This window comes from Rhamphochromis sp. 'chilingali' (assembly GCF_963969265.1).
Source record: "Rhamphochromis sp. 'chilingali' genome assembly, chromosome: 2".
NCBI classification, from domain to species: Eukaryota; Metazoa; Chordata; class Actinopteri; order Cichliformes; family Cichlidae; genus Rhamphochromis; species Rhamphochromis sp. 'chilingali'.
The window spans coordinates 62,096,853-62,241,031 of record NC_137930.1 but is presented as its reverse complement, the minus strand read 5'-3'; the positions used below and the strand labels follow the sequence as shown (position 1 = coordinate 62,241,031).

The 144,179-nt window shown below is 41.3% G+C and overlaps 6 protein-coding genes across 9 annotated transcripts in view; 3 read left to right on the top strand and 3 right to left on the bottom strand.

The window, feature by feature from the left end:
• The window catches only part of znf469 (zinc finger protein 469), a 62,988-nt gene extending 44,240 nt beyond the window's left edge, over positions 1 to 18,748 (top strand). Inside the window, exon 3 of the mRNA XM_080875746.1 lies at positions 5,408 to 18,748. Within this exon, the coding sequence (XP_080731872.1) occupies positions 5,597 to 17,374 (11,778 nt within the window). The 5' untranslated portion in view covers positions 5,408 to 5,596 and the 3' untranslated portion in view covers positions 17,375 to 18,748. The remainder of the gene's footprint in view (positions 1 to 5,407) is intronic.
• An 18,260-nt stretch (positions 18,749 to 37,008) lies between these two features.
• On the bottom strand, positions 37,009 to 47,949 carry kras (v-Ki-ras2 Kirsten rat sarcoma viral oncogene homolog). 2 transcript variants are annotated; one of them, XM_080875138.1, is made up of 6 exons: positions 47,691 to 47,949; positions 45,410 to 45,527; positions 44,518 to 44,696; positions 42,198 to 42,357; positions 39,689 to 39,812; positions 37,793 to 37,927 (listed from the first exon to the last, which is right to left on the bottom strand). In XM_080875138.1, the coding sequence occupies exons 2-5, from the start codon at positions 45,518 to 45,520 to the stop codon at positions 39,693 to 39,695; spliced, it is 570 nt and encodes a 189-aa protein (XP_080731264.1). In that variant the 5' UTR covers positions 45,521 to 45,527; positions 47,691 to 47,949; the 3' UTR covers positions 37,793 to 37,927; positions 39,689 to 39,692. The 2 variants fall into 2 exon arrangements, with proteins under 2 accessions (XP_080731265.1, XP_080731264.1); XM_080875139.1 differs by lacking the exon at positions 39,689 to 39,812 and having other exon boundaries at positions 37,009 to 37,927; positions 47,691 to 47,946.
• Positions 47,950 to 52,418: 4,469 nt separating this feature from the next.
• Positions 52,419 to 64,527, top strand: rassf8a (Ras association domain family member 8a). Of its 2 annotated transcripts, none has more exons than XM_080875878.1 (6): positions 52,419 to 52,578; positions 57,481 to 57,680; positions 59,155 to 59,954; positions 60,111 to 60,308; positions 60,696 to 60,840; positions 62,696 to 64,527. In XM_080875878.1, exons 2-6 carry the CDS (start codon positions 57,578 to 57,580, stop codon positions 62,815 to 62,817), a joined length of 1,368 nt encoding a protein of 455 aa, XP_080732004.1. In that variant the 5' UTR covers positions 52,419 to 52,578; positions 57,481 to 57,577; the 3' UTR covers positions 62,818 to 64,527. The 2 variants fall into 2 exon arrangements, with proteins under 2 accessions (XP_080732004.1, XP_080732003.1); XM_080875877.1 differs by having other exon boundaries at positions 52,420 to 52,762.
• A 904-nt stretch (positions 64,528 to 65,431) lies between these two features.
• Positions 65,432 to 70,228, bottom strand: bhlhe41 (basic helix-loop-helix family, member e41). Of its 2 annotated transcripts, none has more exons than XM_080874219.1 (5): positions 69,107 to 70,228; positions 68,946 to 69,012; positions 68,663 to 68,773; positions 68,447 to 68,558; positions 65,432 to 68,109 (listed from the first exon to the last, which is right to left on the bottom strand). In XM_080874219.1, the coding sequence occupies exons 1-5, from the start codon at positions 69,166 to 69,168 to the stop codon at positions 67,166 to 67,168; spliced, it is 1,296 nt and encodes a 431-aa protein (XP_080730345.1). In that variant the 5' UTR covers positions 69,169 to 70,228; the 3' UTR covers positions 65,432 to 67,165. The 2 variants fall into 2 exon arrangements, with proteins under 2 accessions (XP_080730345.1, XP_080730346.1); XM_080874220.1 differs by having other exon boundaries at positions 68,663 to 68,770; positions 69,107 to 70,220.
• A 178-nt stretch (positions 70,229 to 70,406) lies between these two features.
• sspn (sarcospan (Kras oncogene-associated gene)) lies at positions 70,407 to 76,923 on the top strand. Its single transcript, XM_080874221.1, is given in 4 exon segments — positions 70,407 to 70,620; positions 70,624 to 71,043; positions 72,527 to 72,613; positions 75,621 to 76,923. Coding segments are annotated over 4 exon segments (903 nt in total). The 5' UTR covers positions 70,407 to 70,584; the 3' UTR covers positions 75,981 to 76,923.
• A 4,044-nt stretch (positions 76,924 to 80,967) lies between these two features.
• On the bottom strand, positions 80,968 to 142,961 carry itpr2 (inositol 1,4,5-trisphosphate receptor, type 2). Its single transcript, XM_080874091.1, has 57 exons — positions 142,578 to 142,961; positions 137,689 to 137,759; positions 137,338 to 137,456; positions 136,283 to 136,369; positions 135,067 to 135,225; positions 134,206 to 134,304; positions 133,980 to 134,063; positions 133,673 to 133,819; positions 132,758 to 132,853; positions 132,425 to 132,478; positions 129,314 to 129,465; positions 128,129 to 128,228; positions 127,889 to 128,049; positions 127,656 to 127,797; positions 127,343 to 127,501; positions 126,561 to 126,733; positions 126,217 to 126,336; positions 125,797 to 125,982; positions 125,462 to 125,713; positions 125,232 to 125,379; positions 124,973 to 125,123; positions 123,932 to 124,119; positions 123,710 to 123,833; positions 123,536 to 123,593; positions 123,198 to 123,375; positions 122,756 to 122,923; positions 122,235 to 122,321; positions 122,015 to 122,140; positions 121,769 to 121,891; positions 121,410 to 121,610; positions 120,805 to 121,056; positions 120,514 to 120,639; positions 120,271 to 120,399; positions 119,914 to 120,034; positions 119,118 to 119,299; positions 118,708 to 118,850; positions 118,077 to 118,185; positions 104,418 to 104,538; positions 103,821 to 104,008; positions 103,556 to 103,736; positions 102,570 to 102,823; positions 102,277 to 102,477; positions 101,589 to 101,699; positions 101,177 to 101,272; positions 100,976 to 101,095; positions 98,690 to 98,824; positions 98,400 to 98,592; positions 98,058 to 98,183; positions 96,304 to 96,479; positions 96,050 to 96,214; positions 95,787 to 95,970; positions 94,115 to 94,201; positions 93,167 to 93,288; positions 92,887 to 93,052; positions 92,627 to 92,787; positions 83,529 to 83,690; positions 80,968 to 81,885 (listed from the first exon to the last, which is right to left on the bottom strand). The coding sequence occupies exons 1-57, from the start codon at positions 142,667 to 142,669 to the stop codon at positions 81,805 to 81,807; spliced, it is 8,097 nt and encodes a 2,698-aa protein (XP_080730217.1). The 5' UTR covers positions 142,670 to 142,961; the 3' UTR covers positions 80,968 to 81,804.
• Between the last annotated feature and the right edge of the window lie 1,218 nt (positions 142,962 to 144,179).

Below are 144,179 nucleotides of genomic sequence, written 5' to 3'. Positions count from 1 at the left end.
AAAGTTTATTTTCATGTAGAGGATGAAAAAGACATGTATCTAATTATTAAATAAAACCGGTTTCAATTATTTAAAAAAAAAAACTTCACATACTTTAACGTCAAAGTAAAGATTAACAGATGGTCTTTTTTTATCTGGCACATCTGAATTTGTCAGGATTGTTATGATTTCTTTGTAACGTGTGACTGAAAGAGCTAAAGCCAAAGCTTCTATGTTTCACCTTTCACCTTTTGCATCTACTGTATCCAGATTCAGTAATTGTTCTACCATGACCACTTTATAACGGGACTTTCCTCAGATACCTTTCAGCCAGTGTTTAATGAGTTTAGGTTGTCTTTTGTGGTATGTGGCTTGGTGAAGAAAGCATGAAGTGTCTTTTACCTTATAAATACCTAGATATGTGCAGCAATTAATAGTTAGTTATTTTACTGGAGCTCTTGGTGTGTCTTATAGTATTAACTGTCATCTGGTTAAATTTCCCCCGAGTACAGCCCTGGACCTAATTGAAACAATTACAAATGAGGCTAAATGAGAATGTCAACTGATGATTTTTTTAGAGGCAACCAAATACTTTTGCCCAGGCAGAAGAAAGGACAAGCAAATATTGATACGGTAAAGAAGGAAGACTTTCTCCATTAAAAACAAGAAGGAGCCAGGAAATTTTACCTCCATCGCCCTTTTCATTAATATCCTCTTCTACTCACTCATGTTTTACATGTCTGTCACACACACCTTTTTCTGTCACAGCCACACAAGTAATATTCCACAGACAAGCAGAAATACTGGAAACTGTGTCAAGAAGAAAAAATAATAACCTTGAAATGCTCTAAAACAAAGATTCCATCATGTTGATGGAATGCTGTGGTTAGCAATATGGAAACAGACTGACTCCAGAATTCAGTGGTTAGCAAAAAAAATAAATAAAAGAAAAAACTCGTCTGTGAAAGAGGAAAAACTTGGGAGGGGGTAAGGACAGCCTCTGGAATTACACACCAAAACCTCTGAGACGCGCACACTCATGCACACTAACAGATTCACATACACATACACACCTTCTATCTTACCCACTGAGCAGTTAACCACAGTGGGTGAAGGGTGGGGTTAGGGTGGTGGCGAGCAGGGAGGCACAAATTTAACAAACCTCCTTTAGTGCTTTGCTCGCTGCTTCATTTGAAGTGCTCAGATGTGCTCTTCTTTCAGACACTCTGAACTGACTTCTCGCAAAATGTCACCAGTATGGCAGAAGACAGATGACTCATTAATTATCCTCTGTAAATCGTACACTGAGAAACTAAGGTTATGAACTACTGACAGGCCACTGCTGTTCGCACACCCACATCCATTGCTTCTGTTTTAATAACTGCGGTGGCAGAATTGAGAAAGCGCATCACTGTCATATCTCTCCTCCTAGCCTGCCGTTAAATAGACATAAGTGCAGAGATCTTAAAGGCAAATTGCTTGCATAATGGATGTCTCCAGAATTACAGGGGAGGAGGCAGGCACGCTGACAGAGGTTTTGGCGGAGAGCCCCAACAAGGGCCTGGGGCCAGCCACTCTCACCATGCATTCTCTTCACTGGGCTGGTCATGCTGGGAAAGGTGTGAGGAGAGCAGTGAGACACCCCACCAGCATCCCTCTCATTACACAGCCTACTGGGCTACGCAACACACTGAACAACCCATCCCTTTTGCACACTTTTCCTTCTACTTAATGGAATTCCCCGTTACCCCATAAATGCCTCTCCATTCCATCACCTCTTACCTCTCATCATCTCTCGTCTTCATCTGTCTTCTCTCCCTCAGTGATCTTCTAGACCACTGCATGTTGATGTTTCAGTGCACAAGCATCTGGAAAAGGCGAACAAGCAGCTGATGGCAGTTATTGATTTCCATTATTATAAAGCAAGCCATTCTTTGTAGGAGTGGATTACTCACCCTGCTGTTGCTTTTCTCTTGGCATTAAGGGTTTTTTGTTTCTCTGGAGAGTCATTGTCTTCCCGAGCCACCTTTTTTTTGTGGTGTCTTAAACAAATGTTGAATTGCTGCATTGTTAAGATCACCCATTTTAGTAGCTCTGGTCTGCTTTTACCATTTCTGTGAGCCACCTTTGGGTACTCTCCTATTACAGAACGCACATCAACAGAGGTGTTGAGTGGCTCATAAAAAAAGAGATGCTGAGCCTGTAGTCTTTTATGTTAACTGATTTTGAGAGATATGGCGCTTAGAGGTTTTGGCCTCTAAATGGCAAAAGCAGCTATGTGAGACTGATGTGATGAGTCGACAAAGATTTTGACAGCGCTACTAGCAAATATTCACTTAAACCAACACCACATACATCCTGTTCTAAAATGACAGGAAAGGGGCTTCCAGGAAATTGAGCTTTCATTCAAGCACCGTTTAACCATCCCTTCCTTCGTTCCTGTGAGAAACCAGTACAGACCCTTGTGAAAGTAATGGGAGAAAACAGTGTAGCCACTTTTGTTACAGTTATGTGCACGCACACACGCAAACACGCGTGGACTTATACCACAAGCACACCAGTTCTTAGGCACTCAGCAGTCTCAAGCTGAGAGTCAGGGTGGTGTTGTGGTGAAGCCATATGGGGCGCCACTGCCTGAAAGACTTGGTGATTTGACAGGAGGCCTGAAGAACACACACTCACATGGACACATACACACAGCCTTAATTGACTTATAAAACTGCACTAAAATGCACTTTTATGGAATAAATTTTAGACCAGTCACACAGGATTTGATATGAACTTGTGCCCAGCTTGCAATTCTGTCACCACCACATTGTCTTTATACACAGTCCAACAGCAATTCATGCTATTTCATGAAAAAACTGAGTAAGCAGTGCAAAAACACCACCAATTTGCCAGATTAATATGCAAGCAGTCTCTGTATGAAATAATTCTTGTTTATGAGAAGGGAAAGAAATACTGTGCAGCCCAGGGCTGTAGGGGAAGTGTCCAAGGCATTTTTAGACTATAATTGACCCTTTACTCTTTGTAAACTGACAGCTCAGGCTTTGGTGCTACTTCTGTAAGGTTCCTGTAATCCTCATACTGCTCTTTTTGTTGTTGGAGGCGTTCATTCACAGCCACAAACCGCAACAGCCAGTCTAGGCAAATACAATTGGGGCTATGATGTATGATCGTGACTGTTGACTCAGCAGTGCTGGATCAAGCGCTGCCTGATGGAGACGCGGCAAGACCGTTCACCCCAGTTTCTCCAACCGGTGGCAGAGATACCTGCAGACACTTTGGCTTTCAGATTCTGTGGAGCTGTAAAGGGGATGTGATTTTTCACAACCAGGTCAAAACCTAGCCAGGTCTCAGCTTCAGGTCTCCCTTCCAAACTGTTAAATACCTCTGGGAGGTTTACCACAGGATGAGACAAGGAAACATGCAGCACAGGGTGATCTCGTCAGAAAAAATTGAGGGTCATATCTCACTGTGTGTCATGTGGTATCTGAAAGCATTGACTGCTGCTTTGTGGATGGAAACATAATGGCCTTCAAGGCTCAAAGCTGTAGGCCAACACATCTTATCTCATATCAGCTCATCTCCTCGTCTCTGTGGCTTTGAGAGGGCTTGAATTTATACAGTGAAAAAAAATTGTCCACCTTTAGGGACCTATCTGGCTGTGACCTCACTTACACTACAATACAGTCAACATACCATGCACTTGCTAACTTATTACCATTAATAAGGCCACAAGACATACTCCTACAGAAACAGGATTGTATTTATGTTTCATCGTGATTAAATGTGGTTTGGTTCTTTTGCCAGGGTGCACAAAGAATTCATTTGTGAGCCATCTGTCATCGTCTTCCAGATAGTCAGCACTAATGTTGTGCTGTCAAACAGTCTTATCATAGGCTCGGTGCTCAGGTGATCAGATACGATCTCTACGAAAGGAATTTGGATGTTTTGCAAAAAAACTAAAGTAGGGTTGTTTTTTTAAATCTGCCTGAATTATACCTCTAACTGAATACGGCTATAAATAAAAGAGTACATAAATCATAATAAATCATACCAACCTGCTAAAGGATGTTTTAGTAAAAATATTGATTCCACAGGATGGATTCAAGATGGAAACAAAATCAGGTGCTGATGACAAAATGACCCAGAGAGTTCCAAAAAAATAATCTCCTGAGAGACTGATGAGGGTGCACATACTTACTGTCTGTTTGTCTTTCACATCTCACGGTGTTATATACAGTTTTCTGGCTCCATTATAGTCACTGGCTAAAAGAGAGGCTCGATTCAGTGGTACTTAGTTTTTCATTTTAGTATGCAGTTTTCACTCATTCCTCACAAGCTAAAACTTTCCTCAGTAAACCACAAGTGCTTTGCTCAAGGACACTTCAGCACAGTGGATGGTAGCCAAAACAGATGCTTTAAACAGAAAGGTAGTCTCGGCAAACACAGGCTACCTCCAGTACCGGTATAGTCAGTGGAGGCAGACAGAAGATGTGTTGGAAGTTTGGTTACCGGGCCTAGAAATTACATTTTGGTGCTAACTGCAAGTTTCATTTGGTCTGACCTCAATCAACCAGGAGCATTGCCGGGCCAAAGTAAACCAGGACCCGAGAGCACTGTCTGGGTTGCCTGGGGAAAGGCAACAAACGTCAGTGTGCCCTCACTTCTCACTGTCTAAGGGCTGGCTGACTAATCCTCGATATTCCTCCATGATCTAAACCTGAAGCCTTCTGTAGCAAAAGAACACTGTGGCATTGTGTCCCTTCTCTCAAGGAGTCTGTGATTCATTTACTGGCAATGCACTTTGGATGCATGTACTGAATTTTTCTCATCCTCAGAACTACGTTCAACTTCATCATTCCAAGACGAAACTGCTTTCTTTGTATGACTGTTGAATATGACACAACAACTTACTGTCAAGCGAGAATCAAGCACTCAAAAAAACTCTATGTGGTTGTTTGAAATGTGTCTGTTGTTGAAAAAAGGAACTTAGACTAAGTAATATCTCAAGGACTAGTATGAAAAGACAGAATTTTGGAATTCCCTATTGATCACACAGTGTATATTGACAGTACTGTTGTTTGATGCTGCAATACTGCTCTCTGCTGGCAGAAACAGGGAACAAGTATATGACATGAAGTAGCTTTGTGTGAAACTGTAGGGTTTTGTTTTGTTTTTTAACTTTATTTGTTTCATTTGGAAGTTCCTGACATTTCTATTTTCAATACTAACACCTAGGCCAAAAAGTATTTTTTGGATACACAAGTTTTTCTGAATGCTGTTCAATGTTTCGCTTGCATGTTTAATTAGTATTGTTTGCTTTTATCTAACAAAAAACATTTAATTTCTAAGAGTTTTTAATTGTTTTCATCAGATAGTTTAAGGTTGCCATCTGATCCTCTTTGCTCTTTATTCCTTCCAGGTCTGATTTGCTTTGGTGCCAGATCTGCAATTGACAATGAGGGTGAAGAGATGAGCTTGCAGCGAGAAGCCCAGTCCCTGCAGTTCCTGCCACTGGACATTTAGTGATTATTACTACACACAAGACGATGTCCCTGTCTCCCAGATAGCGCTTCTGAGGACCAGGCCTTCACAGCACACATTGTGCACCATGGCAGGAGAGACTCAGCGAATGCATGCAGTCAAAGAGCTGCACACTGAGTCCAAACTGCAGGATGAGGGCACCACGCTGGAGCAGACGAGTGAAAAAACCTCAAAGGAATCTTCAGAGCACTTTTCAAGCACAGGCACTGAGGCCAGAGCCAGTAGCAGAGGGCCCAAAGCTGAAAAAATAGAGAAGAAAAGGGACTGTCCTCAGCAGCGTGAGGCTGTCATACGACCACAGCAAGCAGGGAAGATTGACTTCAGATCACTGCAGAACAGATCAAAGTTCGCCACTGACAGGACTTGGTCGAGTGGCAAAGGCAGTCCCCAGTCTCCAAGTGGAAAGAGCCGCAGCCGAGAGAAAGGGAAGCGGTCAGTAAAGACAGAGCGAGGCAACCCACAGCAGCTGTACAGACCAGGCATTACAAATCCACGCACTGTTGGTATTGCATATCCGCAGCAGAAGGTTTTGCCACCCAAGAAGTTGGAAACCAGTCGTGGCCCAGTTTCGGGCAGCTACAGATTCCACGTTCCCAGTATACCAGAGAGAGAGGCCGAACTACAACAAGAAGAGCTTAGCTACAGCCGCTGTTTCCAAGAGGCTTCCTCTAACCTCACCTCCCAAAGCTTTACCTCACAGACACTGGGCCCCTCAAGTGGAACATCATCTCACCCACACCCACCCCTGTCACAGCAGCAGCAGCCAGCATCCATGGAGAGCAACAGTGCACAGCCTGGCGGCCAACTGATTCTGACTGACTTTCATCTGAGTGGCTCTAATGCATGGGCATCTCCTGAAAGGACTTTCAATGGTGCTAACTTTGGGGTTTCATCGCAGAAATCCACTGCCCTATCAGAAGCAAATAAGGCAAACACATTTGTGCCTGGCCCATTTCAGTATGGATATAATTTAATGGAAGAATCAACCTCTGACTCTTTTCCCTGTGAACAGGACCCACAATCCCAAGACTTCACAAACGCCTCTTTAGGTTCTGTTCATGTGACCCATAACTCGTTTTCTTTCGCACCTGCAGAAGGGCAAAATATTGCTCAGAACAACACTCAGTTCAATAATGAACAGCAACCAGAGGGTCGAAGCACTTATCCTCACAATCCGCAGTCACAGTTTATGCAAGGGGTGGCATCATCCATCCAGTGTCCAAGAAACCTGAGTGAGGACTCAGCCAGCAGCGACAGCTCTGGCTCCAGCTCACAGCAGTCGGAGCAAGGAAAGACTGGGCTGGCTGAGAGCACAGATGCAATTGGTCAGGCAGACAGTAGGGATGCAGCCATCACCTCGGGGAGTAAGAGAAACTGTCACCCCAAAGACACAGCTGCCAACCAAAGAACACTCATTCAAGGAAGTATGCATGCAAGAAATATTTCACAAGTCCCAGGCTCACCAATGCACTTTCCCACCAAAACATATAACAGCATTCCAGTCAATAACATTCGCTCGAGCACAATGGCTTTTGATAAAAACATCAACAGTAATGTTCTAAGTAGGATACCACATTCATGGGAGGGGCCTAATAAGGCATATTCACAAGAGGATCCAAACACAATTCAGTACACTGATATAAATGACAAGTTTCAGTTTCAGAACCAGCCAGCGATTGACCAAAGGCCAAATTCATCTAAAAATAACAGAATGCCCTGGCAGCAGATACGACCCACCCCTGCCATGCCAAACCAAAGTAGAATTGAGTTATCTAGACAAATAAGCAATCAAAAATTGGCTTACATAGTTTCCCCCTCTGACTGGCAGGATGACATAAAATCACATAAACCCAGCTCGTTGAAAACTCCTGGCTCATTTCAGAACAGCAGAACTGGTGATGTCTTTTCAAACCAAAGACAGGAGATTGTTAAAAAAAACAGTAACACAGTCCCAACTTTTAAAGTAGAAACAAGCCACTCACAAGTATGTGAGTCGAAAAATAAGGTAGTATTCTTTGGACTCAATCATTCTCTTCCAGCAGCACCGTCAAGAAACTACAGCTTTCCACCATTACAGGTGCCGCCTATGGGACTGATGATGGTATCGCCTTATGAATCCCCTTTACCATCCCCAGTTCATAATCCTGCATCTAGCAGTACCTGCTCCTCCCACTCCCCAGCATCCACGAGCCCTGTTAACATCAGCTCAGAGGACACGCAGATATCTAAGCCACCACCCTCTCACCCATTCTATCACCAACCACAAGGCAAAACCCAGTTACCCTCAGATCACCTGAGCACTCACTCCCACCAGTTTCATTCCGACGCTCCGCGGAACCTTCCTTTTGTACCAGACAGACCCAAAGACGACATGATGAGCTACCTGCAAAGCAGTAGTCATGTAAAGACAACTATGGATGGAAGCAAAGCTTATGTGGATAGTTTTGGCGTGGAGCACCAGCAGCCTCCCCCGCCATACTCTGCACATCAGCTGTTAGCCAGCTCATTAGCCACAGCAAATCTTGACCAGTTGGATGTGCTCCTGACATGCAAACAGTGTGATCAAAATTTCAACAACCTGGCCTCATTTTTAGGCCATAAGCAATACTGTGCTCATCACACGTTTGCACAAAATGACCTCAAAGAAACGGCAAAGATTGAGGACAGTAGAAAATACCATTCAGATCCAGCAAAAGCAGTGTCGTCCGTGTCAAACGTTTCACTCTCAAGGTGTCCGTCTGATCTTCACTTGTCTTTGTTGGGCCTCAATAAAAATGGCGACCTGATATGTGACAGTGAAATGAAAGGAGACAATAAAGACGATTCAATGAAACTGTTCTCCAGTTCAGTCAACCTCCCCGAGCTGGAAATGGATGCCAAGTTAGACAGTCTAATCACAGAAGCTTTGAACGGACTGGGATATCAGTCAGACAATGCTGAAATAGACAGCAGCTTTATTGATGCATTTGCTGATGATGACCTCACCACTGTCAAAACATCGTCAAACAAACAATCTCTGAAAATGAAAGAATCCCTGGTCTTTGAGAGCAAAAATAAACAAGCAGTTGATGATGTGTCTTTCACACAGGAAAAGTATTTTTATGACTCTGATGTAGAGAGCCCTGAGAAAATCTCTCTGAATCTGGAACAAGATGAGAAAATTAACATAAAAAAAGAAGTCTCTCATAAAAATTCAAGAATTGCCTCCAGGGAGAAGACGTGGGAACAAGGCAGCAAAGTGAAAGAGGCAAAAACTCTGTGCAAGAGCGAGGGCGAAAACACGGGGACACAGAGGTTACTCTTATCCAGCAAGTTTTCGGAACGCTGCGGCGTTAAGAGCTTTCAGGACAACTCCGCACTTCGAGGGTCGGCACCCTCACAGGCCTCCACCTCTCCGACTTCAAGAACTGCAGTGAAAGAGAGCAAGAGGAAAAACACTGGAGGGGGCACCTGGAGCAAAGAACTTATTCACAAAATAGTTCAACAGAAAAATAAGCTCCATAAACTCCACGTCAAAGGTACTAAAAACCTTCAGTTTTCCTTGGTGATGGAGAGACTAACTCCTACGGTGCAGAACACCGCCTTTGGAGAATACGACTATGTCTCAGACTCAGATGATGAATGTGAGCCCGTAAAGATAGCAAGCCAAGGCCGACTGAATCAGAGTAGTCGCTGTAAATATACATACACTAAAGAGTGCAAGTGGCGAGCGAAGAGCGAGAGGGACCAGGCAGCATGGAGGCATGAGTCGAAGGACTGTTTTGAGATGAAAAAAAGCGAAGAGGTTTCTCTCTCGCCCGACAAGCACAGCTATAACCAGAGGCTCAGGAGGCGGGGTAGCAGATCGTCCACAAGCAGTGAACTCAGCACATCTGTGAGTGTTTCAAGTGATAGTATCAACAGCCCCAAAAGCACTGATCGCACGGACTCAGACTGTGAGAAGAAGACAGACAAAAACAAAGAGTCTCCAGAGCAGAAAACCCATGAAAGGTCTTCCCCTCAGAAGTTATTTAAAGAGTCCAGCACACTTGCACTGACTTTCACAAAATCTGTCAAGAAGTATAACAACAACAAAGCCATTCATTCTGATATCAAAGACAATACAGAGGATCCAAAGAAATGTCACTCAAATCCTGAAGCTGCTGATCTAGCGGCATCCTCACAAAAAGCAAAAGACACAGTAAAGTACTTGGAAAAAAGCAAAACGTCTCATGCAAAATCAAGAGAGAAACCCGTGTCTCACAAAAAAGAACCCAGTACAACGGTTACTTCAGACAGAAATTCCCTACAGAGAGCAGACAATCTTTGCCCTAAAGACGAACCAACACAATGTGGCGGCACAGATAACAAGACATTTAATTCACAGTCCCCCTCTACCAAAGAAACTGATTTCAATATTGACAGAAAAACAAAGGGCAAAAGAAGAGAGGGCTCCCTGGCTGCACAGCCAGAGTTATCAGACACTCCCACGTTTGAAAAACAGAGCGACAGTGTCTGTGCAGTGAAAGAGGCTATCACTTTAGCCAGTGACCTAGTCACGCACAAACCTGGGTCTCTTTGCAGCTCTTTGATGGATGAAGTGTGCCTGTCTCCAACTGAAAGCCAAAGCCCGCTGATACAAAAAGACACACTCCACCTCATGCCTTACCCCCTGGACCAGGAGCAAGGACTCATTAAATCTCCGCTTTCATTTGACACCTCATCAATGTTTGGGGACCTCACAGGCTTTGACGGTGGCCTTTACTCGGAGATGCCGATACAAAAAGAGGGTTTCCATTCAATAGAAAACACATCGGAGAAAAAGGACGACTTTGTGTCATCTTTCTCTCCTTTTCTGGAGCAAAGAGACTGGAATCTCATTGTTAGCCCCGTTCTACCAGATGAGATATCCCAGTACAAAAGCAACTCGGAGAAATCAAATGAAAAGAAGCCAGATTATAATCACGTTCCTTTGTCTCTGCCAGAAAAAATAACTGACTACAGTGCAAATCTCAACAGCTGTGCATCAGAGGATGAGCTGGAGATAAAGAGAATAGTGAACGAGCTCGAGAACCAGCTGCAGACAACAAAGTTGGAAAGGCCACCGATACTGGATCAGCACGTCCCCAAACAGCTGCAAATGAGCAAATTTTCACCTTTACGTCTGGGTGATGAGTCAGAGAGTGAGTGCCCCACTTTGGATGCTAAATGCTCTGTACCGACGATAGATGTACCTGTTTCGATGCCTTCAGAGCCTTTCACTGAACAGGGACTCTCATGGCACGGCACGTTTCAATTTGAGCTAATGGGTGAACATCACAGTCCCCACACTGCAATTCACAATGAATCAGGGGCTCTTGAAATATTTTCAGACAAAGAGGACCATGCACCAAATTTAATCTCTGCATCCTCACGTATTGAACACCCACAGCTCCACCTTGGTCAAAAAACGGAGGAAAGAAGTGCTGAAGAAGACACTCCTGCGGAAACAAAGGAAGAGATTTTGGAGCAGAAGAGATATACAGAAAATCTCATGAAAAGTCTGGAGGTGATTTCACACTCTATATTCAAGAAAGAACCCCTTATATCAGTAGACAAAACGCCAAATGTCAACTCTCCCCAAAGTCAACAACATGTAGAAACTGAATGTCAGGCAACAGATGCAGTTGAAAGAGAAGATCATGAGGAAAAGGAAGCAATTATGAAAAAGGAGAATATATTATCACCTCCAAATATCAGTGAGAGGAAGGATGAAATTGAATTCATTCTGGATGAGTCAGAGTCATCTCTCTCCAGCAAGGCTGACCCCAGAGTCAATGGCAGCCAGCCAAATTCATCGCAGCCAAGTGAGGCCACAGAAAACAAGGATTACAAGGCACAGAGTAAAGTCGCATCAGAGCAGGATATCTCCAAGAGTAGCACTTTAACCGAGACTGCTCACTGCTCAAGTGTGGTGACACATGAGCCACGTGTGGATGAGGAATCTTGCGGGAACTGTAATGCAGAGGACAATGTCGATCAGCTGTTTAAAAACAGTAGTGTCAGCCGAGAGTATTCACCCACGGGTGAGGAAGCGGAGGCGGTGAAGGGAATTACGGGTCACTCTGGTGTTCATCTGTTATCACCAGCTCAGGCTGAGCCCAGTTCAGATATTAGTGAGAAAATGGCAGATGTGACGAAGGCAGCAGCGGAGCGACAATCAGCTGGTAGCCATGGTAATCGTGACGACAACAGCTCATTGCATGCTGACGAATTAAAAGTGGAGCGGTCAGAAAGTAAAACTGTTAAAATAACTGTTGAAACATCAAGCCAAGATCATTTAATAGGCCTGTCGACACAGACGTACAGTGAAACTGATATGTCCGTAGAGATTGTCACCACAGACAAGCCCTGCAGTCCGTTACTGGTGGAAACCAAAACAGAAAGCTCTAGATGCTGCTCGCCCTTCCATGACACCCAATCCATAGAGGGACAAAGCAATCTGTTGATCATTTCACAGTCTGATGGCATCATTAACGGTGATTCCTGCAAAATGACTCCATTTAATGACTCATTAAAAACTGAGACAGGTCTCATCTTTGAGTCTGCTCAGAAACGAGAAGAGATTTTAAATGTTCAGGACATCAAAGAGCAGCTTCCCATTGATTTCATGGCAAGTCAGCATAACTCACCGTGCAGAGATGAAGTGGAAGAAAGTCACTGCGTCTATTTAACGACTGCTCCATCAGTCAGTCCTCTATTATCAAGCTCTAATCAAATGCCTATGCGGAAATGTAACACAGAAGAGGATTCGTGTAAGTCAAACAATACATGCGACAATAAATTTATTGATCAAGACTCCATTCAAAATACAAAATCCCCAAGAAGCAAAGGCAAAAACAAAAATTCAAACAGTGAGGAGCTAAACACAACCGTGGAGATGGAGTACTCTTTAATAAGTCCGCCTGACCTGCACTTGGGAATGATAGAGTGTAAAATCCCCAGATCTGAAACCACCATCTCCTCTCCACTTCCAGCAACCGTTATGGCAGAACCACCAGTGGTATCAGAGAGCCTTGGAAAAAGAGATTTAATGTACGACTTCAAGCTCAGCCCACTCAACTATAACAGCATCTCAGATGAACCTCCACAACTAAACCAGTACGATTACATACCAGTCTCACCAGCCAGTCAGCCTAAAGAGAATGCAGATACCGTGCTGAGACCCAGTGATGACTCTGAATCATGTGATCTGAGTATAAACCCTGCACTGATTTTTAGCAAAACTGAAGCAGACACAGGAGCATCACTGAATTCCAACCCTGCAGCTAAGCTATATTCATCCGATGAACCACTGGTGCTACAGCAGAGTATGAAATTCACATGTTTTTCACTGGGGCTCCCAGCTCAAAGCAAGAGAACAGACTCTACAGCTGGTAATGTAAAGACAAACCTGGAGGTTTGCCATGAGGTGCTCAAACCTGTTGAGAATTTGCATGTGCATGCAGACCTTCTGAGCAAGGCTGAAACAGAAACTTTAGATTCTCACAAAGCTTCTGTTGAGGACAGTAAACTTCTCAAAAAAACCTTTTCAGATGGTCCGCCCACTCCTAAGCCACTCATCATCTGTGAAAGTGAACAAATGCTGATTCCATCAGACCCTTCAGAGAAGCGACCAACAATAGACACTGGCCAGTGTTCAACAACGCAAATACACAAAGATGTGACGCAAAAAAAGACACAGAGCAGCGCTCAGCAGGGCAAAGTGCTCTGCGAAATTTGCTTCATGTGTTTCAGGACTGTGCCAGGGTTAAAGAGGCATAAAGCAATGAAGCATTTGGTCAAAGCTGAAAAACACACTGGCCCGCAGAGTGCAGCATCAAGCCATCAGGGGAGTGCGCTTATTTATGAAGCATCACAAACTACAGAGAAAAAACCTAAAGATGATTCACAGACCTGTTACCCAACAAAAATAGATGGCCTGCCTGAGATAAGTAGTGCTCTCATATCTAAAGCGGCAGACACCGAATCCATCCTGGAGGAAATGGCAAGTGAGACAAGTGCAGTGGCAGTAGATGAAATAGGCTATCAAAGCCCAATGCTGTCAGTAAAAGCAAAGAAGAACAACAAAGCTAGAAAGAACAAGAACAGTGAGGTAAACAGAAAGCCTAACCATCTCTCTGATGAGCTTCTGAATATATTAAAAACAGATATACTTCAAGCTATAACTCCCGAATTCAAAAGCAGTGCAGAGCGCAGCCAATCTTCTGAGGAACAGGAGAAAACCAGTGAAAGAACTGAGGAATTCCCTCACTGTGCTGCTTCAGAGCCTGCTTTTGACAACACAGCCCGATCTCCAACAAAAGAGACAAATGTACTTAATGAAACTGTGGAGATCAATCAAATTGCTGATGCAGAAGAAACAAAATGTACGAGTATCACAGAGATGGCAAATTTGGAAGTGTGTACGGATAATAATGTGGAAAGTACTATAACTGTAGAAAAGGAGGTTATCAGAGAATGTGATGAAACCAGAAGGACTCTGCTCCCTGTGGAAGACATGTGTGAACTGAAAGGTTCAGAAGATAGCCTTGCCCAGGAGATTCTTAGAAACGTGGCAGGCGAAATAAAATGTGAGAAAAACAGTAGCCCTGCAGACAAAGTACATCCTCTCTCCTGTTTGAACTCCACAGCTCTCAGCCCTCCAAGTATAAGTCCTGATCTGAAGGCCCTACTTGACGATGACACCACATTCTCACAGCTCTTCCCCAGAGATGATGAGGCAAAAAGGAAGAAGTGCCAAAGGGTGTACAGCAAAAGAAACAAAAGGCAGAAGCTATCGCCCCGTTCAAATGTGACTGCTGACTTCCTTCCTCCTGAAACATTCGTGCAAAGTAAAGATCAATTCGCGGAAAACCAGGCTGAACAGACTTTTAATGACAATCACGCAAAGCACTGTGAATATGAGACAATTTCTCTTGATGATGCCATCATGTTGAATATGTGCCACAACAGCACAATAAAGGCAGATGTCACACCGCTGGCAGATGTTAAACAGAGGGATCAGGGGGATGCTGTTCATGACAACATTAAAGAGCTCCGCAGCAGCCTCTTGAAACCTCTCGAAAGCACAATTGATGAATCTTCAATTGAATGGAGCGGTCCCGCTGCCTTCACCAGCTTTGATACCAGCTCATCTGTGACCTCTGACCCCAAATCTTGTAAACCAGAAGTAGCATCCACCCCGTACACTGTGGAGCCAGAGGGCGTTCAAACCTTCCACAGCATTGACATCCAAAACATGAACACCACGTTTCAGCTTCCAGAAATCCAGTTCTTTGATTCTAATAAAGATATCTCAGTAGCTCCTCCAGCAATCGCAACTGTTGATGTGGAGAATAGAGATGATGAAAAGTCCAACAAAGTGGCAGAGCGGCGAGGCAGGAAACGGCAAGATGGCGGAATGAAAGTCAAAGATAAACAATACAAGTGCAAAGTGTGTTTCACTTGGTTCCTTACCCTGGGTGAGCTGAACTTTCACAAACTCTCCCACAACCCCTCTCCACCTCCAACCTGCTACATGTGTGTCCAGCGTAAATTCAGCTCCAGGGAACAACTAAGAGACCATCTGAGGGAGAAGCATGCAAAAAACAAGACAGGTATTTGGACCTGTGGAATGTGTTTGAAGGAGATATCAGATGTGTGGATGTACAATGAACACTTACGGGAGCATGCCACACAGTTTGCCAGGAGGGGTCAGACTCAAGGATCCATGCTAGGCATTTCGGGCAGCTTCATGCAAGAGACAGCAGTGAAGAACTTCATCTCCTCAATAATGCAACATCGCCCCAGCAAGGTGAGCAGAGAGGCCAGCAAAGTTAATAAAGAACAGGAAAAAGCTGTTTCTGCAGACAGCACAATGGTAGAGGGTGCTGAGGCAAAGCTTCACAAATGTAAAAGCGCCAGCGGAGCTGGTGGGAAGAACGCCTTAACCCCACTTGAAGTCCTCCACAAAACAGAGACACCTAAAAGCGTGGAGATGCATCCCAACTGCAAAGACCCCTCAAGAGACTGCCACCACTGCGGAAAACAATTCCCCAAACCATTCAAACTCCAGAGACATTTAGTGGTTCACAATTTGGAAAGGATTTTCCTGTGCCACAAATGCCCCGTCTCTTATCAGGAGGCCCAGGAGCTTAAAGATCATCTGAAGAGAGCCCACGAGGAGGTGGATGAGCTGGATTCGAAGCACACCACCCTCTACACCTGTGAGCTCTGCGCTGATGTCATGCACGTGATTAAAAAATCCTTCATCTGCAGCACCTGTAACTACACCTTCTCCAAGAAAGAGCAGTTTGATCGTCACATGGAAAAGCACCTGTCAGGGGGAAACAAAATTTTCAAATTCCGAGGCGTCTTGAGACCCGTCAGAGTGTCTGCATCCAAAGAAGATGAATGTGTTTCGCCTACAAGTAAAAAGAGGAGAATTCTCCCTGACAGTCTGCAAGAAAACAGCTCAGACAGTGGCATTGCTAGCGTAAGCTCACTGCACTTAAATCAAAACTCTGACACACAGTCTTCCAAACCCCCTGTGTCCATGGCAGACGACTCCACACAGACCATCAAAAATGAATACCACAGTGACACAAACAATACAAGTGTGAAGACTGAGGACATTGCTGAGGACTACTCTGAACTGCTTGTAAAGTTGGAAAAATGCATTCATATGGATTCTCCTGAGTCTGCTACACCCAAGAAGGAGGAAATTGACCCGACTCCCTCGCCTCATCTTGATAAAGAGGGTAATGAAATATCAATTCCTGAAGCATGCGACGTGAAAGAGGAGAATGAGTCGATCCACATTAGAGCAGAAACAACCTGTTGGTCAGCATCTAAAGAGAGTAGTGGTGCGGGGGAGGAGACTGTTAAAGCTGAGGAAGGTTCTGTTCAAGGTGACGCTACAGAAACGGAAGAAAAAACTGATTCACCTCCTCCTAGTGACAACTCTGTAGTCAGCTTAATAGAAAATCAAATCAGTTTAAAGACACCTGAGTCTGCAAAGGATGAATCAGCTGTCGATGTGATGGACCAGCAGGGGGATGAGGAGCAGTGGCATCAGATGTCCAACTCTTCTAGTAATAGCAGCAAACAACAGATCTTATCTCATGGTGCTGAGCAGGAATATGACAGTCAGAATAAAGAGAAGGCTGCCCTTGAGAAGTCAATTGACAACACCAAAAGTAGTCCAAAGACCACAGAGTCAACACCAGGCCTTCACTCCAAGGTTTCCCCCAATGCCTCAGCTTCAAATGAGGATAAGGAACCGCTGAGGCGACAGAAGAAGAGAAAGGACACGAAATCCCCTCATAGCCTGCAAAGGGTTTCCTCTCCAGTCACACAAGAAAATTTTGGCGTTGATTCTAGACCCAAGAAGAAATTTTGCCCCAGCAAGTGTGCAAATCCGTCTCTGCAGAGAAAGTCAGATGGACTGAATGAGTACCCTGTGCTGTCCTCAGTACGGGATGATGTCGTTAGCAACAAAATCATTTCCAAGTGCAAGACTGTAAGTTTGGGCTTGCAGTCGAAACGAAGTCTGCTTGATAGCTGTACGCAAAAGAAGGCTGAGTTTGTGAGCCCTCAGAACGGGGACTATAAAACCAAAAAGGGAACTCTGGGGAGAGCTTTGCATTCTCAGATATCGAAAGTTTCTTCAGTTCCCATGAACAATTCTTTGAAATCTCGACCAAAGATAGGGGTAAGGTCGATGGAGACCCATTCCTACCGGACAGCAGAGTCACAGAACCACCTCCTCAGCCAGCTGTTTGGCCAAAAACTCACTAGCTTTAAGATTCCTTTAAGGAAGGACACATCAGAATCTATTAACTAAGGGTTGGGGAGGGGGGGGATCTGTGAATAATAGACTGTAAATGTTCACAGGTATAAATGTTTAAGACAATTCATTATGGTGAATGAGATTGCACAGCTATTTTCTGTGAAATGCTTTAAATCTTTAAATACTTACATAGTCACTTTATTTCTTCTTTGTACATGTGTTTTTATTACATAAATGTGAGGATGAATGGCAGATATGAATATTGGGTCAGAAATTAAATATGCTAGTTGGAGAAATCATTGAACTTTTTTTAAGAGAATATATTTCATTTACCTAAAGGAGAGAAAAAAGAATACTTGAAAATACAGTAAAATATTTTGTTTTTAGAAATGCATGTTCATGTTGCATTCATAAAATAATTTTTTTAATGTTTTCTACTAAAGGACCAAATGACATCAGAACTGACATGGACTATTGTCTGTGCACCTTTCATAAATACTTCCTACATAGTCATTTTGTATTTTTTTTTTACATTACTGTACTGCATTGACATTCATCGTATTAGCCTTTGTATAAACATTACGTGGTGCTACATTGTGTTTTTTTATTGTAATGTGAATGCCAATGTCCTCAGAAGGGAACATGAGATCTGTAGCAGATGCAGTTACAAACGTACATCAGACTGTTTTTACTGGCTCTCTGTATTTTATTAATACTGTGTAAACCATCCAAGTAAATCACATGTAGGCTGACAGAAAACAAAATTAGGAAAAGCTTCCATTGTATAAACTCAGGTGCATACAAGGACATCAAAGTCCCAAGACCTGTATTTGGAGTTCTTCCCATGCACTGAAAATACCACACACAAATTACAAACTCAATCTGTAACTCGCAAGTGTTTAATTCTTAATAGTATTTACTAGGACAACAAAGGTGCTTTATCTTGTTTATACTGTATGTATCTTACATTGTATTATATTGTAGGTAGATGAATGTGTGGTGTAAAAGTTTTATTTTAAAAATGTGCAAAATGAATACGAATGAGAAGAAAGGGAAATGCAGTGTCTCTTGCAAGTTGTAAAGTGGCTCACCAAGTGCCTGTTTTATAGTTGGTTATTAAAGATCTGTACAGGTCTCTCCTTGCTCTTTTCTTCTTTTGTTCATGACATGTTTTGCAAATGTTCCTACTTCCATCCCTGCGGACTGCAGCTGTCACCGCTTGCTTCAAACACTGGAAGCAGTGGAAGGTGCGTGTGCCTGGAGGCAAAAACAGGTGCACACACAACAAACTCTGACGCCATATTTTTGTCTTCAAATCAGCACTTCGCTGAGCTCACTTTTCATCAGAGAGACGAGCATAAATGTATCTTTACTACAGGGAAATATTCAGCAAGAAGACAGTTGCATTTATCCAACCATATGTTGTTGGTCTCCGTGAGCACTGGCAAGCAGGCAGCGAGGAGCTCCCGCTTGTTTCATGCTTCCGTCATGCTGCTCTACCACCACGTGTAAAATGGCTTCTGTTCCTACATGAACACTTTTCATCATCACATAGGAATAAAAAGCCATATTACACAGTGGCATACACACAGAGAATACAAGGAGGGGGGTCCTCGCATTTTTCCCCGTATTACCTGAGGGCAAAAGCAAGAAGAAAAGAGGATAGTCAGAAAAATCAAGTCTTTCTTTGGTTGAAGCTCAGGATTTGGTTCTTGAGGAAAAAAATAAATAAAAGATTAAAAAACAGTATTCAATAATAACAGTTGGCTGACTGAAGTGGATGTCTGCATTACAAGATGACATTTAACAGCAATCATCAGCACACTGTAAAGGACGGTTTAAACTATTAGTCTGTGTTCAATTCGATTCAATTCAATTTTATTTATATAGCGCCAAATCACAACAAAAGTCGCCTCAAGGCGCTTCTGTGTTGAGGATATAAGCAGATTTCCACATATGTGGCTCCTTTTTCTTCAAAATCAAAGATCTCACTTGTGGTACGAACACACTGGTGTTTTCTGTAAACACTGTAAGCAGCCATCGGCCCATGTGTTGATTCAGAGGGAGTGTGGAGGAAACAGAGCCACCGTGTTGTTGAAATAACTTCTCCAATTATATTTGTGTGAATGCTGGTTTGGCAGCAGACGCAAACACCATATTTTTGGACTCACTGATGACAACTGAAAATAAAGCAGGCATAACTGGGAGGGAATTATAGGCCTCGGTCCCTGTCAGCCTCTCTCAAGGAGAAGCAGCGATTCAGACTGCATGAACGTGTGCCGGCACGTGTGCTATATCCTGACCTTTGTTACCGTACCCAAAATAAGCACTTTAAAGATAGAAAATCAAGATTGTTTCCTTGAAGCAGTCGAGGAGATGTCATGAAGGCTGAGTGCTGAAATGAAAACTCTTACAAAAATCAAGCAGTGTTCAGAAGCATCCCAGTTATATCATCCTGCGTATAGACCCTAGAGTCTAATGCTTGTGAGGCTTTTCCAATACTCCTAAACATTTTAGATACACATTGCATAATCAGAAATGGTCTAACGTTAGCAGTGATGTAAAATGAAGGATTTGGCATTTAAATTATTTTTGGACCTAGGTATTAGCAGGTTTTGGTTATGAAGTAATGAAACCCATCATAAATGTCACTGCATCAGTGGAAAGTCATTTTTAATCCTTCAGTCAATAATTAATAAGACTCTAGTTTGCCTTTTCAGTGTCAAAAAGTGAAGACTGTCTCCCCTGATGTTTATCCTCAGCTGTCTATCTATGTATTTAAAACCCAATCGTCAATCTTTCGCTCAGCATTTGTTAAATACTTCCAGATAACCCACAGAATAACTTGCTGTTTAATATTTAATGATGTATAGCAATGACTCGGTTGGATTACTAAAGCAGCTCACTGAAGCATAAAATATTTTGTGGTTTTTGTAGAGCTGCTTTTTTCTTATTCTAAACAATAATTAAATTCCCACCCATTAGTAGATCCACAGCAAAAAATAAATGAAAAACCTTCGTGGGAGGATGGATGACCATCTGTTGATGCGTGTGTGTGTGTGTGTGTGTGTGTGTAGTAAAAGAATGCCACTGACTCATTGGCAGACGTATCAAGATTAATTAAAAAAGAAAAGAGCTGCTGAGGATCACAATGTGCTTTGGTTTAGCCTCAAAGATTAATCATTTAAAATGCTTAAATATTGAAAGACCTTGATTGTCACAGTAAATATAGGGTGCGTGGTTCATGAAGATTTTAACAGTATTCAAAAACAACACAGTTCTCAGTGTAACTGTTATGAAGTGAAATCTAGTTACAGATCTAATTAATGCATGATCTGGACTGGGAGTAAATTTATTGCACTGCAGGAATCCTTGCAACTCAGGGACTCAGGCATGAGTGTGGTGCCTGAAGGCTGCATCACTGATGACTTCAGTGACGTCTAAGCCATCAAATTGTGTCAGTGAAATGCCTGTGTGGTGATTAACATGTCAAACAGAGCAATTATAATAGAAGCAAAATTACAGTTACATGTTGCTTTGTACGTATATTACAAAGTTTGCCATTTAACAATCTCAGGCTCAAATTAAAATTTTTGTTGCTAATGCACAACCAAGTCCTGCAGTGGTACTTCTGAGTAAAAAAAACTCATAAAATATGTATGTGGGGTAATCAGGTTGTTAGTTTTTAACTGTTGCAAATCGGCAACGCCTGCCTCGAGAGGGTTAAGTGTTTACATTTCAGATTTATTATCCTTCTGAGCTCCACTGGTAATTTATACGCTAATTAGTGGTTGATGTTTTGTCCTTGACTGCATCTGGATTTTACCTGAATGTCATGCTGAGCTTGGTTCCCCCCCCCCACACACACACACACACAGTCTTGTTGTTGTTGATTAAGACAGAATTAGAGACCTCAGCAGATTGTGTCAGTTTAGCCCACAAAGTGTCACACATAGTATGAGCCCCACACACCCTACTGCCATGCATCCTTTTATCATCTGATCTATAAGGAAATTCTCCAGAGGCACAGTCATGCAGGAGCATGACAGGAACGCTTTGCACTTTGAAGTAGAGTGACATTATCAGTAAGTACGGTCTTGAAATAGCATCTCCTCTCACTCCATATCTGAGTCTCCCACCCCTGCCTCATCTGATCTCCGACTTTCTTTCCTCCATTTTTTTCTCTGCCGCCACCCTCATTTTCCTGCTCTTCCTTTTCTCTCGCTTTTCTGCTCTCTTCATCATCAATTTCCAATTCAGTGTCTCACCCCCCCTCTCCCCTTCCTCATTTTTGCCTCTGCCTCTCCCCATTTTCTCCTTTCACCCTTTATCTTAGTCATTCACCTGATTTTTCATACATTCCTCTGTTTTTTACATTTAACCCCATCTCTTTGCAGCTTCCACATTTTTTTCCATCTATCCCAGCTGCCTGCACACCTTTCCACCCACTCTTCTTCCTTGTTTTTTCCTTCCTTTCTATCTCCCTCTCATTCTATCCCACTCTCTCGCCTCACCCTTTGCTCCCTCCTCCCTTAGGTTAGTGTTGGCAGCCTCGCGGGGAGGTCATGAGATCAGGGGCAGATAGAGATGGGCTACTGGTCAGCAGTAATGACACACAGGCTGAGGGGCCACTCAGGTCGCCCGTGTTGGGAATTTTCACTTTCAGCCATCATGGAGAGATAAATGGATAGGCGGGAATTCGCTGCATGAAAGGGAGGGAATGACTGAGCATCCCTCCCGGCACACACAGGAGGGAGATCGTGATGAATTTCCATGGGGATTGTATCTGAAATCATTTTTGTTCAGCAGGAAGAAGGTGTACAAATAACTCAATGCAGGCACTTTGCCTTGATGTAAACAAAAAGGGAAGAGAAATCTTTGAAGTCAAATGATCAGTCAGATTTTTCCTGACAGACATCAAAACAATCTCTATCCAATTTCTTTTTTTAAACAGGAGCGAGAAATCTATGCAAGGAATCTCCCACAACACTGGAACCTGAAATAGAAGTCAAATGAACTAGGGCAGCAACAACATCAACATGAATTATGGAGCAAATGAGCAGATAAAAATATATCTCAGTGGGTAAAAGGTAATATAGGAAAATGAAACATTAAAGTGATGCCAGGCACACTTCAGATTTCCTAATTAATGGCCTCTCACCATGAAGTCTTGGCCGCTTACTGCCAACAGAGGCTTTATCAACTCAAACATTTGTCATTGCAGTCAGAGCCAGAGAGGAAACAGGCTGCACACAATAGCTAAAAGTACCTGTTTGATGTTCCAGGTTTACAGAAATAAATGGGGTTGCACTGTAGGGGCTATGCAAACAAAAGCCTGTCGATGTGTGTCTGCAGCCACTGGAAAGCTGCAGCCAACAGCAGGTGTCTCCAGAGCAGCTGGCCTCAGCAAACAAACACACAGCTCATGTTAAAGAAAGTTTAATGCAGACAGACATCATAATGAGTTTAGTTGAATTTTGTATAATTTTCTCATTTCTATTTATACCTCTTTTATACTGATTCATTCTTTAAGCTGTTGACAGACTTGAGAAAAATCCAGCAGATAATTGGTGCTGGGTCAGAGTTAAACAACAAGAAATAAATACCTGCGTCGTGATATATACATTTCAAAATTGGCTTACATTAAGAGCGACCCATTGTTGCATACAAGGCTGGACCTGACGGCCAGTAGGGTTTCCTCACGTACCTCCAAGACATTCTTCACCCTCGTTCCCTTTCTCCCGTGCTAAAACCTTCATCCCTTCCCCCCCCTCTACCTCCACAGCGTGCTCTCCCAGCTTTGCCCCTGCTGTTTCTGTGGATATCACAGAGAATCTGAAGGATCTATTCTGACATTTGATGTGGCACAAAATTGGATTTCCACTGTGATTCTCTCCCCAAGCGCCTCGTGGAGTGTAATCCACGCTGTGACTAATTGAGTGACATGCCAACAGCCTGAGAGTGTAAATGGATGGTTGCTGGTGATATGTGTCTGTGACCTGTTCTTTTTTTCTTTTTTTTTCCAAAGGCCGGTGAGTTAATTAGACAGAAAACAGAAATAACACACACAACCTCTAAATCTAAAGCAGAGGCTCTGGTGCTGAATTCTCCAACACAAAGACACATTTTGTGCTTTGTCAGTGTCATCTTGTGTCGTTGCCTATTGAATGTGACCCTGCATTGTTGTCTGGCTGCCTGTGGCATTTATAACTAATATCTGCCACAGAAAAAATCAAATTCCCTTGTATAATAAACAACATACTCTATAAACTGGCTTAATTTGTGTGATGGGTAGCAATGACATTCGCCTTGTGGATCAGAGAAGCTGTAATCTAAAGTGGGAGACAGAGGTGTCAGTGACAGATGTTACAGGATGACTCACCACTGCTATGTCACCTGTATGACCACCAGCATCCCAGAAGGCATTGCTTTAACCTGGCAAATCCCTGATGCAGACAGAGGAAGAGCTCTATAACAATGACGCAACAGACAAAAGAGCATTTCCCCCCCGCCCCGTGTAGATAAGTTATCCTTGCACAAAATCCCTACACTCTAATCTCAAATCTCTGTCATGCCCTCTGCTCTGGGGATCCTGCATCTGATTTGGATTTGAATAATTGAAGCCGCTTTTCTCCTCCGGAGACTGGATACAGCAGTTTCCTCTTCATTAAAAACTTTCCACTAATGCGCGCGGGTGCGTGTGTGTGTGAGTGCACCCCTTACACGAGCACTCTCCTTTCACACCCCCGCTAAAATATACACACCCACACAAATTCACACGGAATTAGACCGGGATGGAGATGTGTACACTGAGTGCACGCACTCGTTCGCTGTGACACGTTGTGAAAACATGATAATTACTTTGAACAAGTGAGTTGCTGGCAGCAATCTAAAGCATAATGGCAGGCAGCACGCAACAAAAGACACAAATGAATGAACTCATAGATGGATGCTAATGTGGCATACGTACCTGAATGAGGATCATCCACCAGACTCTCCCTGCTTTTCTTCTCAGTTCTCACCCCTTTCCTCCCTCTTTGTGGATGTTGTTATGGCTGGTAGTCTTGTACTGGAGAACAGAGTCTTCACCCTTTCGAGTCGGGGACCGGGGCTCAGCTGCAGAGACTGACATCATCCCTTTCAGAGAGGAGGTTTTCCCCTCCCGCTATCTGCACCCTGTGTGTGTGTGTGTGTGTGTGTGTGTGTGTGTGTGTGTGTGTGTGTGTGTGTGTGTGTGTGTGTGTGTGTGTGTGTGTGTGTGTGTGTGTGTGTTTCATGGCTCTCCCTATCCCTCTCTTTCTCTCTCTCTCACACACACACACCCTAACTCAGCCGCTCGCTCTGTACAGTAGTATACTCCTCCTATCTCTCCCTCCCCATGCTTCTCTTTTTTATCTTTTCTCATCTATTTTTTACTTCCTAAAATTGCTGCTATTTTTCAAAGCCACCACAGGTGAGTAACACAAAACTGTACAGTAACATGTGCTCAAGTAAGACCATACCAGTAACAGCACCTTGGACTTGTGCTGCATATTGCTCCTCGTAGGTGTGTGAATCTGCCGTCACAGAAGGAACCCATCCACAAGGAGTTTTACATTAGAGATTTTATTAATAGATGTGATTGCCTGCAGGTCTTTCACAGTTAGCTTCACCTCTTCTTCTATCACCCCCTGCATCTGCTTTCCATTCCCGTTATAGACCGAGGGCTGAAGGTGTACATCAAGGCTGAAGCTTAATGGGCAGCCCACTTTCACCTATCCAATTCTTTCACATCAGCAGAAAATGAAAATGGAAAGGAGCTAAGCACAGGAAGCCTTTTTGAGTCTATTGAGATGGATGCCTGCTGTGGTGCCTGTGATGGTGGAGATCGGTGTTGCTGTCCATGGTGCTGATTACTCCTGAAGGAGACATCACTAAGGACAGCAGTGACCCTGCAGACCCACAGAAAATAGCCTTCAACGGAGCAAGGAGGAAAAACCTCTTTCAGCCACTGCAGAAACCTTAATAAATGCACATGCACGGACTCACACACGCAGACACACACAGATAAGGGTGCATGTGTACACAGCAACAAACACACACACACACATAGAGACTTAAATCTACCTCCCAGCCTCCTCCTCTGTCTCCCGCGGGCATTTCTCTGCGTCTCAACTCATTTAGGCTTACATTCATCATTGTAAGGTAACTGTGGCAGGTGGGATTAAAATGGATTAGCCCTATTAAAGAAATGTGTGGTGCATATTACACCCCAAGCCACACACACATATTGTCCTTAGAGCCACATGCATTTTACTGCAGGCACAGCGCTGTGCTCAGACATGTAGAAGAGTATACTGAAAATACATGAACGTGTGAGTATACGAACCTGCACAGTCTCGTAAAGGTAAAAAAACCCAAAAAACCAGAGGGATAAAGATAAAAGGGCTGGCAAAGCAACTTGATGAGGACATTCACAGGAAGGAGAGGTATAGCTGCTGTGTATATTGTTGCTTTTCTGCCACTCACACAGTGGACTCCTTTTTGTTGTCTTAACTCTCGTCTCAAGAGGTAGCTTTTAGAATCTCGCCTCCTTGTTTCCATAGTGACACTTTCCCTCCTTTGTGCGAGAGAGTATGTGTGTGTATTTCAGAGACACACAGAGAGGAGAAAGACAGGCGTAGGGAGGGAGAGAGGAGGGGGATGACAGCAAGATAACTTGGTTCACTTACATTTATTCACAACAAAAAAAAGTCCACACAGCCAGTTTTGTACATCAGGGAGAGTTTCCTTTGTTGATGTTTTATCGGCCAACTTTTGACTAGTTGCTTTGCAACGGCTCAACCAAATTATAACTGTTGTTACTTTACGTGTGAGACCAACAATAGCACATGCTGATTCCTCAGAATCTTTCTATGGGGATTTTTAAGGCATTACTTACTGTGCTAAATGCTCCATGTGGAGGGCTGCCAGTTCTTTTAAAAATACACCAAAAAAACTACTAAAATTAAACCAGTCTCTCTCCTATTTTCTTGCTGAAATAGGAGAGAGACTGAAAAAGTGTGTCTTTTATTTTCTACTGATAGTGCCATTTAGTTATATCAAAGGCAGGTTACTGAAAAGCTTCATTGAAATTAGCTTAGAAAGAATAATGACAAACATTCAGAATGACCTTGAAGGATACAACTATTACCTGGATAAAATACTACCTAGTGTAAATCTGTGGCGCGTTGCGTATAATAAATTATTAATTATGGATATTAAATGGCTAAATTTATCACTTTCAAAACAACCTGGGTTGGTGTGGGAGATTGATGGCAGGAAAACAGATGTGTGGATGTGTATGTGTGGATATATAGATATATAAATTTAAATCTCCTCTTGTTGCTCCAGAAATCTGCACAAAAAAAGACTTAGCCAAGGAGCAAATCCCTTCTCCCCATGCCCTCCAGCATCTCAGCCAACTGCGTTCCACATCAGTGAATCTGATTCAGGAGCGAGGACACTGGAGGCTCGGCTGAGACGCAGGGTTGACTACACATAAGGGGATTGTCAAAACTGAGACGTCTGCCATCTTGAGCTGTCATAACTCTTGTGTATAAACAAGGATACATGTGACAAACTTAATGCAATGATGGAAGAGGTAAATGGATCATATAAGCAAGGCTCAACTACTCATCAGCTTCTTAGCCATTTCCCATTCTGAGATTGCAGCACGAGGTTTGAAGTGTGGCTGCAAACTTTTCGAGAACCGGCATAGAGCTGCTCTCTAAAGTTTCTGAATGCTCAATGATTACTAACATAGCAGTAGAGCATCATATAAGTGCAATGGCAGGGTGGTATTACATAAACTGAAGCTGTTCCCCATGAGTGGCTGGAGGTAAGTGGTGGTTCTTGACATCCATTCTGGTTTTGTATGAGAGAGAAGGGAAAAACCAAAAGAGCGGAAAAGAAAATGCAGAAGGTGGTGCGATGACAGCGGTGTTGACTGATGCCTGAGTGGCTCTGAACTGATCCCAGCAGCAGGTTGAAGTCGTCATAAGCCCAGTATTGCTCAGCTGCTCCATCAACCCGCAGTTATCTCCATAAAAAGAAGGTCTATCACCCTGACAGTGAGGCTGAGGCGAAGGTGCACCACTTGATCCTTCACCATTTCAAATTACTGTAACCTACCTGCCAGCCACTTTCCACAGTAGGCAGAAGTGGGGCCGCGTTACCTTGTAAGGATTTGTTATCACTGAGATATTGAAGCTGTTCGTCCATGTGATTTTTAATCTGTGTGCGCAAGCAAAAGATTGCGTGTGTGTGTGTGACTCTCAGCAAGTGGCGCATGGCCGCAGATGACTGTGTAGTCTTCTCTTCACTTTTCTATTTTGTCTTGAATCAATCCCCAGAGTGTAACAATACCTATTTCTCTCTGTATAATTGGACTGGATGACAGGCACATCTGAAGTCAGCGGATGAAAGCCTCTCCTGACAATGAGAGAGTGTCTGGCCTGTGACATGACTTGAATGAGAAAGAGATAACACTGCCACACACACACACACGCACGCACGCACGCACGCGCGCACACACACATTGTAGCTGATAAGCAAAGCAGGTCAAAAACTTTTACTCATTTGTCACACGAACGTGATCACTGGACAGCTAGTGATCACAAAGAAAAGGCAGATAAGGGATGAAACAATATCATTTGTGTCATGATCTCTAATTTGCCTTAAATTAAATCTCTCCCTGCATAAGCAAAAGATAAGTTGCAGATTGAATTTATTGCAGTGCTCTCCAAATATTTGCTAGCATTCTGCTTGCTCTGCATAACGCTACTTTGACAGACTGTAAGTTTGAATAGCTGCCAGTGAAACAAATTATTATTCACTTCCCCCTGTATTCTGGCTTGCCTATTTATATCTGCGTGTGAGGGTGTGAATGTAATATTCTGCATCCTGATGCATACAAACCCACACGCGTGCACACAAGGATCTCTCACACACGCGCACACACGCGCACACACACACACACATAGACACACACACATGCTACCAGAGTGTGAACAAAACACCGAATGCATCTCAATAAAGCACTCAAGGAGATATTTGTAAAACCAGATCATGCCCCTAAAAAGCACAAAATGTCTCTTTCTTAGTCTATTTGCTGTTCACTTTGTCACCACGGAAACCACCATTGCCCAAACATCCCTACGCTGATGGACACTTACATTAAGTGTCTTCCCATCTCTCCCTCTGTTAGGCCCCTTCCTTTCCTCCCCTCTCTCCCCTGCCATCACTTACCACCATGTGGTCAAGCAAGTAAACAGCTCTGAAAAACTTTGTTACCCCCCAAAACCAGTTTTTTGCTCAAGTAATGGATCGTATATTAAATGAAGGGGGGAAAAACTCCATCTCAAAAAGCCAAGGAAAAAAAAACATTTTTTCTCCCACATAAATTAAAGGCACCAAGGTACAGAGGTACAGATCAATAGCCTTAGAAGTAGGGAAATATTTCCCTGGACAAGAAATTTATGTATCTCGCACAGGCTGGCTATTATACTCTCTAATGATGCCATCTGTGCCACATCATATACTATTTCAACCATCTATGTATATAGATATATACGGAATAGGCACTGGAGTGTATAATAGCGGCCATAAATCAATATGTCACAGTGTACAAAAGTGATTGGTTTTCTTTGTGTCCTTTAAATCCCCTTCACAAACTGAAAACACAGTCTCATGGACTGAGCATTCCTCTCTGCAACACTAATTCAGCAGTGATTTATTCTCATGAGAATGTTTTCCAGCAAAAGTGCAAACTGCAAACAAAACAAATTCCTAATCATGGGACATTTTAACAACATAAAGAGAGAGGAAATCTTTCTTTTTCAAGCCTAATCTTGGGCATTATCATTTTGCCAATTTGCCAATTTGCGAAGAACCAGTGACACATCTCTCGCGCCGCATGTTGCAGACTGGCGCATTTCCATGGGCACGTGGACAATTTGATTCAACTAAAGCTTATTACGTTAAATTTATGTTGAGCCTGACTGTCACAGAAGAGTTGGTTAAACTCTTTGGAAAGTTTTGGGGCTCCAGTTTGTTTTGAACCACATTCAAGTGAATCCTAGCAAAATAATATGTGCTTTTAAAAAAAATTGTGTGTGTGTTAAATGCATTTATCTTAAAAAGTACATATAAATCTATTTAATTGACTTAATTGTGCACCAATCAATAACAATAACATTTGGTCAGAAACCTTGGTAAAAAGGAACTCAACTGTCTTAAGAAATTATAAAATACCTACAATCAACAGTTTACAAAAAATAAGAAGAGCTGCATAGCTCAGATTGCTCTCAACAATCTAAGCTAGTTCCCTCTTCAACGAGGCAACTTGAAGTCCAAAAAATACTTTTGGGGGGCTTATATGCTTACTATATAACATCTAGCAAGATTTCCCAGATTTTGCTTTTTTTGTTTGTTTGTTTGTGTCTATAATCCATATTTTTACCTTTTTTTTTTTCTTTTTTAGATGATTGTGAAATAGGAGACAAATTCCTGGCTGTGATGAATCTCAAGGAATTAGAGCCTGCTCAGCAGTTCTCTTCACGTTTTATTTGTCTTTCTGCATATTTTTAAATGTAATTTATTTTTGTTTGCTTTTGTAGGCTGCAGTGTTAATGTTCTGATTCAGTCTCACAACATTCACCGCTTTCATTAAGACTCAGCTAGAAGCCGTATTCAGCAATTCGAAAATCCCACAGTATGAGTCAAATGAAAGAGAGACAAAGTTGGTGAACATAATGGAGCATTTACCAGCTAAAAGAAGACGGGTTGTTGGAGACCAGAATAAAACTGCAATGATAATCAATGGTGAACTTTCACTCATTGAATAGATACAAGCATGATTAGAGTGATGCAAGTGTAGCCATATGAATACAGTTTAATTACTTCTCACCACATGTTAATCAATTTTCTGGCCACCTGTTTTGCTGTCAACAAGTTGCCAGAGACAGTTAATACCTCCTTTAAGTCTTCAGGGTGGATGGAACTGAGATATAGGCATTGTGGATTTAGACTTTTGACTTTTGACTTTAAAAGTATTTAGTCTGTGTTTTATACTGCATATATGAGAAGGTTTGTACATTTTCCTTAATGGTGGGAGCAGTGGGAATGATTTAACGATTCTCCCACTGTGTAGTACATCCATTATGATATGCCTCTCTGACACTCTGGTCAGCAGCAGCAGCAGCAGGTGGCATGATGTGGCTGAAGTGTAAGTGGCTTTCACAGTGCAACATAGCCTGTCAGTCAGAGGCCCTAAGGGAAACAGCTTCACACCATGCAGAATGGCCTTTCCAAACTCTCTGTCGTTCTGTCTTTGTGTGTGTGTGTGTGTGTGTGTGTGTGTGTGTGTGTGTGTGTGTGTGTGTGTGTGTGTGTGTGTGTGTGTGTGTGTGTGTGTGTGTGTGTGTGTGAGAGAGAGAGAGACTGAAGTTGACATAGAAGCTCATCTCTTTTGTTTTGTGTGTCTGTGTTAAAGTCAGAGGCAGAGGATGTTAGTGGGTGGGTGTAAATCTCTGTCCAGCAGCATGTTGGGATGGGTGTTTGGGGACTAGTTGGAGAGCTGGCTCACAGGAGCTTAGATTGATGAAGTGATGGTGATGGATGGTAGTAATAAAGGCCTGGATGTCCTGTCTGTTGCCAGTGATGAAGCTGGTATGAATCACCCGTCTGGGGGCTGCTGAACATGACGCTGCTCAATCCCCACGCCCTCCACCCTGCCACCCTTCTCGCCTCTGTCCTTCTATCCCTTTATCTTTCTGCCTTGTGCCTTTGCCGTCATTACATGGAGAATATGCTTTGTGCACTTCTAGCAGCAAGCATTCAACATCGTGCCATTATAGCATCAATTGGTACTGATGCATACTCTAAGATATTATGAGGCTTGTTTATCCATCTTGGAACACAGCATGCCCACAGTTCAAAGCATTGTACGCTGTTCATTAATTTTGTGTCCAAACATCACTTGTTGACTGATTGCGATGCATGCAAGAAAAAAATCCAATCAACTCAGTCAGCCACTCCTCATGAATAGGGTCATTTGAATATAGAGGGGCATCTGAAATTGCAGTGTTTGTGTCAACATAACAAGTTAATGATCTCAGATGATAATTGGTAGTTGGATGCTGAAGCGCTGTGCTGTGGCCCATGAGGTTTAGTGCCAAGGACCTTCTGTGATAAAAGAAGCAGCATGAGGGCTTTCAAAGTGGCACGATGCTGTAGGCAACACAATTCATCACCGCTCCATGAATATTCATCCAGCTCTCCGCTTCCTCCTGAGCTGCTGAAAACACGTCTGTATTAAGTCTCTTCTATGTGCTGCAGTGTGAAGACACCTAAACCTTCTGGCCTCTCATTACCAGACTGTGCTCTTGCAGCCCCGCATTCAGCTGCCTACCAGGGAGGGAAGCCACGCTTCATTAAAATCAAAAAGAAAATTCTCTTACTCGCCGCACTAACAAGGCAGAGGGTTGGACGGTCAGATGATTGTGAATTCACCCTTCTTTGCACACGCTCGCGGGGGTCAGGAGTAGTGATTGCCACCCAGCTTTCTCCTGCACATGGCAAGTGGGTAGATGAAATTGCCAGCTTTGGGCTGTGTGGTTTGCGCGTGGACCCAGTCTGAAGCTTGATGTTAGCAATTTAAGAACATTTGCTGTGTCTTTTTCCAGCCCAACCTTCTCGCTGACGAGAGCCGAGAGAATCGTGGATTGGTTTCTGGGGCATCTTTTCGGCGCTTTATCGGACCTGCAGGCTTCTCGGTGCTGTCCCCAGATTACAGTTTAGGAAGACGGTGCTTGACTGACAGGCCTTGGCCTTGACAGTCCCTGGGGGGAAGGGGAGGGGGATTTGTGATGGCTGAACTGACTTGTACTTCTCTTACAATTTTCTCCAGGCTGGTTTCAGACTGTCAGGCTGAGAGAAAGCTCTCTCTGCATAATTCATTAGATCTCCTCTCTTTTTCACTCTTGGCTGGTATGTGGCAGGCACCGTAGCCCCATTGTTTAGGAAGACAGAGTAATGGAGCTTGTCACAATATGGTAACATAGTTTATTGTTCACAGCAACAGTTTGAAAACAACTTAACTTCCTTTGAAACAAGCTATTTGGCATATCCAATGCAGAATAATTACAAAGGAAAACCGAGCAATCAAATAGGCTATTCAAACAAAAACAGCTTAAGCCGCTCGTTTATTTTTCATTTATAATTGGTTAAGAGCATAAAAAGAATTCATAAATGATAATTACAACTTTAGTGTCACAAACAGTTTTGGCTAATAGACTGTAATACAGAGCAGGATATATCTATACAGGTTGCCTCGACACCAACCATTGTTTTGCAGCCAATTACCCCAGCATTGTCGGCATATGACACATACACAGGCCTGTCCTTTTGAAGCTTGTATACTGTCTCTGGGCATGATCTAGCTGGCATTTATTTCTTGAAAATCTGCAAGGGAAAATATCTCATCTTTGATGCTACATGACATCTCCCTTCACAGAATATGACTAAACAAGCTCGTTTTCCAACACACAATCCTGCGTGTTGAAGCCAGAGGACAACTTCTGTCACTGTAGCAGTAAATAAGGGCTGGTAGGAAGGGACTTTCTATAAAACTATGCAAATGCAGCAGCATGCTGACGTCTAAAACTCCTTGCATGGATGCAGTATGTCAAAATCACAAGGCATACACTGCCAATGACAGAAATGTTTAAACAGGGCCGTGGCTAATTTGCAAATTATGGTTACAGCATTTAAGGTGGTGGTAAATAAAGCTGAATTTATCTGTACTTGATTTGAATCATTAATTTTTAAACACGTGCTCAAAACTTCACCCAGGCAATTAAATTTAAAAACAGCCTTCTACACTGTTTTCTACATGGAGTTAAAACCAATAGTAAGGGCAAATATGAAAGGAGAGTGTCGGTCTCTGCTACAATAAGGAGGGATCATCTTCCACAATAACTAGATCAGGAAATTCTGTAACTGTCGCAGGTACATTCCATAAATCCCAGAGAAGACCAGCCCGTCTGGCGCCAACAGTTATGCCACGTTTAGTCACTTAAATCACCTTTGTTCCCCATTCTGATGCTGAGTTTGAACTTCAGCAGGTCGTCTTGGCAATGTCCTCACGCCTTTGAGTTGCTGCCATGTGTAGATTAGATATTTGCATTAACGAGCAGGTGAACAGGTGTGCCTAACAAAGCAGCCAGTGAGTGATTATTACTTTCAAAGTGCTGTAGTTGTCTTTCAAAGTGGACTTGAGTGTTATATAGTGCAATGGAGGATCCTCATCTTGAATAAGGTCAGCAAGTACAAGGAATTCCTGTGAGTCCCAGACCAGGTTTCAGACTTCTCTAAACAGTCTGTTTCGGATCATTTTTCTCTACTTTTGGGTCTTTGTGATGTCACTGAGACAGCCAATCAGAAGATAGCTGGCTTAAAAGGAAAGGAGATAAAATAGACTGCACTAAGGTACAGTAATGAAAATACTCTAGAGTTAAAGAGAAAGACTGTAGAGTACAAAATGACCATAACAGCCACGTTTTCTACATTATTATCCATTAGTCTTTGTATGTATATATTTCAATAACCCTGAGTGTTGCTTTGATTGTAAGAAAGGTCAGAATGTAACAGAAAGATGTTCAGCATCTTGCTTTTGAGAGAAAAACACACGAATTGAACAAAAACATACCACGGGCGAAGCTCCAAAGACATGCAAAAAGTGAAAGCCAAAAATTTGCACATTAATATAAAAGAACAGTTTCTTTCAAGTTTAAAGCCTGGTATTAGTATTCTGATGCTACACTGAAAAACACCCTTGGTTTCTCATTCAAATTTAAGGATTACCTCTGGAGCGGTTTTCTGTCAGTACTGAACAGCTGTAAATAAGATTTGGATGCTTTTAAAAAATACATTTAAATCTAGTCAGAGTTAGAGGGGTGGAGCATAAAAGTACAAATGAAAAAGAATAAATGAAACGCTAATGTTGACTGAAAGAAACACATCTGATGTAAGGTCACATGTGGACACAGGACAGGACCAGATATTAAAATATTTTTAAAGTCTCTTTGATTAATAGCTCTGCATGTTTTAACATCACTATATCAGAGTTCATCACAACTCTCAGCTTTTCACTGTATAAAAACTTGGATCTGTATGTAACAATATGAATACTATAAACATGTAATGAGCCTTAAGAGATAATAGATGTTGTCCCATTCAGAAAAATAGCAAATGTATTCACCATTCAATGCCAATTCTTAATACTTAGATTTAGCAAATTTAATGAGCTAAAATAGGTTTTAACCAACTGTTTGGACTTTGCAAACATAATTAGTTAAAATTAGATTCCTGTCAAGGTGCCTGCACTGAACCGGTTTCATTCAGATGAAATAACATTAAGAGCTCATTATGTTAAACCTGGAGAATAAGATCAAGCTATTTCAAAGAAAGGATACAAGACAAATGTGATCGTGTGTATATTTAAAGCTGAGCTTTCTTACCAAATCAGGACTCTGGACTGACTCCCAAATAAAACCTCAAGTGTGGAGCTTTTGCTTTGTTAGAACTGTGCATCATGGCCTAATGAAACTGGCATGTTTTTGTTTATACATATTAAAATATATCAACTTAATTCATGCACGCAATGAACCTGATGACAGTACATGAGGTTAATTCTTGTCATAAATGCCTGTCCATGATTTTCAAAATGAATAAAAGTAAATATTTGTGCTGTGACTTGAGTATATTTAGTGCTTTTATATTCTTTAAAATGTACCAGGTAGAACACGGCTGACTCTACAGCAAGTGCGAGCAGATGGAGAAATGCGCCTTCAGAGCTGCTCCTTGTCATCTGTAATACTTTTCAAACTGAGTGAACAGTGCCATCTACTGGGAAGACTGGCGAAGTCTTCAAATATCAGAAGAACAAAATGAGATCCTATTTTTAATCACTGCAAATTTGTGTCAATACTGCAGTTACATTCTCCTATTCTCCAGCCGTTCGTTGTGCTGTGATGGAAAAAAAACTAATCAGATCATTCAAATTGAAGAGGAGGAAAAACATTATGAAGGAAACAGAAAAAAAAAAAAAAAAAAATAGTTGGGTTCCTCTTTACTTTGTTCTTTATTACACATTAAATAGGAGTGGTGAGATTTATGGCAAAATAGACTCATTTGAGATTAGATCACCACTCTACATTGCCCACCACAGGTATGATGTAAAGTGGTCATTCATTCACTTCCCTAAACCTGGACCCCAGTCACACTCGCTGTTCACATACAGAGAGCGGAGCGAAACTCCATTAAAGCAACATTCATGTAGACACAAATGAAATGAAGCACAATTTACAAAATATGCACCTCTCATTATCACAACTATACAAAGGTTGTTAAAATACGATCCAGGTATAAATGATACATTTCAGAAATCAGCTGTTGGCACCCATTAAAAGGAAGAGGAATATTTCAAACATTACAGTAAAACTACTTGTGAAACAGTATTGTGGACAGGAGGGTTCCATAATTAAAAATTGCATCAACAGTTATCATCTACTTCATGAAAGAAAAAGAAAAAGAGAAAGCAAAAGAGGTAATAATAAACTGGGTCAAAATCCATTAATCCTGAAAGCAAAACATCACTTTTTGTGGGAATAACAACGCTCCCCTAGAAGAGCATTTTGTGTATCTCTAGAGTACACGGGGGAAAAATAAATGATGTTTCGGCTCTTCCAACATCTATATGTAGCACCTAATGCAAAGATAAAAGGCAAATTTAAAAAACCCAGATGAGCAGTTTGTAAATACAATGGAAAATGGTGAAATTGGGGTTGACCCCAGAAGGAAACTGGACTTTTTATTATTTTTGTAATAAAGTCAGACGATTTAATCTAAGAACCAATTTTATGGCAATTATTGCCTCATTTACAAACATCCGTTCCAGTTGCATCGCCACGCTAAACACATTTTATGAGAGAAAAAAAAAAAAAAAAGAAGAAAAATTATTTTGCTGGACAATCATTTTTGTTGAAAGGCAAGCCAACAAACAATTTCAACACTCAAGCAAAAGAATCCAAGGAGTAGGAGAGAGAAGGGAAGAAAGAAAAAAACAAAACCCTCTTCGAAAAGCTAAACAAAATCTGAAAATTTATTTGGACAACATTTTGAACAACCTCTGTGACTCCACACCAAGACAAATATTCTTGACAGCTGCGTAAAGGATTCGTTCTGCTTTCTAGCTGCTCACAAGCAAAGAAGTTAGTGCGCAAGACACCTCCGTGGCCTCTTATGTTCTGCTGCTGGACAAACCTTAAATTATGCAGTGAACCTAAACATTACGGTCAAATACGAAGTCCACAAGGAGGAGGACAGCTGTTAACAGCTGTTTTTGAGCATATATTGATGAAATGATTATTTGTCAGGATGAATCAAAACAATCCTACAGTCAAATCTTAGCCTAAAGAAAAGCAGGAAACTTTTAACCGAAGTCAAAAAAGGCAACACAAAATGACCCTCATAATGTGGCTGCTAGTCCCATCTTATTAAGACAAAAATGGGTTCAAATATATATCTTGCTTAGAATTTCTGCTTTAAAAAAAAAAAAAAAAAAAAAAAAAAAAAAGGCAGATTTATTTCTCACAAAAGCAAAAAACTAGACTATGTCCAACCGAGTCAGAGTTCTTTATCGCTGGCTTCGTTTAATCCATCGACCAGAGGCAGTTTACCCATGTCTTCTAGGACATAATTCATGCAAAAAGGAAAAAAAAAAAAAAAATCTCTCTCACCTCATGGCAAGAACACACAGTACTAAGAAAAGACAAATTAATTAATAACTAATGAAGGTGTTAAAACATTCAGAGATGAGTAGGAGTTTGCATGCATACTTATCAGTGGCATAGCTAAGTCATACCTAGAGGTCGTTAGAGACGGGGACAAAACACGGGGGCTGGGATTGGATCTCATCTGGCTGACTGTTGGTCCTTTCTTCATATCCATATTGTCTACGTGAGCGGGATGAAAATTCATTCTTTGGCATCCCATACTTTTAAAAAGGTCATTAGAGAACATGACCTTTCAAGCAAAGAGAAAATTAACTCACGGTTTAATGAATAATTTGTTAAACATAATTTGCAATGCAATTGGCTCCCAGCTCTGTAAAATGCTCCAAATCAGCATTATCATTTAAAAAAATAACAATCCTAAATTCATCAGGCTCTTGAACCCATATTGTGGGCAACTGGCACTAAACTGAAAATGAAGCTTATTGGTGTCCAAAGAAGCAAATGAGAAAAAAAAAAAAAAAAAAAAAAAAAAAGAAAAGGCAGAAAATTCAGTTCAGGTTTAGTATTGTGTGGGTATGGAGAAATAGGCTAATAATTTAGTGTAATGTACAAAATGTATTACTTGAACTGTTCAACATAGTTGCATTTTTTTGTCTTAAAAGGGAATCATTATTCACATAATTGTACACTTTGTCTTGGACTTCTTTTTCTTCTTTTTGCCCTCCTTGCTCATCTTCTCCTTATGCTTCCGGATTTCTCGCACTAACGTGTAAAAGGCATCGTCGACGCCCTGGAAAACAAGCAGAGAGTGTGCACCGTTAGAGTTAAGAAGCTTTGTTCATGACTGCACTGTGTAAACTTGTCTACTAAAAGTGAATCAAAATCTCCAAATAAAAAGTCTGTCCATTTTAAATACACCGTTTTCTGATTAAGTGTACATTCTGTAAATGAGACACAATTCGGGGGATCAATCCGATTCGAACCATTTAGGACATGCTGAATAAAATGTGTGTTTCAGAATAAAAGTCAGTGGTGCTTCCACTGACATCAAAGACAGTGGCTGCAGTTACATGGGCTTCATTTCTCAATGTCATCAGCACAGTCTGGCACCAGTACAGGATTTAAAATGTATGTACCTGAAGTATTCATAAAATATAGTTCCAGTGGAAAAGATGCACCGCTGGGAAAAGTGCTCTCACAAGCAATGAATAAACAAATTTAAATTAGCCCTTTAAAAAAAAAAAAAAAAAAAAGAAGAAAGAAAAGAGTTAAAGGGGTAATAAAACTTTGTTTTGTTTTTATATAAATACACCAATTTATTCTGACAGAGGTATTTAAATTAGGCTTTTATTCTCTCACAAAGATCCTATTCAGATTATTGGTGAGTAACAGGCTCCATGGAAATGCAGCAAGTGTCGTTTTAATGGCACACTGACGTAAATGTGTGATGAACATTTTGAACGGTGTGTAAATGTGACAATAATCTGTAAGGAGCAGTAGAGTGAAGAGCCTGAGGCCAATTTAAGGTTTTGACAAAGACAGCAGGAAAACAAAACAGAGTAAAGAAGAAGGGATTTATATCAGCAGGAAAAATTGCCTTAAAACCACACGCACACAATTTGTTGACGACACATCTCTGCCATTTTCTCAAAGCGCATCCTTCGCAGAAACACATTCCAGCAAATGATTCAGTCCAATGTTTGCAGTAACATCCTCTAATCACACATGATGGCTAAACCAGCCCAAAAACCCCATTGTTCATGCTGATTTCAGCCCATTAGGACACTTTCACACTGGTAGTCTGAATCTAGGAACGGTTAGCCTGGAAATCTGACTGTGTGAACACAAGTGCAGACCCCTTTCCAGGTTGACTAAAAGGAAAAGGTCTGGCTGCCAAAGTGCAGAAAGAAGGTTTCTTTCATTATAGGAAAATGTATTTCAGTAGTCGTGTTTGGATTAAAACAGGACAGAAAACAGACTCCCAGCTTTACAGTCGGAAAACAAACCCAAACCTGGTGCTGTGTTAGTTTTTATGCTCGAGTTGAGCAATAAGGTAGGCACTTGTTTGGGTTTTTTTGTAACATTTCTCACTCTATGCAGACTGTTACTTCAGTCGTGCTTTTTCTACTTACAGCGTTCAATTTTTCTGACATCTCTCAATAAGCACAGTCATCATTCATAATGGAAATAAGGGGAGAAAAAAAAAATCCCCACCCCTATATGAGGAAGGCATAATGCAAATGTCCACCAGTGTGAAAGTAGACTAGCTTGCATAGATCAAAGTTCTTTAGGTTCAGTAAACCAATCCAGTGTGAAAACAAACTCAATAAAATCAACCATGATACACAGAAACACTGAAAGGACAGGAATCATCAGCTGCCTCAGCCTCATGTTAGACTCACACCACAGCCCCAATAGAAACCAGCAGGTTAGCTTTGAGAACATGTGAAGCACCAGCTCCTCACTGAGTGTCTTCTTCCATTTCCTTCACCACAATTCCCACTAACAACACACACGCAGAGCTGGTGGGTGTGCGGCTGCATACACTTACCCCTTCACATCACAACACACTTTTTAAGCTTGACACAGCGCGGAGTCTTTTCTTCCTTGCTGATCTTATTGACCCGGTACAGCCTGATCTCCCGTACCAGAGTGTAAAAGGCATCTTCCACTCTCTGCAGTATGAAACACAACTTTCCTCAATGTTGAGGAATACACAGGAGGAGGGGGGAGGACATACTATTTGGATGCATTTGTTACAAACTACAAATACGAAGGAGTAAAGCAAACTGGCGGTGCAGGTCTACTTGCAAAGTTTGCCCTGCCTAATCCTCTGCATAACACTTTATTTCAAAATCTTGGGATATGGATGAATATAAATGTTGATTTCCCCCCCCCTCCATATCTTTAAAAAGATAATTTGAGTGTTTTTAAGGAGAGGAAATAAATATTAAGTCATTCAGAAAACAAATACTTTGATTCAGTATGTTGCCTGACCTGACTACTATTAAGCAATGATGCACTGTAGTCTCCTTACTTTTCCATCCACATTGAAACTGACAGAAGCAGTGTATTCAGCTACATCAGTCCAAAACAAGTGCAACGCATTGAGTATATGTATACAGTTGTAGTCAGAAGTTTTAATTCACTTATCATGGGCATGAATGTCCTGATAATTTTGGGCCATTATTTTTTTCTTTCAATTGATTGTACAGCATACATCTTTAAGCTTGAGCTTTGAGTTCATTTTAGTTTTCTCTAATCCACACAGGCTCAAATACAAAGACACGCCCCCACTAATATTTGGCTAAATGTCCCTTCTTGAGTTGCACCTCAACCAGACACCAGCCATCAACACGCTTCTGGCATAGTTCTGGCTGGATTGCTGACCACCCTTCTTGGCAGAATTTGTTGAGTTTGTGTAAACTTCTGACCACAACTGTAAACAGACAGTGGAGAGGTGTAATATGGTGCAGGAGTGGTTCAGAATTTTGATTACCAGTGTGGCTGCTCTTATTTTCACCTTCTGAGTACATGTATGCAAGTGTTCTGTGATGGTAAATAAGATCCCTGAGACATCTACTGTAGTGAGGACTAAGACAAGGCGGCTCTCTTTGCTTTAGCTTGTGGTTTTATATCTGCTTGTGGACAGATTGTTATGAATATGATACCTTTACAACTATGTAAGACGCAGTTAAACTTTACAGTCATAATAAAAATGTCACAATACGAATATATTTGCTTTTTTTTTTTTAATTGCATATTTAAAAAAAAAAAAAAAAAAAAAAAAAAAAAAAAAAAAGCAGCAAAGCTCAAGCCACCAGATTTTAATTTAGCCAATTATCCCCTCTGGCCTCTGCACCACAGCCAATTTTAGATGATTCAGTGAAAATCTCATTTTTAGCAGATGCATTTGGGAATCTGAAATGGAGTTACCATTACTTCCAGCAGAACAAGCTTAAATGCTTCTCTAGAACTTTATTTTTCAGGATGACAAATGCGGCAAGCAGGGTAAGTCGTGAGCGAGGACTGTGTTGGTGTGTCCAAAACCTCCTTCGTTATTCATGTAACGTGTGCAAGTTCCAAAACTGTATGACGTTTTAAAAACAGACACCTTCCAAGCTTGCAGTGGGCGAGTGGTAACAGTATTTGTTTGGTATCATTTAAAAATTGTATATTGTGCCCATCGTGCATTTCCAGAGAAGATTAAATTATTTAAGAGTAGCCATGAGTGGCTTCAAATAAATGTAATAGTTCCGGTTCTAATAGAAGCAGCACTGTGTGGACACTGAACTTCCCTGCACCAAAAGGAACTATGATTCACCCCAGATCAGAGAACACTAAAATGCACTTACAGATCACTCCAATAGCCAGTCTGCTACCTAAAGCCATGCCCACAACACACACACCACTGATATCACAGCAAAATCTTCCAAAACCCCAGACACAGCAACCAGTAAGCAGAATCATTAACCCTCTGATTAATTTCCGACACTTTGCCCTTTCATGCAGAGTCCCTGACACCGATTTGCTGATTATTTATAAAGCAGGATCCTTTGCAGGTGGGCTAATAATGATTTAATTCACATATCCGTGACAAAGCAGCATGCAATGATTACATTGTCACCCATTAAATTTAAATTAACCAAAAAAGATTTAATGATGCACAGCGTGTTACCTGAGACAATTTCAAGCAAGATAATCATTTAAGAAAAAACAAACAAACAAAAAAACAAAAAAAGGGACCAACAGAGATAGCAACACAAATCAATAATCCCTCATGATACAATCACATTCTTGTGATCCATTTCCCAAAATCATCCAGCTGTGTTACCAAAATTACCATTAGCTTACCTTTTCTGAAAAAACAATTTGATACGAAAGGAACATTTATGGAAATGACAAAACGACCAATAACCCTGAGACCACATGCACCTCCACACCATTTAACATGCTCTCCATACCTCCAGTTCAATCCCACAACAGTTTAGTGACAGAGTTGACAAATGAGCCACTTTGAGTCTTGAGGACAACACTCAGTCTGTTGTTGGGATTCTCACCTGTCTGGTTTTGGCTGAGGTCTCAATAAAGGGAATGCCGTAGCTACGTGCTAAGTCCTGAGCCTGCTTTGTGTCCACTGTCCGGGACGGGAGGTCACACTTGTTCCCCACCAGCACCATGGGGACGTCCTCAGAGTCCTTCACCCGCTTAATCTGTTCTCTACACATTCACAGCCAGAACAGAATTGCAGTTTTAGTTTCATTTTACTTGTGTAGTACTCCATTGGCTACGTAATACGATGTTAGAAAACACTGTACAAACAAACCACACTGAACACACAAAACACTTGTAGTGTACAGAATGACTTTCTATAAACTGCAAGTGTTGCTGTAGTTTTCAGAAACAAGAACATTAATGACTTAAGCTCAGCCCCTTACAGAACACTGATACACATATTCTGCTGTAGTTGTAATTCCTACAGTGTTTTTGTACATTTTAATAGAAGATCCCATATATTTACAATATTTTAGTATATCAGTAAGTTGGGGGCGGGGGGGTTGCTACAGTAAAAAAATAAATAAAACTAAATAAATAAATAGCAATGATACTGGTATCGATATTGAACCGTTCGATACAGTGCTTTCGGTTCGGTACGCATATGTATTGAACAATAAAACATTTATTTATTTTATCAACTCTTCTTCTGACGATGCTGTCTGTGTTGAGCGCTCAGTGGATCTGTGTTCGACTACCCCGCCTAGGCTGCACTGTCGAGTGCAGATCCACTGAGCGCAGCGCAAGCTAGCAAGACAGAAGCTAAGCTCCTTGCAACATGGCAACTGCCTCAATGCTACCCGAAATTGAACCTCCCCCACCCTCATTCAGATCTGGCGTTTGGAACTATCTTGGTTTTCACGTGAAGCATGACCCTGATGGTAAGCGCGTCATGGACAAAAGTAAAACAGTATGTCGGATAGAGGTGGGAATCACCATACATCCCACGATACGATATTATTGCAATTTTTTAAAATATTTTGCAATAGTTAGATTCTGTACATAAAGGTAAACTTTATCAATATTCATTTTATCTAATATCAAAGTCTCGCACTCAGTCTTTCTCTCATTTCAGTCAGTTTTATTGTTGACAAACTGAACGGTTTGTATTACAGTCTAGTCCAACTTAACTGAATGCAACCACCTGGTACAATTATAGCTATTCTGAACTATGCAATTTGTGAAAACTATGCACCCCATTCAGCAACTGAAGAATTTGAAAGTAAATTAAAACAAAATATAATTTTACATTAAATAAAAAAAGTTTTAAACTTAATTTAAAAAAAAAAAAACATGTCTTAAATTAAAATAAGTAAACTGTCATGTTTATTGCTGCCAAAAAAAAGTTAAACACATTTGGACAGTGAAGGAATGTCAGGATTCTTGCTCAGAAAAAGGAGCTGATCAACATGCTCTGAAGTCAGAGCACAAAAACTTTTTTTGTAACAAAATATCGATTTCTGCTGTCCCTGTATCGATACATTATTAGCAAACAAAATATCACGATACTACACAGTATCGATTTTTTTCCCCCACCCCTAATGTCGGATGTGCCACGCAATGCTCAATTTGTGGGAACTAGTGCGTTAGCGCAGTTAGCCGTTTACGTGTTGACGCCGTCCAGCCCCACGCACGGAGCGATCCGCGGTAACTTGTTAACGGAGATTTGACGCGTTATGGTGTTAATGTCATTTTAACAAGATTAACGCTGACAGCACTAGTGGGAACAACGAATATGACTGCACATTTACACCGACATCATCCTAGTGCAAAGACAAGTGGAAGCAGGCAAAAACAACAAGCACGCATGCTACAAACTTTAGCCGAGTCATTTAGACAGCCTTTAGCACATGATTCTCCTTATGGGGACCTGATATGTTTAATATGCTGCTGAGAATATACCCCAGAAGAAGGCTATAGTATAGCTTTTATTTTGGAAAGAGCCATTTCTCTGTAATAAACTCTCTTTTCCAAAGATGAGTGATTTCTCGATCAGATAGATTTATTTTTTTTATTTTGTTGTTTCAGCAACATTAAATTTAAAAACTGTACTTTTGAGTTAAAATATACATTTATAATTTTAATAAATTAAAAATTAAAAAAGGCATGAACATTTTTTGTATCGAAAAAATATCGAACCGTGACACCAAAGTATCGAACCAAACCGTGAATTTTGCGTATCATTGCACCCCATATATATAAAAAAATATACATTTTTATATATACACTTTAGTGACTTCAAAATACAGCATGTTATTTCTTAGTTTTAAGTAAACTACTACATACTGGTTACAAAGACATGAGGCAATTTCTCCCCTAGCTCACCTATAGTGGTGAATGTCTTCAAAGGACTTGGTATTGTTGATGGCAAAGACACAGAGGAAACCCTCCCCTGTCCTCATGTATTGATCCCTCATGGCGCTGTACTCCTCCTGACCTGCTGTGTCCAGGATGTCCAGTAGACATGTCTCTCCGTCAATGACTACCTGCTTTCTGTAAGAGTCCTGGAAGCAAAACACATGAGAATCCTGGAATTTAGTGGTTTTAAGAGATGTAATACAATGAGATGATAGCTTATTTAATAATTTTTAAATAGATTTTAAGTTACTCTAAATGTGTTGGCTGAGTGTGATTTACCGATGATATCGCATTTTTAATCTAATAATTACGATACTTAAAGTTATGAGATGATTTCAATAAAAGATACCACAGGGCATCTTCTGTTCACTACACCAGTAGGGCACTTCATTTTTCAGCAGACCTCATATTACAATGAGCTCATTTCTACCGTGTCGACGTACTCCAGCTTTTTATTACACTGATAACTACACTCAATCCCATCTAACACAAATAATTACTCTTTGCTCCAGTGAACAGCCATACCTTTGGATGCCATCTTCTATTTAATCTATATCAATGGTCTAACCTCCAGCAACAAATCAATAATTGATTGAAATCATGATGGGACTTAGTTTGATCACTGGCCTTTTGAGAGCTCGGGCAGGAAGACATCCATTGAAAGTTCTAGAAAACCTGTTTGGAGTCTCTCTTTAAAGCTTAAACCAGTAAAACCTGTTGCAACTCATTTTTGTGAATATATACACATATATATATATATATATATAAAAACAGGACTTACAACTTGTGCTGCCCCCTTTCATATGTCGACACATACACAAAGACACAGGAACAGAAACATTCTATATTTTTCCTTTACCTCAATGGTGGGGTCATATTCATCCACGAAGTGATTCTGGATGAGCTGAATGGTAAGTGCGCTTTTGCCAACGCCACCAGCTCCCACCACAACCAGTTTATATTCTGTCATGATTCACCTGCAAGTTAAAAAAAAACAAAAATACAATCTCATTATATGATTATCTTCAGTGAAAGTCAAATGGAAAGTATTAGTTTATCTGGTGCACAATCAATGCCTCGTGCATTTTCCACTTAAAACAATTTTACAATCTAATCGCATTCAAACATTGTCATTTCTGTACAACAACCCGTTTGTTTACTGGAAATCTGCACACTCAGGACTGGCAGAATGAGAAGATATTAATATATGAACACCACTTCCAGTGAGTAACTCAACTCGCCCTCAGCTATTCGTTTAATAACACACCTGAATCACTGGGAAATTAGATTTCACACCAAGTTTAGTTTGCTTTTCACAGAGAAAATGCCCATTTTAGTATTAACCAAGAGGCTTGTAGAAGAAGCTTGCCACAAACACAATAGATGGTTAATCTGCATGTGTTTGTATGCAAATGGAGGGTATAAACAGAAAAAACCCAAATGGATTCACAAAAAGCTGCTATATTATCAAATATTCTTTAAATAATCAATTGAAATTGCTGTCTCTGAAAATTGTCAGAAACATCAAACGTGAAATAAAATGCATAAAGATGAGATTATGCGTATATATAATTAAATGTCTAAATTCAGTAGTGTTTTCTGAGTGACAGCTCCACAACAGACGCCAACCCCAGGCAGAAATCCATGACATTACATTAAGGCTCCAAAATTGACAGGCAACTGGGAGGGTCTCTGCTGTCTGTCTGCTGTGTGGAGCGGAACACATCAATAGTAGTTGCTGGTCTTTTCAGAGGCTACAGCACAGAAAGCTCAGCTGAGCCTGCAGTCAGGGAGGAGTGCCACTAAATATTATTGCTATGTCTAGAATGCTATGCATTTGCCCAACTACTAATAAACTAGTTTGTGCTCACAACACTTTTCTTTATAAAATTGTCCCCCATTATTTCATCTACACACTAAGTGATTTACACATGTCATTGATGAGGATGCCATCTGTAAAGAAACAACCTCATCTTTAACCTGAACAGACAAGACCAATTCCAGTGTCAATGGAGATTCCTCTGAGTGTGCCACATGGCTTTCACGTCTCTATGTCTATGCTGTCACTTTGCAGCATACTAGTCAGTGAAAGTGGAAAATGAATGAATACAGCAAGCTGTCAAGCAACAAACAATTTAAAAATAAGGAATTTAGCTCTTGTACTCCAGTAAGAAAATATAATTTGCGTTTTAAGGTTTGAGATTCTTTTTTTAAATTTTTTAATACAGTGAATGATATCTGCTTCAAACTGTGGCAAAGTTTTGAAGCTGTGGAAGGTCGATGGAAACCTTATTTCCTTAAGATAGGAGTGTGCCACTCGTGGCTGTAGCTTGCCTTAAACTGAACCCATTAATGGCATGCAGTGCATCCAACTTTATGTTGACATTCCTGAAATCAAGGACATTCCCAATAGAGGAAGAAGAAGAAAAAAAACCCACTGAACTGAATATCACTGCGGGAGAAAAAAAAAAATCACCTATTTCACAAGAAGACTTGTCGATATTTATTAGCAAACATATCGTTATGCTAGTTTGGAACGGTTAGCCGGCTACGTGATTTAGCTTTTCAATGAAAGACCACCTATCATGCTTCAACAGGTAGAAGCATCAGTAGCATACTTAAAAGTCAACAGGGATTTTGATTTAAATTCACCGCTTTGCGACTACAGGGTTACCATAAAGGCTGTGTGAAACCGTCTGAGCACCGGGCTGCTGTGCTGCTAGCAAGCTTAGCATTGGAGCTCGCCAACAGCCTCGAAAGTAAACTCACCATGAGACCACATCAGCTAACTTAACGTATTATAAAAATGCAATTCATTAAAAGGAGCACTGGCTGCACCGCCTACCCCGACACACTCGTTATCATTCATTCAAAGGGGAAGGGTGCCAGATTTTGAAGCCGCCATTGGTAAGCTAGCTCACAGGTCTGCGTTGCAGGGCCAGACGGTAGGTTAACAATTGGGCGTAGTTAAGTTCAAAAAACCGAAAATGAATAATACCACTATAGCGGTGTTGTTTAGTGTTTAGATAGCGGGCACGGTGACCGACTAACTACATTAGTGAAAACAATGTTTCGACAAGCACTACAAAAAAAAAAGGAAAGGGGGCCCAACATGTAATAATCTCCTCCATTTGTTTTACCTTTTACTGAGTGGAGTTCCGCGTCCGAAGTAGCGACCGAGTCAAGCTGATATTCCTCTCGTTTCACACGATCTCTGCATTTCCTATTTCTCACCAAAACCCCCGCATTTAAGTTGATCTGTCGTCGGTTCACAAGCAAGAGAGAACATGCGAAAAAGTGAGCAAATTAATCGATTGAACTTTCCATTTGATCCAGCGCCCCGGCCTAGCTGCTCCGTCTGGCCTGCTTTACGCGTATATGGGCGGATACCAGGCGTACTTTTACCCATAAACCATAGCAGGATTTCAACCGGTCTGGGGCATTTATCTCTCGATGTGTGTATGTGTCGCAATATGAGTTGTAATACACTGTACTTTGTCATTTGTGTGCGCATTGCGGCTCTTTTACACAGTTTTCATTTATGACTAGATTTATATAAGCACTGATTATTCTACTAGTAGTGGAGATGTTACCTGTCTTTTTTTAATTCACATATGTATGTTTTTAAAATTATTATTTTTTAACCAGAGTGAGAGGTTCATATCAATACTTTAATGATTGAAATGATTAATGATTTCATTGATATACCCACAAAGGTCACAATTTGTAGGACTTGTGCTCTGACTGCTGCTGCCTGCAGTCAACAAAGCCTAGGGGGCACTCCACGAGCTTATTTATAGGCTCTAAATATAACTGGAATGTGCAGGACGGACGTCATTCCCAGGCAGGAAAATGATTTGGCAATCCCTTGTCAGTTTTCCTACGTGTTCACAAGGGTTCCTCCTGCGCACTGCATGTGCAGGCGTTCGTAACAAAAGACGGACACAAAACCCAAACTTATGTTTAAGGATAAAAGGAAAGAACAGCATATAGCATGTTTTGTTTGTTTCTTGTTTTGTTTTCTCTTTTAGTCATGAGGATTATTGCCCATTGTACCAGAAAGGTTGTTTTTAGTGGATTCTGTCTGGGACCTTATACTAATAACATTAAATAAATAACATGCAGCAAACATAATACGTTCTTGTACCGTAAAATAATATGACGTTGTTTTTAAAACCCAATGCATTGCTTTCACATTGTACAACAGACACGCTAGAGGGCACTATTGAGCTCTCAATTCCATGTGCTGCTGGATTTAGAGATCATCTGTGAAACAAATGTGTAAATTGAGAATATCTGAATCACTTTTTCAATTTTTAATCACTTTTTCATTACTTTAAAAGATGCCAGGTCAGAGAGGTGCAGGTAAGAGGTAACTTTACAGCTGAAAAAGACTATAATCAAATGCTCAAACGTATTAAGGTCGCATCATTCATTATACTGTGAGCAAATAACAGTAATTATCATAATCTGTGCCTGGAATTTTACATTAGTGTCAGAGAAAATGCTGCATTGTATCTACATCTCAAAAAAATATACAGTGTGTAAAACTAAGGAAGTAGTTAAAAGAGAGAACTCTTAAGTTCCCTCTTTTCAAAGTCATACACGGTTCAAATGTTAATTGAACAAAAAAAAAAACCTCCTATCTACCAACGAAACTCTAACTATAGTATCACCATTGAACTACACATATCAAAGGCACTGTTATTTGCAGACATGAGAGCAAATTTTGGACAAAAAGTAATTTCCACAGTGACAGGCATGTTCCAGCCACATGTTCATCAGTAAAATCACGTCCATAAGTTTTTGGACAAAGATACAAATTTTTAAATTTTGGTGGACAATTGTCATATTAATGAAACGCTTTAATTCTTCAATAGTTAATGTCTTTTTTCTTTTTTTGCTAAGCTAAAAATCTGTACTCAAGTCACATCTCGATTGTTTGATTTAGATTCTACAGTGGTGTCACACAGGGGCAAAACTACAAAAACCAATGTGTCACTCTCCAAGTATTTAACTGCACATTAAAGAAGCTTCTGTGCTATGACACATTTTACTCAATTTGAGCACTCAAAGCACTTTTTACTTAAGTCTCGTTCACACCTCACTTTTATATATGACTAAGGAGTTCTTGTCTAACAGTCACACACACACACAGTCCAACTGATACAAGGATATCTCAACACATGGACTAGAAGAGCCGGGAATCAACCAAGCGACCTTCTGATTAGTAGATGGTCTGAACTACCGCTGACCCCCACATGTAGTGTCTCATTTCTGAGAACAAAATCATCAATCCTTCCAGGGCTGGATTAAAAAAAATAATAACAACAAAAAGTGTTCCATAACTTTTTAGATCAGTATCCTATATGTTGGTCCTACAGTCAAAGTACCCTAGTACCCAAGTCCATATCAGAATTTTAGCACCTAGCCATTGATCATAGGGTTGCCTTGTGCAGCTGGTGATATATCCAATGAAGAGACACCTAATGTAGAATAAAAAGCTTGTGTACAATAATCCAAGAATATAAAGTGACTAAATATATATTTTAAAGATCACAATATATGTTGAAAATGATCTAACAGACCTTATATATATATATATATATATATATATATATATATATATATATATATATATATATATATATATATATATATATATATATATATATATATATATATATATATATATATATATACTCAACAAAAATATAAACGCAACACTTTTGTTACTGCTCCCATTCCCCATGGGATGGACGTAGAGACCTAAAATTCATTCCAGATACACAATATAACCATCCCTCCCAAACAGTGGTCACAAATCAGTCCAAATGTGTGGTAGTGGGCACATCTGCTATATTGAGATAATCCATCCCACCTCACAGGTGTGCCACATCAGGATGCTGATCTGACATCATGAGTAGTGCACAGGTGTACCTCAGACTGCCCACAACAAAAGGCCACCCTGGAATGTGCAGTTTTTTGCGCTATTGGGGGTCTGGGGACCCAGAACCGGTCAGTATCTGGTGTGACCACCATTTGCCTCATGCAGTGCAACACATCGTCGCATGGAGTCTATCAGATTGTCAATTGTGGCCTGTGGAATGTTGGTCCACTCCACTTCAATGGCTGTGCGAGGTTGTTGGATATTCGTGGGAACTGGTACACGCTGTCGTATACGCCGGTCAAGCACATCCCGAACATGCTCAATGGGTGACATGTCCAGTGAGTATGCTGGCCATGCAAGAACTGGGACATTCTCAGCTGCCATCTGCCCTGAACAATGTGAACCATGATTCATCCGTGAAGCGCACACCTCTCCAACGTGCCAGACGCCATCGAATGTGAGCATTTGCCCACACAAGTCTGTTACGGCGACGAGCTGGAGTCAGGTCAAGACCCCGATGAGGACGACGGGCATGCAGTTGAGCGTCCCTGAGACGGTTTCTGACAGTTTGTGCAGAAATTGTTTGGTTGTGCAAACCAATTGTTCCAGCAGCTGTCTGGGTGGCTGGTCTCAGACGATCTTGGAGGTGAACCTGCTGGATGTGGAGGTCCTGGGCTGGCGTGGTTACACGAGGTCTGCGGTTGTGAGGCCGTTGGATGTGCCGCCATATTCTCTGAAACGCCTGTGGAGACGGCTTATGGTTGAGAAATGAACATTCAATGCACAGGCGACAGATCTGGTTGACATTCCTGCTGTCAGCATGCCAGTTGCACGCTCCCTCATTGCTTGTGGCATCTGTGGCATTTTGCTGTGAGACAAAACTGCACATTCCAGGGTGGCCTTTTGTTGTGGGCAGTCTGAGGTACACCTGTGCACTACTCATGATGTCAGATCAGCATCCTGATGTGGCACACCTGTGAGGTGGGATGGATTATCTCAATATAGCAGATGTGCCCACTACCACACATTTGGACTGATTTGTGACCAGTGTTTGGGAGGGATGGTTATATTGTGTATCTGGAATGAATTTTAGGTCTCTACGTCCATCCCATGGGGAATGGGAGCAAAAACAAAAGTGTTGCGTTTATATTTTTGTTCAGTGTATATCAGACATTATACTTGCTGACACAGTCCACTGTGCTTTAGTTTTGAAAGCAATTTGGCAAAGATCAAATTGGTTATTACAAAAGCGATTATGCACATCAGTAAAATAAAAATGTATACATTTATACCAAACCTCTGATGAAGTAATGTAAACCTCACCAGACGTGTTGGTTAAGAGCACTTAAACCACTGATTGCACCACTTCTCTGTCCTTAAGAATTTAAGAGGAAAGTCTGTTTTGTCACAAGAGGGCACTAAGCCTCCGTTTATACGCGGTCTCACTGCTGTAGGCTCATCTTCATCATTTGCATCAGTTTGAATGCATCTACATGCTGTGTATTTGCAAGAAACTGAGGGAATGTAAATGCAGCCTACAAATTCATTCACGTGATTTCTAATATGAATATTTGACAGTGTAAATGATGTTGTTTGAAAATAAAAGTGTTCAGAGCACCAATTTGACTTTTTTTTTCAGTTAGATGATACAATGATGATTTATCAGCTCTTTATGTGAGCTTGCCTTTATGGTGTCTCAACAGAACTGGAAGTAAAACACGATGGTGTTTAAATGTCTATTTTCACTCTTTTGGTGCAGTCTAACTGTAGTTCAAAGCTTTTTCGCTCTCTCACGGGCAGATTTTCAGTCACAGCCTACGCGACATCCCCCCTTATCCCAGTATTTCCTTATGTAAGAAAACCCTGCATGGTATCTTTCTTCTTCTTTTAAAAAGTCTGCGGATCTGTAAAAGTTGGCTGGAAGTCATCCTCCCCCTCACAGTGTATTGCAGCTTTAAAACAGTCCACAATGCCTTGCGGTGCGTCCCAGTTCCAATGCGACTCCAGCAGGAGTAATGAAACGGGGGAGAGGGGCTTTTTCCGCAGCTTATTTGTGAGACCGCAAAAGACTGTGTGCCTAGAGAGGACTGACACAAACTTTCGGACCGCGGATTGAAGCGACAGTTCATCTGTTTTCGGTGGGTTTCCTAAGCCTCTGTTTTTTTTCTGTTTTCGAAACGTGACTTTGTCGCAGTTCGTTGGTAGTGATTTACTGGGCAATGCTGAAAAAGGAGGACGAATTTTGCGGAATTCTCTCCTCTACCTGTGTTTTCCCTCTAAACTTCGGTCCGGACAGGAAGGACTAACTTTAATCCAGCAAAGGTAAGACCGTTACGCAACGTTGATTATTCGCAGATTGCGCCGCAGCTGAGTCCGCTGTAGTTGCGTGTAAGGCGGAGATAACGGAAACATTTCTGTAGTAGAATTTAGTTAGACTGCTCAGGACCCACTACAGCCCACTATCGCCATTTCTCGGGCTTCCTCCCACTCAACACCCACTACAGCTCGAGCTACACAAGCAGCTAGAAGGTGCTTGTTTTTGAGGTGTTTCAGCTCACAATGCTCCTTGCGTTCTTTCATGTGAATTTTAGAAATATTGTCAGTTACAATCATGTGACGTGCTCAAAGTCTATGTTTGCCCGTGTTGTGTTGGCTTGCCCCGGGTTTTTCCACAATATCGGGTAAGCTGCAGCTTCTTCTGCAAATATGTCAAGCTCGTATGGTCTCAAAAGTATGTATGCATGTTTAATAATTTAATAATCTGCATATAGAGCCACTTGGTTTATTGTGTCTAAAGCTCCAGTGCTTTAACCACTTTGACACACACACACCAAGTGCAGCAGAACCAACCTGTAGAGTTGTTGCACTTGCACAATGTCTTATTCTCTGCAGCCTTGGAGCATTACTTGGGTTTTGTAGCGGAATCGAGTCATTTGGTGGTCTTTTCTGCATTCTGTAAAGAACCATGAAGACCAGGCTGAAAACAACCACCTACAGACTGGAAAAATATATATATAATTGGCACTTTTTTTTTTTCGTGGCTGCCACTTCAGTTGCTCCTGTAAAAACCATTTGAGTTCTATAAACGCATACGCAACAGTTTGACTCACAGCTGCAGCTTTGCAAACCACAGTAACATGTAAAAGAAATTGGCCAAAGGCCTCTGGTTGCCCCGCTGAGCCGCCGCTGTGCTGCCCTGCTGCAGGAGCCTGCTGCTTGGCCCTCTGGCTCTTTAAAGCTGGCTAGTGAGCAGAGAATATGGCAAGGGAACAAAGGCGGCATTATTGCTGGCTGAACGTGCTGTCCAGATGTTCCAGATTCTGCCAGCACTGACCTCCCAAATGGGGGAGGTTGCTTCAGCGCTTAATAGTTTAATATCAACCAGACAGAAAAAAAGAGAGAGGAGTAGCTCCAGGGCAAGGGGCCACTGGAGACATCCCAAGAGCTGTGGGTGCTGGGTGTAGCCTAACTGGATGGGGGTTTAATCCCAAACTCTCCTATCTTCAGAGCGAAAACACAAATTCTGAGGAAGTGCTGGAAACATTTTTGTCCTTATTTTTGGGGTTACTTTGGTGGCTTGGGGCATTTATTTAAGGCACACACATTTAAAAAGCTTCACATGTAATAAGTATGTTGAATGCAATCCATTATCTTCTGCTACGTTTTCAGCGGATTTAGTATAGGTGCAATAAATGGACAACAACCATCAATTGGGAATCCTCAGTTTGAGCCTTGCAAACGCAATTTTTCTGACCTTGTAATTATTATTATTGTAGGTTCATGTTATTTAGGTGCCATTACCTACTGTTGTACTTTCCATAGCCACCAGTATCACTATGCAAAGGACCCCATAGCTTTCTTATCTCTTAGTCATGGCCTATTGGATTCTCACAGCCCAGGAATGCATACCCTGTATGTTATCAGTTTTCACTCTCCAGGATCAAGGCTTTTCTCTGGTCCTTACCATGCTCTGTGATGTTTACAGTTGCACAGGACATTGTACACACTCTAGGCTGGCATATCTGTGAACAGGAACTTCTTTATCTGGTCATCAGTGCAAGATGGATAACTTTTAGCCACAATTGTTCCATGATGTCAGCGTGTCTTACATTAATTAAAAACTTTTGCCTCACACAAGTGATTTAAGGCCAGGGATTATACTTGTTTATGTAGTTGTAGCGCTTGACTAAAAGGGAAGCAGTAGATTACTCCTGTTTGTTCCAACCCAGTCGCCTCCACGATAAAACCATCATCTGTCTCTGGCTGCTCACAGTGATCTATTTCACAACAGGTCTGTTACCAATTACAGCAGAGTATAAATTGCTACTAATTACATGCTTCCCTGCAGGGTGTGCAATTTGAATTAAAGTTTGGTAAGTAATAGGCTGGAAGGTTTAGAGAAGACTTTTGTTGCTCCAGTCTGTAAGAAGGATCCTATTGTATTTAGTTAACAGCAGTGTGGGGGAGTTTTAAATCTCAGAAGGCTTCTGCTATAAATCTTTATTAATAAAGATGCTGAATACGAATTCCAATAATGCCTGAATGCCTGAACCTCTGCTAGTAGCATTGTTTACCACCTTGTTGAACAATGGTTAGCAAATATAGACAGGAACTGGAATTTTATAAGAACAATTTTATTTCATAGTCTTGTGTTTTGTTTTGTTTTTGCTGCTTTACAGGCCTTTTCCTTGGTGAAGCACACTGGCTTTGATGTCTCCTTGTTCAGCATACTGATAAAATGCACAATACACCTGCCAGATCGCGATGGCTGACAGACTGTAAATCCAAGACGCAGTTCCGTATTTAAGCTCTAACATTGAAACTCCTACAGTATTTCTGTATACTGTATGTTACTGAAATGTGTTGGTTGTGCTGAAACACCCACAGGAGCATATGGTAGCTTGTTTACAGCAGCAGCCAGTAGAAGCCTTTTCCCTGCCAGCTTGGTGTGCTCCTGTAGGTCTGGAGAAGTGTCATCAGCAGCCGGCCAGGCAGGCTGCTCATTTCTGCTCGTACACCTCACTACTCAAAGAAGACTACTTAACCAATACCAGACCGAAACAAATGTGAGCGGTCACTAAAGTCATTTGGGGTTGTTGTTTTTTTTATGCAGCTGATCATGGCTCAAATGGGCTTAAGCAGAATTTGCAGAAATTCGAGTGTTTCTCTGTCTTGTGAAATGCTTCTCTGGCAAAACACAAGCTGCCCAAATCAGCAGGCGGGCATCTCCCCAGGCTGTGGCTTTGACTGGCCAGAGGAATGGAGCTTGCAGGGCTCAGGATGGCACTCTGCCTCGCACCGCTGTGCCTGTATCATCAGTTGGGTTTTCTGGGTTAATGGTAATGAATACAAATGTTGCAAGCCTGGACTAAACCGAGTGACATTTGTAAATTCCCCTCTGAGTCTTATAGAGCTTTTGCAAAGAAGAAGCCCTGAATCAGCCAGCAGATATTTCTAATGCCAGTGAAATACAAAGTGTTCCATGCAGTGGTCTTTTTAAAATCCTTTTCAGCCAGATGCCATTAGTCTGGAAGTGTTGCTATAGTTTTTTTTTTTTTTTTTTCTTCCAATCAGAATGGCTGATCACCTCTGGCTGCTCCACTATGACTGCTTTGCATCAAGACCTAATCAGTGCCTGTTACTGTTTCTACGCCCCCCTGGAAAAAGGTCTTTTGGGTGATGGCAGAAAAATCTAAGCGTCTGCATGTGTTGGCCGTTATTCATGTTCCTCTACGTCCTTCAAGCATGTAATGCCATTTAGGTTCTGTTTTAAAAGAAGGATAATAGCACTGAAACTAGATGACACTAGTGCACATACATACATAACACACACTGCAATGAAACTACCTAGGGTTTTTGCTTTTCTGCTTTTTGTATTGCAGATAGGTAGAAAATTCTTCAGTCAGTATTATGAAAATTGGAGGATTAAAAGATTTTTTTAAAAAATTTTTTTAATCCAACACTTTGGCTGTTTTTAAATTTCTAAAAACAATCATTTTAAAAATATCAACTTAAATTTCTGATAGGCTTTGAGGACCATCTTTTAAAACAGTAAATATTATTAAGAAGTCTACTTCTGTTTCTCTATTCTTGCATACCATACCTTGTAGCACTGCACAACGTCTTGACCATATTTAGAAAAACTATTGGCGATGGTGACTTTGTGGTTGTGGACAGGGGATATGTGGGGCGTACAGGAGGTTTAACGGCGGGGCGGGGGGTGAACAAAAGAACCTTTTGACACAGTAGTGTAGGTGCATTGAAGGTTAGATTCATGGAGAGTGATACAGGTCTGCAGAGAAAGTATGCATTCATTCGGTTGCTGTCCTTGAAGTGCATGTCGACAGATGCCTCCATGTAGATTCTTGTTTCTTGTGTGGTGTTTTGTCACTGGTTATTTACATCTTTGTGTAAGTAACCAGCTTTCATAGGCATAGCCACATAGCTGTTGGTATAAATCAGTCAATGTTAATATTAAACAAACTTCACGAGGATACATCTTTTCTTGTATTTTGCTGTATTGTTCCACAGTGGAGAATAAGGGATTCTGTCAATACGATATACATGCCACGGCCATTTTACAGAACCGTGAGCACACATCCAAAACGAATCTCTACTCCCCTGTGTTGTAATTCTTTCTTTCCTTTGTTTTAAATTACATTTACATTCCTTCTCTGTTTCTGTCCACCCTGCTAACTGAGTTAATCTTTCTTTCGTCGCAGCTGTACAAAAGCAGGAACTGGCCTTGGGAATGTCTCCTGGCACTCTCTTCCTGCACCCCCAACAGACATGTACCTATTCATAGACAAGAACAAAACAACAGCGTTATGGCCAGCTGGCCCTGGCATGCCAGTCTCTTTGAGTCACTCTCACTGGATTATTTCTTACCTTAACCTACTGCGAAAATAGCGCCACTCTACCTCCACATTATTATTTTTCCCTTCTCAACTGGGTTCTTGTTAACAAGTAGGAAGTATACACCTTTGGCCTTGAGTACATGCAGACTAAAGACTTCCTGTTTCCCCTTGTTCTCTCCACAGCGAATTAATCAGAGGGGCTTCCGCTGCCCTGCCATTGCCACCTTCAGTAATGTTGGGGCCAGCACGCAGCACCCGGCCCCCTTGCTTCTGACCCAGCATGGAGCTCAAGGTATGGGTGGATGGAGTCCAGAGGGTTGTCTGTGGGGTCACTGAGGCAACCACCTGCCAGGAAGTGGTGATTGCTCTGGCACAGGCCATAGGTAAATAATCCCTATTTTATGAAAGCTACAATAAGCACACCTAAAGAAGTTCATTCAAAATGATTCAAGTAGTGTGAATGTATTAGTATTGTCATGCATCAGTAAGTAACTGATTTCTGCACAAAAATGTCATCATGAAAACATGAAAGGTTACACCTGCTGTAAAAAGACACTGATAATTGGCTAATATTAATAAATTCTTTTTCTTATACATGTTGGCCCAATGGTTGAATAGTTTACAAATATTTTTTTAATACCACAAACACTGAACAGACATTAACTTTCATCAAGTGTGTTTTTATGCGTTAGCCAACCCACAAAGCTTTAATCTTGGTTTAAATCCCCTAAATGCCAAGTAAGTCCTAATGAAGTGAAAAAACAGACTCTCCTGCCTACATGCTAAGTCCCTGCAGAGATGTAGTGGGTCATAGGCTTCATTGGTACTTCCTTAAATCTCAACACCCTACTCTCTCTTTCCATATGGTTCCTGCAAGAATAGGGGCACTTGAGCATACTGTATTGACATCACTCTCCACAAAGCCCAGGGTAGGAGGAGGGGGAGGAAGGAAAGTCTGACTCATCCCTCAGTCTCCTGCCAAACTGAGAAAGCAGCACTTCTGAGCCCCCTCCTTTGCTTTTTAACGCCATGTTAAGTGATCAGACATCAGTATTGATCTGGTACTTAAACCTTTTCTGTCTGCACTCTACTACTAAGTGTTGTGTCTACGTTTTCCCTAAACAGCAGAAAGCAGTTTCTTTGTTATAATCATTGAATGAAATGTACTGTGAAAGAATTGCTCATTGAGCTGAAATCGCTTAATAACACCCCAACAATGCAGATCTGTGCAGCTCGCATCCTGTTTAGGCTGAATGTTCTGTATTCCAGACAGTATTTTTACAGTATGTTCAGACTGTACTCTATAGTGTGAGACTCAATGCTCTTGCTGCAGTTATAAAAACCACTATAAGGTGTTTCAGAAACCATGTAAATAAGCTGGGTGAAATTGTTAACTGTTATTGTTAATGCAGCCAGAAAAATCATTCCAATGAGGTCATCATTCTAATCTGTGTGTGCTAATGGTTTAAAGGTTGGAAAGATTGTAAACACCAATCAATTAAAACCACTTGCATAATATTTGTAGGTCTCCCTTGTCCTGCCAGAATATGGTGTGAAAGTGGGACTCTTGGCACTGGTTTGCTGGTGGCAGGTCTTTAGGTTCATAAGGTAGTTTTTCCAGCATTTCCCACAGATACCTGATCAGAATGGGATCTCTGGAGTTTGAATGCTAGACGCACATCTTTCAGACTTTGTCGTCTCAACATCCAGTTGAATATTAGGACCCAAGTTTTCTTAGTTAATGTTTAGTGTATGTTGATCACATCACAACTGCATTTCTATGACTTTGTTTTAGAGATTTATTTCTAGCAGCAGTTGTCACGTAAATGTAAATGTGCTATACTGTGTTGTTTTCAGGTCGCACTGGAAGATACACTCTTGTAGAAAAATGGCGCGACACTGAGCGTCACTTAGCCCCTCATGAAAGCCCCGTGGCTTCCCTGAACACTTGGGGCCAGTATGCTGGTGATGTCCAGCTGATCCTGCACCGCACAGGCCCTTCACTGACTGAAAGACCCCCCTCAGAAGGGCCCCCTCTCAGGGGGCCAGAATGCGGTTTGCATCGACAAAGCCTCCCTCCGCTTGCAAAGCTTCGTCATCCCAATGATCGCTCCCTTCGCCGCCGTGAACCCCGCCGCAAGTCTCTTACATTCACTGGTGCACCCAGAAGCCTTAGGGAGATACTGAGCGGAGGCCGGATTGGTGAAGCCGAAGCCAAACGAAGGCTTCTTCTAGGAAATGGAGGAAGTCTTCACCATGCTGGACCCACTATCGGGACCACGTCCCCCAGCCTTTGGGCCTGCCGCATGGAAGATCTTGTCAGGCTGGTCGGTCTGCAGAGAGAAACTCTCAACGTGTTGGAAAAAAAGCTTGAGGCCTATGAAGCTGAACTTCAAGTCTGGGCTGAAGGACGAGGGGGGCGAGGTGAAGGGTGCGCTGGGAACCCAGGTGTAGGTGGAGGGTTAATAGAGGAGATCCTGAGGTTGGAGAAGTACCTGAGGAAGAATGAGGTGGAGATGGAGGAAGAGGAGTTTTGGGCCACTGAGCTACAAATTGAGCTTGAAAGTGAGAGACAGCTGGAGGAAAGGCTGCAGGAGCTTCGTGGGCGTCTGCAGAGCTGTGAACTGGAGATTGAGGAGAAACTGGCAATGGTGCAGGTGTGTTGTATGTGGGAGCTTTTTTTGTTAGATTGGATTTGTGGGCGGAAAATACGTTTTTATCATTGTTTCAAAGGTTTTACAGACTTTCTAGTCATCTTTTCTTCCTTCCTTTTCCTGAGTAGTTTAGTTTCTTTCTTTTTCTTCCACCTTCAGGGTGTAGAGGCAGGCCTGGAAGAAGAGAAACTGCAGAGAGAGCGGCAGGAGACCCAGTGGGTCAGTGAGGCTGAGGCTCGGGCTCAGGTCCTTAGGATCAAATCAGAATTGAAGGCCCAAGAAAGACAGGCTGTCCAGCTGGAGAGCAGTTGCAAAGCTGTGGACAGGTCGCTTGGACAGAGTAGCAAGAAATTGCAGGTGACTGATTTGAATGCAGTGTGCAAACTTTCTATGAAAACACTGCTGCAGAATGATGTAATTATAACACAACTCTATCAGCAAGCTCTTCTTTAGCACTGTTCCTCTAAGCTGTGAGGAACAGTGATAGAGGAGTGCTGAGTATTACTCACTCAATTTAGAATCAATAGGAAACACTGATAACAAACCACAGATAACAAACAAGTGCTGTTGTTCTATGTGATGGTTTTTTTGTTGTTGTTGTTTTTTTGTTTTTTTTAATTAGTCAAACATTTTGAGCATTTGTCTGAACTTTTCATGGAAAAAGAAGCTGTCTGAAGCTACTGGTAATGCTTTGCGGTCTTCTGAAAAATAATTTCTCCCACTGCTGCGTTTTTTTTATTGAAGGACATGCAGCATGACCTGGAGCAGCTGACCAAGGAGCTGAGGCAGGTTAACCTGCAGCAGTTCATCAAGCAGACTGGCACCAAGGTCACTGTACTGCCAGCTGAACCTGCTGAGGAAGGAAGTACCCACAACAGCCCCGGTATAGGTATTGAAATTTTCTTCCAAACATTGAATAAGTAGCTGTTTCGGGTCTTCTGGGAAGTTTTCTTTGGAGTAAAATATGTAACTACAACTCCGTATTGCAATATGGATGCTTTTTTTTTAGCCAAAGTGTGGAGTCTGTAACAGTGGTTTCTTTGAACTAATGGTATGTCAAATTGCAGCGTGCCTTTGGTGGTTTTTCACATGCTTAACATGTGATCTTTTTTTTTTTTTTTTTCTTTTAATGAAGTAAGAAAGCTGAGATTGAGTTTGCCTGTGCATTAATACAGTCAGTCTGTTCCATCAAGGTGCTCATTATTCTGCTGCCTCGTGTCTTAACAGCATGCTGAGTGAAAATGACTCTGCTGTGTGTTTAAGTGTTTGTTTTCTTTGAGCTTAATCTCATTGTAAACTGTAGGGATTGTATTCACCTTGGACCAGCAGGTAGAGACTAACTGCTGAGGGCCGAGACTTGGTTTTAGGGATTCAAATTAGATTACTGGTAGGTAGAAAAAAGTATCTCGATGGCTCTCCCTCACCTTGTCCCATCAACTGACTCATTAAACTGGGAAGGCAAAGGCTCAAGGCAAGGTTGCTAGGGAGCTCAGTATGCCCATGTATGTTCATAGGGAGCAAGAGTGAGAGTTCTTTATTATGTAGGATAAAAGCTTAAGTGTATGTTTGCGTGAGAGAAAGAGAGAGAGATTATCCTGCTGAAAACTGTGGTAGGTAAAGGGCTCAGACCTAGTTTATTACCCCCTTCAGTGGCAGTTTTAATCTTCACATCAGTCTGGATAAAGGGAGACCTAGTATCAGTTGTTTGCTACGTTTATTTATTCTTGACTCCTTCACATCTTCAGAAGTTTCTGTGGTGGGTCATTGGACCAAAGCTATCTCATCCTACAAGAAACCGTCAGACAGCTGACACATAAATTAAGAGCACTCAGTGAGAAAGTAATGCAACAAAGGAAATGAACCATCATCCAGCTAGTTGTTAAAAACTTTACGATACCAACCCACAGTTGGATATAACTCTTAAGTTTTGCAATTCAGCCTTTGTAAAAACATTAAAAAAACAACCTCAGAACCAAATGTATAAATGCAAAGGCATAAATATGATAATAATTAAGCCTTTATTCTCATGCATAGGAATGATTTTGGTACTCCACATTCACACCTCCTTAAAAACTGAGCATTTATTTTTAAGTAAATAAAAACCTGGATTTCCGTTTATTAATACTGAATATTGAATCGCTTTATTTAAATGAAGTCATTCATCTGAATGAATTCCATTTACTGTGCATATAGTGAAGCTGGTTATATAGTTTGGTTATACTGATGGTGTAATAATGTATGCCACATTGGATTTGTGCTAATTGAACTGAACTGTTTACACCATTGGATCTCTTAGATGCACTTCATGGTAATAGTTTCTCATTATGAAAAGTAATAATGGAGGGTTGATGATGATCTTCTTGTAACCTTCAGTGCAGAGTGTAAATCAACAAAGGCTTTAGTTCCTGGCCATTAAAATTAACTGCACTGGCTGATTCTTTGCATGGCCCAATCCTGCCCCCTGGTGCCCGTTTAGCAAAATTACACTGCATTACATCATCAGCATGTGTATGTTTTTAACTAATGGTTGTCATTTGGAAATCTCACCATTAAAATTTGCATTTATTCATAAGCTTTGGGGCATTAGTTGATCATAAATCAAGTTTTCAATTAAAAAAAAAAAAAGCTAAATGTTAGTCTTTGATGCCGCTTGCCACAGTCCAATGCTTTTATTATTAAAATTTTGAAATGCTCTTGATAATTATTGTTTCTCATTTTGGTGATGTTTTTATATTTGTTGTTAGATTTAGTGCCCCTGTCTGGCTCGTTAAAGCGCCCTGTGTCAACCCACCCAATGCCCAATCATCTCCGGGCCCTTCACAGTCCTCTCAGCTCTGGTCTGAACCCAGAAGGGATCTATGTGTGAGACGGTTCTGCTGTGGAAGCAACACATCTTGCCCCCGTGCCAACAGCCAGTTTCACCCCAGAACAGTTTTGTAAGTTGATATTTTAGTACAGAATGCCTCCGTAGCACACTACTATGCACTGTTTTTGTTTTTTTTCTCAATTAAGGCAACCTTTACTTTGAAGATGTAATCTTTGACTAAAAGGCATGGAGCACTTGGTAGGAATGAGAGATGGTTAGCAGCTATGGCATGAAAAAAAAATGATAACAGAACCAATAAATTACCATGTAAACATCTGGCTTTTTGTTATAAACATATCCACCTGATGTACTCTCACTTCAGTACCTGCTGAATGATGTTTATTGTTTTCTGCATAGCATGGTGAATCAAAACTATTGCCTTTGGAATTTTGGGTATGTGAACCTATGAACCTTGTGTCTTTAAAATCAGCTGATTCTTAAATAAGTGAAGGATCTACTTAGAGTAAAATTGTGAACAATCCATCATTTTGCATATCAGAATCTATTCCTGCGATCTTTGTTCAAATTAAAACTATGCACAAATGCTTTCCTTACTGTAGAATGTTGCATTCTGTATGCACCAAAATGATGGCTTATTGTAAATATGTTTTCTTACTTTTCATCTTTATTTAGTGGATTAGTATATTTTATTACCAAGCGGTGCATTTACCGTCATACCAATGCTGTTCCTCATTCCTGCAGTAATATCTGCACACTGAAATGGTGTTATTAATCCTTTTACACTGATTTTTGTTTTTTGTTTGTTTTTTTTCTTCATTTTGTGTCCTCACACTATATTTTTGCCAAATGTGTTATGCTTGTTTTTCTTGATTATCATGTGGCCAAAGATAGGCAGGTCTTGATGCATGATTATGTTGTCCATATATGAATGTGCACAGCAACCACACTCCATTTAATCTGTTAGTTATATCTGAAAATGGAGGCATGTAGTAATAGGGTGGATAGTTCCAGCTAAGCTAGTGTGTCTATTAGAGTTTGTTTGTAACTATGCGCATCAAAATAGCCAAGGTATGAAGCCCTTATTAAGTAGTAAAGTGTGTGTGTGTGTGTGTGTGTGTGTGTGTGTGTGTACGCGAACACAAACGTGTGAACTCCTTGGGTTGTAGTCCAGCTGCTAATTACATCAAAGTGCCTTATATCAATTCCACAGTGGGTGTATTCAAATAATGTACAGTAAATCTTTAGTGGGGCCATTTAAGGAATGAGCCAGTTTAGACCAAATGTGAGTAGATATTAGTGAGAGAAGCTAAAACGGCACAGCAGCAAAGAGTATATAGTATTTTTTTTTCTATAGTTGTTGTTTTTTTGTTTGTTTTGTTTTTTTGTGTCCCTGTGGAAGGAAAGTACATTAGTTTTCATGCTTTTTTTTCCCCCTTGGTGTATTATTGTCACCATAACAGTAGTGCTGTAAAATGAAGTAAACATTAGTTTAGATTTATTACTTGTCATGCAGCACATTTATACTGTAGGTTGGATCAGTACTGTCTCATAGTTATGGTCGTTGTTTACAGCTGCATATCTTCTAGAAAAGCGTAAGATGTCGACTGTACATAACCTGTTTTTTGTTGTTGTTTTTTCTTCTTCTTCTCTGCCTTAATATACTGCAAAGTGTTGACAGATGTATGGCTGTAACAGGTTGCTGATATGACATGGATTGCATGGTTCAATAAACCATCTGACAAAATTAAATGTGTCGCTGGTGCTTGATGTAAGTGTTAAAAACAGCCCATGGGTGTAAATGAAAAAGATTCTGTACTACGTTGTATAGTGTTTCCGCTTTTCACCAGTAGGGGGAGACATTTACTTTGTAATTGAGGCAAACATGGTGGGAAATGCTCAGGAGTTGGGTATGTTTACATGCAAAAGAATGCAGTGAGGAAAAAGAATAATGTTAGAATATGAAAATGAGCTGTTTAGAAAAAGTATGTTTTTGGTGAAATGAAGTTTCACCAAAAACAATCTAAACTTTCAAGGGTTTTTCTTTTTTGTACCATAATAATGACTTTTTTTGAATTTTGTTGTTGTTGGATTTGTAGTGTGGGTCTTATTCCATCAACAATGATGGAACATGTATAATGAACTTGTTTATACCGTTACCAAGATTGCTTCAAAAAAAAAAAAAAAAAGGTGAGAAACTGGAATGCCATGTTAATATTAAAATGATATTGCGACAAGCCAATTAACGGCAACAACAAAGACTGGTTTTAACCTTGTTTAAAGCTTTTGACAGGTTGGAATGAGGGCCCCCTGTTTTTCTTCAGCCTGTACAGACAGACTATAATCTCACTTCATCACCCCTTTTATCACATGACTTTTGTTTAAAGCCTTGGCTTACTGTACATTCCTCTGCTGTGACCTGTCAGCTGACGTGTAGCATTACATTCCACCCATTGAACTTCTAATATTTTTATTATTCATTAATCCCATTATACTAATGCTGTCCAATATTTTGTATTGTTTCTCGTGACCTATGTTACACGTGTATGTACTTGTTGCTTATTAATAGACAATGACCGAAGCTGGATTTTATTGCACGTAAGACTGTGAAGACATGAAAAACTGGTGTAGAATAATAAGTAATCTGCAATGTTCAGATTTTGATATTTATTTTACAACTCATCAGCAATAATTTAGAACAGCATATGTGTAAAGCATTAACGAAATGTGCAACAGTTGCTCAGTTAAGTCTTTAAAAAAAAATCCATAGACTTCTACAACATTGACAAAGACATGTATACTTCTTGATATATTCACAAAAACCTATTTACAAACACACATGCCACTTTATAGAACAGCTGATAACAGATCTGAGGCAAAAACCCAGCTGAGGAAAACTACAAAAGCAATGTCATGTAGGCGAAATACAATGAGAAATCTGAAAAAGCAGAACAGCACTATACTTAGTGGGAATTATTTATAAAAAAGAGGCCAGGATAAAGTTCTTAAAATGACCAGACTTTCTTTCCCAGTTTTAGACCATTTAAAAAAAACAAAAACAAAAAACTATGGTTTTACATGATGATAGCACAGTATCCCAGATGATGACCTGATGTGTAGTTGGGTTCAGGGTTTTCAAACTTGATTGTGATTTTAACCCCTGAAAGAGCTAGAAATCAGTTTTTTGTAAAATCTGGCAACTTGGTTAACTCCCACTTTACTGCATGGAATCATCACAAAATATCCAATATCTCTTTTCATTGATGGAACAAAATCTTTTTTTTTTTTTTTTTAAATTTCAAGACAACACAATAGAAAGGTTCAAAGAGAACTATAATGATTTACTTTAATGATGAGGTGACTTTTCAGGGTGGAGTGGGTAAAAGCAGAAAAAGTGCACTTAAAAGAGTAACTCAAAGAGCAATGCCATTCTACATACAAACTTTAACAGCTGGGAAAATACAGGTACATTCAATATCAAAGATCTTTAAGGTGCTATCCTACAATGTTTCCTGGAGGTACAGAAGGTCACTGCATCTCTGTGCAGAAATGCTTCAGTCAGGGGATGTACAATATGCTGGTCAAGCAAATCCTTATGAATGAAGGCTTTGTCTCTCCATTAATGGTTTTATTACATCTGTTTCTTTCTTCTTTTTATTTCTTTTTTTGCCACAAGGATACAGAAAGCAACGGAAACCAGAGTAACTTTAGTGGGAGTGAAATGAAGGAATTTATGCATAACACCTCTCCCGTGAATGTATTACAAATGTTTTATTAAAACATGAGACTTTTATATGTGTTGTGTATGATGGAGATGCTGCCTGTGTATGTTCTGAAAGGGGGATGCGTTTCAGTTCTCAGGAGGTACAGTAATGTGCCTCCCAGCTTACCCATGCAAAGTTGGGGATAGATGCACTTCCAGGACCACCCATTTTATAGGCCCCATTTAGTACACATTTACATGGTAATGAATCTTTCAGGTAATAATATTTACAGTCAGAGTCAGCCAAGTTATTAATAATCTTGGCAGAGGTCAGTTGCAACTTCATACATCCAAAGAGACTCATTGACTGGAATATTGCGCACTGCTGCAGTACTCAAAGTTTTGGCACCAATGCTGCCATGTCAAAATAGTTTATCAAAGAGGATAAAAAAACTAACTCCAGCACAACACGGCCGTGTAGTGTCAATCATTGTCGATAATCATTCAGATTGTTTAATCTAGCATAAGTGCAAAAGGCACGCGCCGTCACAACTGTCCTCTCTTTCGCCAAGATATTGTACACGAGCAACTCTCCTGTGAAACCCCGTTTAAAACTAGCCTAATTATTTTAAAAAAATGAAGATACATAAACTCCTCGAGAATGCGCAGAGAGGTAACACGGACTAATTAGCTCCTCTGACACCCAGAAAACTGGTCGTGTGAGCTACTCTTGCTCTCGTGGGACGTGTCGCCTACGTCACCCTCTCCGTCGTCACTAGCGGGACTCTCCTCGCGCTCCTCAGGTGAGCCCTCGTCAGCCTCGAGTGACCCGTCGGTGTCTAGAGAGGGTGAGTCGTTGGACTGAGAAGCGGCTCCAAAGTGCGCAGACAGGCCGGGGAACGCGGCAGCAGCGGCCGCCGCCGCCGCCGCTGAGGCGTGAGCGGGATATAGCCAAGGGAAAGGGGAAGCAAGGGCGGCCGCCGCAGGGTACATGTACTTTTCAATGTTGTTCTTGTCGAAAAAAGGCATGTAAGAAGCAGCGGCTGAGGGGTTAATGAAGTAGAAAGGCATGCAAATCGGTGTCTGCTGTCCCACACTGCTTATTCCCATCAGAGAGTTCATAAACGCCACGTCGGGCCTGGTGAGGTCTGCGCCCCCTGCCCCGTTCACAGGCCAGCTCATCTTTGGTTTTTTGGCAGCCCGCTCATCTCCGAACTCTTGCTTGATTTTCACTGCCTTTGGTCCCTGCGCCTTATTGCGCTCACATTCTTTATCTTTGCCATCGCTCTTTTCTGCCTCGCCCCCGTATCCACTGTCCGTGTCTGTGTCATTCTCGTTGAGCTCTCCACCCTGGGTCCTCTGGATGACGGGGACACAGTTGGCTTGGCTGTCAGATTTCTGACCATCCTGTGCGTCCCCGGCGGGCAGCTGGTGTTGTAGTGGCTGCGCGCCGGGCTGGAACTGCGCCAGCACCTTGTGAAGGTGGTTGATCAGCTGCGCGCACCTCTGCTCCCGTGCTGTCCAGTTCTCAAACTGACTCAGGTATTGCAGGACCTCTTTGGCACAGGCCTGGAATCCGGAGTGGAACGCATCCAGATCAGCGTGAATGGAAGATTTCATCGACCGGTCTCCTGCGAAGCAAGGAGTTTGAAGAGTAACAGATCATTATTCTGTAAGATGCTCATCATAACTAGTGACGAGACGAGGCTAGCGACTCAGACAAAGTGAACAGATGCGGTATTAATAGGAAGAATCTTGAAATACACAATAAAGCATCCAAGCTGAGTCTACTCTAGCTCCTCTTTCTTCAATTCTGCTCGTTCTGCTATTTTAAAAACGGAGATTAATAAAGTTTCCCCAAATCCGGTCAGTTAAATGATAAAAACCCATATCCATTTAATTATTGTCAAGAAGTGCAGTTTCTTTACAAAACTTTATGTATATGAGGATTGAGTTCGTTCATCTTACCATTCTGCAAAGCAATAATCTTCTGGTGCTGCTGCTCAGTGACAGCAGTCAGCGCGTTTAAGTGTTTCAGCGTTAACTCCAGGACGACTGCCTTCTCCAAGTGCCCGAGCGTCTGTGGAGAAAATCAGAGGTTGTGTTTGGCTGTTTACGAGGTCTCTGTCATGTAAAGCCATGTCCTGAGCACGTATAAAACTTTTCATGATTTCGTGATCTCACCGACAGCTTGAGATGTTCGGGTAACAAATCCTTCAGCTGCCCTATACATTCGTTGATTCTGTCTCTCCGCTTCTTCTCTATCAACCGGTGTGGTAACTTGTATGCGTCCTGCTGACAAAATACGAGTGTTTAATTAATCAGAACAGGAACACGCTAGTAACACTATAACACTAGTTACAGTGTGTTTCATATCATTTGTGGTATTTTTAAGGAACAACTGTGAAAACAAGCTACATATTAGAATAATAATTTTTTTTTTTTTTTAAAAAAACAACGCGCGCACCTTCCCACCATCCTCTCGCTTTATTCCTCTTTTGGATTTACACATGTAGAGTGAGGGGTAATCCACCCTACGGACACGGGGAAAGTGTCAGATTATTCACCAGGTCATCATGACAGTTTATTAGGCATACTTTGACAGAGTTTGCCAAAAGCGATACTCACCCCAAGAAATCCGCGTGCTCCATGAACTGTCTGTCCTGTAAATGCGGTATTCGTTCATCCATCTCTCCTCTGCTGGTTCTTTGCTTCTTCTGAGCTTCTTTTGGGAATGTTTGTTATTCCAACGACCCACGCGTGGACGGCTGAGGCAGATAATGCACAGTGCGTGTCCTCCAGTGGAGCTGCGCGTCAGACTGATGTCTATAGTTCCCTGAGCTGCCACTTTGCAAAGCCGTCGGCTCTGTGGTTAGAGCGCACGCGCGCCTCCGTTTGGGAACAGCTTCCGACTCACGTGTAGGCTGCACCAGCACAAAGTCCGGTAATTAGACCTTGTCTGTAATATTGCAGCTATCGACGCTGCTTCTATGGCGACTAAGTCCAGGCCATTTTGACCAGGCTGCTGAAACGTGATTCGTGCGCAAAATGCAAAGGAGCAGACGCAGGCGCGTGGAGCGAGGTAGAATAATGATCCTCAGATGCAGCGGTTTTGCATCTAGTTTTATGGGCTACAAAACTTCACAGCTCGTGTTTGCTGTGCAAGCGCTGAGCTGCCGGAGCGAGACACAGACTTCTAAACTGATCACGAATAGTCGCACTTCGGGAAAGAAGCCTCCGCGAGATAAAAACAAGAACCGGTCACGTAACGTGACCGAGCCTGAACAGCAGACAGGTTATTGTGGCGTAAACACGGAGCGTAAACATGGGGGTGTGAGCTTTTTAAAGTCCACAAAATGTGTGCGCTCATGCGTTTTCATGCACCCTGCACCCTCTATGTACGTTGTTGTGCGACAGGACAACCTTAGTTGTACATCAATTCCCCAAAGCTGCGTTGTCAGTAACCATGGCACCGGCCCAGCTGTGTGCTGAAACACGTGCGTTGCAGTTCTTTTATTAGTCTCGGGATAAAGTTTTGTGACTTGTTAGTCCGACGTGCTGAAAATGATGAGTGATCACAGTCCCCTTCAAACACCTCGGTTTCTCGTAAGCCCGTTAGTTCTCTGTATTGACCGCGATAAACACGTGAAGCGTGAGGATAAAAAGAAATAAAAACCTTTTATATATAAATGTGTTACTGCATATTTATAGTTTAACCACATAAAGTTCATCTGTTACTGACACCTGCTCCTCCCTTGCGAACGTTAAAATGATCCAAAAACACTAAAATCTGCGCCACTGTAATGCCCTCACATGCCTTGTGATCACATTACTCGTTCCTGTAAGTCATGTGACACGTTCTGGCTGGCGGCATATGGTTGTCTTGTGTAACTGCTGACAAAGAATGAAACAGTCACTTGGCTCTTTAATGAAGTGTCACCTCCTCTGTGCTGGCTGTTCATTAACTCATACCTGCTGATCCCTCTCTGTACTTTCCCTTTTTTGTTTTTAATGTGAGTACACGATAAATCATCTTATTGTCGTAAGTTGGAATCCCCCTTTGTGTCTTCCTGCCTCCCATCCCTCCTCTTCCTTCCCTCCTCAGTATGCTGCCTGCTCTATATGTGGCACTGGAGCCGCGTTAGGATTCCAGTCCAAATGTTTTCCATATTAGTTCAGAGCCTTCTCTGATTCCAAATAGCAGCCATAGCTGTGTTTATGGTGAGAGAGGGCAGGGAGGGGAAGGGAAGGGAGGGAGACCGCAGGCGGGCTCATACACCCCAAAGAGTAAAAGTCGTGTAGAGACACAGGAAAAGAAAGTGAAGGCAGAAAGAGAAATGAGACAGACACAGAAAGATTCCTCAGACAAGAAGGAGGGCAAGAAGAAGAGAGAAGAGAGCCCAACACCAGAAGATGGCCATAAGTGCAGAGTCTGTCGTTTCCCTCTGCTCATCGCTCTGCTCCAGCTGCTGTTGGGGGTGGCTGTCACAGCCATGGCCTTCCTTATGTTGGCTATCAGTCCCTCACTTTTGGCCAGGGAGACTCCACACTGGGCTGGGATCATTGTAAGCTGCATACTTTACGCTCTATCATCATCCGCTACACTCATTTGTTTGCATGGAACTTCCGGTTTCTGATACTTCTGCATGAGCCTCAGCAACACACCTGTGTTGTACATCTTTAGCACACTGTATGTCAACACCGGCCCCCACCAGGCTGTCTCTGCCAGACAGGCACCGTAGCCATGGGAAATCACTAATATTGTCATGTGGTAACAAATCTCCATCTGTCATATTCACCTGAATGCATACACCTGCATTTCCATTATTTCTCAGTCACATGCATCAGCTTGCACCTTCTGTTGTTCACACTGCATGTCCAAGAAATCTTAAACATCTGGACAGATGAGATGAGTCATCCAATAACAGCATGCCGCATTCCAAACTAACCCACGAACACCCACACAGTGTCAGAAGACCTCATTATTATTTGCAAATATGATGTACATCTTTTTGAGTACCTCTGCATCCTTGCCATCCGGTCTCCCCCACATATACACGCACACATCACATATAGTTTCACACAAAAGTAAACTTTTACGATGCAAACAACAAATGAAAGATAAGTTGCGTGTTTCATTTAGGTTAAGACGAGAAGTGGAATTTCAAGAGAAATTAACAAAAAGGTCACGAAAGCACTGAAAGTTTGTTAATGTTGAAGTGTAACTGACTGGGAGCATCAGTTAAACTGTAAAGCTTTGAGGTTTCAGCTCACAAAGGTGAACTTTGTTAAGAGTAACACGTAAAAAGTGGATAAACTGTAAGTTGAAGTGTTACAAATGCACGCACTTTAACTTGTATAACCAATGAGGCACAAAGTGTTCATCTTTCCTTGTGAAATGTGTAATAAAAAAGGGGGGAAGGCAAATTTACTTATTATTATAGTTTGGGCTAAGACTTCAGGTCACCTTTCAGTGATATATGTTTGTGTCTGGGCTCTACCCCAGCCTATCACAGATGCCATCTGCCTTCGAAAACATCCCTGACATCAACATCCCGAGTTAGATCCTCATGAGATTCAGCCAAGTGAAAAACATTGAGGTCATCAAGAACTTTCCAGAGAATCCTGAGTGCTTAAGAACCTGAGAAAAACATTTAAATAAGATGCCTCACGTTAGTCACAAGACTCCAATTGCACTGAAGACACAGAGATAGAGTGTGAGTGTGTTTGTGTGCAAGAAAGAGAGAGGAGGGGAGTGAAAGGGAAAGACAGAGTAAAGTAATCAGATGGCAGCTTACTGCTGAATCATGTAATACCAGGAAACACCTCTGAAAACCTGGGGGAAAGTATTTCTTTTTCTTATTCATGGTCTAAACTGTATGTAAATGTATGATCTACAAGTCATTCATATATGCTATATATATGGATGAAATGGATCTTTGTGGCGCTTAAAAATCATGTTGTCACAAATCATGTAGATGTTTTTAATGCCTTGATGACTGAGTCTATCCAAATAATGCTAAACCCTTTTTTTCTGTTATGTTTCAGCTGTGTTTAGTTTCCATCCTGGGCTTTGTCCTGTACTGTATCACCTATGTCCCTGATGAGAGAACATCGAAGCAATTCATTGTCAAGGTGAGCTTAGCGAAAGCCTGGTGACTTAAAACATTTGCTTATTAATGCGAAAACAAGTGTCTGAAATTGTCCCACGATTTGTAGAATCAGTCAAAAGTATGACCAGGCTTAGTGTTCAGACAGAAAACCTCTGCAGAAAACATTATTTTACTCCCTGTTAAAGTACAAAGCTGGTCTCAGGGAACTGCAACTGTCAGAAGCATAGAGAGAAAAGCATTTAACAGCATTCCTGTTTAAAAGTGCTCTGCAGGAATCCGTGTGAGCGGAGGAGTGCTTTCATTAATGCGACTTGATTGTACAGCTTAATTAGCCACACAATGTATGCAGCTGGAATTTCAAAGCAATTAAAATCAGCCGATCATTGTTTCCTGGGAAGGGGCATCCTTTTTTTATGTCTGGGTCTTCTGTGCATACCAGGTTCAAATATGTAAATGATGTAAAGACAGCATACTTCAGCAGTATTTTGTATTAAAAAATGCTGCTAATTTGCAGAAAGGCTTGTTAAAAAAAACAAAACAATGCTAGCATGTCTATTTTGTGTAGCTTTAAATGTCATCGATGTACCTCAGTCACCAGAAAGACACAGATTCTGATCATTTGCATTTTTAAGTTCACAAACTAGTGATATTAGCCGATCCCTAAATGAGACAGTATTGAACTTGTTGAAATTTGACTGCATTGTTCATTTATCCATTTGTCTTGCATAGCAGCAAAGTATAGTGCTGTGAAAAAGTGTTTGGCCTCTTGATACAATGAGTCTTTCACATCGCTGTGGAGGAATTTTGGTCCACTCTTCTTTGTAGAATTGTTTTAATTCAGCCACCTGGAAAGGTTTTCATTCATGAATAGTCTCAATTGGATTTGAGTCCAGACTTTGACTAGGACACTTCAAAACCTTCCTTTTTTCTTTTGAGACATTCAGAGGTGGACTTGCTGTTGTGTTTTGGGTCATCGTCCTGCTGCCCAACTCAAGCGTTCTCGAGCTTCAGAGCACAAATTGATGAACATTTAAAAATTTCTGCTGAAGAGAATTTTTTTTGATTCCATCAATTACAGCAAGTTACTCAGTTCATAAAGCAGCAAATAGCCCCAGACCATTAACCCACCATTGGTCATGATGTTCTTTTTCTGAATTGCTGTGCTAGTTTTATGCCTGATGTATCGTGACATAAACCTTCCAGAAAGTTCAACTTTTGTCTCGCCAGTCCACAGAATATTTTCCCAAAGGTCTTGGGGATCATTAACATGTTTTTTGGCAAATGTGAGACGAGTCCTTGTGTTCTTTTTGGTCAGCTTGAACTCTCCCATGGATGCCATTTTTGCCCAGTCTCTTTCTTAGTGTTGAATCATGAACACTGACTTTAACTGAGACACGTGAGGCCTGCAGGTCTTGGGTTCTTTTTTGGCCTTCTGGAAAAGTTGTGTTGGTCTCGGATGATAATGGCTCTCATTGTGGTTCACTGGACTCCCAAAGCCTGGGAAATGGTTTTGTAACCCTTTCCAGAGTCAATGACTTTGTTTCTCAGCTGTTTCTTTTGATCATGTGTTTTTTGATATCTTTTAGCTTACTAAACTTTGTCAGTCAGGTTCTGTTTGTGCTTCTTAATTGATTCAAAGGTCTGTTGTAATCAGGCCTGGGTGGGGCTGGTGAACATAATTCATTAATCATAGTTAATTCAAGATTTTACAATGGGGGCAATTACTTTTTCAAACAGCATCAGGTAGGTTTGGATAGCTTTTTTTCCTTTAATAAGATAAGCAATCATTTAAAATCTTTGTTTTTGTTTACTCGGGTTATCTTTGTCTGATATTAAAATCTGCTTGATTATCTGAAACATGTAAGTGTGACAGTTACATAAAAAAAGAGATCAGGAAATGGGCAAATATTTTTTCACAGCACAGTATGTCCTTATGTCAGGTGTCATTTCTTGTAGTTTTTTTTAGCCAAAAGTTCTATGTAGAAGAAAAAACCTCCTTGTCTGGCCTTCAAACAGCCCTCAAACCAAAACAAATGTGTTTTAATTTGTTAATTTACTTTGTCAGTGAATACGCGACTACACTGTCTCTCTTTCTGAAGAATCTGTGGCCTTGCAGTGAACTTGTTTATTAATTCCAGTTGCCCTTGGTTCAAAGAGAGAGCAAAGGGAGAGGGAGCCGTTCTCACATTAAGTGTTAACTGTGTTGTTAGATAGGGACTCATATGACCACTTTATTTCTCATTAACTGTGTAAAAACACTCGTGACTATGAGTTTTGAAGTGCTCTGTAAAAGTGGACAGCACATAGACTCTTAACAACGACGACGACAACAGCATCCTTACTTTCAACTTTGGGCTTTCCGATCACCTGTTTAGTGAAGCCCACACTGTTCAGCAGAGTGCTTGTTGATGCACTTGCTTTACATGCATCTCCCCTGTAATCATCCATACTCTCCATCTCACAGCTGTTCCAAAATTAACATAAATGCAGTTTCAAATCAAGCACCACTCATCACTTGCATAACTCTATAAGCAGCATGTAACTGAAAGCAAAATACACCAGCGAATGAGGGCTCCTTTTATATAAGCGGTGGATTAAGATGAAGGTTTAGTGTTATTGCAATCGTGCAGTTGCATAAACAGCACAAAGCCTCTGTCACATTTTGAAACTGTATTTTTAGATGCTCTCTGCAAGTATTCTCACACAGGACATCCACTAAAGGTTGGAGGTGGCTGTAGCTGCAGGTCACTGGAATATATGTGATATCTCCCCTTCGTGCTAAGAGCTGGACCAGTACTCTTAGGGTCAGAGTATTCTGGGTAATCTCTTTGAACTTAATTTGCCATAGGCACTGAGCCAGCACGTCTGTTTCTAAGCTACAGTTTTGGCACTGTGGGGTAATCATGAGACACCAGGCTAAAGTGGGAGCCGGATTAGAATATAAAAACATATTGAATAAAAGATAGAAAATGTTTTCTGATGAAAGCTTTCATAGTGTCTGGTCTCACGCTAGCTTTCTGCCCCTACAGCTCCTGTATTTTGTCCTGTGCATGATTGGCCTGGTCATCTCTGTGCTGGTCATGGCGTTTGCTGCCCACCATTACGAGCAAACCAGCAGCTTCATCTGTGAGCAAGATGTAGAAGCCTGCGTCTGCATACTCGATGAAGAAGATCTACTAGCTCGCACCTTCACTTACGAGGGAGTCAGTGACTGCGAGGTGATCACCGGTACACTCACACTTTACTTCCTGATCCAGATCTTCCTCAATCTGGCCCAAGCGCTCATCTGTGCCGTTGGTGCCTTCATCATGTGGAAGCACCGCTATCAGGTCTTCTTTGCTGGTCTTCAGATTGGCTCTCCCTCAACCCAGCAGTGGCAGAAAGTTTAATTGAAGATGGCAAAGCTCACGAGGTGCCTCTGGTCAGTCAGCTCAAGAGGGAGGTTGACTTAACTCTGGCGGACTGGAATATTTGTCTTTTTGTGTGCCTTGGCTTGTTCTCTGTCAGCCAATCACGTGGCAGCAGCTCAATGTATTTATGCTGGAAGTTGTATCAGCTTTGTAACAGCTTTTTGTATTTTATATAAGTAAAGTTCTACTTCCAGTTTCCAATTTTTAGTCCTTGAAAAGAAGTTGTAAAGTCAAAAGCAGCTTATTGTGTTTCATATTTTTGTTAGTTATGTTTTCATCTCATTCACAGAAATTTCATAACCACGACACCTAAAACACATCGAGTTCTTGTGCGATGATTCTCAATTACAGAATGAAACTGCCTCAAAAATTAAAAAAGGATTGTTCACACATTAGCAAATATTAGTAAGATGAATCTTAAACCTTAAAATGAATGCTTTATTTATTGTTACTGTTACTGCATAAAATCCCCTTTTATTAAAGCCTTGTTTTATATTATGTGCATTTTGAGGTTCGTTTTCAGGGTTTTTTTTGATGAAAATCATTTAGTTTATTAATTTTGCCACTAAACATATGCAGCTCGCTAAATACAGACTTCACTCCCCTGACAAAAAAAACGTTATCAAAGTCCTTTTCAGCTGGTACAAGTAAACGCCACACAGTTCTGAGTGCAGTAGCATAACCTGAGCAGGCTACACTTCATAAGACTGGTTTCAGACTGAACTGGGCTGTGGTGGAAGGTGGCCAGCAGCCAGCATGAGTCAAACAGCCTGTAGGAGTGGAACTGCTGCAGCCACAAAGAGAGGAGGGGTGAGACGGGGTGAGGAAAGGGGGGACTCAGACTGGCAGCTGGACTGAAGTGACCTATGGTGAATCATTTCACAGTGTTTGAGCTGTGTTAGGAAGCGGGAAAAAAAATAAATGGTGGTTTTTATTTTTAAATGAAATACGTTTCTGTGTTATTTATTACTACTCTAGCAATATTTACCTGCAATCTCAACATGCTAAGCAGGAAATGTAAGCATGAGTCAGTTTCCATATGAATGAAATGTATGCCCAGAGGAAGAGTGTAACTAGTGCTGAATCAAATACACCCTACATTGTTTTGTCAGCGATAAAAGGTTAATTAACTGAAATCTTAAATTTTATGAATTAATTTCATGTGGATAAAAAAATGCCAGTAGTTACTCTTTCAAGACTGTCTTAACATATTTGGGCACAAATAGAAACCTTTTTGTCAGCTGTATGCAGTTGCAGTTTCCCTTTTTTGTAATTACATACACAGGTACCAGGCACTTTAGGTAAAGTGTTGAGCTGCCTATTAACACAAAGGTTTAATCAGCCAATCACATGGCAGCAGTTCCACAGGTGTTGGTGTAATGGTGTGGGGGACATTTTTTGGCACACTTTGATTCGCTTAGTACCAGCTGAGCATCATTAAAATGCTGCAGCTTTCCTGAGTATTGTTGCTGCCTATGTCCATCCCATTATGACCACAGTGTACCCATCTGTTAATGGCTGCTTCTAGCAAGATAATGCACCATGTCACCATATTGTCATCTCAAACTGGTTTCTTGAACATGACAATGAATTCACTGTACTCAAATGGCTTCCACAGTCACTAGATCTTAATCCAATAGAGCACCTTTGGGATGTACAGTTGACAAATCTGCAGCTGTGTAACGCTATCATGTCAATATGGACCAATAACTCTGAGTCATGTTCCTAGCACTTTGTTGAAGCTATGCCATGAACATTTAAGGTAATTCTCAAGGCAAAAGGGGTCTAATCTAGTACTTGCACACTGAGCCCAATAGTGTCTAATGAGTGTATATAGATATCAAATGAAGACTGAACATTGCATTCAGAATAATTACTTGGTCTTTACATTAAAACATGTATTATTATTGCTGAAAACAGAGTAGAGTAAGCTTTACCTATGCTACCTGCAAGTTACGCCAATCTATACATCCATTCACAAGCCACAGCATATCCAGGCAGAAGGGCAGCCTATCATGATAATGTAAAACGTAAAAGCAGGCACTGAAACTTGTTGTTCGTTAACAAAATATGTAGTGATCATAATTTACATGTGACTGCTCACATGTGGCTTTCCTCAAAGACTATGGCACAACTTAAAAAATATTAACTCAGTGTGTCATTTATTGTAGGAATGATTTATTCATTCTGTTTAATGATTTATTCACACATATTGCACGATACACAACTCTGTGTGTGTGTGTGTGTGTGTGTGTGTGTGTGTGACGGCAAACAATATTCTCCATGTGCTTGTTTTCTGTGATATGATGTCAATGCATCATGTGACCAGAAACAACTCAACTTCACTGCCATACAAAGGAAGTCACATGCCAGTCGTCATGAGGCCATGGTTATTTATAAAAATGAGTGTGATGAGGGACCTTCCACCCACCTCTTTGGAAGGTAACAGCTTTCTGTGTGGTCAGTTTGTCTTTCCAGGCAAAACAACAACAAAAAAGCATCGTCTGATATCTGACTCTGGTGGCCACTGATGCTGCTGAGAGTCTTTAGAGAAAACTGCAGAAGACAGAAGATCAATATGTGTATTGACACGAAGGAAAACGATGCACACTGCATCTCTAAAATAGACTGAACAACATCAAGTGTTTTTGATCATTTTACATGCAGATGCTCTTTATATCCAGCTAAATATGGCTTGATTAATTCTGTGCATTGGTGTCAAAATGCCTTCCAGGCACAGAGGTGTCTCAGATGTTGCCTTATATTTACTGATCTGGGTGTTTTCCTACTTGCTCTAGTGAATACACAAAAGCTAAGCATGTGACTTGAAGATGATCCAAATGTGTCTGAGGTTGTGTTCATAAAGTAAACAAAACACTTCTCATGTGCATTAAAAGGGCTTTGGTAATCACCAAGGATGAAGTTAAGCAGACTGTAGAGTCTAGGCTATTAGCCATTAATAGTAAATGGACATCAAAGTTAAATGGTTTCTCTCCAGGGTCACAGCATAAATATTAGCTGATCAAATTTAGGAAGTGATGCAAGGTGAAGCGGTGGTGTTACAATATAGCATCAAGAGTTTTGCCAGACAGCAGTGATGGTCCTGATATTAGCCTCTCCCTCCTTTCCATTTCTGAGTGCAACACATTCCAGTGAAGCTGCACTTAACCCTTCTTGTCTGCGCAGTGACAGCTGCTCGCCATTATGGCACTGCGTGAACTAATTTTAATGGCTGTCACAGGCAGCAGGAGCAAATGCAGGCCTGCCAGCGTAAACACTGAACTGAAGCCAAGAAGGATGGGCTTCTCTGCAGAGGGTAAATGGTAAGACAGGATAAGAGACCAGTTTACTTTCTGAGACTTGTTAATCATTTCAAATTTCATACAGACGCACAGACAGACGCAGAGACGGGTTTGAGTTCACCACCTCCTCAAGTGATGACTGTGGAATTACCAGTGGGGATTTCCATGTGTGGAAACAAAGCTCAATGTAGCTAATGCTTCAGTTCATTAATGCCGTTAATATTTTTCTTCTTAAAACCATCACCGTTTAGCTTTTGGCGGGGTTAGTTTTTACACCAACATTTTCCAAATTACTTTTAACTATTTTTACATATCCAAGCTGAGGTGTTACAGCTTAATTTGTTAAAATAGGTGCAATTAATGAATAATTGCACCTATTTTGCTTTCCCACCACACGTTCACTGATAGTTAATTACTGCTCTAGAAATCCTGTACAATCTTTTATTTTTGTAGTTTAAAAACTATTTTTTAAGTACTGAATTAAACTTAAATAAATCTAATTAGATGGATGTGATTATTTGAAACTATTCATTAACCGATATGACGGATTGAAATGACAAGGCTATCTAATTAAACATTTGGTATCTCTGATTGCTAGACAGCTAAGCGTACAGATTCAACACCGCCCACCCATTTAATTCAGCTATTGCACATTTTGAAACTATAGACACTTAAATCCACTATTCAGGGAAATGGTTGCAAACTTTACAAGGTCAGGCAGCCATTCATCTCACACATGAAGAGCTGCAGACTTAATAAACTACTTGATAAAAATCTGATGATGATTCTGTATTGAATGAAAGGAGGCCTTATGCTTTTTTTTTTTTTTTTTTTTGCCATTTTCCATCATATTTATTCATGGATACTTATATTATACATAGTCAAAGTCTCATTTAATGTAGACAACATCTTTACCAGGCGCAGACAGTCAGTGGAAAGTTAACTTAAAGGCAAAGCAAGTAAAACAGCTTGTTACAGACAGACGATGAACCACGAGGCCGCACTATACTTAGATATAAGCAAAATTAATAAAGATTATTTTGTAATTTGAATCACGCATAGCTACTCAAGTACAGCACAAGAATAAAAATACTGGGCTTGAAATGTACATAATTAGTCCCCTTTAAATACAAGGGGTGTAGCAAAGCTGGAAGAAGTAAATTTGTCATAACAGTCATGAAACTGAGCCGAAATATTAGCTCATCTAAAAGAAGACGTGACATCTTGCATCCCCCTCATGGACGAGCACAAGTAAGTTGAGACTGGTGTACAGGGGCTCACAGTGAGTACTCATCCATTTCCAACAAGAAGATTTGAACTGAACTTTACTAGAGAGTTGAAACATTTTTCTACACACTGCCTTTCAGCTAACAGTGTCTCAGGACATTGAGTGATGGAGTACGCCACAGTCTGGTGTTCATCTGTGCAACTTTAAAATAACTGCAGACTTCTCAACTGCACTTCACGAGGGACTAGTGAAAATTATTTACACTAAAAGACACTTTATAAAACAGTAGGAGATGGATGTTAGAGCAGATACAGTAAATTACAGTATTAGCTTACATCTCTATAAACACAAGGATGTTCATAACGTAACAAAAAACTGTGAGCTTACCATCTTCAGTCAAGATGTATCAATATATGATTTAAGACCATCAAGAAAGTTTTGCACAGGAAATAAGTTTATTCACATTTATATATATATGACATAGAAATCTGTAAAAGGCAACTGAAGTGGTGCGGTGAATGCGTATTTAAACATAACAAAGCATTCAAATAATAATAATAATAATAATAATACCTCAAACCAACCTGTTACTGTTTGCAGTTAAAGGTTTTTACCCTTTTTTTTATTTTAAAAAGTGCACTTTCAGCAATCGCAATGTTCCATTTATAAAAGTTAACGAGTAAGGCAGCATGAGTCTTTTTTTTCCCAAAATGCAAAAATACTCGTCCAGTTATGAACCAACAATTTTCTCATAAATACCAACAAAAATCTAAAACGGTAAAATTCTTGATCTTAGTGTGCACACTCTTCCTCTGGAAGCCTGCGAGCCAATCATTGACCTCTGTGGGGCTGGCTGATCAGCACTATGACAGTGGTGGAGCAGAGGCCAAGACAGCTGTCCACAGGCCTGACAGCACTTAACCATTAACCTACCTTAACATTTCCCTCAGCTTCTGTCTGGCACGCTATCACTACATTGGAAGGTGTGTGCTGTGCCTGGTCAATCATTGACAGACCAGTTTTTCTGTACACAAGGGCCCTTATGGCTGAGTGGGCACAAAAGGCACACTGTCTCCAAATAAGGCCGTGTTTGTGTCACTTTGTGTCACAGAAAAGGCACCATGTCTAAAATTAAGCATCAACACTTGCTGGTCCCTTGCAAATTTTGACATCAGTAATTGTAGGTGTACATTTGAGTACAAGTGTTGTTCTCAAGGCTGCAGTTCATGTGTCTGCGTTTCTCTCTGGCTTTATAGTGAGCCAATAGCAGCGCTCAGTGAGTTGGAATGTGATGATTGGGCTGAGGAGGACCCAGGAATCCGAGCCTCTGTTTGTTCTTCCTCTGTTCTGTCATCTGTTGAGGAGAAGGGGAGGAAAACAAAAGCTGTAAGGTTTGTATATTCTGTATGTAGCACACACAGAAACTTGGTTTCTTGCCATTAATGTAGTAGTACAGATATATATATATAGATAGATATATAGATATATAGATAGATATATAGATATATAGATATATATATATATATATATATATATATATATATATATGAATAAACTTGCAGTACATGTAGATTTCTCCTCCAAGAGTGAACAAACTGTTTTAGTTTAGACAAAAATCATTGAATTTGTCATTTCAGAAGTTGCACAGTTATTCTACAACATTCTTCTATCAATTTTAAATCGCCTGAGATGTAATCTTCTGCACGGCTGCATGAAAATAACCTTGTTCAACACTGCCGTTATGACTGGAAACTAAAATGTCCCTTGGAAACTTCATTAGAGGACACAGTCATGTGTGGGAGTGTGCAGAACTGTGACCTGCACAGTGGATGTATAAGAGTAAGTGCGTGTGTGTAAATGAATCAGAAATGCTGGTTCACATTTACAGTGGTTTCCAGTGTTGACGTCACAAATGGGGTCCATGGGTTCTGTGAGCCGTAAACTGTATATGCAAAATAAAGGGGGCGAAAAAAAAGCAGGCTGTGCAGAAAGCCACACTGCTAAGTAGCGACACACATAAACCTACACAGAGTCTCAGCTGTGATAGTGTGCAGAGGTCAGCAAAAGGTTGTAATGAAGGAGGAGCTGCAGGAGAACTTTCCTCCCAGTGAGAAACAGTCTTGAGTTCATATCTGGTGTGAGAGCTGCAGACCTCCCTTGTGACTGCAGAGCTGTGGTTGGGCCTCACCTAACCCTCCATAAACACACTCACCTCCTGTGGCGTAAACTACACTTTCTGTTTACCATATAGGTGGAGTAGTATTCATGCTAACCCTATGATTCCTTATTAGTCAGAATAGAACCGGCAAACTTAGATTAGAATAGGTCTGCCTGCAGCTGACACAAAACAGATTCAAAGATAATGCCTTGCCATCTTTGTTCAACCGTGCTGTAATAAAAGACATATTGAGCTGTTACTGGGGGTTACATGAGAGATCCCAGCACACAGCGAGATGTTACCAACTTTACTGCTTGCAGAGGTCGACAGTAGCTGTTCTCTTTTTTTGTTGTTTTTGTTTTTTTTAGTGAAGTGTTATTCTGCCCCATAAGGAGCTGTTTTCACACATTAGGCAGAAGAGGAACAAGGACAGGCCTGTGACTGGAATCACATGCAGAGGAGGCAGGTGATGAGAGTGATCAGTCACACTGCAGCAGCGGTGCTAGTCATCCAAACAGCCAGAGGCTCACTGGCGGCTCTCAGTCGTGTCGACTGCTGACGTGATAGTCACCTGTCGTGCTGCGTTCAGTAGCAGAATCCATCTGCATGAATAAACTGAGAGCATAGGGACTCTGCTAAAGCTATGTCTTTTATGTGACCTCCTCCCCTGTTGGTGTTACGAGGAGTCATGTGATGTGGACTTCACAGCACATGCGTGGCAGTCAGCTACCGAACAAGACGCAGTTTTACTTTGTGCTATTAAGCAGTTACAAAGAGCACAATGCTCAGAAGAGACCTTTTCCACAAGAGCATGAAAAATGCCTGAAGTAGCATTCTACCTGTTCTTTGAGCTCAGCCAGCTGGCCTGAGAGCTGAGCCACCAGATTGGCAGTGTTCTCCAGTTTCTCCTGCAGAGACCGCATCTCATTTTGCTCGTTGTCTCCCTCGCTGCTCACCAGAGACATGGCTCTCATACGAGGGAACCAGTCCAAGTTCTTCTCCTGGAGGAAAGGGGGAGAGAGATGGTATGTATGAGAAACGGAGAGAAAGGTGAAAAGAATAAACGCCTGAAATAAAGCTGACTTAATAGGTCAGAAAGATGGAAGCAACAGTATGTTGGCACACATGCAAGATTTGCATAGACACGTCAGGAGCATTACAGTGCTGAAGCCAGACTGCAGGAGGAGAGTAAACACAGAGGTAGTGGTAAGTGAAGACAGGCATGGAGGTTTAATATTAATCATTTCATCAGAATGGAAGCTGCTCTCCGTTTTGCACCTGACAGTGTAAATTTTTTTAAGCACCATTGCTGTCTCTTGGATACAGCAGATAGCAATAATACACTAAATGAACAGTAACTGGCATTTCAATTCTCACCCACTCCATAAGCACACTGTTGATGCACACAGGAGATGAGTCACTGTCGTCTATCAAGAACACAACTGGGAGTATAGTGTTACTTATGCGCTCGCGCGCGCGCGTGCGTGTGTGGTCACATGCAAAACGCGGATGTTTATTTTCTGTTTTTCTAACAGCGCAGCAGCAGCAGAGCAAACACTCTGCAGCAACGGTATAAGAAAACAAGGCGCATGCAAACCTATAGAATTATGTAAAGCGTGACTGTGTTTGTCTCTGTGTGGGTGTGTGTGCTGTTCATTTGCTACTGCATGGATATGTACACAGAAAGGTGTGAGCGAGCGTGTGTGTTTTACAACACGCGTGGCTCTTGTGCAACGCTGAAAGTGAGATAGGTTTCACAGCGACAGACTGCCATCGGCTTATCTTATGTAATATTCTTTAGCCAGTTCTTCTGATAAAAATTACTTAAAAGGTGCTGAGAGTGGGATTTGACTGGCACCACGTTAAGTCTGGTAGGAGGAGTGAGGTATTCTCCCACCTTCTCTTATATAAGAATAAACCGCAGGGATAGAAAGACCGATCAGAGTGCGAGACGCTGAGGACAAAGAAGAGGGCATGCCGTCTGAGGGTGGACAGGGATGTGGAGCGTGTCGGTTATTTGTTTGCATTTTCTCATGTGATCGGTTTAACCACTCTGCTAGGTGAAACATTCGTATCGTGAGTTTACTGCTTTGTCCATTCCTCATCAACAATACAAATGGAAACTCTCAGAAACTGTTCATATCAGTTTTATATATGCTCGCAGTGTCAGATTTTTAACATTCAAACACTGAAAAACTGTTGTGAATTTGACAGTTGTATACAAAATACAAATTTCTACTATATAGACTGAAATCATAATAATAGCACTGGGAATACATGAGAAACTCTTAGTTACTTCGTTACCCAAATCATAAGTGAACCTTCAAAGTAATTTCAGTTTAGCATGCACATGCACTCACCAGAGACTATTAGTTTTACCTTGCTAGCATATTGGTATCACAGCATCACACAGTTGGTGCAGATTTGTTGGCCACTCATCCACGATGAGAATTTTACCACATCCCAAAAGGTGTTCTATTGGATTCAGATCTGGCAACTGTGAAAGCCATCCAGGTGCAGCAGACTAATTTTCATGATGAAGAAACCAAAGCTTTTGTGAACTTTGGCCCCAATTTTCTTTTCCAATTCTGACAGGCGTGGCACCCGGTGTGGTCTTCAGCTGTCGTAGCCTTTCTGCTTCAAGGTTCAGGCTCAGAGATGCTCTTCTGCATACCTTGGTTTGTTGATGGGTTATTTGAGTTACTGCTACCTTCATATCAGCTCAAAGCAGTCTACCATTCTCCTCTAATCTCTGGCAATAATAAGGCATTTTCAACTAAAGAACAAACAATCTTAGCATATTACTTTACAGATGGTTTGGTGGGAAAATCCCAATAGATGATTATTTTGTGAAATACTCAGACCAGCCTGTTTGGCACCAAAAATAATTCCATGTTCAAAGTCACTAAAATCACCTTTCTTCCTCATTCTGATGCTCAGTTTGAACTTCAGCAGGTTGTCTTGGCCATGTCTGCATGTCTAATTGCTCACTGGATATTTAGCAAGCAGCTGAAAAGGTGTAGCTAACAAAGTGGCCACTGAGTGTGTACACACACACACACACACACACACACACACACACACACACACACACACACACACAGTAAGTAAAAGCATAATATATCCACTTTAAGAGATGCATCAAACAAGCCGTTTTCTAAAGGAAATAGCTTAACTTACATTATACAGATCAGAACAATTGTACCTAATGAAGTGGCCAGTGATGTTATAAACTTTGCATTTTTAGCATTTTGCTAGGCTTTAGCTGACGCCAACATGAAGTATTAAAATTATCACATTTAACTGGTGTTATTATATAAAATCAAAACGCCTCATCTGAGGGTTAGAAACAGAGAAAAAAGGGGCCTGGTGAAGAATGGAAGTGGAGAAATATGATCAAGTACACATATTACTAAAACTGGGTTTAAAACAAGGTTGAGTCTCTTTCACTGAAGTAGATTTATGATTAGGTGCCATTTAGTTGTGCTATCACATAAGCAGACCCTCTTCGCAGAATGTCAGCTTTTATTTTAAATGAGAGGCAATAGCCACTTTAAGTAACATCACTTATCTGAATGATTGTTAGCAGGTCAGTTTAAGTTGTCAGGTTACAGTTTGCTCCATTGGCCATTTTGCAGATATCTGAGTCAGATCACTCTGTAAATAAAAAGGTCCTTTCACTCCTTTACTGTACTTTGTTTTCTATTCCTGTTTTTTCTTTTAACCAGAACAGTCTGTTCACTACTCAGTGCTGTAAAGTATGAATTAAGTCATTCTATAAGAGCTTGACTGAAGATCTTTTCTGATTTAGGCTTCTGGCATCACAGGGGACATAAAATTAAAAAAGGAAAAAAAAACAAAAAACAAAAAAAACACACAGCAAAGGCTGTGAGAGCTCAGAGACAAAGCTCCAACATCTGAGGACTATCTAAAGCTCACTCTTAACAGCTGGATTAAAAAAAACCCTCAAAAATGTGAACATAATATCATTTTGTATGTGAAGTCCCTCATGTTGCCTGAAGCATTGTTTAATTAAAGAGTTAAAGTTAAACATCCCACCAATGTTTTGTTGCTCTTTATTAGACTGTACAGTAATCCACTGTGGGCTATGCTGCACTGTCTCAATGAGTCAGGCTTTAGTGTCGCTTCATGATCAATTTAAACACATAACTGAGTGTGAATTTACAGACATTCATGTGCTTCTCACTCTGCTGCCGTCACCAGACCAGTGTGCGTTTATTTCATCCCGTACGGGTACATACTGTACATACAATCTGTAATATACTCCAGAAAAGTCAGGGTACTGATATAAAAGTGTGGGAACAACCTTAGATGTCACCAAAGACAAACAATGTATAATCAAATATCATCAACGCTCCAGGTTCCAACCACTGTGTTGTTGTTGTTGTTTTCTTTTTAAAAACCCAGGCTTAAAGCATAGGTTTTAATCATGAACAATAATGCTATCCATGTAATTCTACAAGATTCATTAAACTTCCTGACATATCTGAAGGTATTAGACATGCTGTAAGCATGGAAACAGACATTTATATACATACAGTACAATAAAAGGACATATTCATTAAAACAGTGCAGCCTACTGGGTAAAATTAGTAGTTGAGAGTCGCTGGTTAGCTAAAAGCATCTTTCTCAAAATTTATTTTTAATTTAAAGTATCTGTGCAGTAATGATTTTACTTGCTTTACTTTAATTATCAGTTAAGTATGCAGCACATAATTATTAAAGTGCTATGAAATATGTTTTTTGTATTATGTGTCACAACTCCATGGATCCTCTACCCTACACGCTTGACTTTGAGGTTAGTCAAGCTCAGTGAGGTTAAAATAATGGAGTTCAGCCTGAATGACGTAGCTGCACAACACGTCCTTGTGATCAGCAGCCACAGAAGAGTGTCAAAGTATACAATGACACAGCACACAACAGTGCACCAGACAAGCATACACATATCACTGACACACACACACGCACACACACACACACACACACACACACACACACACACACACACACACACACACACACACGTTCTTGACTGGGACATTTAACAAAAAACCACAGCAGTACTTTCATCTCATTAAGCAAATTCTAACCTCTGTCCTCAGTTTACATCACAAATGCCGGCCCTTCGTTTGCTTCTTTTATTAAAGGCAATGCGTTGCATGTGTGTTATATCAGAAATAAAGGGTTCATGATGTGACAGTGACTGTGTACATGTGTACGTGTGTGTACGTGTGTGTGTGAGAGAGAGAGAGGGAGACAGAGAGAGAGAGAAAAAAGAAAGGGACAGGGGAGCACGTGCCAGGCAGGGCTGAGCTATTAGCAGGCCACTTGAGATGGGTTATGTAACGCTGTGGCTGCTGCAGTACTTGCTGGGCCTGTAGTCGCTGTCATAATTTTACACACAAACACCCGCACACTGACTCACATCCACATGCACAACACCGTCAGAACAGTCACAGTGTAACAAGATCCTACTTTTTTTCTTCTTCTTTTTTTTTGGCTTTGCACCACATCACTTTATCCTACCAGATGAAATCATTAGTCAGGAGCTGCTTGTGTGTGCCTGCATGCATGTGTGTTTGAGGTCATCAGGTTACAGCTCTGTTCCATCACTGGGAGGGCAGTTTAGTTCATACAGCAGCTGCTGCCAGTGTTACCCTAAAACTGTAGTGAAGTAGCGGAGAATAGAGTTAAAAAACAAAAAGATCCAATTAGTAAACTGGCACCAGCAGTATTTCTACCTGAACATCACATCAAGCACAACTCTGTGTTGGGATGTGGAGAACACAAACGGTGCAAGCTGCTGCAGACATCTGCATCATGGACTAGCACTTCTCTCCAATTCAGCTGCTCTTTTACAGCTTACGTCAAAACACCGACGCTTTCTCTTATCAAGACTAAGTTACTATGTGTGAGCAAGTGGAGCAATTTAATACAACATTTTAAGATGACGGGGCAGCAAAGAGACAGACTTGTTTAAAAAACAAAAAAGCAACAATGAAAAAACAAAACAAAACAGGAATCCTAATCAAGGCAGTACAGTCTGAAACATGAGTCCCATTATGCCCTAGCAGAGCAGTTTATTGCATTTTTTAATTAGATCCTTACTGTCTGGTATATGCTCACACAACTTGTGTATCTTCTGTTCAAAAAAATAAATCCAAAATAAGACTAGTTAAAAAGCTGAAGTTAAGGTAAAGTAAGCAAACAACTAATACCCTAAACATATACCAAACTTAAACTTAATGAATGTCAGAAGCTGAATGCATCAGACAGAAAAACTATTTCTGGAGATTTTAAAAATGTAAAACTCTGCTTTCAGTTCCCTGTGCAACCTGCACGTAGGTGAAACCTGCACCACCTGCACTCTGAGTACAGCACAACCTCTTTATATTTATTCTGACATGGTGGTAGGATTTTATATGAAAGATTGCAGTAAAGCATACAAGCGCTGCACAAACAAACTGTACGCAACAGGCTGTTTGTTTAGTTGTCCACGTGCGTGCGCATGTGACTGTGTGGGTTCTGCAACACTTAAGAGGTGTTAATATGTAAAACCCAAAAGAAGTTAGAAGTTCATTTAAAAAAAAAAAGGTGATTCTTTACAAATCAATTTATTCACAATAATATTAATATTATCTCATTCTGAATTTTATGGCAGCAACATGTCTCAAAGTTCAGATAGAGGCAACAAGATGCTGGAATAGAAAGTGGTACTAAGTAGAAAGGGGTGGAACAACATGCAGCTGAACTTCTCAGAAGTAAAGATCGGTAAAGATTGCACCAATGTGCAAAAAACTACATCTAAAAACTGTGGAACAGTTTCAGAATAATGTTCCTGAATGTAAAATTGTAAAGATTTTGAACATCTCATGACCTACAATCAAAGGTTTTTTCATAATCTCTGTGTAAACGTCTGGATTCCTGTGATCTTTAGGCCCTCTGGTGTCAGTGCACTGAAAACAGGCCTAAACTGTCAAGGAAATCACTGTACAGCCTCAGAAATGCTTTAGTTCATGGTGTCATCCACAAATGCAGGTTAAAGAAAAAAGAAGAAGCCAAATGCAAACATGATCCAGAAATTCTGTTGCCTTGTCTGGGCCAAAGCTCATTTAAAATCGTCTGACGTAAAGTGGAAAACTGTGTTCTGTGATCGGACAGATCGATATTTGAAATTCTTTTTAAAGAGAGCAGGACCATCTGATGGTACGGGGGTGCATTAGTACCTATGGAATTGTCAGCTTGCACATCTGCAAAGGCACCATCAATACTGAAAGGCATACAGCATACAGATTTAAGAGGAACAGATGCAGATGATGTTGTTGTCAGAAAAAGCCTTACATATTTTTGCATATTTCAGCAAGAAAACATACTGTAGCCATTGAAACAGCATGGCTTCATAGTAGAAGAGCCAGGTGCTGGGCTGGCCTGCCTGCCTTGAAAACATTTTGTGTGTCATGAAAAGAGAAATACGACAGACGGCCCAGGACTGTTGAGCCGTTAGAATCCAGTATCAGACAGGAATGGGACAGCGTTCCTCTCCGAAAATTCCAGCACCCAGTCTCCTCAGTTCCTAAATCTTCACACGCTCTTGTTAAAAGAAAAAGGTTGCTGTGTGCGTGCAAATTCAAAATTGGCTTGTGTTTCTTCAAATGGTGCATTTTCTTAGCCTAAACATTTGATATGTTTTCCATTTTCTGTTGACAATAAATTAAGGGTTTCTGAGATTTTGTTTTTAAGTAGAATTTACACAATGTCCTCACTTTTTTTTTTTTTTTTTTAAACTGGGTTTGTAAATTCCTGACTCATCATTGCATCATCACCCAGCAATACCTTGGCCTGGCATCAGAGAACCGACCTGTTGGAAGACCTGCTGATGCATATTAATTCAACGTCTATCACCTGTTTGTTATGCAAATTGTTCATTATAATGCCACCATTCTTATGCCCATCACGGCTGAATGTTAATCACAAAATGTGCCATTGTGCTCCAAGGCTTCATTTGAATCCATTAACCTAACAGCAACACCTTTAGTTGCCCTTACATCCTTCAACTTCTTGTCTGTGTGTCAGTGCGGCAAGTTGGTACATTGATGATAATAGGCCTGGACTGGGTTTAATTACTATTTAACCACACTGTGTCCCTGCAGGTTAGGAGCTCAGTATGGTGAGGACTACCTGAGTATAGAACCCCATCTCTCTCCAGCAGCGAGGGGAAAGGAGAATAAATTGGGATGCCTGGCACAGTCCTAGAGGCTCAGTCTCATTTTTTGATCACTCGTCTGCTGTAGAGGATCACGCTTCTATAGCACACTGTGCAAGTCTGCTAACTAAAGAGGCTGTGCATCTTTAAGGCTCTAACACGAAGACATCTGTATGCTCATCTGCTTGCTCATCTGCTTGGTGCAGCTTGCCAACAAAATATGAATTAGGGGGTGAAATGAATGTGTTTGTTTGTCCATATGTTCCTGGAATAATAAGGAGGCTTGGGTGTGTTTATGTACCACCTTAAAAATGTGCAGTCTCAAATTCCTAAATCTTTACACTGCTGTATGTCTCTTAAACGTGATCTGTATAAAGAGAGTTAAGCTATTTTGATCAGACAACAACTTGTGAGATGTACCTGTTAAAGTGGATCTATTACACTTTGACTTATTGTGTGTGTGCGCATATACACTAAGTGGCCACTTTGTTAGGTACATCCGAAAAATGGCTGATTAACAAGCAGCCAATCACATGGCAGCAATTCAATACATTCAAGCATGTAGATGTGTTCAAGACAACACGTTCAAACTGAATATCAGAAAGAGGAAGAAAGCTGATATAAGTGACTGAGCATGGCATGGTTATTGGTGCCATACAGATTGGTCTGAGTATTTTAGAGAAATCTGCTCACACTCACACTCACACACAGAAAAAAAAAACATGGATCCATCCTGCCTTATATCATCCATTCAGGCTTCCGGTGGTGGTGTAATGGTGTGAGGATGTTTTCTTGGCACACTTTGAACCCTTTAGTACCAACTAAGAATGGTTTAAACACTAATGTAACCCTAAACACCAAAGCCTAACCGAGTACAGTTGTTATTAACCATGACCATACCTTTATGAGCACAGTCTGCCCACCTTCTGACAGCTTCCAGCAGGATAACTCGACATGTTAAAGCTTAAATCATCTCAAACTGGTTTCTTGCACATGACACTGTACTCAGACAGCCTCCACAGTCACCAGATTTCAAACCAATAGAGCACATCTGGGATGTGGTGTAATGGCAGATCCTCATCATGAATGTACGGCCAACAAATCTGCAGTAAATGTGTGGTGCTATCATGTCAATATGGACCAAAATCTCTAAGCAATGGCTCCAGCATCCTTTTGAATTTATGCAATAAGAATCAAGGCAGTTATGAAGGCAATAGAGGGTCCAACACAGTACTAGCAAAGTGTAATTAATTGTGCATGTTCATATTAAAGCTGGCCAAAGTTTCAGATAAGGTTAGCATATGAGGACGAGTAGAAATGATCCCTCTGAGCGGCTCTGTTTTTTCTACTCGTCACTGTAAAAGATCAGAGTGTGTCCGCTTAGCATCGTCATCTCAGACACAGAGCGCCGGCTGTGAGCACGGCAGCCCCAACCGCTTGCTGCTCAAATCTTCTTTTTACGAGAAGCTTTCAGTCAAGCTTTTTAAGCCCACTTAAAAAGTTTGTTTTATAAAGTGGGTGAACTGACACACTGCACCAAAGCCCAGCATAATATAAATAAGAATAATAACTGTTTTAGTAGATTCTGAGAATAAAAATATGGATGCGTAAATGAGCATAATGGGTCACATTTAAAGAACATAAATCTGCATTACAAAGATACACTGTAACCATTTCCTGTGTGTATAGTGTGTATATATTTGGCCTACTTACTGCAATCATTTTGTTTACGTAGCTCTCAGGACCAGTGTACTCGGTTGGATCCTTCACTCTCACCAGAACCATGAAGTAAAGGTAGTGCCACATGTTGTGTTCAGACTTGATATGCTCCTCAAAGGACACCGTTTTGTTATCAAATTTGTCTCTTTCCAACCCTGCAAGATTATACACATTAGCTCTGTTATGAATTCTACCTTAGACCATTTTGTCTATCATAGGCATGCTAGCTATACCACGAAGCTGTCTGTACACACCACAGATGAAACAACTGGTTTTGAGGATTTCCTCCTTCCCCTGTTTCTCACTCCTCAGGTCTGCAAAGGTGTCAATGATAACACCAAAGATGAGGTTGAGAACGATGATGATGACAACAAAGAAAAACAGAAGGTCGTAAACCACTCGAGCTGCAAATAGTGGCTCCTGGAAATATGGAAGAAACGCAGAATTTTATTTCAGGTTTTTCTTCAGACAGAACACACAATGAGAAAATGCCATTTTTCTGTATTCCCTGTATTCGTTTTCGGCTTGTCCTACCTCTTTGGAGGGTCTCCTGAGAATATCTCCCACACCACCTCCATTACGCAGGCCCTGGTTCAATACAGTGATTATACACATGAGCAGAGTGTCGCACACCCGCTCGGTCCCATCATCTTCACCTAACAAGACGAAAACACAGAGAAAAACATGTGATGGAAGAAATGGAGAGAGAGAGAGAGAGATAGAAAACCTATAAAAAGGGAGATTTTATCAAGAGGACCTTTGGTGTCTAATGGGATAAATGTGCACCTTTAAATTTGTGTTACATCTGGTATGAAATTACACAAGATTGGACTGACACGCAATACTGTTGTTCTTTAAAAGTTCTTCTTAAAAGGTGCTTCCCTTTTCCATCATTACATTCTGCTCATTTGATAAATTGTTTTTATTAATCTCACAGTGAGAATATTTATTTTTATATTAGTCTTAATTTTATTAAACTGAGCTAGAAGAGTTGAAGAAGATTTTAGTTCATGAAATGAAAACAACATTCAAAAACAATTTGACCTAATTCAGATAAAAGTGTGACTCAGCTGACGCTGACAAGTGACTGATAATAAAACACCTCCAACTCCTACTGTAAATGAATAAAGCCACGCACAGCATGACTGCTGAGGAGAAAGAAGAGGTGAAGGATGTGGCTGAGATCACGTGTGTGCCCTTATGGCGCAGGTGATCCGTGGAGACGAAGGAGAACAAACAGGAGTAGGAGTCACCCGCCCTGCCTCATCAAGTTTCTTTGTGTGCACAAACTCAGTGTGTGTGCATGCGTACGTGCTTATGTCTCAGTATGTGTGTTAGTAACCTTTCAGGAAGTGATTACTGCTGGAAAGGTCACATACACGCCCACCACCCCAGTCAAAACACAAAATCTTAAAACTTATCCACTCCGTGACTTCCACCATGGGTAGGACATATTCAGTTTAATTTTACCCCAAAACCTACCAGGAACAGATGTGGGTGTAGAAGCAGGGCATCTCTCATTCAAACATGAGCCTGCAACCTCGCTGTTGCTCAATAAATCCCTTTTTCCTACAAGAACAACAAAAACATGGGAAGTTTGCGTCAGTGACAACAGCACTAAAAATTTCCATATGAAAGGTGACGATTAAATTATGCTCCTGCATTAAACCTTCTTCCCGCTAATTCTCATCAGCACTGGTAGAAATCAGCAAGAAAGATATAGTCAGACATTATGTAAACTGAGGCAGCAGCTGCTGGGTGGGCGGTGAAGTGTTGCTGAAAAATCCTGAGCAAATCATTTGCACATCGGCAAAGCCCCGAGCAGCAGAGGAGCCGCACCGCCTGAGCGGGTCACAGCTCTAAGTTGGCAGAAGAGTGTAAAGGGTGCTCCCCAGTTTTGATGAAGCTCCCTCACGTCGTATCTCCACTCAGCCTTCAGCTAACATACAGAGAGGCGTGAGCCCAGCTGGTTACATAACCCACCACTGCTCGGCTGTGTCTGCTGTGCTCTATTCAGTAAAACACAGGATGGCGCGGCCACCAGGTTATGCAACAGGTGCACATGTGCTAGCAGGATGTCTTCCTGACTGTGGGTGCTGGAGCTCATTAACACTACCCACACTCTCCACAGTGTTTTCAAAACATGTGTCTGGGTGGGTATATATATATATATATATATATATATATATATATATATATATATATATATATATATATATATATATATATATGGCTTACTCTAGATGGTCGACAATTTCTATGGGGAGATTATACACAAGAAAATGCTGATTTGATCATTGTAATTAAGAAATTATAGATCAGATCAAAAGTGAAGGGAAAAAATGAACTCGCTGGATCAACTAGCATCCAGCAACTCCAAAATGTGAACAATTTTGTACATTCCGTTCTATGATTTACACAAATTCAGAAAACGAAAACACAGCTCACTAACAAATCACAGATGTTCATGGCTGGAAAAGATTAAAAAAGAAGAGCAAACTTGTTTCAGTTCAACTAAGGATAACTTTCACGAAAGATAACAGAAAAATATACTGAGAGGAGCGCAAAGCACAACTACAATCCAGTCTGGAGAATCAACAAAACTTTCCTTTTCCTCCTTACACAGTATAGACTTGAAATGAAGTTAAGAGAGATAATACATATCACCAGATATGCAATTACTGCACATACTACTAGAAGATTTGATCTTTTTTTACATTGTAGAAATTATTATTTATTTAATTGTTTAAACATTGCCAAACTGGAGCCATCAGTGCATTTTTAAAGGTTTTTAAGTATGACACATTCATTGGAAAGGTCAGGTATAAGTACTATGACTAAAATAGATGTGGCATTCTTGCAACTGATTTCTATTGCATCACATTTCTTGCAGTTACATCTGAAGATGTTGAACATCACCCATGTCTCACTCAGTGTTTTTTCTGCTTTCCTCATAAAAGTGGAAGTGAAACTGTCACTATTTGGTGTAGTTTGTTTTAAATATCACACTAGACTGGTGATAAACATAAGCAGCATTTTTGAAGCATTATTTTCAAATGGCAATATCAAAGGATATCTTAAAGCCCAAGGAATTTACGACAGGGAGAAGACCACAGTAATGACTTAGTGTACTTTAAAAGTTAAAGTTTCTGACCTGGTGAAGGAAGGCGGTCCACCTCCATGCGGAAGTCGTCTTTGAGGAAGAGGAAGCCGATGATGGAGAAAAAGTAAACGAGAAAAACGGCCAGAACCGCTGTCAAAAAAATGGAGCGGCCATTTCTCGTCACACTCTTTATCACATTGAGCAGCGTCTCCTCTCGAATCACCAGGTCGAAAAGCTGCAAAAGGAGATCGTTATCTGTGAGCCATCAGCAAACATTCGGAGAACACTGTCACAAATCAAACGAGCTCTCTTACCAAAAAGCTGTAGAAGAACTCATGAACAAAGAGGCCCAGGACGCAGATGATGGCATACCACAAATGGTAGATAAAGAGCATGTCCATCACGACTGCTTTGTAGCCTCGAGTGAACGTCCCCTGGTTCCCCACAAAACTTACAAGAAACACCAACTTGTTGAAAAGCTGAAAATGGAATAAAAACAAAAAAAACTCGTACGTGTGAAGAGGCAAGAACAGACACATTCTTCAAAAACAAGCCTTTGTTCACTTACATTGACAGCACCGAGCAAAAGCAGCGCAGGGCCGAGGCCCATTGTGTAGATAGCACGCAGAATAAGGGAGACCAGGAAGAACCCGATGCCTATTGGTTTAGGTAAGACGGGAAGCAGTGCGGTGAAGACTCCCAATGCCACCCACAGTAAGATATTCCAGAATGGGGATAATGTGCCTGTGTGGAAGAATAAACAATCGAACAAGGCACAAAACATCAATGCTTTAAAGCACAACATCCCTCTAATGAATTATTTATCTGAGCTAAAAGCTTAACTTAGCAAACAGTCAAAGGAAACACTTTAAAATGTCAAACAACCATCCATGGGGACAGCATCAGTCAAAACAACCAACTCTTCTTCAGCTCACTGAGTAAATCAGCAGAGTGATGCTCATGGGTCTTTTGGAAACTGCAAAGTGCTGACAATTCATTGAGGAAGTATTTATCAGAAAGCCATCTTTAACACTTCTGTACGCCACAGGAACCACGTGTACAGTAGGTTTACATTTCAACAAATCACACCAAGGCAAACCAGCAAATACAGCAAGTTCTAGTAACATTTCGCAAAACCTAAAATCAGGTAATCTAACATTGCACGTAAAGAAATGAATTTTAAAGAGTAAAATAGGATGATTATTGGGTGATTTAACTTCATCTGATTAATTAGGTCTCAGGCTGACGCCAGGCTGAGGGCAATGACATGAAGTCGTATCAACATACCGATAAAAACGATTAAAGTCCAAGTTGTCCCACCTCAAAACGATATCATGATGACGTGTGAAGGATTTCCTTTAAGCACATTTTGTACACGCCTACTGCTTCTTATCCAATTAGATACTGTATGTTAGATAAATCACCAGCATTCATGAGACTGAGTGACCAAGGTGTTTAAATAAATGCAGCATCACGTGTCACAGAACACACATTTTCAGTCATAAAAAGAAAGCAATAATCATTAATAATTAACATTCCAAAAAAAGAGAATTGTTATAAACTTACTTTACTTGAAAATTAATACATTCAAAGTGTTCTTCCATAGGTTTTTAAAATTATTAAAACTGCTTGATAAAACAGCTGTAAATAGATAATTTTTTTAAAAAGATCTGCCTGTTGCTCATTGCGTTGTAGCTGATGGTTGGTGGTTGACACTCCAGGCAGTGGTTGCACAGGTTTTCCTCATGTCACATGTCTCATGCTGTATTCACCTCATTTGCCCATCTCAAAACTGAAATTAGTTTAAATAAATGGCCCCTTTGCCAACAGTTGCTTTAAAATTTACCACATTTCTTTCTTTCTTTTCATCACATAGCCACTAGTCTCTTTAACTCTCTGTGTGTACGCCTCTTTTTTTTTGCATGCTTGACTCCCTCATTATTTTAGTTGGATAATACTAATGAGTGTGTCTGCATTTGAATTAAAGAGATATGGCATAATTTAGCTGATATTAAGGACTTTTATTCTCCACATACATTTTCTCTAGTACATTTATGAGATGTTATTTCAGCACCAGGAGCTGTCCATACTATGCTCTATACAAATTTTACACAATGCACACAATAATTCTGTCTGCCTCATATGGTAAGTTCATCTCTACTTTGATATTGGCAGATGTATTGCAGATTAAATAGTTAATCCATGTCCAGTAGGAGCCATTTGAAGACCACTGCCTTAAAACATTGGTTTGCTTAGCAAAAGGTTTAAAAAAATGGCTTGAAATTACAAATTACAATTTGAGAAATATGCAGAAATTCTTACCCTCATCTTCATCGTCACCAAAAGGGTAGAATACAGCCACAGCAATGTTGAGCAGGAGGGCCAGGTAGAAGGAGATGCTCCCCCAAAGAGAGATGTGACGTGAGAACCAGAACAGAGCCTTATTTTCTGTGCAAACACAACAGGGAGCATAAGTACAGGCACACGAATTCAGCACACACCACATCACTGCAGGCCCTTCAGTTTACTGTGAAAATAACATAACCAGACTTGCTGGATGGGAATCGTGATTTGTCGTCCTGAAGCCTGTTCCTGCTGCCACCACCGCCACCACAATCATTATTATTTTCCAAGAACTGGATGCCGAATGTAAGGAAGACTTACTGCGGATCTTCTTCTGCCACCTCATCTCATTGTAGAGGTTGTCAAACTGGTGGAAGAAGTCATTAACCTTGCTGCCTTGGTCATCTCTCTCAGTGGTGGTGAACACACGCATCTTTGACTCCTCAGTTAGGTACTCACAGATGTTAGGAACTGGAAACACTATCTGCTCCATGCTGCGGTCATTACGCACAATCTGATAACAAAGATTAAAGGTTTGGCTTACAGTTTTATAGTTTGACGAACGATTTAAGAGATTTTAGGATAAATGATAAATTGATGATGCGGGTTACCTCTATCTGAGCTGTGTGCTTCGCATAGTAACGGAGGGCATCATCCTTTTCCTTATCGTGGTCCATGCCTGACCCCAGACCTAACCCTGACCCAGGGGTGAGGCTCTGCTGCAAGATTTTGTTGTGCCTGGCCAACTAGGAATGAAGAAATATGATTAATATGAAGATATGATTTTGCTGCACTACACTGGATGATACTGTAACCAGTAATGAACCAAAACTAAACAAATATGGTTTACAAAATCTCCTCATGAGCGTTAATGTCATGGTCATTTTTATGGATTTTACAAGACATGACTGTGACTTTGGAAAACAAGAACTGGGTGCTGCTTTAACCTTGACTGAAATTTGAAATAGCCCATATGGACAAGAAATATTCCTTCTGGAGAAAAGTTTTATGGTCAGCGCAGACAAAGGTAGTGCCATGATGACAAGAGGTATGTTTCGCGGAGTAAAGGTGAGGCTTTCACACTAAGAACACTCAACTGCCAAGCATGGTGGTGGTAGCATTGTGCTCTGGGAAGTTTTGCTGTAGTACTGGTACACCGCACAAAGTGGATGGAATAATGAAGAAAGTTCTTTCACCTCACATTAAATTAACATCTAAATGGTTGAAAATTTGGCAAAATTGGGTTTTCCATCAGAGCAATGATCCCAAACACACATCAAAACTGGTTTTGGGATGGATAGACCAGGCTAACATTAAGCTTCTGGAATGGCCTTCCCAACTCCATGAACTCACCTCTATCGGAGGATTTTGGAGCAGGTCTAAAACCCAGGTGTGTGACAACCAATTTAAATAAATTCTGCCAAGAAGAGTGACCAAATATCTAAGCAGAATTATGCCACAAAATTGTTGATCACTATCAAAAGGAGTGTGTGTGGTCGAGATGCAACTTATTAAGAGATGTTTAATACATATATTTGATCACTGTTTATATATTTTTGAAAGTCCAAAATAAATGCAATCTTGTGCACCCGATTCTTGTTTTCTAAAGCAATTAAAGATGTAAAGTATACAATGATTCCACCCTGGAAAAAGCCCTAAATTGTTGTGAAATTCATACCCATGATGAGCCCACAACATCTGTAAGTAATGTCTATATACCGTTCAAATTCAAGCTTTATGGCCTTGTTTTTTCTAATAGAGCTAAAGCTGCCATCTCCCATTAAAGGAATTGAATTATTTCACAGTTTTAAAGTGATCCAGATCCCAACCAGAAACCAGCAACAGTTTCTTTCTTTCCCCACACTCTGCAGAGGTAGTTTTTATGTATCCTTGCTGATAAAAAGACATTGAAAAGGACACCTGTGGCACAAGAATTAATAGATGAGTAAGAAACAGGTTCTGGCCTTTTTCCTTTCCTGTGTTGTTTACTTGTTTTGTGTACACTGAGGTCAACTAGAAATCTAGGTTCAGTCAACAAATTAGATTTCCTTATTTTTTTCTGCTTCTCTTTTTAGGTGAGGAAAATGTAACATGGTTTGTGGAGTTCTGAATACTTGCTGAGGTTTTCTTTTTAATTTATTATATTTTAAACATCTATTTTACTCCTTTAAAATAGGCAATTGTAGAGAAATTTATGGAGAAATGTAGAGAACCATTTAGTTTGTGCATTCTATCTATTGTTTATTTTATATTATCAATTTAATTTGTTTATTTAGACAATCAGAAAATATATTTCAAAGCTGATGCACACATTTGTGCATTCCTGTTTTAAGCTGAAAGGTTATTTTTTTAAAAGTCAAACATAAAAAAAAAAAAACTAACAAAAAAACCAAACATGCACACTTCCTTGTCATGATGAAACTCGTCTGCTCTGTAGACCAAAATATCCTGTCTGACACTTTGCTCTAAAGAGACAGAAGTGAAAACCCACAAGACTTGGCTTGCTCTCAACAACTTACAAACAGCGTAGACAAAGACTGAGACACGTCAGATGGACACACACATTTAGAACAAAAACAAATTTCTCAGGGGTACAGTACTCCTTCCTCATTCCCTCGTTCCTGATCCCTGGACAAAGCAAACCATGTGTATTTAGTTGTGCAGCGACTACCTGCCTCAGTGAAAACGCCTAAAGCCTATCTGTCAGTAGAGCCAATGTCACAACACAAAAACTCATTTCAGAAAACTGTCAGAGCAGTTCATTCAGAGAAGCACTCCTCCATCACTTGGCACTCCTGCACTGCACTGGCCCAGTGGTCATTAGACTAAAGCATCACTGCATTTCCTCTGTTTGTCTGACCACTTTAGACTAACTCAAGTTTAATCTTTTCTTTTACCTGGTGGGCCAGGATGTAAATGTTGTGTCCGACATCTTTAGGTTTGATCTCGTCTCCCATGCCGTCATCGTCGTCTTCACTCTGCAAACCCTGTTTGTAGGCGTCCTTCATGACATCCACCTGAAGCAAAAGTGTTTTAGAAGTCACCGTTTTTGCACCACACGTCAGGTGTAGTTTGTGTGCATGCATGACCACACTCACCAATTCAGTGGGTCTCATCTTGTAGAGAATCTTCTCTGCGTTCTCACTGTCATGGCAGCTCTCCATGATAGCTAGCAGGAGCTTGGAGGCATTGTTCTATGATACACGTTTCAAAATAATCAGCTTTTATATTTTGATCAGTTACACAAAGCTGAATAATTGAAAGGAAAAAAACCAACAATACTGGTCAGATGCAGTTTTTTCAGAGTGCTGTGATTCGACTAAAGGGTTGTACTACTAAAGACATCTGCAGTCAGACAGCCAGTAAACATGGGCTTTATTTGCCCCATTGCCTTTTTCATCATTGCACAATTGTTATCTATATTTAATTAATACTATGCAGCAATGCAAGTATATAATAGGGTAATGGAAATGTGTTGCCTCCCAGACCTCTCATACAACTACTGCTCACCTTGAGTTGCAGCACCAGGTCCAGGCGATCCTTACCCAGGGGGTTGATGGCGTTGACAATCAGTGCTATAATAATATCAATACCATTTGACTCATGTTTAGCTATACAGCTCTGGAAAAGAAAAAAAATGGACATGCTGTAGTCAGTGTTGGCTACATTACAAAAAGAAAATCATTAATATAATTCATCAGAAGAAAGTGTCTGTGCTTTACAGGTAAATCCAAATAAAAGATAGTTTAAGACGGCTTACTACACCACAGCTCATGATTAAAACAGCGGTGTGATCACAAAGTGACCAGGTCCACTGTAGACAGACATTTATGCTCATATTCACACCAACAGTAGATTTAGAATCACCAGATTTCCTCCTCCTTCTAATTAGAAACCAACACAGACACAGGCGTAACATCCAAACTCCATACAGAAAGGCCCCAGCTGCTCAGCTGGTTCGAAACCAGAAATTTCCTGTTTCCTGTATTCTCAACTTGACTGGACTTGAACACATGAAATAAGAAAAGCTTTTCGCTACAGGTTTAACGATACTGTATGATGCTTCACATTTAGGAAAAGATGAACAATTTTTCAAATATATTCACAGTATTAGGCTCTATTAAATAAATATGTTGACAACTTGACTATCCAATAAATCGAGCATTTTCTCTCAACTAACCAGCCACCCTCCTCCTACCTGGTTTTCATGGCAGGGCCCCTGGCAATACTCTGTAATGGTTTCCAACGTTTGGAGAATCAGATCCACATTATACTCATTTATATAAAGTCCCAGCAGCCCTAGGCCTCCAGTGGTGCTCCCACAAATGCAGTCCAAGAACTGAAGAGTCTCACACACCAGATTGTAGTTAGTCTTGTTGTTCTGACTGCGCAGAAAGTTCTGGATTCAGAGCAGGAAAAAAAAAAAAAAATCAATCAGCGGTCATTTTAATGACTGGACTTAGAAGGGCAAAGTTCACAGAGCATCAGTACCTGCAGCTTTGAATTGTGGTTCTCACAGAGCAGCTGTAGGTAACGCAGGATTGGTTTCATGATAGATACAGCCGGGCTCATCTGAGTGTCTTCCGATGCCTCCTCAGTACCGATTATCTCACTGTTTTGGCCGAGGCCTTCAAGGTCAGGGTCCAGCTCTTTTCTGAAGGCTGAGAAGGCCTTTGAGGTCACTGAGGAGGCTTCTTTTAGCTGCCCTCGCATGTCGTCCCTCATGTGAAGCCCAGAATCTTTCCCTACAAAGAAAGGATTTATTGAAAAAAAAAAAACACACACACACAAACAGACACACAACACGATTCACTGTTTAACTGCAGGGCAGGAGCAAATTGCTTCCATTCATAAGTGCGGCAATTGTATTCAAGAGAAATTGATATGTGTGTATATATATATATATTTATTTATTTACAGACGTTCACTGACAAGCAGGCAACAATTTAGTGGGTTTCTGTAGCATAAAAACACTCAAACTTGATACAATGGCCTTTTGATAGGATTGCAATGTGGGCTGTCACATGCTTCAGACATGTGACTGCTTAAACTGGGAACAACAGTTTCAACAGAAGTCAGCAGAGCTACAAAAATCATTGTGGATTTATCCACTACAACTGTTTTAAACTAAACTAAACTTGTAGACCTCAAACACTGTAAAAGCATTACTTTTTTCCAGTCTGTGGCTTTTTAATTCGCTCTTTCTATGGAAATGCCTGGATGTGCTGAGGACGTGAGCCTCATGACTCAGTATTGCACTTTTAAATCCTCATCGCTAGGTACCTCTGACATTATAACAGAGGTGATTCACTTCTAATGAACTTTGCTTATTTACTTTCAGCCTCCCTTTGACATTTTGACACAGTGGTTAGCTGCATTTTGAGCTCACAAACGTTATCTGGACATTATGTGGTGTTTTTGCTCTAATAAGTCAATAATGTGAAAAAAATTAAAAATACACCATCACCGAACGGTACCTTTTTTAACCCTGATACTACTGACATCACTGTCATCGTCCCTTCTTTTGCAGGTGACTTCAAACATGTTGACTGACACGGTGGCTCGAATCTCCTGCTGGGCCAAACGCATGCGGTCGTAGAAAACCTTGAAGAACCTCTCGGACTTTTTCTGCTTGTTCAGTTGGCTGTAGAATGAGTTCTAGTTGGGAGCAAAAATGGCCATGAGTATACTTCTAAAACATGTGGAGGAGAAGTACAGGATTCGTGTATCTGTGAAGCCAACCTGTATCTGTGTGTTTCCACCCCTGAGAAGGGCAATGCCCAGCTCGATGCTCTCCTTAAACAGTCGATCATTCTTGGTGTTGACGATGAGTTCAATTACCATCTCTGTTGCCCCAACATTGTCCAAAAGACACTGAATATCCGAAACAGTGGTGGCTGGCTTGTCAGCGTCTACCATGGGAGAACCTCCTGCAATGATGTAGAAATTTAAATTCTAGCTTCTGCTTCTCATGCTCTTTCTGAGTTAGTCTCATGTATGTTGCCTGGTTATTTTTGTGCTGCTGCTCTCCCTGCCTCTGGCTTTCCATGCATGCACATACCATATATAAATAATTGTAGATAGAAATAATCTCTTTTTGAGAAATTGAACAGGAAAAACTTTACAAATGTTTGATTATTTGTTATGCTCATCTACTATATTCCACACCTGCCTGGACCGAATATTTGTGGGATGCATTATAAACCTCTTATGTCTGCCAACAATTGTCAAACAGCATACTGCCTAAGAAACAGAGCACTGTCATTTTAGTTCCTGTTGTTTCCTCGGCTGTGAGTAGTTATTGCAGCATCTACTCAGTTTATTTGGGGTTCTCGGTACCTCCAGGTGACTGCTTGACAAAGCCACCAGATGAGCTGTTTCCACTCCCGAGCTCTGACTTGGAGAGGAGCTTTTGATTTCCAAAGTAGCGTGTGAGGAGAATCTTTCTCAAGTCGTTTCCCTGTGGAGACAGAAATCATAATGTTAAATCCATTTAAAAGTCTGACTGAGTATGAGCTTTAAACTAGGAAATTCACACATATTTAATAGATTTTGATAAAGCTTTTTTTCCCCTTTACAGAAAGGGAAAGAGGAATAACTATAAAAATGATCAAAATGAAGGACAAATCTTAAGAAGGGAACATTTGTGGTAAGGTGCATTCATTGGCATGAAATACATCCGATCATCTCTCAGAGGGCTGAGCAGATTTCATCTCATTTCACCTAATAGGAATCATCGCCATCATCCCATGACACATTTCTGCCTTGATGGAAGCAGTGGTTTGCAGTATGACAATGCTCTTATCAACAAAGAAATTGGAGCTTGAGAGAGCATGACGGTTATAATGTTGTCCAATATCTTGATCCTATCTGAGCATTTATGAGAGATTCCGAGATAGCAGCCAGGGTGTGTTTGGAGAAAAGCAACCATAAATGATGACAGATGTTACTTTTATTTTTAGTTAATATTAGTCGGCAATGAAAGTCTCCAAACAGTTAAATTTTTAAACTGACATGATGAACCGCTGATCTTACCCCAAACTTTTTGGGATGAGGCTAGTTTTCCCTCTCTTATTGTGCAAAATAGGACCACACTGTGCTTCTTTCTTACACACACACACACACACACACACACACACACACACACACACACACACACACCGTGTGCACATAAGCATGCAAGTGAAGACAAGTGGAAAAAGGTTATACAGAATGTGGTCATTTGCGTGCAAGGATTACTGATGCATATGTATAAAGTAATGCATTGCACAACACCAGCTTGCCTCTAGCAGCTCATTTATTTAATAACTGCATTTATTTTCTTTCGAATAAACATCTCTCTGTGTCTGCGACATTTGACGCAGATGAGCAGAAATGAGATTAAAAGATTCACGGCGACAATCGCCCTTCAGTGGTTGTGTAATCAAAGTGTGTGATTGGCAGGTGGATGACTTGCATTGTACATTTCACCACCTATTTTTAAAGAACAACAGGGAGAGCGATGGATGGATGAAAAGAAGGAAATATAAAGGGAAGATAAAGTATGTATGAACACTACATGTGGTCAGCACCTGTTTCTATGGTAATCCAACAACGCATCAAGGCCTTGTTTCATGACACCTTACCACTGGTATTGATCAAAAGACTTCAAGAAGAGATGGGTAAGGGGTGGAGTTAAAATTAATGGGCTGTAAGCAGCCATGTATGGTTTCCATGGAAACGTGTTAGCAGGCTAGCAGAAAGGCAGGTGCCTGTCAAAATAACAACTGAATACACTTGATGTGTTACACTCTGCTTGTGCCAGGTTAGACCCCCCTTTTGCCATCAGAACTCCTAATTTTTCATGCTATAGATTCAGCAGGGTGCTGGAAACATTGTCATCATGATGCAACTCTCCTGTTCCTCCTAGTCCCAAAGGTGCTCCATGTGATTGAGATCCGGTGACTTTGGAGACTATTTGTGTACAGTGAACTAATTGTCATGTTCAAGAAACCAGTCTGAGATGATCCGAGCTCTGTGGCATGCCACATTATTCTGCTGTGAGAAGCCATCCGAAGATTGGTGCACTGTGGTCATTAAGGGATAGACATGGCTAGAAATAGTACTCGGGTAGGCTGTGGTGTTAAACAAATTGTTCCTAGAGCCTAGAGTGTGCAAAGAAAATATCCTATACTACTAGACCACCACCACAAGCCTTAACTGCTGATACGAGGCAAGATGGACCCATGCTTTCATGTTGTTTATGCCAAGCATACAATGTTTAGCCAATCTTCTATCGTCAGATTTTAGTTAACCTGTGCAAATTGTAGCCTCAGTTTCCTGTTTTTAGCTGACAGGAGTGGCACCCAGTGTGGTCTTCTGTGGCTGTAGCCCAACTGCTTCGATGTGCTTGATGTGTTTTGCGTTGTGTATAGGTTGGTTGTAGGGACACAATTTTGGCTTCCCACATTTAAACACAGACAGTCTTGAAAATGTGTTATTTAAATCGAACGCAAAGCAAAAACAAAATGAGGCACTCCCCCACCTGACTAAATCAGCGCTGAACCACATCCAATCACAACTGTTCACTGCATTACGAAGCCTGAAGCTTCCTGGACTAGTCTAGACCGATAACACAATGTAAAAAGACAGATATATTTAAAAAATCGAATGACTGACACAGTAGAAGGTGAAGAGCTTAGCAAAGCGGATTTAGGGTTAGTGACATTGACCAAGAAGAGATTATATACAAAGAGTGTTGTAGAGTTGTTTCTGTGCCACAAAGCAACACAACTAACATAACCAGCGGCCTGAAAACTTACCACCAAATAATTAGTATAATTAATGCATGAAGGACAAGAGAAGCAATGCAATGGTTGCTAACCTGAATTGCTCAACATCAACACAGACATTCATAAAAATGAGGCTGTATGGCACACCACTTTGCTAACAAAGATGTACTGAAATCACTAACACAAAGCGTTCACTAAACATTTTTACTATTGAAAGCTTCAGGAATGCATTTGGGGGGTTTTCAAGATGGAAAAACTTGCAAAATGTTGCAGGAGAAAAAGAGATAGATCTCACAACAGTAAATTACTATGCTACATCACTCATGCAGGTCCAACAAATTTAGTTTTCTTCCAAGCGATGCACCGAATTTACGCAAACGAGGATACATTTTCTTTTGATGCAAAGATTTGTAAATGAACAGGAATGTAGCGCAACTTGGATGCAAAAACAGCAGAACAGTCTCTGTAATCGCTCTGGGTGGTTGTGCAGAAAAAGTCACCTATATCGCCATTTCTCTCCATTCTGATGCTCCGTTTATAATAATAATGATAATACATTTTATTTATAGGCGCCTGTTGAGGATCCTCAAGGTCACCTTACATTAGTACAACAAAATAAAAACATAAGATAAAGTATGTAAGTATAAAAGCTAAGTAAGATAAAAATAGACTAAGACGGAGTCATGGTGAAGAATATGCAATTCTGAATGGATGGGTTTTAAGACACAATTTAAAAGTAGAGAGAGAGTTTGTAGTCCAGAGATCCAGTGGAAGTGCAAAGACTTCCAAAGACTCAGAAGGAAAGTCAGAAGGACGTAAGATTGAACATCGGGCAGGTTGCCATCAGGTCGCTGCCACATGACTGGCTGATGAGATATTTGCATTACCAAGCAGCTGAACAGGTGTACCTAATAGTTTTGAATATATGTGATCATTTTTAGGCTGTAATTATGCAACCTTTAGGCTATAAAATAACTAAAAGCTGAAATTGTTCATTAGGTGTTAACATTAATTAATTCAAAGTTTAAGTAAAAGTTCTGACTCCTGCTTCAATAATGTGAATATTTGGTGCGTGCTCTGAACGATTAGTAACAACCAATTTCTTTCTTTAACTGTCCTTTTAGTTTACTTATATTGTAAATCTTGTTTTATATTTGGTACTTTTAATTCTTTTTATGTAGCTTTTATGTTGAATCATCTATGAAGCACTTTGAACTGCGTCAACCTTCATGAAAGGTCCTATACAAAGAAGGATTGATTTATTCACTGACTGGCATTGTTGGTTAGACAAGTCACCTCACCTCACCTGACCTACAACCCTATAGACATTTAATGGAAATTTTTCCCATTCCATTTATCCTAATACTTGCATGAAAATAAATGCATTTCCTTTATTATACATTTCAGAATTTTGCAGTTTGTGACTGACGCACCAGCAGTTCAGCAATTGTCTGGTCTCTTTGTTCCTTTGCAAGTTTCCCTGCTGTGATTGTCACACCTCCTTTAAAGCTGACACATACAGCTAATTAGTATTCAGATGTATATGACTCATTTGTGTAGCTGCCATTGTAAGTTGTAAGTAGTTGCTTCTTATAAAATTTTGGGTGCATTTGGATGTGTCAAATGTAGTGTGGTTCATCCAAAATGAAACTGAATTATCAAGCAGAAATAATGGGATTTCTTTTTTTCTTTTTTTAAAAAAAAAAGCTCCAAACTGCAACCTTAAAAAAGAAAAGGTCTAATTATACAATATCAAGGCATCAGGCAAACGAGGTACCTCTATGTCTCATCACAGAGGCTGGCCAGATACAGTTCAGCTAAGCATCCTCAAACTAAGTGTACCGAAGAGCAAAGATGTGGATGAGCACGTGTAGCTGATGCTCCCTGTGTCAGTAAACACTCTATCTCATCTGCAGTCAGCAGAGACACTTGTCTGCCTGCACTGTCTGGCTGAGATGTCTCACAGAAACACAGACACACACCCACATAGACACCCACACGCACGTACACACACACGTGCACGCACACACTTCTTGAACTGAAGGTGAGGATCCATTGAGTCAGTGTCTCTCATTTCCACACACCACTACACAGACACAATCCCAGTGCATCTCCAACCTCAGCACTACACTCTATAAGGCAATGCATCCCACTGCATGCTCCCTTGCAAACTAAACATGTTTGACTTTCCCCTTTTCCCTCTTGTAGGGAGAAGTTGAAAGGTGGGGGTGGTGACAGGTTTTTGGGGGGATTTTTTTGTCTCCCTTCTGGGTGATGCAGTGTGCTGGCACACACTGCAGCCAGCACACTGCTAGGTCTGCAGAGAGAAAGGAGAGGATAGAGGAAGCAGGATGGCAGTAGAGAAGAGTCAGCCCTGCCTGACTCATCTGCTTGTTGCTGCATTGACAAGAAAAACTCTAGTCAGGTGATGTAAGAGCCGAGAGAGAGAGAGAGAGGGGGGGGGGGGAGCAAGAGAGAGAGAGAGAGAGAGAGAGAGAACTGACAAAAGTAAGAGGAGGGTGGCAGGAGGAGGAGGAGAGGAACAAACAAAACCTAGCAATGAGCAGACAGTCGTGGTGTTTTAAAATGTGCACCGGCACGCCACACTGCGGCTCTGGTGTCCAAGCTGAGGATGAGCTGCCGATCCCCACCTCCAGCTTCACTCCCCCCCACCACCTCTCGCAGCTCTGCTGTCTACAGATTCCTGTAACTCCGGTGAGAAGCATGGATAAAAAGACACCGCCTGTTCTGTGCTTCTTTAGGTGGTCTGAAAACTCATGCAGGCATCAGAGGGCAGTAGCAGCTGTAAACCAGGACATACACTGCCTGGATGGAGAAGTTAGAGCTGCTGAGCTCTGATAAGGTCAACTGCAGCAGCGTGTCAGGCAGTGCAGGAGGACAATGTTCCCCAAACAAGGTTGAGATGAGAGGGGTGGAAGACTAACAGTCTTACTTTTTTCCTCCACAGAGGAATCCGAGTCGGTCTTTTATGAACAGAATGACTCAAGCACACAGTGGCATAGCACAGTTTCCCCACAGGCTGTGAGAGACCAACAACTTCACCATCACAAAGCTTATGTTACTTCAGTCAATACACTGATCAGTACAGTGTCAAACTGAAAATCTACCTTCTGTTATACAAAAACTCAAAGGGAAATTCGATCTTATCATGTACAGTTTAAAAGCACGCGCTGCATGCAATCTAATAAAAATTTCTGTTGTCTCTAAGGCGAGCTTGGAGCTGAAGGAGAAATGAAAAGCTTAAAGTGGGAACCTGTCATAATAAAATCCATATCAATATGTTTTATAAAGTGTTTTCTCCAAGATATTTATTCTTTTTTAAAAAGAAAATAAATTAAAATGTATTTCATTATTTCACATTTTTCTGCTATTCTACCACAAACACAACAGGAGCGCAGATGAAAAACAAAACACGAGGGAACATAGGGTGGTGTGCAACTGCCACCCATAACTGAGATCACTGGGTTCATCATTCTTTGGTGAAATTGTGGCTGGATGAGCTCAGGATTACCTAAAACTCTTGCCATTAGTCAAGTCCATTAGGGTGAACCATGTCTGCATATTTGCATTTCATCCCATCTCTTTTACCTGCTGCTGAATATGACATGTTCAGAAGTAGCTGTGGAGCGCTGCGTGCAAGGCCAAGAGGTTACAAATGGTATCTGGAATCCTGGAAGACACACGCGCATCAAGTGGTGCCATTTATGATTTCAAGCTGCAGTTCCACAGCGCATGAAATGCTTTTACCCAACAAACAAGCACATCAGCAAAACAAATTAAGCCCACATGTGAGAGCAATTGGTGAGAACGATTCAGGGAAATACAAGCATAAACAAGTAAACAAGCATTCAGTAACAGGTCTGCTTTAGGGAAGGCCTGACTTTTAACCAGCGGGTTTACGGTGGACGTGTTATGTGTTATTCACTAATATCATTATGTACTGATTGAGTTTATTAAGGAGACTATGATGCTGAAGATAAGCTGACTGGCAAACAAGGCTCATCTGTTTTGCCTGCCTCACTGGAACTCGGGCAATTTAGTCGACATAAAAAGGCAAGCATGGGGAAAACATAATAATTTTTGAGAGCTTATGTTTCAGCCATGAGGCTTCTGAAAAATTACATCAGCATAAAAATAAGATTACATTTGGCAGAATCACTCATGGTTCTCAGAGAGCATGGGGCCATCTGATTTTTGTGATCCACGGACTTTGAGTCTATCAATTGCAGCGGATCAAACTTTTCCCTTATTCTAAGCTGCTGGTTACTGATGACACACCCTCGAGACGCTGACGTTTATTTTTGAGAGACAGAGTAAGGAATATTGCATTTATTCCAATCAAATACGGTTCAGGTGCTCAGATCCTTCTAAGGATAAATGGTTAATAAAGCATTTTTTTGTCCACCCTGTAATAAAAGGCTTTAACAGAGGTGTGAGCACATGTGAGATACCATGACATAAGAAATGAATCAAAAACTGAAGCAGATACTGAACGCTAACTGAAACACACAGTGTTCTTCACCAGACTCTTGTTTGTCTTGAGTATTATATCATCACTGGATGGTTTGTGTCGTGTTGTCCACCAGCTATGAGCAATAAACGCAAACACAATTTCAAATTCATGTCATTCCGGCTCTTTTCTTGTCATGTGCCTCTCAGACTACAAGTGACCTAACAACACACTATGAACTTGTGAAACTCTGTTTACACTGAAAACCACTGAGATTCATAGAAACACTTAGATACCATACGTAGGTAACTCAAAACCTCAAAATTCCTGCATGCTAAAAATAAAGACAATCTCTTTTTAGAAAATCTCAAAGGTAAATAATCTCATTGCACACATAATACATTTGTTATGTTGCTCGTGTCAAGGTAAATCAGTGATTTAAAAGTAATTTTTCAGCCAGAACTAAACAAGAAAGGAGTCCGACAAATGAACGTGATGGTCTAGTTTCAAGCATCTTCAACTTGCAGATTTTATAAAGCTACACAGGGTTAAAAATAATTATCCACCCATGTTCAAGGTTTTATAAGAACAACTGGAGCAACTGAAATATTTTTGCTCAACCCACAGGAAGATTATTTCTAAGTTCAAATAAGTATAATTCAGTGTTTTAGATTCTAGAAGGATATCTTCTTGCAGTACAAGTGAAACTTTCTCTCTGTCTCTCTCTGCTTGGAACTAAAAGAGTTCAGCAGGCATCGTGCTCCAGTTCTGGAGGCATCTCTACATGGTGTACACAGACCTCCAGCGCCCAGTCACGGCCAGACTAGACAAAACAACGTGTTCTAATCCCTCATCGCCATGGAAACCAAAGCATAATGCTCCCCTAACAGACACCTGGCTGATGGATCGAGGGAAGCAAGGGCAAGAGGAACTGAGTAGAACCTCCTCAGCACAAATTCACGCAGCAAAATAAACACTTTTTTTGTATTAGATAAGTTAAACTTCACAAATCAAAACTATTTTGGTTAGACCTCTGCAATCTCCAACTTTCTGACTCAACTCAGCATGCTGTCTCAGCCAGAGTCCAGCCAAAGGTCAACCTTTACAATGTACGCATGAGCTCACGCAGCTCTCTGCCTGCCTGACCCTCTCCACCTAGAAAACCTAAAGGCATGGTCCATCATGATTCCCATCAGACAGACAAACAAGGAAAGGCCTGCAGTATGAGCTCACGCAGGGCAAGCCAGCATGACACTGCATGCCTGGGAGTGTGTGTGAGTCTGAGTCCTTGCATCTACGTGTGCGTTTGTGTGTGATGCGCTTAGCATCGAGAGGGTGGTAATCTGTAAATCTGCTTTGCCTTGGGCAGGTGGTGTGAAACTTGGCAAGCAAGACAGAATGAGAGACAGACCGACATCGTGTGAATGACAGATGAGTGTGATAGAGAGAGGAAAAAGAAACCACGTGAGAGTGGTTTAGATTATATAATTAGCTGGTTTTTTATTCCTATGTCACTTGTTTACATACTTATGCATACGTCTATATCAATTTAAAAAATATCTTAAATACAGGCTCCCATTGTTGGCGAAAAAAAACTATTAAAAAACACATGAGCGTTTCCTTGCGTTGTAAATACTGGCTGGCATCAAATGTGTGCCATTAAAATCTACAGTGCTCAGCAGTTTTGGAGAATTGCTTCACTTCATTAAAGGAAAGAAAAGTGTCTGAAATGTAACATCCCAACTTCCCCCTTAGTGTGTCTACTGGGCAGCTTAGATAATGTCACTTCAGAAAAGAATATAGCCCATATGATCTTCACTGCCCTATGCATAGCCAAGAAAACAGTCCTCATGAACTGGAAAAATAAAAATAATCTTAATTCTAACCAATATAGAAATTATCTATTAGATTACATTAGTCTTGACACAGCCTCTGCCACCACATTAGATCAATTGCTCTGGGCCCCTTTTATCAGCTCCATCACCTAGTGGGGGTGGGGGGTCATAGTTTGGTCCCGCCTTCACTGTTGTGATTGGTGAGGGGGTAGGGACAGGCTTAGGGCGTCGGGGGGTTCCCCGGAGGCATCTTCCTTGGGGAGCTCAACCCGGGGTAGCGGTCACGTCCGGTTGGGGGCTCTGTTGGCTCTCAGGTGACTGTTTCCTCGCGGCTGCGTGCAGCGGGGCTAGGGGAGGGTCTGTGCTGACGGACGTGGGTTACTGACCTGGCAACCTGGCTGCCCCTGGGTGGGTCCGGGATGGGCGTGAGGTTCTGGGGGCGCTCCGTCTCTGGGCTGGGGCCCGGGCCGGGCCTCGGGGGCTTGGGTCCTGGTTGGTGTGTTGCCGGGGTTGTGGGCGGGTGGGTGCATGGGGGCCCGGCCCTGGAGCAGGGTGCCGCCGGTGCGTCGAGCCGCCTGGGGGGCTCTTCAACTGGTGGGGGGGATGGTCACATCTTGCAGGAGCTTTCTTCTCTTCAGGAACTCTCTGCAGGAGGGGGAGATACAGGAGAGGTGGAGGAAGATCTCAGCCTGGGCGTTTACCGTCTTATGTAGTCTGGAAGATGTGTGGATGGTGGGGTGGGTGCAGTTTTCTCTGTGGTGGGGTTGGGTGGACTGTCCAGGGCTCTGTGGAGCCGGGGGGCGCTACTGCACTGGGCCCCGGTCTGATGGGCCTGGGCCCCCCTTCCCTGGCGGGTCGCGGAGGGTGGGAGTGCCTACTGGGGTCAGCGGGGGAGCTGGCCCCAGGGAGGGGTTACCTGCCCCTCCCTTCCTTCCCTCCCCATCTCCAGCTGCCTCCCTCTTCCCGCTCCTCCACAACCACCCACACATGCAGGGCCTTGGAGTGGGGGTATGTCACCAGGGTGCAGAGGAGGCTACCCCCCCCCCCCCCCCCTGTCCCCTTCTGGCTGCCTCTGCCTCAATTTTATCCCACAACTTAGACATTCACATTATTCACACTCTCATTACACATACATATAGGATCTTGGGGGTGGGCACAATCACGGAGTCCAAATCACCATCAGGGTGTATACCTCACCCCTGGCGTCGTTGCCCACCTCTCAATTTTAAATACACTTAGTCATTGAGGGCTAGCAGGAGAGACTATGCGCTTACCTGCTGCTCCTTGGCAGGTAGCTCCATGCCCTCCTGGGTTTTAATTGCACCTTAGAACACATATGCATCAACACTACAATGAGCGGGTGGAGGGAGGTTTGGAGTCTTCTCCCACCCCCATTCTCTGCGGCCTGCTGGAGCGGGAGGGCTAGTAGGAGGAGTTGGCCGTCCGACTGCGGTCTGGGGTGTGGGGCCTCCCTGCTGCTGCGGAGTCGGGGTGGTCTGCCTCTCCCCACCGCAGGGAAAAGGGTAACACCACCTGGGTCTGGGTGCAATTCCCCCCTCCAGGGGCAAGGGTACCTAGACCCGGTTTGTAGAGTACGCTTGGGGAGTGTGATTGTGTGTACAGCGTCTCTTTATGTCTGTCTCCACGTTGGTTGAGTGTGGAGTGAGTGCATATGAGAGCATGAGGGTGGGAATGGATGTTTGTGTCTGTGTGTGCCTGTATGTCTGTGTCTATATGTCAGGTTGGGTATCAGACGCCACCTCTCTGGGGACACCTCAGGCCCTCCAAGGTTTGGAGGCCTATCTCCACCCACCACCACTTCCCCTGCCGGTGGCGGACTCCCTCAGGTGTCGGTGTGTTGGTGGTTCTTTGTGTCTGGGGGTGGGCGTCCGGGTACACACCGGCTCACTCCTTGGCGGCCGCTTGTCGGGGCCTGGGGCCTGGGGCTCGCTCGGGCCCCTTTGGAGGTGGGGTGCCCCCGGCCTCTCGGCCTGGGGCTCGGTCACTCAGGCACAGCTGGGGGCCGGCGGAGCTCACGGGCGCGTCACTGCAACTCCCCCTGACTTCTGCTCCGCGGCTGCTGGGCGAGCCCTCATCTGGGACTCTCCTCGGCTCTTACTGGAACAGTGGCGCGGCTGCCCCTCTGTTGGTCTTCCATGGTCTCTTGTGTTCTGGGGGCCTCTGGATGTCTGGAGTTTTGATCTCCTCCATACCCGCTTCACACCCTGGAGGACGGGGCTGTGGCCCCCCCACACTCCCTAGCAGATCATTACATGGAGAAACCTTTGGAATGCAAGCATGCTGATCCACACAGGTATGCACACATGGGTATTCACAGACGTGGACTAAAGCTTTCTTGGCTGCTGCCTCAAAGCACACTGTGCGCTGTCTATCTTGCGTGCTGCACAATATCGTTTATTATTTAGTAAATATTGATATCTATGACTAGCTAGTTTATTGTGATGGTGCTTTGTTTTCTCTATTATTATGTTACTCTTTGTTGTTTGCTGTCTCCTCTGTTTGTTTTTTTTGTTTGTTTTTTTTTTTTTTTCTCCATACAGGTGACCCAGGAGTTCTTTTTTTTTTTTCTCTCTCTTCCCCCCCCTTCTCACCGTCTCTTCTCCCCTTTGGTTTTCTTTCTTTCTCTCCCCCTCTTTCTCTCATTCATTCCCCCTGTCCTATTTATTTAAAAAAAAAAAAAAAAAAAAAAAAAAAATGACAAAGGATGAACTGAAGCTCTGCCATCACGTAATGTCGCATACTGCTGTTTCTGATGTCATTTAAAAAAAAAAAAAAAAAAAAGGAAAGAAAAGTGCAGATCATTAGGTTTTCTATTTATTTATTTGTTTATTTTTATAAGTAGTCCTGACTGATATCCACCTTAGAAAAGGAAAGAAAGCTAAATAAATCACTAAACTTTTTACCCCGAACAATACAACACAGACTTCCTGAGGGCAAGTGAGAGCACAAACATTTAAAGTGGCCTTTTACTGACAGCCAAAACAAGTGACATGCAGCAGCCAGAGCCAACACATCTCTGTGCAGTTACTGCAGATCTTGCCCTCTCTGATCAAGGCAAACACCTGAGCAGGGCCTGGGTGGGAGCAGGTGTGAGCGAGACAAAAAAAATAAAATTATAATACTCAGGCGGGCAGACAGACTGCCACAGACTAAGATAAAGCGTAGAGGGAGCAAAGGAGGAAGACAGAGGCAGCAAGCGGACAGGAGAGTGAGAGTAAGCAGGGAGGGAGGGAGAACGTGGTGGTACACGTGACGCTGGCTCAGCCACTGCAGGCTGTTACGTAAGCGCACCCCCTGCCCTGTCTCCTCATGGACTGAGCAGACTCTGCTTCTCTCCAATCCCTATCCCTGCAGCCGCTGCCCACTTTTTTTTCTCTTTCACTCACATGGCTCCTCACATGGCTGCTTCCCTCGCTCCCTCAATGACTCTCCCTCCATCTCTTTCACTCACTCTCCTCCACCCACTCATTGCACCCCAGGGGAGCCACCAACCTCTACTGCCTTTGCTGTCACTCTGTCTCTCTCCTTCTGTTTTTGTCTGTCTGCTTGCCTGCCTGCCTCCCTCTCTCTCTCATTATTTCCATCAATCGTTTTTCTCTCTCTCTCGTGCAGTAAGGCTGCAGCTCCACACTCAGGGCTACGCGGATATGACAAAGAGAGGCCGCAAATACATGCTCGAGCACACTCATGCACACCTACACAAACTGACATTTCACATATCGTTACCGCACTGTCTGGCTTCTCCAAGCCGCTTTTAAAAAAAAGTGACTGTTTTTCCACTTTGAATTCCTCTTATCTTGTTCCACACAACTGTTGAATCATTTGCCTTTCAAATAAAAAAAATAAAAAAAGCGCTCCAAAAAAACAAAAACAAAAAAAAAAACACATAGCTTGGCTGACTGACACACAATACAAACACAAAAAGGAAAAGCAAAACTCTGACTCCTCAAGCAGCTGGAAGTCAAACAAGTTGCCGTGTACTATATTGAGCAACGTAGTCCTGACAGTATTAGTAATACCATTATACTGAAATAGAAGGTAAAAGAACATACATTTGTTCTGCTTTAATAAGCTGTGCCTTAAGTGGACTAATAATAATCACATGCATGCATGAAACATGCAAACGTGCTTTCCTACCACTTTTCTTTAAAACAAGACAAATGGAGCTGCAAACTGAGCAAAGCAGTGGACGATTAAAACAGGCCATGTCATGTTTTTGTGCGAACTGATAAAAGGTCTTTTACAGGAACGGTGCATCCTGTGTGAACTTCAGACTGGCACCTTCTCTCGCCACACAGCTGGAGCAAGAAGTAATTACAGGCTTGATGTTTTTGTACTTTGGCCCTCACCTTCCACCCCTGTCAATGTGAACAAACATGCGCGCTCTCGCACACGTAGCCACCTCTTTGAGTCTCCTCTACACAAATTTGCGTGTCATCCTACCAACTCTAGTCATTCACTTCCCGGGCCTCTGGCTGAGAGGGAGGTGCAGCAGGACAGGGGCTCCTGTACCCCCAACTCGCTGCAGTATTGATTTGTTTGTTCAGTGCGTTCCCCCACCACCACCTCCTCCTTCCTTTACTTCCTCCTTCCTTTTCTCCCTCTCAGTGTGAGTGTGTCCTCAAGTGCCTCCCTGCCTTATGTAACACAGAAAGGCCCACAGCATACTGATGAAGGGGAGTCTGGGCTCTGGGCTGACAGACCTGAGAGAAAACAAGCACTACGCTGCACTGCTATAGGAGCACAGCATTGCCAACACATGAAGTTGAGGATAAATCCAAAGCAAACTTTTGGATGTTCTCACTCACGTAATGTAACTTGTATGCAAAGGTGAATGTGACATCCTAAAACCATTCACTTGGTGAACTTGTTAAAGTCACCTAAAGTGTCATGTACTCACAGATTGCTCAAAGCTTTCCTTCTTTTCCAGCATCTCTCTGAGCGTCTTCAGGATCTTCAGACACAATTTATCCTCTTTGTCCATCAGCTTCTTGGTGTGTTTGATTAGTCTGGAAGAGCGATAAGAGTTGCTGCGTCATTTTGGTTTCTGGTTAATGCACTCGCTTGCTCACAAAACAAGGCCACGCTTTAATGATCACCGCAGGTGAAATCTCCCTCTCTCTGTTCCCAGAGGGTGTCATAGAGAAGAAATAGTGAGAGCACCCTCAGAGGTTTGATGATGTGTCTGAGTATTTTTTACAAAATGTATTTGTCAATTCATGCAGGCCACTGCCACAAATACTGACTTTTTTGCTACCATGCTCTCATTCACTTCATTTAAAGCTGAATGTGGCTCTATGCAATGATGTTCATTTATCATTTAAAGTGTGTTTTGCAAGTTTATTCTTTTTTGACTTTTCCAGCATCTACACAGCTGATAAAAAGGTGAAAAAAACATTGTCAAAAACTGCAAATAACTCCAAATACTAACTTAGTCATGCTGCTAGTTTTCCCAATGGTCAGACAAACACTTTAAAATGTGGCCTGCAGGCTGTCTTTGTTCTAAGGACAGTTTATAGAGAGCTGCTTACTTGGACATAAAAGCTCCACCCTCACAGCGTAAACGAGCAGGCTCTGGAAACAGCAGTTCTGGGCTGTGCAGAACATCCACCAGCACAGAAAACTCTGCCTGAACCTTTGGACTGAACTGCTCCTCCAGATGGGACACAACCCCCTGCACAACACAACAGATGCATTAAAAATGCTGCAGCAGAGACTGTAGTGCTGATGAGCATGCATGTTCATACATTACGTAATTTCAAGGGATGGCAATGTCAGTTTGTCAGGCCACTACTGTGACTATTGAAACTTTCTATATACCCAGAGGATAAATTCTAACAGCTTAGCACAGTCGTTAGATCAAAATGTTCATTTGCCTAATATTCCTTCTTGAGCATGTTGCACATTATCATAGACTCCCAGTGTTAGAATAAAGGTTCACCTGCAGCTTCTCTATGATGTTCTTATAGTCAGGCCCACCCAGTGGCTCCTTGCGAGGTCGTGTACGTGCAGAGATCCTCCAATCTTTAGCTGCCCGCTGCACCATATTACTATGGAACTTGAGAGACAAAGTGTTGACCTGGCTGTCCAGATCAACAGGGATGGCTATGGACCGTGCCTTAGCTGAAGGAAGAACACGTAGAACATGTAGGAGATGTCATTGTGAGCTTAACTTTACAGTCATGCGAAAAGGGAGGCTTTCACAGGACTCTATGCAGCCCTATGGAAAACTAAGCACACACCAAGTACTGCTTGCAAACGTCAATGGAGTGAAGCAACACTGTAAAAAAAAAAAAAAAAAAAAAAACGGGGCAAAATTCTTCCACAATGATGTCAGAGATTGTTAAAGTCATACAGAAACTAGTTACTTCAAGGTATAGCTGCTAAAAGCGGTTCCTCAAGCTACTGAGTCACAGGGTGTACTTAGTTTTTATAGGACTGCGTGGAGGTGTTGTGAAAGATCTCTTTTTCAAATATGTTTCAACCTCAAATGCAACCAAAGCCTAACTTTGGCTGATCCAGCAAAGGACAATGGAACTGTGCTGCACACGATTATGTCATATAATAAGTAAAATAAAGGACAATTGAAAAGCAACATTACAGCAATAAATATTGGTAAAAATTCAGATCAGCATATGCACTGTAAGATATGGATTAAAACTTTTTAAATATACAGTGAATGTGAAGTAATGAAACCATCTCCTATCGAGGCTGAAGAGCAAAGTTGCATCACTCACCCACATCGGACAGTGTTTTGATACAACTCTCAATATTAGCCTTCTGAGCTGAGCTGAGCCATGTGCAGTTGTAAATCCGGAAGGCTGACTGGAGGAGCTTGATGAAGATAGACTGGTTTGTCTACATGTTAAATAAAAGAAGAAGAAGAACTAGCAGGATGCTTTAACTTAAAAAGGCATAACCACAGAGAAATACAGAGGAACAATCAGATGGCATGACTTGAAAATTGAATGTCTCTGAGGTCATTACTGCATTACTGCTAAAAAAAAAAAATAACTCAATCTTTATTAAATATGTTCACCATAAAGTTATCCAAATCCATGACATTTGCATGCTTGTCAGGGGTGAAGAGATACCTGTAGGTTAGAGTGATTAACAGAGAACTGAGAGCTGAAGAAACCCTTGACAATGGCCATCACCGTCTCCGTCACATACTTCTCCAGGGCTAGATCTGCATGGCTACGCTCCGTTGTAGTGTTGCACACCTAAATTACAAAAATCATGAAGAGGAATATGTCTATTATCATTTCTTATGCAATAGTCTTGACACATACACAGGCTCATAAGGAAAGAAAAAGAGGTGAATGAACCTGACTTACACTGGCCATGTCCACCAGGAAATTATCAAAGAGCTTCCAGATATGGGAGGAGGTGTAGATCTCCTTCATTTCGACCTCTGTGTCCACATAGCAGTGATTCACAAAGTTCACATAAGCAGTTTTGACCTTAGGGCGAGAAATTAGAAAAAGCAATGTCCAATTAGTTTTTGAAGGCACACAGCACTGAAACATAACCAAAAATGTCTTTACAGAAGGATGGCGATATTATTTATCTTTACCCTACACCTCAATGTGTATTCTTATTGTGTCGTAAAACTATCTGGTCACTACCTCTGGTATGCAATTCACATCAGTGACAACTTTAACAATGTCATCCAGCGGCAGCAGGGAATTGCATTTCAGCTCAGTGTAGACGTTCTTTCCCTCGGTACAGGCAGCCAGCAGCTCCACGAGTGTGTTATGATACGCCAGAGCTCCATACTCATCGGCCCGCTCCCGCTCAGAGCCCATCATTTGCAACAACACCTGGAAAGACGAGCGGTCGTTGTAGAACACCAGCACGTCCTCACCAGCGTTCACCAGCTGGAAACGCAAACAGAGAACCCAAGAAGAAGAAAGGTTTAAGGAAGAGTCTCGCACACCGGCATTCATTTAAAAGTAAGCATCAAAAAAAGCCTTTCAATTTATAATTGATTCTTTGTGTAGTGCGCAAGTATTCTCATCTTCTCAAGTTCAGTGAAAACCAAACATGAAATGTTATGATTAGTAATAACAATCTGTCACATGTTAAATTTAAATAACCAGTTAGATGAGTGGCTGCAGTTATTAAGAAAAATACATGATAACTGATTTGGAGAACTTCCACATGAGTGTTTCCTGTTCATAAGATTATTTTTTCCCATTTTTCACACAAAAAACAAACAATAAAAACAAACCTCTGTCATGACTTTGTCCTGACATTTCTTTACATATTTTGTATCAGCCTTCACAATGGTTTGCAAAAACTTGAGGTACTGAACATGTCTTCCGTGCGTTTCGATGCAGTGGACAAAATGATGGACCACCCGCTCACTGATCTCATTGCACAGCTGGTAGTTGTTCATAAAGATGTGGCGCATCGTCTCAGCTTCCAGCAGCTGGAGAAAAGCAAAAGTTGTGAAGATGATAACGTTCACTTAAACGGCACACTGAATCATTCATCAAAAGAAACCATACGGCTGTCGCACTACTAGAAAGAGGACACCCAAAGGTATGCCAGCATGAGAAAAAGTGGAGCATAGTCATGTCTACACACCCCTGGAGTGAGGAAGAGGTTCAGCTGTTTATGTAGGAGAACTTGATTCTGATGGTTTCCTTTGCAAAAGTTTTGGAGAAATGTATGTGCCAGGGTCATGATGTCATTCATCTTGTCATCACTCTGTGAGAACATGGCACCGGGGAAATAAAAGATGATTAGAGAATCAGGAAGACATCCAGTAACTATGTTGCACACAGAGTGAAGCAGAAAATCATTGAACTGGCTGTTGTGTACACGGCTTACCTTCTCATAAGGGATCTGCAGCAGGTCCAGCACCACTGTATGAGCTCCCATGTTCTTCAGCAGCCTCTGCTGCTGCACGCGACTCTTCTTGTTGCCGTAACACAGCTTACTGAGCCGCAGCAGGATCTATAGATGAGACCCACAAATTTTTTTCTCAGATGCACAAGAGCCCAACAGACATTTTACAGGAACACACTTGAGATAAGGATGTGCAGCGCACCTCTTTTACTATTTTATAGTTGTTTGCCTTGTTACCGTCAATCTGAGGTTTACTTTCCCCATCCTGCACTGGGCTCAGAACAGCCTCCTGAGAGAGACATGAGACATGTGAAAACAGTTGTGCTCAATGTCCACTTTAAAACAGGTCTGTTTTTAATATGAAACAATCTTATCCCATCTCAGTGAGTTATTAAAGTGTGTTCAAAGACTTCCAGCACTCACGGAGATGCTCTAAAAATAACAGTAAAAATAAAAATTTGTCACACACAAGTGCCTAAATGCAGTTCCCTGTGAAGTCAGACATTTTTTACTAATTAAGCTAACAGAACAGTTGGACTTTTTCATTAGCTGTGAAGAAAAAACAACAATCATCGAAACCATTTACAGTGCAGAAGAATTACTGATGGCCCATTTAACACAAACAGTAATTTCTGAGAGAGCTGAAAATGTCATATCCAATTCTAAAACGTTACTTTTAGATGTTGCTTCTAGATGCTTTACTTTTAAATACAAGCACAGCACCTCAGTGTTTGGCTCTTTGGCCATCTTGGCAGCAAGTTCTTCACCGGTGTAGACTACACTCTTCTCCACCCACAGCTCTGACTTCTCAACGGTCAGACGCAGCTGGTCCAGATCCGACTTGATCTGCTTGTAGTTCTCTACATCCTGCTCTGACACGAGCAGCTGCACCTAAGACACACACGCGCACAATGAAGAGTCAGTCAGGGATATTCCTAAAATATGTATAACCAAAAGAAATTTCTATCTTCTAATAAGTCTCTGTGTACCACTTTGGAGTCAAACTGGCTCTGAGGCAGTTTTTTTTTCATCTGAGGAATCTCTTAGTGATGCATTTTAGAGCTGTTGGCTCTTTAGAGAACACTCCTCCTCCAAACTGATTACATCAACCAGTACTGAAAAAAATAATCGCTTAACTCAGAAAGTGCAACTGCTTTGTTGTTACCTGTTTGAAGGCCTCCAGCACCTCAGATCTCTGACTGAAGTGTTTAAAGAGGAGCTGCAGAGACCCAGATACCAGTGGGGGGTAATCTTGCATGATGAGATAGATCAGAACCCTCAAAAATGTCCGGCCATCCTCACCGTCCAGCTCCACCGCGCTCCACTCAGAGCTGAAGTCAGAGCTGTGCATATTTAAATTTTAATTTGCTTTATCTGAATGTTTGAAAGCATATTAAAAAACACTGGCATACATTTCCTGTCTGTCTCTACTGTCAATCTAATAAAGGCATAAATGCCCTAACAAATCATGCGGAGTCAATAAATAGGCACATGTTCACCTACCTTTCTACAAACATGCTCTCTGCTTTTTGTACAATCTCATCTATGTCAGGTTCACAAGCTGAAGACAAAAATAAAATGAAAGAAAAAGTGACGTGAGCAGACTGCAGTAATTAACACAGGATAATGTAATAAATAACTTTTCTGCATTTGCACGGTAAGAGAGGAAAGTCTCACGTGTTATTGGAGGCACATCGGCCAAAGACATCGAGCTGTCAGTTAAGGCCCTGTCCCCAAACGCTTTCTTGTAGATCGACAGTAAGTATGTGATCCTGTAATCCAACCTCACACTCAAGATGAACTGTCAGAAAAAAACAAAGTTCACAAAAAAAGTGTCAAGCACTGGAAAAAGAAAATGCAGCAGTGATGGTAAGCAGAACATATAGAAGTGCCACTGACTTGCAGGATCTCGATGATCTTTAGTTTTGTGTCCATCACCATCAAATCCTCATTTTCAGGCAGGAAGAGCACCTTCCCATAGCGTAGAGAAGGAGGAGAGTCAGGGAGGATGTGTGGCACACCTCGACTCATCACCATCTGAGTCATCATTTCACCAACACCGTGGATCGTTCGCAGGACATTGTTGCCTAAAGAAAATAAGATTTATACATGTCTCATTATGTGTTTGTGTGTGTCAAGTCAATTGAAGTTAGATTACGTTCATTAAAAGCTAGGAAAGTCAAGAGAAACAAAATGCTACACAGCTATGAAAAAGTATTTGCCTCTTCTTGATTTCTTAGTGTTTTCAGCATATTTGTCACATTTCACATCATAAAACTTTAAGCTATCCAAACCTACCTGCCCCATGTGAAAAAGTAATGAATAATAAATGAATTACTTTTTCACATATAGTCACATTAATGACAAATCATGAATCATGAATTAACTGTGATAAACCCCTTTTTTTTTTTGGCAGGTATCGCAAACACTTGATTGCAGCTCTTGTTGCAAAGAGTGGCAAAACCAGTTATTAGGCTTAGGTGGCAATTGCTTTTTCACACAGGGCAGGTGGGTTTGGATATCTTTTTCTCCCCTCAGTTAATTAAAATCATAATTTAAAAACTGCATTTTCTATTTAAACTGGTTATCTTTGCGTGATTTTACAAGTTGTTTAAAATATAAGGGGTGACAGATATTCTGAAAACCTATGAAAAAAGGAAAGGGGCAAAAACTTTTTCACAGCATCGTAGATGACCCAGATGTTTCTCCAGCTGAAGAAAAGTTAATATATAGTTAGTGTTTTCATGTCATTAAACCTCAACACCATTTGTATCTACCAGTCTGTTCACCAATCTTAAAAGTTTTAATTTTTGTTTAAATTCTATCTGCATTGCATGAGCAGATCTGTCATTTCCTCTGTTCTCTGCATTTTTTAAATTTAGATTAAAAAAAAAATTCAAAGACACACATACAGTAATTTAAACACATAACTGCACTAACCGCCAGCCTCTGGGCCTTTGCTGAGCTTGTTCAAGGGGCTGGCCGGGTACTGGACAAAATCCAAGATGGACAGCAGAGTGCGCGTGAGGCGCAGCAACTCACTAAAGCTATAAAAACCAAAGTAAACCAGATTTCGAGCCAGGTTCACCACCTGAAAGAGAAATCAAACATGATCCATCATTAAAACAACCCAATAAAACCAGTAAATGAAAAAAAAAAAAACATGCCAAAGTTATATCTGAAGTTTTGTTTATCCTACCTCCAATGTGAGTTCATTCTTAGCTTTTTCCTCAAAAGGATGAGCCTGGTTTAGCACATCCTTAAGATATTCTTCCACAAACTCCATAGTTGGAGCAAACTTCTTCTTCATTTCCTCCGTTGAGCTGTCAGTTGACTCATACTCAAACCTGTTGAAGCCATTAAAATCTACATGTAGTCACTCACAAATTGTACTTGTAAACACATATAACCCAACACGTAGATGCTCACTCATTAATGTTGATCTTGGAGGGGATCTCGGTCCAGAGGCGGGCATAGCGCACAGGAACCACGGACTCCTGTGGGTCACGATCCACATGCATATGCAACATGAGGCGGCAAAAGGAGGCTCTGAGGTTGTAGGGCAGGCAGTCGTCATACATGCACCGCAGGAGCAGATCCACAGATAGCTGACTGGAGATCTGGTTGATGGCTAGGTACTGTCGGTCCAGACACATTTTAGCAAACAGGTTTAACTGGTATCTGTGGAGTAGAAGAAGAAATTGTCAGAAAAAGGGGAAAATGGTTTCTGTGCACGCATTTGTGGAACTGAATGTTAAAGAGACCTGTAGTAGGTAATGATCTCGGCATCACACTTGTGGCTGGCCTTAGCATCCTGGGCCATGTGGCGGATGGATTTGCCATGAGGCTCCTTGTTGCTGTCGATCCAATAGAGCCAAACCTCCTCCTCCTCCCCCTCTTCTTGTATCAGAGAGGACTCCAGGTTGCTGGACTCTATGTTTGAGATTAGTCTTGGAAGGATAAAGGAGCGAGTGAGACATTAAGTAGTAGCTAGAAAAACTGCTCACTTTACACACTGACGTAGAGCTGCTGCTGCTGAAAATATACATTTCACAAGAGGTAGATGCTCTGGAGGAAACGGCAGTCTCGCACGCTGTGCAAAGGCATCACATGTTGGAATTTTTTTATTTTTTTTTAATGGTTCGGGACATTTTAAAATATAACAATCACCAGGTGTGACTCACTTGGTCTGGATGAGGATATCTGCATTGGAAGGATTCAGCATGAATTTACAGATAAGCTCTTGTGTGATGGGGATGGCCGTCTTGTTGGACACACAAAGATCAGACAAATAGTCCAGAAATCTGTGCAAAGCAGAGCAGACATGAAATGCCGAGGTTTGTTCAAATATATATTTACATTTAAGATTAACCAGTATATATAAAAATAGAAGAAATAAAAGATATCAAGTAAGTAAGCAGCAGCTGGAAGAAAGATTTGAACTAATTTAACACTTTTCCAGCATTTTTTCCCTCCATGTAATTGTTCCCTGGGGTTGTCTAATATTTGGGAGGTCTGCTTGACTGACCTGGGTTCTCTGTTGCGCCTCAGCAGGTTGACAAAGGTCTCAATCTCTCTGGCTGTAATGTGTTTTTCCAGCAGCTTGCGGTTGTTGTGCACCAGTGCAGTGATCGTGTCTTCAGCCAGAATCTCATACCCGATCTGAGACTGCATGATTGTGAATTTTTTGGCTATATATTCCTGCATGAGGAAACAAACATGCGTTTATCAGCACTCGTAATGCAGAACGTGGTGAAATAAAAGTGTGTGTGTATATATATGTGTGGGTGAGACTCACCAAAGGACTTTTGTTTTATTAAAATAAATAATAATAAATAAAAAACTGGATTTGCAATAAAATTAAAGAAGGGAATGTTTTCATACATTTTGCTGTTTTGATCATCATAGCACAATTGTTGACTGAATGTTGCCATGTATTATTTTTTTTTTTTGAGACCTACTACTTCGATTGCGACCATTAACACATCAGTTGGGGTCCCCAATAGATTTTTTCAGACCATCTGGCAGAATCTATACTGGTTTCAGTCAAAAGCCACCTCTATCCTTAGCTACCTCACATCTTATTGACACTGTTAATGACCCTGATGACAACTCAATGAAAACTCAATATCAGCTTGTATGGAGGCCAGGGAACAACTTTCCTGGCCTGAAAAAAAAAAAAAAATAAAATAAATCAACAAAGTGCCAGAGACTTTGTTGCTACATGATTTTATTATTTTATTATTTTCCCCGCACTGGTTAGCTGATCAAACCCAAAAACAGCAACTTATATACAGCATGACAACATACCTGGTTCTTGCGATAGTCCTGTTGGGAGTGGCGTAGGATCCTGTAGCACAGGCTGAACATATACTTGTAGTGAGCATAGCGCTGGTCTCCCAGTTCCTCCAACCTTAGCATTGGCCCGTCGCCACTATCTGTAAATGAAGCCTTCAGGATGCCAAATATCTAGACAAGCAAAAACCACAATGCACTGATAAAGAACGGAACACAAAATGTTTTTATTGTAATTTAGCTGTATCATTCGTTGCAGTAGACTTTTGCACCGGGGCCTTTTTTAATACTTAGTACCAATCAGCACCTGTGTTTACATATTCCTGACCTGGGCAAGGATGTTTTGTTCCCGCATGAGTTTCTGCCGCTCCCGGTTGGGCGTGGATGTGACCACAGACAGAACGTCCTCTCCGTTGTTGGGCACCACACACACAAAGTAAACCAGGTCCTCCAAAAGCTTAGTCACAAACCTGAAATATGCACGAATGAAATATTACATCAGAACATGAAGTACGCACATCATCTGGTGTTACGTGTGTCGCGGTGCTTGCTTTTCTATACCTCCTCTCATTTTGAGTAATACTGGCGTTGAAACACTTCTTCACAGTGGACTCCAAGACTTTGTTTGCATCATTAGCAAAGTCCAAGTCTCTGACCTCTGATAGGGGAACAGACACAATGGCGAACGCTTCTTTGTCCTCTTTAGTAGAACAGGTGCCAATCTATTGTGACAGCCAAAAAAATATGTTAAGTAATCTATCCAGGGTTAGTGCGAGTGTGTGAGTGTGGCCATATTCAGACCTTGAGCATAACTGGACGCTCCTCATCTGCATCAATGGGGACGTTGGTGCTGGTCACCCAGGTGTTGGTGCACAGGTGTCTAAGTCTTACATAGGAGTTTCTGAGGAAGGACAATTTATTCACAGCATGAATGTCAGTTAATTATTTATCTGCGGTAAAATAATTAAAAGTGATCCATCCAGTAAAGTCAATTAACCTACATCCATTCTTAAATTGTTATTTTTAGCAGCAGCAAGACTTTGGGATACTGAAAGTCACAAATTCCCATTACAAAGCTAAAATTTCTGTTTTTTAACAGCTATTCCAACTTTTACTCCAATGGTTTGTGATTGATTTTTTTTTTACAATTTCAAATTCAAATTCAAATTTTATTTGTCACGTACACAGTCATACACAGTACGATATGTAGTGAAATGCTTGGACAACTACTCGTGACCTAAAGAAAACAAAAAAAGGAAAGGCTATGAATAAGATAGGAAATAAATATGCAAAATTAAAAAGGGTAAATTTAACTAGGAAGGAATAAAATATAAATTAAGGTTAAAAATGAAATAACTGTACAACACAAATTAGAATGAAGGGTAAATTTAACTGGGAAGAATAAGATAAAATATATAAATTAAAGTTGAAAATAAAATAACTGTACAACAAAATACACAATACACAATATAGAACTATATAAGAATGTATGAAGAAATCTAAATATAAATAAATATATACACAATAACAGCAGCTGTACAAGTATTAACTGGAAATGAAGAATATAGTGACCAGTGTTGTGCAAAAACAATGTCCAGAAAGTCCAGTGTGTGTGTAAGAACCATATGTGTGGGTCAGTACTGTGTGGTGGTGTGATTGAGAGACCGTATCGCCTGCGGGAAGAAGCTCCTCCTCAGTCTCTCTGTGTTGGTCTTTACAGACATTACAGACAATTTACAGACATTAACCTAGAATGTGTTCCACTTATTGTGAACTGGAATAACCTTTAATAACGCTGTTTTACTCCATCCCCCATGAGTCACTATAATTATTACTAACAACAAAATTTAAGTAATCTCAAGAAAAAGGGTCAGAAGTTAGAATTAGAAATGGAAGATTTTCTGACATGAGCTACTGTGAGCCTCCTGTGGAAGTTAAAGCTGTGACCTATTTTCTTTAGCGTTGCCTCGCGTGGGAATAACTGACCTGGGCACGAGACAGTCGGCACGCTGCAGAGTGGTGGCATCCAGCTCAAACAGAGATGAAATGTCATTCCCATGAGGAACAGAAACCAAGGTGAAAGCAATCCTTTCTGCTGCTTGATTCTTCTTCTTCGAGTACACAATATCGGTCTCATTCTGAAGCGTACACACGCACATACACACCCACAAAAACAAAGGAAGTAAACATTTGTGTGTGCAGTTTAAAAGCTTATATGGCACAGGCAAGTTACTCGTCAGTCAGAGTCTGTTTCAACTATCAGACTCAACACAGCACAGCAAGCGCAGAGTCGATGCTGGTTTAACTTGAGAAAAAAAAGAATCTCTCTGCAGAGCTCGGCTACGCAAATGGGTCAATTGAAGAAAGTCGTACAGAGTGCAACTCATTAATACACAGGTTAACGGGGTTATTGTGCAAATTATCCTCCTGAACCATTGCATCCACATGCTTATTTTTGTTGCTCAAACGTCTAAAAGTCAAAAGAAAATTGACTGAAAAGTTTTAAACTTTTAGTGACTCAAATTGTTCAAGTTTTTTTGGTTTGCTTGTTTTTTGGGTTAATGCTAGTTCCAGCTACTCATGATTGCTTTTAAATACAGCATGTAATATTGCATACATACAGTGGAGTTGCACAGGAAAGAAAAACTGTTTTTTTATGACATTATACACAAAGTAATTAACAGGCTAACAGGCTCTGGATCGGACTGGTAACTCTCAAGTGTATTGAGTGACTTCATGTATGTAAATCACGATGTTCTCCAAAAGTTGATTTTGTTCATCTGGACGTAGCGTTTTGTGGGAGAAACGTTTCGTCACTCATCCAAGTGACTTCTTCAGTCTCAGCTGACTGCAGGTTTCCCCAAATCTTATAAACAGTACATTTGCACAATGACTGAAACCAGCCCACTGAAGGAACAATGGGCTGGGAGGTCAGTTCCTTAATCTGAAGAAGTCACTTGGATGAGTGACGAAACGTTTCTCCCACAAAACGCTACGTCCGGATGAACTGAATCAACTTTTGGAGATTTACCTACCTGGATGATTGAGCATGCATCAAATCACAATGTTATTTTTATCCTGCTTTCCTGCACTTTCCTATTTTTTCTACACTTCACTACCATTCAAAGTCATTATCTTTAACTACTACTTCTTTCAGTTGCTCCTTTTTTAGGGGTCGCCACAGTGGATCATTTGCCTCCATATCACAACATCTCTAGCATCCTCCTGTTACACCAACCCTTTGCATGTCTTGCTTCACTACATCCATGAACCTCCTCTTTTCCTCTTGCCTGGCAGCTCCATATTCATCTCAGCGTCACCTCTGTAACCAGACCCGCCCCTCCAAAATACTAATTTCTAATCCTCTTACTCCCGTTCATCACCAGAGGAAAAAATCTTAGCATTTTTAAGTCTACTACCTCATGCTCAGCCTCCTGTTTTTTTGTTAGTGTCACATCTCTAAGTCATACATCATAGCAGGTCTCACTATATGTTGAAAACCTTCCCTTTCACTATCCTTCTGTCACAAATCTCCCTGTACACTTATTTCCACCTTTTCACCCTCCTCCGCACCCTCTTCTTCACCTCTCTTGTTCGCTGTAATTTCAGGAATTTAAACTAATCCACCTTCACTACTTCCACTCCTCAAATCTTTATCATTCCCTTATCTCCCCCCATCTCATTCACACCCATGTGTTTCATTCCTCTTCTCGCCAGTGCATTCCTCCACCTGCTACATACTCCAACTGCAGCTCACGTCCTCTGCAAACATAGTTCACTGGGAACCTAAATTAAACGAAAACCTAAAGTGCGAGTGCAAAAAAGGTAGTCTGGTTTTGTGAAAATAGCGATGAGAAAAAACAAATCAATGACAGTAATTCAGATTATTTCAATAAAAAAAATCTTCTTTTCTGTAGCTGCACTCAAAAAAACTTCGGATTACAAGATTAAACAGAAAGTTTGATTCAAGCGTTTCGTTGACTCTACAATTTTTCCACCCATGTAAAAACTTTTGATTGATCTGATAAACAGTTTAGCACTGAAGGCAGTAAAAAACTTTTTGTTGTTCTCCTCATGTGCAATCTAGCAAATCTACCAACATCCCAAGGCAATAATTCAAATTGTACTCGCATACCCAATGGAAAAAAGATCCAGTACATCCGGCTGCACAGTAAATATTCAGCCACGCTGAAATAAAATTGTAAGTATTGGCTCTGCACTGACATACCTAGTGTCAAGTTGTTGTGTTTTTCCATGCATACACCTAAATAAGACCTAATGTTGATTAATTGAGTACAAATTACACCGAAAACACAAAGAGCCGGGACTTCTCCGTGTGTTGTGTCAGACACTGCAGTACTTAGGCTCCTAAAGAGCGCAGATACTGCAGATAATGGTGAGGGTTAATTTCTCCCACTGTTCTCTGCATGTCAATGGGAAGCTCCCCGGAGCTGCCTCCATGCCTCAGCTTCTCCATCCTCCCACTCTCCTCCTCCCCTCCTCCACCTCCCCCTCCGCTCTGCTAGTGACTCACCCCACCAGCTTAGCACAGCCGAGTGGAGCAGAGCAGACAGCACGTCTGCCTCCCCTCCATCCCCTCTCGCAGGGCACCCCCACACACCCAGACGTTATGTAAGGAGCCCCCCCTGTGTCTGAAATTCAGCATGTGCATGAGAAAGTGTGCGAGACTGAGAGAGTTGGTGTGCATGCTCCTTGCATTGCCAGAATACAAATGTGCAAGCTCGCTAAGAGCTGAAAGAAATGTCTAGATATAGATTTGGAGTTTGGCAGAGTTTGTGTGTGTGCGAGAGAGAAAGAGAGAAAGGAGCTGGTGGTATTGCATAACCAAATAATGGGGAGACAGAGAAGTTTGAAGTTGCAACGCATTTACCTTAAAAACACAGTTTGAAGTTTCTCTCGTGTTAATTAACTCGTCTTATTTCAGTTGAATTTAGAAAAAAGAACAAGAATTAAACGTGCTCTAAAATTCATTAATACTGACAGTGCCTTAGTATTAAGAATATATAAGCAAAATTAAAGTAAGCCACAGTCTGATGTCAAGGGGGTGTGATAATACATGTAAATCAGCTTGTTTACCTGATTCACATCTCCTTTGGTCTCCACAGTTTTGGGTATGAATTCAGGGTTTACCTGCAGAGAGACGATGACCCGTCAGTGGCCTCAGATCTAGAAAGCTCTGATGACAGAGTCATTATCCTCATCAACACCTAAAACAATCTATTCAACAGCAACGCAGGGGTGATAGTGGGCATAACAATGGGAACACTGCCACCTACAGCACATCATCTAAAATCCTCTTCAGCTGTGCTCACTCAAAACTGAAAAGCAGGTGCACTCAGCTTGAACAATAAACACCATATGATTATTAATGTCAGCTGATTTTTAAAAGCAGGTAACATAAAAAAAAACCTCAGCTGCCAGGTAATTTCCAGTCGCCAGGTGTTTGAAGCGGAAGAGACTGTTCCACTGTCCAGCTCCGCTCCGACAGGGGTCATAGTGCACAACCTGACATAAGGACACAAAATAAGAAGCTTTAGTTGTTGTTTTTTATCAGAGATTAGCATGTTTTCAACAGTATCACTCCAAAGAATGTATTTCAGTGTCCAGCAGTTGAGAGGAGCTTTAATTATCTTGCTCACAGCTTGTATGTGAATTAGAGTACTGCACATATATTTAGACATATATCTGCACATTTAAAAAAAAAAAAAAAAAAAGACAGCTGGTGTAAAAGCATTGAGATTAATTCGCTGAATGTAACACCGTGCGGTTACATGACCTGGAAGATTATGAACTAAAAGTCACACTGGCATAAATGCCTTGATTTTAAAGCTTTTGGTACGCCAACATCATTTTGCACCGCAGTATCAGAATGAGTCAGCGTCATCTCTTACACACTGGCAAGAACACAAGAATATTTTGTTTTCCGCAGACTGTTGCAACAACATGTCAGACACTGATACAGTAAGAGAAGTATATCCTGGCACAAACAGAGGGACAACAGGAACTTCAACTAACTGCAAGCTGATAAAGAGGAACATGCAGCACAACAGACGGGTTTATACAGAACTAAAGACGAGCACATGTCTTACATAAAGGGGAAATAATGTCATAAAGTCATGATTGAATGATCTTTTTTCATGGCAATTTTAATATCTGCTTATCCAAATTGTGCTGAGCACAGTTTACAAGTCAGGATTTTACTCTGTTAAAGCCGTGCCTGGCAGTTACTTAGAAGGAGAAACTGCCCCCTGAACGCCAAGTTACCCCGGGGCTGAATTCACCAAACATACTATGGTCACATCTTCAGTCTGTTCTATGCTTTACCTCAATCTCCCACAGAGCCTTGGAGCTGGTAGCAGAGGTGGCAGACTGCCGCAGTGTGGTCCTGAGAAAAACGTACTGATGATCCTTGTACTCGTCACAGGTTAGAAACTTCTCCTGCTCAGCATGAAACAACCTCACAACGTCTCCCTGACAGAGGACAGCAAACAAAAACATGAGTGCTACATAGCAGAAAACTGCATGTTACACATTTTAAGACGCATATAATGAATGTGGTTCCATTAAAAATAATGGCTAACAAGAATATAAAGAAAGAGGGGAGGAGACGGGGGAGAAAAAAAAAGCATACTCCTTTTAGGACATCGTCCCTGTAGTCACTAAACTTCATGAACAAGGTGACTTTCCAGCTGGTGTTGCAGTTAACAGCATTGACCTAGGGCATGCACACAAGTAGAAGACAATCGGATAAATAAGAGTCATCTGCCGAAATCACTATGATGATATAGTAATAATGTGACATCCTCCTTTTAATACCCCGGTGCTGATGAAAAACAATCCAAGTGCACTAGTCTCACCTCTTTGCAGCCAAGGTTATCCAAAAGCTCAATGTTACTGGCGTGAAGCGGCTGTCCGGCGTTCACTGGCATCAGCACCACTTTGTCTCCAACCACCACCTTGAAACCAATAGAACAGTCAAATTACAAAAAGAGACCCTGTTTTGTCAATTTCTTGCAGTTTTCCAATAGCTTAACAGGAAAGTAAGAATGCATCCATGCAAAGGGTTTTTCAAACATCCCCATTTTTTTTTCTGGTCAAGGGTGCAGCAGCAAAACAGGCTGGGCTTCACTTGAGAGAGTGGTCGAGCCGTTCACAGCAAACAGATTTATTCATACCATGGCCAGAGGATGTGAATGCAGCATTCAAAAGACACGAGGACTTAAAAGTGCACTTCCCTTTGCTTACTTAACACATGCTTTCTAGTCCATAAAATAGAAAGCTGTAACAGACTCTACACGGTCAACTGTTTCTCCTCTTAAGCATCCACACACAAGCACGCTGTGGTATCAGGAACAGGTGGCCTGTGCTGTTCTGGAGTATTTGACAATATTTCAGCAGTGGCAAACAGCAGATAAAAAGCAAACCAGCTGACTAGATTTTTAACCTCAACCTGACAGTCTACGTGCATTCGAAATGGTGTTGCATCCATGCTTTTCCACAGTATTTTGTGTCAGACCTAACACATGTACACACATCATGCACAATCAGAAGCAATACCTTTAACCATAGGATGCTAAAGCCAAAGGAGAAGGACAAAATCAGAAATGTTACTTGAACAGGACAAACAATGAACTGACAGTCTAGACAGAGGGAATGTCAAGTTTTTGTACAGTACTTCATGTCTACAAAGAGCTGATGCCAAGGAGACAGAAACCTACATTGTCTCCTTCGCTGCGGAGCTTCCAGAAGGGCTGAATATAGAACCAGGAGCCCTCATTTCCAGCCGGGTCCAAAGAAACCCGCATGGCATTCTTCTCAAGCAAAGCAGGGAGTCGCTTATTCACCGTCAGGTACTTATTACTCTTTATGTGCAGGAGCTGAGACAGAAAAATTAGGCAGTTTAGACACTGGGAGAGCAGTGGAGGAGGATGTATTCAGACCATTTATCTATCATTGTTAGGGGGGGGGGGGGGGGGGGGGGGGGGGGGGGGGGGGAATGAGTGTGAAGAAAAAAGTCCTGCTTTGAAAATGTTCCCAAGTAAACGTAGGCAGGGATATGCAGTGAAATGGTCTCAAGGTTTGCATCATAGTTACACAGAGAAAATGCTTCTTATGTTCAACCAGCAGGTGACTAAAACAACATAAACACAACATAAAAAATGTATGTAAAAATTATTCATATGATTCAGAAGAAAGAAAAACCCAGAAAATGCTAAAACCATGAAATATTTAACATTTTTGCTCAACAAATCTAAGTTATAATCTGAATAATCATCTGGCAAAATGTGTATACTGCAGGTGCAATTTCTGATGATGCTTCAGAGAACAGTGCTGCTTTAGGTCTGCCATCTCGTCTTTTTGTCCTCCACCCTGCACACCACGCTGATATTAGATTCAACTAAAGAAAAGTGGACAAATGATGTGTTTTTGAGAGCCTGCAAGTAACAAGGTGCCTTCATAGGTCTGTGTGTGTTAACAATAAGCAAAAACATTCCTCTGAAAATGCTCAGGTACAAGGACTGGACTGAATGAGCCATCCGCTCATTTGTAGGATACACGAGCTACTCCACTATGTTATTTAATTTGACTTCATTTGGAGACATTTCCTGAATTCACTGAACAAACGAGGTTCTAAATTAGCCCGTGCTTTGAGTCAATACAGACAAATTGCTTATCCATAAGGCGAGTTAACTAAGGTAAGGGAACAATGGCCGGTACCTTTCACAACAGCAGTTAAATGTGTGGTTTCCCAATCCAACCATGCAGGCAAGAGTTCAGCAATGAGTGAAATCAAATACCAGCATTGTTTTTTAGAAACCTGCCTGAGGTGTCAGGGGTTAGATGACAGTAACAGAAGCTGGGTAAACAATAAAACAAACGGTAGGCTCAGCACACAACAGAGTGTAACACCATAGTTTAAGAGATTATCTCTACCTGGATAACACTGCTGTACTTGACAACTTCTCCAAGAAGTTTCTTGTTCTCTGAATCGTTCTGCTTCTGCTCCAGTTCTGCTGCATGCTGCGTAACGAAGCAGACGATTGTTAAAAAGGTATTACATACACATCCTTCCTCATTCCACATTTTGTTTACAAACGGAAAGGTTGTCCACACAAGATCAACGACCAACCCTACGCTACCATTTTTTTAAAAATATGCTGGATGGTCATAATAAACTGAAGTATGCTCTCTTAACCTCTCTGCTCTGCTTCGTGTGTCACTGGTCAAGCAGAGGAGACCCCCGCGGTGAATCAGAGAGCAACGGAAAGAAAATAGTTCAACTGACAGCAAAACACAGTAGAGGCTCTTACGCTGAGGTCTAAAGAAAAATTGTATTTTACAGTTAAATTAGCAAAGTGATGTTAAACTCAATAATGATGTTGGCTTACTCATAACACATTGCGTCTTATCCTCACGTTGACAAATAAAGCTTAATAATTTAACACTCGGAGTCCAGATATCTGTACTAGATGGAAAAACTGGATTGGTGCATCCCTGATTTAAACTGTAATTAGGCATAAATTCATGCATAATTGCTTCCCGATTGTCATTTGAGCTCATGTGCCCAACGGCGGTTCAGAGTACCCGGTCTTCTCGGCGTCCCTGGTTTGAGTTCTTGAAAGTACCCCTGCTGAGGGACTTCATTGCTTACATGGGCAACAACAGTGTGACCTAGAGGGCTGTGACTGGGAGGGGCGGCCTGTCCACTATAAACCCAATTAGTGTTTTCTGCTACAAACAGTCTGTCCACAGCAAACTCCATGTTCAAGAACAACAGGGTTTATAAGCGCACTTGGTACAAGGACATCCTAGGTCACACTCTGGTCAGGTTTTGTAATCATATCATTACATCTGTGGCCATGTTTCTTCTGTCTGTTCTCTGCTAATAGCCCCATTACAAGCAGAAAGAAAACAACTGCATACAAGTTAAAAAGTTCTGTAGAACTTTTAAGGCTTTGAAATGCTCATAAAATTAAAAATCCTCATACCTGTAACTTTTTAAAGAGTTCTCCTTGTGTGTTGTTGTTTCCTTGTTTCCCTTGTTTTGCCTTCCAGAACTGTTTCTGGGCCGAGTATCTGTTCATGGGACATACCTTGAAGAGGCAATCTGCAGAAGAGAAAAAAAGAAAAAGCAGTGAGGCTCACAGGACTCACCTGAGCCAGATAAAATGACACTCTAGCGTCTACATGTAGAGCTTGAAGCCTTGAAGTCATTTCAACACATCAAAGCTTATTTGTAACCCATAATGCAGTCTCAGAAAAGTCCAAGTTCACGTGTGTGCCCGCCCATGTGTGTGTGTATGACCAGAAACCAGTGTGACCAGTAAAATCCTACACACCTCTGAACTTTTTGGGTGGGTTGTTCAGGTCTCCAGCTTCAGGCTGGACAACACACCTATCATCGACAAGCCTGCAGAGAAGGACAAACATGAAATTGCATCAACATGATTACTATAGGTGTGTTATTACGGACTTAAACTCCTTTGAGAGCATTTTAATAAGCAGTAAACCACTCTATTATTGTGAGTGTGATATACTATAAGGTATATCACACTCACATGCAAATACATAAGGCAGAATCTCAAACTACAAATAATACCATGATTCGAATAGACAGTTTATAGCACTCCATGGGAAGAAAAGCTTTACTGTCTCTCTTCTCCATCACATCCATTTAATCCAAGGCAGTCCCAGTATCTGGATGTGTTTCTGGGTGGGGTTCATCCACGTTGGCAGTGCTTTGATCTCTGCTTTCCTGACCAACATAGGTAATGTGGTGTTGTGCTGAGATAAAAGAACTAGAATAAACTGACGTCAAAGTTTCTATGACTTTTACATGGGTCCGATTAAAACTGTAAAATAAATAGTGTCAGGATAATTTAAAATAAAGCTGTGAGACTGCACATTGAATTGGTCACGGAAGATCAGGCCTCTCTGTGAAGTCTTTTGTAGCTCATAAAGTGCACACTGAGCCACCTCCACCTGGGGAAACCATGTGGTTTCTGTTCAGAGTGGATAAGATAAGATAAGATAAGATAACCTTTATTAGTCCCACACGTGGGAAATTTGTTTTGTCACAGCAGGAAGTGGACAGTGCAAAAGTTATGAGGCAAAAATTAGAATACAATAAGAATAAATACAGTACACAACTGTACAGAATAGAATAAAATAAAATACTATATACAGTAGAATAAAATAAAATAAATATACAATAAGATAAAAATAGAATACAAATACAAATACTATATACAACTGAGTAAAAATACAACGATGACAGAAAGGATTATTGCACTTAGTATTATTGCATATGTATGGATGTGTGTGCTTGATCAGTTAAAGTCTTTATTATGGAGTCTGATAGCAGTGGGGAGGAAAGACCTGCGAAATCTCTCCGTCCCACACCGTGGGTGCCGCAGTCTCCCACTGAAGGAGCTGCTCAGTGCTGTCACAGTCTGCTGCATGGGTGATGAGGGGGCTTTCAATAGGTGTCATCCAGTTAACTGTCTTGTTCCCCCATATCCTCGCCTTTTATTTGCCACACACTAGACACGTTTCACTGAAAGGGTTAAGGGACACAGCAGGTCAGCAAAACTCGCCTTTCTGACACATCTGACGAGCACAGAGTTAAAGCTATGAAGTTGATGATGGCTGATAACTAAGGAAACAGAACCCAGTTCAGATTGGAAAAAAAGTATTAAGGAAAGAACAATTATAAGAATGCACATTCATCAACAGCCATTTAAAGTTATCTGATGCCATGAAGTGTATTCATTATGTACTATGGTGTCCTAAACTGGTTTAAATTGGTCCAGAAGCAGATCTTTGGCAGGCAAAAGCAGTGATCCCTTTTATTAAAAGTGTCCTTCTGCACACATCGTCTTTAAACTGCAAAATTTGGGCAACCTTTGTTAGCAGCCAGCACAGAGAGAGCTGAGGCTGAAGGTGCTTGTAAAAACCTTAATGGCTAAGAGCCCATTATTGAATCGGTGGGAAAAAAGCAAGCAGCGACAGAAAAAGAGCATCATTAAATAATGAAGGCTTATAACATTTCAGTGATTGTGGAGTTACAGGTTTTTCTTTTATGACTAAAATGCAACTTTAAGTTCCAGCTGTGAATTTCTTTGCCTCTTGTTGTGTACATAAGGAAGAAGACTCTGATATTTGATCTTACCAAACTACTGAACTAGTTACTTTATCTAAATCCGTATCCTGCCCATTGTTTGTTTTTATATATAGTGCCTTAAAACTATAAAGTGAAATTCCATTTCTTGCTGGGCAAAGGCACCAGAACATTCTGCAGAAGCAAAACTGAGACATGTGGAGAAAAAGGCCCTTTTGAGGCAAGAAGAATTCATGTAAAGTAAGCCTGTAAGGGAAATTATCACACTACCAAAGATGGTTTTTTTTGCAGTATTTGTAGCATGCATACAGCTTTCACTTTCCCCGAAGAGAAATGCTAGCATTTTTTCTGCAGGCAATGACACCAGCTAATGAATTTCTAAAGACTCCATAATCATCCCATTCCATTTATCTCCTCTGCACCACATTTTGAGTTGCACAAGTGCATCCATTCATTCCGTCCGGTGGGGAGAAACATAATGCAATGCACAATTCCTCCAATTCATACAAAGCTGGCAGCTTTGCTAAAGAGAGCTGAGCCATTTCCCTTTTTAAGTCACGGCAGTCAACCAGTCAATCTACAGGCTGTGTATTGCTTCCTTCAACACTGTATCAAAGTTACATCTAAATGAGAAACAATAGAGCCCAACAGGAAGAATTATCACAAGGCTAACTGGCTAAAGAGAAGGGCTCTCTGGGAAAGCTCATAAATAAGGAGGGCCGCAGAGAGCTGGGCGTTAGTACAAACAGAAAGACTCTGACAGTGCCTGACACTCTGTAACCAAGTTAAACATGAACCAAAGATAAATCTAGCAGGCTGGACACAGGGGAGCTAATTATAGCTATTGCCTGTGTTTAGTCGACTGAGAAAATAACACAGACAAAAAAATGAAATAGAGAGCATGTAATGCAAAGCAGCAAGTCTATGTAACTGCTGTTAAATGTTTTAAAGAACAGCGACGGGCAACAGAACAATGACTCATCTGCAAGAAAAGTGGATGCATGTGAACAATTTCAACACGAATGCATGTTTCAACTTGCTGATACCACGGTACTCTAAATGAGTCACACACATACTGATTAAACAGACTCTTCCAATGAATTCACTTTTGGTAAAAAGGTATGAATGTGAAAATGTTTGGGTTTTTTGGTGTTGCATCTATGCATCAGTTTCTACTGTTAGTTGCAACAAACTGGACTGATTGTTACGACACATTAAAATATGGGAAATCTGCCAGTTAAACTGCAAGACTTAAAAGGTCAGGTTGGTGATGTCACTTGGAGGTTAGCCAGCTTTTGAGAATTTGCAATGACAGGTGTGGAACTAACAGATTTGATGTTATTTTATGCAAACATGGACACGGTTGGGTAGATCAGGTTTAATTGCATTGACAGGGGTTGCAGCTCTGGGAGGATCTTGAAGGCTCTTTGCTTTACTTGCTGCTTCTCTTTGGGCCTGAGTGAGCTCTGGCACAGCAGCGTCCTTGATAAAATTCTCAGGGCACCAGTCAAACTACGTGAGCTATTGAAAGCACCTTGGTGGTTCAGCTACCCAATTTCGCTGTGCAAGAAACTGCACAATGACAATATAAAGCTCTAAGTCTCTAAGTCTCTAAGAAAGGCTGATAAGAATTTAATTATTTTCCCTTTGCAACAATAGCAGGCGTGAACAATCGTTGCTGTGCACTTTTGCTTTTTTGAAACTTACAGCCTCTGTGTACCATGTAGGGTGCCGTCACTTCGATTTGCATTACCACACGCCTTAACAGTTATGGGAGCTTTTCATTTAAAAGTAAAATATCGCAGCTTAGTTCACACCAGCAGATAAGTCAGGAAACAGCATTGCATTCAAGGGTTACACACAGTTCGGCTTCTATTTGCTCCAAAACTCTACAGATTATTTGAGCATCTGATGTGAGGTACCTGTTGGCAGGAATGACTTAAAGCAGGACAAAGGAGAGAGAACAAGAGTTGGGGAAAAGGAGAGAACATGGGTGGGGCAGAGCCATTCCTCAGGGCCAATCAGTGTTTCCACACTCGTTCAGCAGGCTCAGAGGCCAGAGTGTAACCCGGAACCACCGAGGCATTTCACCTTGCACTGAAGCTCTCAGCTCATGAGGGGCGACAACCAAACAAACTGTGTGTGCAGCTTCTTCTTTTTCTGCACTGCTTTCCAAAGAAAAGCTGTTTTATTTTCACCAAGTAAAACTGATAAGTAATCTACTGAGTGCAAGTGCTACAACATAGGAAGGAGTCAAAACCAATGGTTTCCTCATTTAAAAAAAATTATCCTGAATATCATTATAATGACACAATAAACACCAATAAATTAACAATAAATGACAAGAGCAAACGGGAATCAGTGAAAAGGTTTTAAATATCTAATATGACTTTAGAACGTTTTTCTTCTTTTTAGCCCCCACATTCACCTTGCACCCTCTCATGTTTATCTTGCAATCCACCAGATTCGTTTTCAATCTGTACATGGACTGCAAAGAGATGACTTCAAAGCATGTGCAACATATAGAGCACACTCATTCCTTCACCTAAACAGGAAGAGTCTAGTCCTTTATTTAAGTGAACACTATAAATATTTGAACATCATCCAAATAAGAGGTAGCCTAGAGCTTCACTCGGTGTCAATTTATTTTGTTAGACGTGGTCTATTTAACAGGAGGAGTGGCATTCAGGGTCATTGGACATTTCTTATCTTAACGTCAAATGAATGAACAACTACTCTTCCCTCAATCTGGTCACCCTGACACCTCCTCGTGCCTCTCTCTGGGCCCCTGAACCATATGTTGGTGACCACAGTAACAAGAATCCGCTCGCAGCCTCTCGCGAAGCGTACCTGGGCAACACGCTGGTTTGCATTCCTGTTAGATTTGCGTAAACGTGAAGAATTTCCTGAGAAGGAGCAGTTTACGCGCCGATGGGCCTTGACCGCAGGTCGCACTTTAGGTTTTCACTTGTTGGATTTGCATAAAACATACATTTGAAGAAGTTCATGCCTGATGTAAAGTGAAAGCAGTTTTTAAGCGTGCATACGGGAGGGTTAAGCCATGGACTCTTGAGTGATTAGAAATTGAGATAGAAAGGAGGAACGTACCCCAAAGTACTGATGAAGCCATTCACCGAGCCTTCCGCGTACAGAGACACAATGTCTCCAATGTGAAGAAAACTGGATCTGTGCTCTGGCATTTTCACCGAAGATATGTTTCACACTCGTTCTTGCTTTTCCATTTATGAACAAATCCACACGTTACAGCGCCTCCAGTTTGGCATCAGCCATCAGATTCGCCGTCATTCTTCCAGATCTGCCGCTCGGCAAAGTCGATCGAGTAAGGTGAAAGCGCAAGAGGAAAAACAAGCAGGCGAGTTTGAGAAAAGCGCTGTGTTTTTGCACTTAATCAACTTCTTCCTGTATGTCAGAGAGACCCGCAGTCTTCACATCCACTCTTCGGGGGGAGGAGACTGCCGCTGTCACGGCTGTGAGCAAATTCCGTTCAATGACAAGTTTTTTGGTTTTTGCTCAGAGCAGGCGCACTGAAAACACAAGTCATTAAATGGCGTTTTACAAGGAAATGCACTTGCATAAGTGTGCGGAAAGACACCTGTAAACATGTATCATAGCAGACACGGGGGAAAGTAATTCAAATATATTAAAATTATAAACTGGGCACAAGCCATGAGTATGTTTGTGCAGCTGGACAAAGATCCCACATTATAAATCACAAACTAGCAGACTGTCGGATCTACCCGTCATCTCTGTTATCTTGATCAAAACTATTCATTTCCGTGTAAATATTCATATTGGTCTCAACACAGTGCAAACTTCTGACTGCTCAGCACTGTAATGGACAAACATGGTACTGCACTCTTTTGTAACCTATACAATTTTTGTGTGATTTCACAAAACTTCACAGTTTGACTCATTTGTGTTGAAGTATCTGCTCCTTCACTCATAAAGACTCGCATCTTCAGCAGCTTCTTGTTTTTACACATTTTTTTTTTTCAAATGAGCTTATAAAAGCCAAACGACAATGTCCTTTATTGTCATTGTACATGTACAACAAAATTGTGGTTACGTATAACTTTTGGTGATGGTAATAACACAAAAAAAACAACTAAAAGCAGCAAAAACTGCATTTATAAAACGAGTGGGGGAGTAGAAATTACGACCCAGCTACTCCAAAAAATGCTACTGTGAGCTATTTTTTTTCTATCGAGCTACACTGGTATCAGTCAGCAGAAAAACCATCCAGAGTGACAGATGGTAAAAAAAATTATAATAATAGTTTATCCTAATTGAGCTTTTATGTTCACTAAAACAGAAGAAAGGAAAAAAAGCTCTGCAGATATTTTGAGAACCTGGTATGAAACTTGCTCATTTGTTTCTTCCTTGTGACTGCGAGCTTCACAAGGTCAGAGCCATCTAAAAGATCACATTCAGAAGATTTCAGACATTTCTGCAGCTGTTCTCTCTAAAACAACCCAACTGTCACTAAACTGATTTAGATGGATCAACTGCACTGTAGATGAGAGAAGATATAGGCATGTAATTATGGGGTAAAGTACACCTTTAAAGCAGTTGTTCCCAAATTTAAAAAAAATAAAATAAAAACTTTCTGGCTTGTGTCTTTTTACTTGTTATCAGTTCCATTGATTAGATGTTTCTCCTCCAAACTTTGAGGATAAAAATGTAAAATTA

What these genes read in the sequence shown, in the direction of transcription:
- kras (XM_080875138.1), bottom strand. Translation starts at nt 45,520, where the DNA reads ATGACAGAATATAAACTGGTTGTGGTGGGAGCTGGTGGCGTTGGCAAA. An exon ending in AATATGACCCCACCATTGAG is followed by an intron (nt 44,697 to 45,409) that starts GTAAAGGAAAAA and finishes TTTTGCTTCCAG; the next exon opens with GACTCTTACAGAAAGCAGGT. An exon ending in CCTCAGCCAAAACCAGACAG is followed by an intron (nt 39,813 to 42,197) that starts GTGAGAATCCCA and finishes TTCATACTGCAG; the next exon opens with AGAGTGGAAGATGCCTTTTA.
- rassf8a (XM_080875878.1), top strand. Translation starts at nt 57,578, where the DNA reads ATGGAGCTCAAGGTATGGGTGGATGGAGTCCAGAGGGTTGTCTGTGGG. An exon ending in TGCTCTGGCACAGGCCATAG is followed by an intron (nt 57,681 to 59,154) that starts GTAAATAATCCC and finishes TGTTGTTTTCAG; the next exon opens with GTCGCACTGGAAGATACACT. An exon ending in AGAGTAGCAAGAAATTGCAG is followed by an intron (nt 60,309 to 60,695) that starts GTGACTGATTTG and finishes TTTTTATTGAAG; the next exon opens with GACATGCAGCATGACCTGGA.
- bhlhe41 (XM_080874219.1), bottom strand. Translation starts at nt 69,168, where the DNA reads ATGGATGAACGAATACCGCATTTACAGGACAGACAGTTCATGGAGCAC. An exon ending in AGCGAGAGGATGGTGGGAAG is followed by an intron (nt 68,774 to 68,945) that starts GTGCGCGCGTTG and finishes GTATTTTGTCAG; the next exon opens with CAGGACGCATACAAGTTACC. An exon ending in CCGAACATCTCAAGCTGTCG is followed by an intron (nt 68,559 to 68,662) that starts GTGAGATCACGA and finishes TTTTCTCCACAG; the next exon opens with ACGCTCGGGCACTTGGAGAA.
- itpr2 (XM_080874091.1), bottom strand. Translation starts at nt 142,669, where the DNA reads ATGCCAGAGCACAGATCCAGTTTTCTTCACATTGGAGACATTGTGTCT. An exon ending in AGATGAGACCCACTGAATTG is followed by an intron (nt 101,096 to 101,176) that starts GTGAGTGTGGTC and finishes CTTTTGCTTCAG; the next exon opens with GTGGATGTCATGAAGGACGC. An exon ending in GGACCGCCTTCCTTCACCAG is followed by an intron (nt 94,202 to 95,786) that starts GTCAGAAACTTT and finishes TTGTTCTTGTAG; the next exon opens with GAAAAAGGGATTTATTGAGC.